The sequence below is a fragment of the Antennarius striatus genome, chromosome 6 (genome assembly GCF_040054535.1).
Source record: "Antennarius striatus isolate MH-2024 chromosome 6, ASM4005453v1, whole genome shotgun sequence".
Classification (NCBI taxonomy): Eukaryota; Metazoa; Chordata; class Actinopteri; order Lophiiformes; family Antennariidae; genus Antennarius; species Antennarius striatus.
The window spans coordinates 12237242-12380590 of NC_090781.1; the positions used below are offsets into that span (position 1 = coordinate 12237242).

A 143349-nucleotide genomic window follows, 5' to 3' on the forward strand; every position below is an offset into this window, starting at 1 on the left:
AATATCTCTTCACAAAACAATTCGAAAGGAAACACTCTGATCACTGATTATATTTGTGCCATTTACATTTATTTGTGGCAGGCGGCACAGTGGTGCAGCTAGAAGGTTCTGGGTTTTAATCCTTTCTGTGCGGAGTTTGCATGTTCTCCCCGTGTCTGCGTGGGTTCTCTCCAGGCTCTCTGGCTTCCTCCCACCTCCAAAAGCATGCCTTTCATGTTAATTGTTCTCTCTAAAATTACCCGTCGGAGTGAGTGTGAGTGTAAGTAGTTGTTTGTCTATTCTGTGGCTCATTCATTCATTCATTCATTCATTCATTCATTCATTCATTCATTCATTCATTCATTTGTATTTCAGCACCATGTTAATCTATATTTTTAGAAATCTCCTAATAGTTTGTCCTGCACCGACAAATCCTCATCTGACCTGCTGTCACATTCCTGCTGCTCCGACATGGAAAGTGTGATGTTTCAAACGAGATGAAACTTAACGTTTTACTTTGACCCCAGCCCTAACCCTTAATGGTGGGTGTGTGGTGTGCAGCAGGTACCGGGGGGCTGCATTCAGGAAGTGCAGAGGCCTTGGACCGTTTCCCCGGGTGTCGGTGACCTTAAATGGCCAAGCCCAGCCTGCACACTCACCAGTCAGTTGCTGGCACTCGTCTACCTACCTGACAGCTGAGCTGTCCATCAACCAGCCATATAACTGTCACACACACACACACACACACACACACACACACACACACACACACACACACACACACACACACACACACACACACAAAATCCTAACATGTTTTAAGTTCATGTAGGCGTGGTGCCAGTGGTCACCTCTGTAGTGACTCTGCTGTCTGACTAAATGGAAGATAGCGCCATCTAGAGGAATAAAGTCAATGAATGGGAGTGTGAAACTTCGTCACACACACACACACACACACACACACACACACACACACACACACACACACACACACACACACACAGACACCATTATCCATCCATCCTTCCATCTTCCACCGCTTATTGGGAATCAGGTCGCGGGGGCAGCAGCTTCAACAGGGAGCCCCAAACTTCCCTTTCCCCGGCCACATCCACCAGGTCTGACTGGGGGATCCCAAGGCGTTCCCAAGCCAGTGTTGAGATGTGATCCCTCCACCTGGTCCTGGGTCTGCCCCGAGATCTCCTTCCAGCTGGACGTGCCAGAAACACCTCCCTAGGGAGGCGCCCCGAGGCATCCACACCAGATGCCCAAACCACTTCAACTGACTCCTTTCCACACGAAGGAGCAGCGACTCTACTCTGAGGACCACATCATCTGCAAAAAGCAGCGATGCAATCCTCAGCCCACCAAACTGTAAAGATTCCTCACCATGACTACACCTCGATATCCTGTCCATGAAAATCACGAACAGAATTAGTGATAAAGCGCAGCCCTGGTGAAGGCCAACAGCAAGTCCGACTTACTGCCGAGAACCCAAATGCAGCTCTCACTTTGGGCGTACAGGGATTGGATGGTCCTGAGGAGAGGCCCCCTCACCCCATACTCCCGCATTACCTCCCACAGTGTATCCGTGGGGACCCGATCGTACGCCTTCTCCAAGTCTACAGAACACATGTAGACTGGATGGGCATACTCCCAAGCCCCCTATAGAATCCCTGCAAGAGTAAAGAGCTGGTCCGTTGTTCCACGACCAGGACGGAACCCACATTTTTCCTCCTCAATCTGAGGTTTGACAATCGGCCGGACCCTCCTTTCCAGCACCTTAGAGTAAACTTTCCCAAGGAGGCTGAGGAGTGTGATGCCCCTGTAGTTGGCACACACCCTCTGGTCCCCCTTTTTAAAAAGAGGAACCACCACCCCAGTCTGCCACTCTTTCGGCACTGTCCCAGACTTCCACACAATGTTATAGAGGCGTGTCATCCATGACAGCCCCTCAACGCCCAGAGCCTTTAGCATTTCTGGGCGGATCTCATCAACACCCGGGGCTTTGCCACCGTGAAGTTGTTAAACTACCTCGGTGACTTCATCCTGAGAGTTTGACTCGAATCCCCCATCATCCTCCAGCTCTGCCTCTGCAACAGAGGACGGGTCAGTTGGGGTAGTTGGATTCAGAAGTTCCTCAAAGTGTTCCTTCCACCGATAGTCCTTCTCCATGGCCTCTCCGAACTCCTCCCACACCCTCTGTTTTGCCTCCATCACAGCCGAGGCATTAGTACTTCTGGCCTGTCGGTACCCTGCAACTGCTTCAGGAGTCCCCAGGGACAACATGCCCCTGAAGGCCTCCTTCTGCAGTCGGACGGCTTCCCTGACCACCGGGCTCCACCACGGTGTTACAGGGTTACCGCCCCTTGAGGCACCCAAGACCTTGAGACCACAGCCAACTCACCACCAGGTGGTGATCAGTTGACAGCTCTGCCCCTCTCTTCACCCGAGTGTCCAAAACACACGGTCAAAGGTCAGATGATACGATCACAAGATCAATCATTGACCTACAAACCCAGGGTATTCTGGTACCAGGTATACTTATGAGCATCCTTGTTTTCGAACATGGTGTTAGTTATAAACAATCAGTGACTAGTGCATGTAACTGGGATGAAAGTTTGATATGGTTAAAATGGTTATTTTATGTTTATTATTAATATATCACAGTCCGTTAGGTTCCCACATTAGTGTGGAACTTCTTGTCATATGATGTTATGAAAATCAGGCATTCACCTGTGGGGCTGCGGGTGGCCAATGGCGTCACCCGCAATAAAAAGCCGTGAGAAGACAGCATTTTGGGTGTGCCGCTGGAGCGAGAGAGCAGGAATTGCCTAGAGCTGCCAATGTATGGATTAACCTTATTAGCCGCAGGCTAACGTTTTTTATGATCAGAGTTTAAAGGATACATAAAAGTGAAAAGAAGTACGTGGAGGAGATACTTCGGACAACAACCCGCACCGGGAGCGATAAATTGGTCGCATTGTTATTGGACATTTTTATGGATTTGGTCGGAGTGCCGGTGAGGACTCGACCAAATGGATGGCGAGCTAGGACTCTGACTTGAACTGAGACAACCGTTGTGGAAAACCTCACCTGGTCTGGTAGGAGGCTCTAGAAGCTGGTCCCCCACCTCACTTTCGGTCACACCCACACACACTCACACGCACGACGTTGCTGCTGGACAAATTACAGCTTGGATGTTGTAAACTGGATTATTTTGGACAATTACAGTGTGTTGATAAAGTAAATATTATGTGTGGTTTTACCTGATTTGGAATGTCGTGATGTCTCAAGAATGTTAAGTGTACTTTACTTTAGTTAGTTTATTTTTCCTTCTGCAGATTGTAAATATTGGGGTTCACTGTATATGTATTTATTTTCACAAATTAATACAAGGTACTGTTTGCATTTAAAGTACTGTGTATGTGTGGTTCATTGTACCATTACCTCCAAGAGCCGAATCTGGCTTCTGATTGATCTCGTCCAAACGCTGATATCTTTTAAATAATGTAGCCGGGGAACTTGCTACATAAGTGGCGAGCTAGCCAGGAGGGAGTGGTACAGTGTTCTTCATACTATTGTTTCTCTTTAACAATATTCGGCTTTACCGATTTATTTCAAAATGGAGGTTTTTGACATGCTTTCTATTAAAATACCAAATGCTGTGGTAATAGATGGGATTAGTAGGGATGATTAAGAAGAAGTGGGGCAGTTTTTTAGAACGATATGGACCAATTAACAGGGCAGTTTTTTGACTCTCCTGAGTCTGAGTTCCATGGGATGTGGGTGGTAGAGTACGTGTCAGGGTCTGTTTTGCACACAGATGTCCAACAACATAACACCGCTTGGGTTTAGATCAGATAAGCCATTCCTCCCAATCACGCCCCTCCAAGTGTCTCCATCATTGCCGACGTGTGCATTGAAGTTTCCCAGGAGAACAATGGAGTCCCTGCAGGGATCCCATCAAGGACCCCAAGAAGGCCGAATACTCTGAACTGATATTTGGTGTGTATGCACAAATAACGGTCAGTTTTCCCTCCCACAGCCTTAAGGCGTAGGAAAGCGACCCTCCCATCCACCGGGGTAAACTACAACACAGCGGTGCTCAGCCGGGGGCTTGTGAGTATCCCCACACCCGCCCTGCGCCTCACGCCTGACGCAACTCCGGAGTAAAACAAGGTCCAACCCCTATCCAGGAGTTTGGATTCAGAACCGAGGCTATGCGTGGAGGCAAGCCCCACCAGATCCAACTGGTAACACTCCACCACCAACACAAGCTCTGGCTCCTTCCCTGCCAGTGAGGTGACATTCCACGTCCCCAAAGCCAGCTTTTGCCGCCCGGGTCTGGTCCGTCGTGACCCCCTGTCGTCACTGCCACCCATATGGCAGCGCACCCGACCCCATCGGTCTGCCCTGCGGGTGGTGGGTCCGCAGGGGTGGGAAGAGTCCAAGTTGCCTTTTCGGGCTGAGCCTGGCCGGGCACCATGGCACACCCGGCCACCAGGCGCTCGATGACGGGCCCTCCGTCCAGGCCTGGCTCAAATTTTTCCCTTTTCCACTTTTCATGGGATCTTCTGAAACCATTCTTTGTCTGGCCCTCCACCTGAGACCTATTTGCCTTGGGTGACCCTACCAGGAGTACAGGACACAAAGGCACACAAACCTCTCCACCACAATAAGGTAATGGTTCCTTGGAGAGGTTAATTAATTAATACATTAATATATCATTACACCATTAATATATCTCAAATATAATCTGTCGCTTGTCAGAGAAACAGCATAAAAGAAGTGTTGATAGATTTATTACCAAGACTTCTGTCAGAAAAAAATATCTAATTCAATGCAAAATTATTGAAATAAAACTTAAATAATAACAATAAATTAAGTCAACATGTGAAGGATCAAGTCTTCTTCTTCGTCGTCGTTCCGGTTTGTCCCGCTAGGGGTCGCAAACACACTTAAGTATTAAAATTACTTTTCCCTCACCATCCTAGTCGAACAAAACTGGCGTTACAAGGTAGAGCGCTTGGCCAGCCTTGGTGCCGCGGTGTATGATGGGAGATGTGTGATCAGGTAAGCTCCTCGCCTGAGTGAAGCCAGAAGACACGCGGACTTCAAACGGCAAAGACCGGAAGTTAAGACTCTGCCTTCAGAATAAAAACACTATTCGTGTTACTGAGCTGTTCATCGAGTTCTTGAACAATAGATTTGGTTTTTATTTTGTATTTCACAGATAATTTTTTTCTTTTTTGTGCTGTGCTATAGTTCCCTGTTGTTTCTATTAAACTGTAGGATAAACTTCCTCATTACACAAATTTCTTTTTATGCCACTTGTCATATATTTTATTACCTCAAAAAAGGATATGAACTCATTTAGATCATAAATGATTGCTCTCAGTTAAGTTCATGCATTTTCTGGGGTTGACAACTGCAAGAACTTTAAATACTTTATTGAGGACATGTCCAGCATCCCAACAGCATGCTGTATTTACCCTGAATATAAAATATCATTTTGATGGGACATGCACACAAACAGTTCCTTTGATACAAATCCTACGTTTTTGAATTGTCCATTCATCCATTTTCAATACTGTTTACTGTCCCAGGTCAGGGGGAGCTGGAGTCTATCCCAGTGAGTTAGGGTACACTCTGGGCGCGACGCCAGTGCACTGCTGAGTCTCACATAGACAGTCACGCACACACACACTCACTCCTACGGGCAGTTTGGGACCAGTCAATTCGCAAGTAGCGCATGTTTTTGGAGGTAGGAGGAAGCCAGAGAACCTGGAGAGAACCCACGTTGCATGGAGAACATGTAAACTCCGGACCGGGAACCACCCTGCTGTGCAGCGACAGTTTTAAAGTTGTTTGCAGTGTGCCCTCGTTCTTTGCTATTAAACCACCTTCTATCTGTATTACCTTTTCCCACACTATTATCGATTGTTTAAAACACTTTTGTGTCTCACGGAAGTCCGAGACTCACGGAACAGAGCGCACTTCCGTATGCCATCAGCCAATAGAATGCGCATACGGTATAACGTGACTGCCTAGCAAAAATCCGCGATGAGGTGAAGTCGCAAGCTTTTATCCGCAAATGAGCGAGGGCGCACTGTACTTCTAAAATTAAACCACTTCCAATACGACATGTCAGGCGCATGCGCGTAAACGACGTTTATGTTGAAGGCGTAAACCGGAAGCGAACCCGCTCCTGATGACCCGCCTCCTGCTTGATGCTAATGACTATGATGACAGGGGGAGTCGAGGAAGCAGCAGGTGGCTTATTTGAACCTTTAATTTATACCTTATCACCTTTCTATCATTCAAGATACTCACAGACACCATTAGCGGAAATGTTCTACTGTATTTAATAAGTTCCAATTTCCAAAAAATATAAAATTGAGTCAGAGTGGACAAAAGGAGCAAACCGCGGCGCCGCAGCCTGGAATTAGCAGGTGGGATATAAATAAGTTGTTGTGTCTCCGTGTGTGTCTGTTTGGACAATCGTTAACAAACACGGAAACATTCGCGTTCTGCAGCAGTAGGTGTGAATTCTACCGGCCAAGAAGCAAGAAACGTCTCCTATCGTGTCCGGGTCGCCATTACATCTGTTGACAGGTTAGCTGTAGGTTCAAATTTACATTAAAATCCATCGTTCCTGACGCGCTGGAGGCAGGCCTGTAGGCTCCTCCCACAGTAAACAAACTACCCGCATTGTTTACAGAATTTAAACACAACGCCGTCTGTTTAGTTTGGTGTTTTTGTGATAATGGATTAAAATTGAGTTCCATATTTATATGTGTTCATTATTATATTATTATGCATGTTATTTTGTGAGATTGAATTCAGTGTCTCCAAATGATTAGGATTATATCTGCTATACATGTACAGTAATCTCTGTGTTTACGTCTCTCAGACTGGAAGAGGAAAAATTAAACCATGATCTGTTTGCATTCAGTGAAGATGATGATAACAATTTGGTCTTCATTATCGCTGCAGCTCACTTGCCTGGTTTTGTTGAATTCTGGTGCCTTTGACAGATGTTATAGCTTTGACCGTCTTTCTGTCCTCATTTATAATCAGTGAAATAAATTTTCAGCCAGCCTGTGAGGCAGGTGATGATCCATAAACGCCTTTAATCCAGTTTGATTTAATCTTTTTGGTCTAATCCACACACATTCTCCTCTGTTCTCTCCTATTGGTCTCATCTACTCTCAAAATCCTCCGTTTTGACCTTCTATCTCATTTTATGGGACACAAGTGAACCATCGCACAATACTATTTATAAAGTGCTGTGTTGGTTTTCCCATCTCAGTTGTTGTGCGATGAACAACCTCGGCGTCGGACCAATGTTGTCAGCGGAGGAGATTCTGTGCAACACGCAGCAGGTGATTGCTGGGCTGGAGGCGCTGAGAGGAGAGAACCGCAGCCTCCTGGAGAGCCTCCAGGGGCCGTTGGGGGGCCCGGTGGTGTGGGAGAGCGATAGCGTGGAGCAGCAGAAGCGCAGCATCATCCACCAGTCTCTGGAGAGCATCGAGCTGGGCCTGAGTGAGGCACAGGTACCAAAAACCTGCCCAGCAGACCTGTGTTTCTGCTGTGTGTTTTTAAATAAAGCAGTAGTAGTATTAGCTGTTCCACATACACCTATTTATCGTATGTGGAGTTGTTCCTCTGGGTCACGCTTCACTCATCTCCCCAGGTGATGATGGCGCTATCGGCTCACCTGAGTTCACTGGAGGGGGAGAAACAGAAGCTGCGAGCTCAGGTGAATATTTACAGGACATGTTAGAATGACAGACGAGTGCTGGAGGAGATTCTATCATTTCATGTCACTTGAAGTTCATCAAACGACTAATCCCTCCCTTCTTCTTTTTCTTCTTCATCCCTACTACTCTCCTACACTCCTGGTCTATGCCATCACTCTCCTCGTTTTTTACATCAAACGTCTCCTTCCTCAGGTCCGTCGCCTCTGTCAGGAGAACCAGTGGTTGAGGGATGAGCTGGCTGGAGCTCAGCAGCGGCTGCAGGACCGGGAGCAGGAGGTCGTCACCCTGGAGGAGCAGAACAAACACCTGCAGTTCATGTCCTCCATACGCAAGTACGACATGGAGGAGCCTCAGCAGGTGAGAAGACGCCTGTCTGTACACAAACACAAGTATTTGCGTGTGTGTTTGTTCAGAAAGTTTTCTCTGATAGCGTCACCAGTAAAGTTGGTGTTTATGTAACAATGACTGAAATGTGGAAAAACCACTAAGCTGCACAAGTTACTTCATATTCCTTCTTCACCATGTTTTATCTTCTCCATGTGTTAATTCAAAGAAACTTAATTTGGGTTTTTGCAGATCATTATATGTCTGATTCCACACGTTACAGCATCAGCATGTGACTCAGCCTACGTCCAGTCAGATTTCATTGTCCTCTCTACCTCAAGCTTCACTCACATCACAAAGATTCATCAATAGCTACAAAAAAGAGCTTTTGGGTGTCCTGGACTCCTGATGTGGTCGATGAATGTTGGGAAGAGTTAGACTTTTAAAGTTAAAAGAAGAACTCATTGTACATATATAATATATGAACCTATTCTTCATAAGTAGATTTGATGGCAGAGACTGGTGCGCTAATTTCACGTATTTGACTGATGTTTTCAGTCATCCCAGTTAACAGAATGTTAGCATTTGGTGGCTTCAGATCTGACCTCATTCTGTGGTTCTCCTGTGTTGACATGTCTGTGTTCACACAGCAGCAGGCAAGTTTGGGATATTATTAGAGGAGTAAACAGTACAGCAAATTATTGGTAAACTGAACTTTCATAGCGAATCTGAATCCAGAGTGAGTGTTACCTCCATGTAATGCTCTATTTATGGCAATAATGTCGTGTATTTTATTGCTAACCAGTACTAGCAGCCACAGCTCAATATTTACTCTGGTGGCTGTGGGCTGAAAGTTTCGTCATAGTCTGGACTTGTGTTTCTGGTCTGATCAGTCTCCCAAAATGTGTGTGTGTGGGAGGGGGGGGTGTCAAGGTGGCCCTAACCCTAACTTGACCCAGGTACAGTGAATAATTCTGAACTTTGACCTCTCCTGTCTGAGCCGTCTAGGATGCTAAAACACACGGATAAACTGTAGGACTGAGGCATCAAAGTGTTTTTGAGGAAAGAAAGGAGAATGGGTTTTGTATTTAAATAAGCTTCTTTGGTAAGTGCAAGCATTTTATTTATTTACTCTTTCATATTTAAAAGAGACTTGTTTCATTATATCGCCTTGACTGCTGGAAAATAGCCTCTTTTAAACATGATAGAGGTCATACAACATCTACTAGTGTGTTCATTAGTCTGAATTTCATTTCTCTAGCTGTGGTGTCATAAATGATGGTCTTAGTCGGTTTTGTTCTGTGACGTAGTTGTGTGACGTCTGTAAAGGTGTGGCCGCGGGTTCTTCTGTGCCAGTGTCAATAAAAGGAGTAGGGCTGGTTTTTGGGATGGTTTTTGTCCCATTTAAGAGAAGATATAAACACCTCAGTCCTGAACGCTACGTTGGTGGCAGCAGTGGGAACCACTTACAGTATTATGAGATGTATTTATACAAGTTTGATTTAGTAGGACATCACTGAAGGCCTAGTTGTAAAATGCACGGCCCGCCACTGGTTACATGGATGATCTAAACGGCACTTTTGTGTTTGTTTCTCTTCTCAGGACGACAAATCCTCCACCAAAGAGTCTTTGGATGATCTGTTTCCTGCTGAGGATGAGGAGCAGTCACAGAGTGAGTCTCTACTGTGGTTTACAACCATGTATCACACACTTTAATGCCTCTGTAAGGGATTCATAGCCTGTTTATTGTTATCATGAAATAACTGTCACTTCAAACAAAGGAAAGACAAATTATTGTAGCCTGATCAGAATAAATTATTGTAATCTCCTGTCATTCATCTAAAGCTGTTCTTTAAAAGCAGGAAAATTATTGATGTTAATCCAACCAGACAATTTTTTTCATGGCATCTTAATCTCATCTACAGCATCATTGACCGCTCATATGAAGTTGGTGTGTATTTGTATTTGTTTGTTGCTGCTCAGTGACTCAGCCTCATCACAGCAGCGCTGCAGCAGCAGCTCAGCAGGGCGGCTACGAAATTCCTGCTCGCCTGCGAACGCTCCACAACCTGGTCATCCAGTACGCATCGCAGGGGAGGTATGAGGTGGCTGTCCCGCTCTGCAAACAGGTGATTGTTCACAAAAGAAAAATGATGACGCTTTACACCGGCGGCCTCATTCCCAAAAACATCGCCTGTTGCAGCAAATCAAGTCAGATACATTTATAACAAGACAGTCAAAGACTGTAACGTCCCACGACACCCCTGAATTCAACATTTTACCCTGACCTACACATTTTTGTGCCTCTGGCTTCCTGAAAATGTTGCTTTTTGTTTTGTGATTATATGTCATCAGGTTTCAGAGATGTGTACCTGAAATGGTGTGCAGTGCGCCATTGTTCCTCGCGGTTAATGTGTTCCAGGAACCACACGCGATTAACAAATTCCGCGATAGAATGACAAACTATTTATCTTATTATCTACAGTAATTTAAATGTTTATGAACCCTCCCCATACTTTTATTGAGCTACCTTCTATCTGTATTACCTTTTCCCACACTCTTATCGACTGTTTAAAGCACTGTGTGTCTAATGGAAGTCCGAGACTCACAGAATGCAGCACACTTCCTGATACTGTCAGCCAATAGAATGTGCGTTCGGTATCACATGACTGGCTATCAAAAATCCACGATGAGTACAAAAGTTGAAATTTGACTTTGACCTTGTTTTGTCAAGGTCATCATCTCATTTTCATCCTGTTTTTGTTTCATCTTTCTATCTGCAACAGTTGTGAAGATATTTGGTGGACGGATGACAGAACGAACACTGACAATTACAATACATCACCGCTTCACGGGATGTAAAAACAGATATCACCAAGTGGCCTCACGGTCTATAGAGCACCATTCTATCCTCAAACTATTGATTTAGATGAGAGGATCCCCACCCCCAGGACAATTGTTATGAGCAGAGCAACAGTCACGACGGCAAAATTTTGGACTTTATTTGGAGAATAAGATCCAGTAGGATGTTGTCAAGATAATAAAGATTTGTGTTTGGTTCTTGTTCTTGAGGTTTCCTTACCTTTAAATGTCTCCTGTTTGTCTCGATAGGCTTTGGAGGACCTGGAGAAGTCGTCAGGACACACACATCCAGACGTAGCCACCATGCTGAATATCCTGGCGCTGGTGTACAGGTGAGGCCGTGGGGTGTTAATTCAACACCATTTAGAGAAACATTCTCTGGTTCTCTGTCATCGTCTGAATCCAGAGTCAGTCATCAATGATCTGTGAGATCTTTTTCCCTCCAGAGACCAGAACAAATACAAAGAAGCAGCCAACCTGCTGAACGACGCACTGGAGATCAGGGAGAAGACTCTAGGAATGGACCATCCGGCGGTGAGTTATTGTCCCTGGAATAAACACGCTGCAGGCCAGGACACGTCATAATAAGACGTAAAGCCTGTAGTCCGGAATAAATTATGTGTGTGTCATTTCATTTACTTTCACAACAGATTTTAGAATCAAAATCGGCGTTAGTGGCCCAGTCTGTTCACACAAACAGGGAATTGGACTTTTAACTTGAAACTTTGCTCACAATCTACAACATTTTAAGAATGTCAAGTAAAAAATAATAGAATAAAATCAAAACCTACAAAAGATAAAATTGACTCTCATTTTGTAGCAATGAGCGATGTCTGACTACATTGATTGTGAAGTTAGGTATGTTATGTTTTTGTGCTCATACAGGTGGCGGCAACACTCAACAACCTGGCGGTGCTTTATGGGAAAAGAGGAAAATACAAGGAAGCAGAGCCGCTGTGTAAAAGAGCTCTGGAGATCAGAGAGAAAGTGAGACAATCATTTATTACTCGGCAAGGACGAGCAGCGTTCATACAACTCCTGTCTCAGTGTCTATGTCTTCTACCTCTCACCCACACACAACCCTGAATGAACGATTCATTCTGAAAAACACTGTGTTTTGTGTCTGGATGCTTGTCAGGTTCTGGGTATGGCGCACCCAGATGTGGCCAAGCAGCTGAACAACCTGGCTCTGCTGTGTCAGAACCAGGGGAAGTACCAGGAGGTGGAGCGCTACTACGAACGCGCGCTCCACATCTACCAGAGCAATCTGGGCCCAGACGACGCCAACGTGGCCAAAACCAAGAACAACCTGGTGAGAGGATCCACTTCTGATCTGTCGAACCACATCATCACATTATTATCACGGTTTACAAACAGAATCCGATTGTTTTTCATTCATATGTCCAAAGTATGGATTCCTGAACAAGCTGGTGGGGCTCGTTTCATGGTTGTGTTTCAGGCATCGTGTTATCTGAAGCAGGGGAAGTACCGACAGGCTGAAGCTCTCTACAAAGAGATCCTAACCAGGGCTCATGAAAAAGAGTTTGGATCTGTGGAAGGTAGAAAACAACAGCTTTGAATGCATCATTGTAGTTTATTATCCATAGATTTGTTCAAAGGAAATGTTAGATTTGTTTTTACGTTTTTGACACAATGGATGGTCATGTGACCTGTGGACTAACACATTTCTGTGTAGAGGTAGAATAAAGGCTTAAAGAGAGACTGATGCACTTTAGTCCAGCCACTACTAAAAACTGTTGAATAAAAGTGTTTGCTTGAGCATAATAATAATAAAGATAATAAAACATATAGATTAAACATAACAGTAAAAAGTCATTCATCAAGTTGATGAATAGATGTAGATTAACGTTCTAGTACTGGAGAGAGTTAAAGGAAGCTGTTGGTGTTCGATTGGATTGTTGTTTCTTTAGATGATAATATGCACTTCTCGAGAACGCGATAGAAGAAGCAACAGCCAGTCAGAAGACGTTGTCTTGTCCTATGCTAGTTCGTTAGCATTTCATCTGTGCTTGCAGGTGAGGGCCGGCCCACCTGGTCGGGGGCGGAGCTCAGCAGCTCTGGACAGGAAGGACTCGGTAGCCTCAAGCGCAGCGGCTCCTTCACCAAACTCAGAGAGTCGATCCGCAGAAGCAGCGAGAAACTCGTTTGCAAGTTGAGGGGAGTCGGAATGGAGGAAACAACCCCGAGGAATGCTGGGTAATGTTCTGTTGCTAAGGCATTAGCGGATCCTTACATCTTCAGGAAAGGTCATGGGTGCATTTAAAATGGATCTTTGTAGATGAAACACTGATTATACAAATTTAAATTTAAAAACACAACAAATTGAGACTGATGACCTTAAACCAGTGCTGAAGTGAATTTTCCCAGCAGCCCTTTCTTTCTGCATCAGTTAACCTCAACAGGTCAGCTTGTCAAGTGATTTAAAAAAGACTTCCTGTCCTGTCTTTAGGATGAAGAGGGCGAACTCTCTGAATGTGTTGAACGTGGGATCCAGAGAGAGACAGGACAGCACTCAGGTGAGGAGGCTGTTCTGACAGGTTCTGACAGGAAGTTAAGCTTCTGACAGGTTCTCTTGGTTTTGGTCATTTACTGATCAACATTAGTTCGTCCCTCAGAAACGACTCGTGAACGTCATTTAATCGTTTCCTTCTGTTCTGTCCTTCAGTCGAGCCGACTGACAGATACTCGAGGTCTGAGCTCCAGCACACAGAACCTGACGAGACGAGGGTCGCTCAGTGGAACCAGCTAACAAACACACACACACAAACACACATACCTTTATCTAGTGACCACTTCACACTGGTTACACTGATCGCTCGAATCAAACATCCAACACCAAAGTGAATTCCCAACTTTTAGCTCAAGATGTAATGATAATTTTTATTGTTGTTATAAGTACATTATCAGGCGTGTGATTTATCAATCATGTAAAAAAATAATTGTGACAGTTGTGGGAATATGACATTTAAGGTTTGGTGATGACAGGTGTTTGTAAAAATTAATGAGAGACTTTGGTCACATATCATCAACATTGCACTACTGTCCTTCCCTCCTGTCTTCTAAAACTAATACATTTCCCAGATTATAAAGTTAACAGAAACTCTATAAATAGAAAGAAAAGGGATTTTTATGGAAATCTAATTCTTGAAGTTACACCAGCTTTGGTGCTGTAACAAGTATTTCTATCTCAGTTTTTATAAGCTGCAGGTTAGAAGTGAATCTCATGTACTGAGACAGGAACCACGACTTTGATCTTTTTTAACTGTTACTTGAGGAGTAAAGGGATGTGAAATGGTTTACAGATAGATTCTCCCAAGTGTTACCACACCATGTGCTTTATGGAGCAGAGCTGAGCTCTTATTCTGAAACACACAGGTTTATTGCAGTCGTTCTGCACCAGCTTCATCATTCCATATAAGAATAAAGACCAGCTAATGTTTGTGTTTGTGCTGCATCATCACATCATCAATCCAGGAGTGGTCAGCTGTCAGCCGTATGCTGAGCTCCAGCCCTCTGTCAGAGGTTCAGTTCCTCTTTGCGCTCACACTTCCTCTCCTGCATTTCCTGTCACCTCTTCCACTGCAAAAAACACACAAAAAACTTTAACACTAAACTATGAATTGGGAATAATGGGTCAGGCCTGTTGATCTTAATCCAGAGTTCAGCATCACGACAAAGGCTTTCTTTTGGTCTTGCGTGATCACTATGGTAACACCTAACCTGGTCTGGAGGAAGTATTGTTAAGAAAACAATCTGTTGTACTGATTGATCAAAAAAAACTTCAGAGGAATTTCCCGTTTCTGTGTTAACGGTGTCACCAAAGAACAGCATTAATCACGTCCCAAAGGTTTCAGAACATTCCAATATTCACGATTTTAACAGTCAACTCATCAAATAAAACTGTTGGGAAGTGTCTAAATACCTAAAGTTCATGTGTGCCTGAGTCTGCGTTGCTTTTATTTGGCCTTAGATGGAAGTTTGGGTTTGATTCAGCCCTCACTCGTCCTGAATAACACAAATATCATAAACTGAACATGAAGCAAACATACAACAGTGAATATTGGATTTATAATCATTTAAATTAATGCATGTTGACTGCAAGTAACCAGATGTTTAGGATGCATCCCCTTATTTAGGTCAGTTTTTTTGTCACGTAACAATAGTAGTAACTGAACAGAGCATGAATGATGAAAGAAGCTATAAGTACATCTACTTAATGTTACTTCTGTGCTGTTCAGTGAAACATAATAAAGAGTAAACTCTTATTTTAATGTAAGGATCCTCATGTTCATTTATCAAACGTCAGGTTTGCTGACATCACTGCACAACAAAACATTTCTATTAATGTTGACCAACAAAATGCTTAGAGCATCATTTATGTAGGAAAAGACTCAGGAATGTTTTCCAGGGCATAAACTTGACTTTATTTAACGTGTTTCTTGATTCCACTGTTTGTAAATTATTCTGTGTTTCTTTTTTTTCCTGGAAGAACTAACAATTGTGGTTCTGATGTCATTGGTCACTGTTTGTTGTAAAGTACACTTTTAGTTACCATAGCAACTATAAGAGTGAGTCAAATACTTGTAATAACTTTAAAAAGATGTAGAAAGTCAACTGTTTGTCTCTGTTGTTTATTCTGTTTAAGATTATTTGAATTTCATATTTGTAAACTTCACCTGAAATAAATTATATCACTAACAGATTAGTTCAGCTGTAGTCTGAAAATATTTATTTCACACTTAACTGTCAACTTCAATGTACGTAGGTTTGTGTTTTTTATGTAATTATTCTCTCTACTTTTTTTTTTTTTTAAATAAATGACAGATTAAAAACAACTTCCCAACACAAGTAAATACAAACATTTATATTCCAACTTGCTGGTTGTAAAACAGATCAATAAGCATTCAGTAGAAAACGGGACAATGTACAGCTGCAGTAACAAAGGAAATGGTCATCTGTATGACAGACGTGAAATAAACAGATGCTACAACCAAACACTGAACATCATTTGTGTGACTTTTTTGTACAAATCTTGTCAGGTTTGAAACAAAAAACCAATAATCTTCTAAGTAATGTTCAAACAGTAAACTCTTGTGGATTTAAGTAAAAGTTGGTTACTGTTCTCTGAAGTACCATCTGTCTAATCCCACATGAGTTCCACAGAACTCTACTGTCACAGTTTGTGTTCTAATCCCCAAACGTGACTGAGGTCTAATGGCTGCCGACCTCATCACGGGTGTTGCCATGGTGACGACATCAGACGGCATTTACTGCCTTCAGGTCTGATGAGCGATCCGAGTGATTTTCTGCAGCATCTCCTCCGACTGCAGCTGCTCCAGGGTCAACAGAGACAGACCCAGCTGGTCCTCCTGCAGGCACAGGTCAGAGGTCATCCACAGACAAGGGGAATATACAGTAGTCACATGACTTTGTCCCCCACCATAGAATTATAAAACATCGTTCCCTTGAGAGAAAGCAGCAGAGCCAGTATCTGTTTTGTGAAGCAGAGGTTTTAATGGTGCTGCTTGACGCTCCTCTCATACCTGTCTGAAAGGCTGAGCCATCTGCCGCAGGAAGTGCTTAGACAGCTGGACGGTCTCGTCCACTGTCAGGTTCAGGCTGCCGTCTGTGATGTGCTCCTGGATCCAGCGGGGAAGCTTCCCACGTTTGTCCGCTCGAGCGTAACGCTGCGGACATGAGACGCAGATCGTTAGCGGATCTGATCTACAGTCAGCGTAACAATCAGCTCCAAGCGAGACTGGAACCAACCAGAGTCAGACTGGACAGAAACATCTCATACCTTGTCAGCAAAAATCATGAGTCCATAATCGGTCTTGCCTCTGATGGCTCTGCCCACACACTGGGCTGCGTGACGCATGGCGTCAAACGTCAGGAAGTCATTCTCTCGGATCTGAAAATTATCCCGAAGGTATTCCAGACGAGCCTGAAACAGCCAGACAAAGAAAAACAATGTTCATGACTGCTTCTTGCATTTCAGGTTTTGTTAATATCAACAGCTGAACCAAAAGAGAGCGAGTGAGTGTGTGATTCCAGTCACAGTGCTGGTTCTGACCTTTAGGATACGACTCTGCGTGTAGACATAAGGAACTCCAAACATGATGACGGCTCGGCCAAAATGGTGCACTGAAGAGAAACAGGACAGAACTTTTTATGTTATGTTGAAAACCACACAACTTCTAGCAAAACATTCGGTATTTGGTCTTTTCCAGTCGGCTCACAAACACGCAACATCCTGAGCATTTACCAAAATCGATGCCTTCAGACACTTTTCCCCTGGCCACAGATAACAGGATGGCTCCTCTGCCGTTCTCACAGGCCTGAGGAGCAGCGAAAGGTCAAAGGTCAGGGACTTAGCAGCAGGAGGCTGAAATATAACCACTTATTTGCTTTTCCTTCTTGGAAGCATTGTCAATGCTAAAAGGAACAAGTGCTTCATTTGTTTTTGCCAGCTTGGTCAGAAGGCAAACCGAGGGGTGTCTCTGACCTCCTGGTATTTCTCCAGAGCCATGCTCGTCTCTGCAGCGTCTGGAGTCTCGATGAAGATCAGCTTGTTTCTCTGGATGTTCTCCAAGATACCCTGAAAAAAACATCCACATTTAACATTAACTCAAATACGGTTAAATCAGTGTGTGTGTGTGTGTGTGTGTGTGTGTGTGTGTGTGTGTGTGAGTGTGTCTGTTTGTCCACACACTGACCTGTTCATACCAAGACGCCACAATGTTCTCCATGTAGACGTAACTTGTGAAAAACGCTACGATGCCATCTGGAACAATGGCCGACATCTCTAGGAGCAGGTTCCCATAGTTACGAATCACAGCTGGAAAAAAGAAAATAATACAAGGTAATTTTTAATTACAGTCGAACAAACAATCTGGTGCTATGCTATTTCATGATGTGATGTTTTCACAAATACAAAAACAATTTACTCCGTGCCAAAATTCAACAAAACGCTTTAAGGAGCCGGTCTCATCCTGCGACGCTGCCTGTGGGTCATCAGATATTTCTACTCACCAAAGTCTTCTCTGGTCTCGAACTTGGAGCTCAGGGCCACCTGATCGTTGCCCCGGCCAACGATCTATGTGATACAGAGGAGAACATACTCAGACACAAGTCAGCAGCAGAACCTTCAGGAGGATCAGAGAATCAGTGACAGATCTAGTCTTTCACCAGCTCCATTACTCGTCTTTCAAACCTGCTGAGTCGCCACACTGAGTGTTAATGTGTGTAGTTACACACCAGAGGACAGAGGCAGGTCCGAGCTAGCGTCATGGTGAAGGATGCCATGGTAACCGGGCGGAAGTCGAGGATTCTGGGATAGATGTCCAGTGGAGAGAGAGTCTAAAAAAAGAGCAGGTGTTCGCTAATCACTAAATAATTCCTTTTCAAAAATGTTGAACCCTGTGCATAAGACGGTGGAAAGATAAGAAATCATAATTAAATAAATATAAGTAATGCAAATCTTGGCAGTTAATGCGTTCCAGGAACCACACGCAATTAGGGAATCCATGATCGAGATTGCGATCTATTTTATTATTTACGGTAATTTAAATGTTTATGAACCCTCCCCATACTGTTATTTAGCCACCTTGTATCTGCATTACCTTTTCCCACACTCTTATCGACTACTTAAAGCAATTTTGTGTCTCACGGAAGTCCGAGACTCACGGAACCGAGTGCACTTCCAGATGCCATCAGCCAATAGAATGCATATACGGTATCACGTGACTGCCTACCAAAAATATGCAATGAGGTGAAGTCACAAGCTCTGATGTGCTAATGCGCACTGTACAGTAATCCCTTGAAGTATCACTGTATACATAAAATGATAATAAAATAATGAATTAAATTAATGAAATAGAAACTGTATACAGTCAGTGTTGAAGCAATAAGGAAACATTGTAAACTGAACTACAGACTGAAGAGATGAGCAGAGAAGAAAGTGACCGACTCACCCCTGAGGTGATGACAACTGACTGAAACCTCTGGAACACAGGTTTGATGGCGATAGACGGATCCATGCAGCTGAGACAGGAAGAAAAGACAAAACACATGTCAGAAAATCACCTTTTTCTCCTGCTCTGTGATCAACCAGCTGGAGCTTCACTCCATCAGAAATGCATAAAGATAGAGGGAAATGTGAACTAATGTCTGATGAGAACGTCTGAGAATGAAGCTCCTCCTCCAGTTAGAGTGGCTGAACAGGATCGAGAACCAAACACCACGAGTTTATATTTCCATTGATCTTCCACACCTGAAATGCAGCACAGGGTTGGCGATTGTTGGAGTTCTGTCCTCAAAGGGCTCGATGATGATGGTGAAACCTTCACAGAGAAGAAGGTCAAGTTCCTCATAGAGACAAAAAGTAAACATACAAATATACAGAAGGTATCAAGAACTAAATATGCCTCAAATCATAATGCTTCTACAGTTCCCTCAGACGGACGGGTACCTTGGCTGTAGGTGCTGACCAGCGTGGCAAAGTTAGAGATGAGTGTAACAGCTGAGAAGTCTGTGATGTCTGCGATCTCCAGGGTTCGCAGTAACGACTGCAGTCGCTCTGCACAAAACCTGGAGAAAAGAAACAGAAAGTGTTTACAAAGGACTGTCTGCAGACACAGATTATGTAGTAACCATAGAAACAATAAAACGTAAAGATTCTGCAGATCAATGCTCATTAAACAGAGTAAAGTCAGTCGACAAAAGAAAGCAGCTGTTTATAATCCATCAAGGAAGTCAACAAGACAATTTGTTTGTTGAAGTCAGAGGGTTCTGGCGCCGGGGTGGAGGAGATACCAGGTGATCAGTGTTTACAGAAGGCAGGAAGACGGGACCAACCTGCGACCCTGGATGTTTGTGTCCCCAGAATTTCAAAATGTGGTAGACAAAAACACAATCACAACAAGAGCAAAGTCTGAGTCACAGTCAGAACAAAGGAAATGATGACTTGAGGGGCACAACGCTGCCTGAATCTTGTCTGACTGGACAAAGAAGACAGAAAATGAAGCTAGAGGAAGCGAAAGCGTTGCTGGTGCAGACACCGACCTGAGAGGCTTGCGGTCAATGCAGACCTTGTCAAAGATGTCCTTGAGGAACTGGGGGGTGCTCTCCTGTACCACGTGTTGAACCCTCAGACGGGACTTCAGATACTCCAAGAACCGCCTAAGGAATCCAACAAAGTGCTCCGCAGTGCGAATGGTGCCGGGGACCGCCTCTGGAAGGAAAGAAAGGAGAGTTCAAGCTCTGAGGAACTGGTTTTCAATGGAAAGATGAAGGTAAAAAAATAATAATAATAAGGAATGAATTTAGGGTGTTTTTTCCAGCCCCCCCCCCCCCCCCCTCTTGAAGGCCCTACCTTGAAGAATTTCATCCGGTAACACAGGGTTAGAGAGGTAGACGTCCGTTTCCCTGGCAATACTGGCTTCCTTCAACCCATCCACCAATCGCCTGTATTCCTCCTTCAGTTTTGCAGCATCTGTCTCCTTTATCCTGTCCGACAGCAGGGGGGTCGGGGGTCAGTGGAGAGACTCGGGGACATTAAGACCAAACCAGGCTGATCAGGTTCTCACTTGTGAATGGTGTTCTGAAGTGTGTCCACGTTGCTCTGACAGCGGTCAAGTGTTCGTCTGGTGATGTTCACACTCATGGAGTCGATGCACACGTTATCTGAGGAGGGCGGAGGAGAAACAGGAGGAAAAGGAGGGTGATAAACATTAAAATGACACTCACTCCCCAGAGTCTAATTCCAGATATCATCTCAGAGAGTAAGTCCTTATGTTCTGTTCGACATCTGTGCTGACCTATATTATGGGCCTCATCAAACACTACTACAGATTTCTTCGCCAGTTCTTTGGACACCAGATCAGCAATCTTGGGGTCCAGCAGGTAATGGTAGCTATACACCACAATGTTGGCATGTAGGATCTGAGAGGAAATGACCAAAGCAGAGGGGAAACAGGACAAAAGAAGATTCATGACCATTAAACAGTTTACAGTATCATGACATTAACAAGTACAGTGGTACCTCTACTTATGAATGTCTCCTCTTACAAAAATTTCTACTTACAAAATTTCTCAGCAGTACAATATTGCCTCTAGTATTGAAAGAAATTTTGACTTACGTAAGGTAAAAATACAGTATCGGCTGATACTCGCAGCTCCCACAGGTTCCTGTGGGAGCTGCTCTGCCATTGGCTATTACCTAGTATCTTCCTGGCATCCCATTGGCTTAAGAGGGACCTTTGTGGAGCTAGATCGGTGTTTATACAGGGTCCTCGTCATTCGGCTCTCGACCCGTGAGGTGTTCTGATAGTTTTGCGCAAATAAACTGTATTAACTTTTAGAGTATTCGCTATGGACCCCAAGAAAGTGACGGAGAAAAAAGGAAAAGAAAATACGAAGAAAAGAGGTTTTTTTGTCCATACAAACAAAGCAAGAGATAATAGAAAAGCACAAAAAAGGGATGCATTTGGTTGATCTCGCCAAAGAATATGGCCGTAATGCATCTACAATCTACATCTACAATCGCAAAGTTATTAAAACAAAAGGAAGTTTAAGGAGTTTAAGGCATCGCGTGGCTGGTTGGAGAAGTTCAGGAGGAGGATTGGAATTCACTCTGTTGTTCAGCATGGTGAGATAGGAGCGTATGAACCAAAGAGGGTAAAAAACAATGAGGACAGCAGTTAAAAGGTAAATGACCATCATTTTTATTCTTTACTCTATTCTTTGTTTTTTACATTATGCACAACTCTCATTTACTGTATAATAATCTAATCGTAACATGTATTTGTTACATGTTTTGATGGATTTTTATGCTTTATAAAACATTTATATTGGAATTTTGGGGGGCTTGGAACGGATTAGGGCATTTGCATGGAAAATGCGTCTCTATTTACGTAATCTTCTACTTATGTAATTTCTTCCAGAACCAATTAATTTCGTAAGTAGAGATACCACTGTAAATCTCATCTATCTGTCAAGAGCAGCAACCTGCTGGATACTCACAACAACCTTGTTTACTACTTCTTGATTTGATTTTGATTACTGAGACAGTGTTCATGTTAAGGTTTCATGTCTGCAGCGGTGAAACATACCGAATAGCGAGCAAGGTAGTAAGGACACCAGCCCTTCCTCCTGCCAAAGTCTTTCAGGTCATCTAGGTTGTAGATGCCAGCAGGAAGGGGCACCTGTCGGCCGACTGCATCGAACTCCTGCACACGACAAGAACAAGAGAGGATAATAGAAATAAACAATAAAGGAAAAAGCAGAAAATTCTTATTTCTGAAACTAGAAAGTGCAAGAAGCAATGCTTTTGACTTTATACTCAAAATATGATTCAGATTTTATTTTTTAAACATGGCTCTGCAGTGCACTGGTGTCACACTCAGAAGTGTCCCCTGCCTCTCATCCATAAGTCAGCTGGGATAGGCTCCAGATACCACCATCACCCACAAAAGTGGAGAAGAAGATGGAGAGAGTGTGAGCAGGACTCAAACTTGACTGAGGCTTCTTTACTTTGGGGGAAGCACATCTGTCTTATAATTACAAATTTTAGTGAGTTTTTACCTGAAGTTGGTAACAAAAAACATTGATATATTATATTTTACCTCATAGAAGCGACACACAGGCAGGTTGGGGTTACTGTGGCGCTGTGCACGGACGTAAGAGGCGGTCAGGCTGTGACACTTCCCATCAACCTCCTTCCCAAAGCGCAGAGCGCTCACCTGGAAGCAGAGGATCCATGTTAAGGTCAAAGACAAGAATTTACACAGAGTTTGGTCCAGTGTAAAAATCTTAAAACTGCTCTATGAGATTTAAATGCCCATGACAGTGTGGTGATGCTCTGCTCGTTTGTCTGTGTGGTCCTGATTTATCCTGGATGGCGGCTGTCCTACCTCTGGGTGAATGCAGAGGTTTTTCCTGGAGGAAAGGGCCAGAGCCAAGAAGTTGTTGCTTTCTCCTGTTTGCTTGGAATAAAACTCCATGAGCTTCCGTAGTTCCTCCACAACCTACTCACAGGACAGAACAAATACACCAAGCTCTGATTATTTACCACGCAATTTCTTAATAGTTTACTTATTTTTTCAAGGTGTTTTATTTTTTTGATGCCATCTTTAAAAAAAATGTTTAGCATTATAATATTGTATGATGTAACTCACCTTTTCAATCTCGGGAACTGTTCTGGAGCAATATATTAGCTTGGTCACTTCCAAAGGGAAGGTCTGTGAGAGAAGGACAGACCTGACATATCGGTATTTTCATGTAGCATCGGTTGACATGAAGCCAATGCATTGTGACTCCAGCACAATTTTAAAACACAAACACAATTAACTCACCTTCTGATAAGCAACAATGAGAGACAAAAGAGAGATGGTCTTCCCAGTTCCTGATGGCATCTCCAGGACTCCGTGACCCTGGACAGCAAAGCGCACACACACAGTTACTTCAGAGCAGCTGCCGTCAGAAAAATAAAACTAATGACAATTCAAACCACACAATAGACTTTTGTGTTCAAAATTACAATTCATATAATTCTTTATTTCTCTGAATTACAAAAAAGAAATAAGACCATAATTTTGGATTCTGAACCCTGTGGAAGAAAATAACAATAATAAACAACAACTATAAGCACATAAAAGAATACTGAAATTGTGATAATATTGGCAGATAAAAAGCATGAACACATAATTTAACCACAACTATTAGACAAATAATTGTTTCTCTATGACAAAGAGTTTGCAAATACACACATTAAATCAGTGAATAGCACCTACACAAACAACAGGGTATAACAACAAGCTACTCCTTGCTGTTTTCAATTCTTGCACACATCCAGACAATAAAATGAGAAACAAACACAAACCTTTGCATCCAGTGTCCTCTTCAGCTCCAGCATGTATGAGTACTGCTCAGGGTAAATGTAGTCATATGGAAAATACACCAACAGGCCATCGATGTTGAGCCTACATGATAAAGAAAAGCAGTCACTAAACGCATGCTACAGCTACAACTGAGGCAGAACATGTGGTTAATTCGAGGCGTTTTACACAAAACGCCTCGAATTTCTTAATTTTAAGTTCGATCTAAGAACTCAGGCAACAGACTGATCGATTACCTTTAAATGATAACACAGTGTCTGCTTGGTTTCAGGTTTATTTAGCTAAATAGGGGCTAACATTCGTATGGTTAAACTTACATCAAGCTAACAAATATAATACAAAATGTTCACATTCTTGTTGTTTTCCGTGTCAAGAAAATCACTCACTTCATTTTGTGAAGATGTAACGCAGCGGCTCCTCTCTGCTCCTCGTCACTTTCCCTGTTTGATAATTGTCATTGATAACTTTGTTGTCAGACCGGATGTTGAATTTCACCAGGCGGAAGTCAGGAGTGACGCTTCTGCTTCTTCTTCTACGTTTTGTGGATGGATTTACGGAAGAATTACCTGAATTAAACTTCAGCACCTTTTTTTTTTAAATGTATGGAATAACCGTATTTATCAGCGAGTGACTGATATGTTGATATGTTTCCTTTGTGGATAATTTGCTATTAAAATTCTATCTTTACTATATGTAAAGGTTTTACTCTGAACGCCCCAACCGGAAGTGAGGGGATTATGTCACGTCGGATTGAACGATTATTGGACAATTATCTAAAGTCGTTTTTGCACTTTTTTTACTTAAAAAAAGCCATTGATTGAAACTGCGTGCCGTGACACACTTAACGGAATGATTTTTGTGTTTTTAAAAAATATCTTCAGTTTTATTTTTAATTCTTTTTATTTGCTTTTTCCGTGACGGTTCATTCTAGCATGGATAAGCACTATGCAATAAAGTTGAAAATAAGCAGTCCAGTTGAAGTTGCTGTCTACAGCCACTGTGGCCTCTGGATGGTCGCTGGAAAACACACCAATCCCCCCGAACATTTATGATTGAGACAAGTAAAAGTGATATGATGATTGTGTGAATGTTACTTTTAATCTTTTTAAAATATACAGTACAGTATTAGTTTTTTAACCATTACATTTTGACAGGGCCCTGTAATAAAACTGACGATTTATCCATGGTGTACCCGGCCTCCGCCCTTAGTCAGCTGGGAACGACTCCAGTGACCCGCATCGGGATAAGTAGCTCAAGATGAGACTTGTTACTGATTGTTCAAGAAAACTGAATGGATGAATGAAATGAATGAATGAATGAAATGAATGACTGAAAGCTCTTTAGGCAGTTTCCCTTTGAGTTGTTTTGCAGTTCCCAATTATGACCGCAGGAGGGCGGTAGAACCTAAATACATTAATTGATGCACGCAGACGTACAGTATAAGTAAAACGTGTTCATTAGTTAGGAATTGTTAAATCTCGCTTCAAAGCGGTGATGTATTGTAATTGTCAATATCCATCCGCTCATCCGTTAGTCCACCAAATATCTTCGCAACCGTTGCAAATACAAAGATGAAACAAAAATCACATTACTCTTGACCTTAGGAAACCTAGGTCAAGGTCAAATTTCAATTTATGTACTCAGGAACCAGATAAGATAGAAAGACGAAGGAGAAGGCCAGTGTGAGTAAGACCCTAGATCAACGCTATGCTTTGATCAATGCCAGTAGGTCAGAGCACTAGCTTTAATCTTTGACCTATGAAAGTAGGTCAGGGTAAAATTTTGAATTCAGGGATGTTGCAGTCTGTGACTGCCTTGTCTTGCTTTGCTTTAGTAGCCATAATTAGATATTGTGCCGATTTAATCAGCTTTTTTAATATTTTGAAGCTTGTCAACGGAATTCAAAATGCAAGAGTAAACATAAATAACTTAGAGATAAAGCCTGTTATTAGAAATTAGATTAGCTGCCAACATCACTTCCTTCATTCGTATTGATCATTTGTATTAATCTACAAATCAGACACCAGAAACCTTGGGCCATTTAGTAAACAGGCATCAGAGTTTGATCGTTGGATTTTGATGTCCTTTTTAATGTGTGTGTGTGTGTGTGTGTGTGTGTGTATGTGTGTGTGTGTGTGTGTGTGTGTGTGTGTGTGTGTGTGTGTATGATTGTGTGTGATCCAAACACAGTAAGATACACGTTTGTAATCAGAGATTTTATTGTTTATAAAGTCTAGACATGCAGTCCGTACTTTTATGTTTGTGTTCATGTGTGAAGAATTACCCAGAGTGCCTCAGGTTTCTTTACAGGAATGTTTTATTCTTACATTAACAATAGACATCATAACTGACATTTGAATAATGCTAGTGTGATAATTCAGGGGTTGAATGTCAAGGAGGCTGACAGTGAAACACATCATAGACCACTGTCTGGAAATCACCTGGAGAGCAGCACGTTTCTTCAGCAGAGCTTTTCATGTGTTGAACCATGAGAATCAGCTTCTCCTGTCTCCGTATCATCAAAGAAGACGAGTCAATAAAAAAAAGGAGAGGCAGCTCTCAGCGACACTCAAGGGCAGGTATCCGCTGCGTGAGGACACACATCAGTTCCATCTGGCAGTGAAGAATTACACTAAGTGAAGATATTAATGTTCATTTCTATGGAATATTTCAGAACTGAGGATCAACATTTTAACGAACAAAATGACTTGAGATATCAGGTTAATATGACGAAAGAAGTTTGAAGAAATGATTGATGGTAGCCGTCACATCCATGATGTGTTGATGAGTTCTGCTGCTCCTGGATTTTCTTCACAGCTGCTAATTTTTCTAGGTCAGTCAGGTCCATTTATATCTGACTCAGTTGGTAATTTGTTAACTATTAACCAGCAGATAATTCTGAGCACAAGTCTGGTTATGTGACAATACAGTGCAGGCAGTGGCTGGTGTTTGTCCAAAGAATGCATCGCCAATGTTTGCGCTAACAATGTGAATGCAGTTTGTTTCTTTTAGGTCATAGTTTCAGAGGTTCAGCTTCATCAAAGGCTCCAAAGGACCAGCCTGATGCCTCGGCTGTTGTCATAATGGGAACCAACATCCCAGCACTCAATAACAGCATCCATGTACCTCTCTGATATCAGTCAAATATATGAAGAGTTTTTTAGAAAGAGGTTTTTAGTCTACACACCCTTCCTGGGTCCACATCCCTCGATCTCCTCAATATATATATATAGAAAACAAGAGGGTATAAAGCTTCCCATTCTTCACAGCTCACAGCGGTTGTCCTCAGCCTTGTAGCGGTCCATGATGCTCAGGACGTCCTCCAGGATGGACGGGCCCAGGTCCAGGTCTAGACCCGCCATCGAGTCCGAGCGTGGCACACTGGAGGGCGCTCTGAGACCGGCGGGCTGGAAGGAAGTACACGGTGACTCGCTGCGCTCACTCCTCAGATCCTCGTTGCTTAGGCCAGCGTCTGAGTCCAGGCTGAGGCCCCGGCGGACGTCCAGGGGCCCGCAGATTTCCGACATGGAATCCTCAGAAGAGGCCTCTGAGAAAGAGCCGGAGGAGGGGACGAGCCTGTGGATGGAGGGGGAGAGGGAGATGTCGCGGCAGGGCTCTGAAGCCAAGTGGCCGACCACGCCGTTCCCCAAGAGTGACAGCGTGGTGTACTGCCCCCTGTGGCCGTCCGTGTCACTGCAGCTGTTGGCCTCTCTGGGGTTCCTCTCCGGACACGGCTGATGGTGCTGGAAGGAGTTCTGCTGGGGGGGCAGCGACGGAGGGGAGGGATCATCCAGGTGGAGGCGTGGCGGTTTGGGCGGAGCCTGTTCGTGGGCGATGAAGACGGGCAGGGAGATGGTTGTCTTCAGGAGGCCGCTGGAGGAGTGCTGGTAGTGGTATCCGTTGTAGGAGTAGTCGTGTGGGTCGCTGCTCTCCACGCTGTGTGAACGCCCGTTCTGCACCCGGCTCAGGGCGGGCAGCATGTTCATCTTCCCCTGAAGGAAACCCACATCTCCAAACATGTCACCTTCCCCTTCGGGCCCCACGTGTGCACTGTGTCTTACATCCCCCAGCGGCGGACTGATCATGTCCCCCGAGAGGACGTCTCGAAGCCTCATCTTCTTTCCCTTCTTTGGAGTGGTGGTTTTTAGGTAAATGGGTGTCTTGGCTGGCATTTTGCTCCAGATATCAGTGTCTCTGTCTGAGAGAAGAGGTGATCCTCCTCTCTGGGGTTCTCCTCTTGATCGCTTCCAGCAAGAGGAATGAAGTGGAGTCTCAATAGAGCGTCAACAACTCACAAAGAGTTCATGAGAAGCTCTGCTGGCCCATCCCACTCTGATCCACTCTGTTGTTTCTCCAAGTCAGTTTACGAGTATTTAGGTCTGTCCGTGTAGCAATAGCAACCCCGGGGTTGTGCCTCACGCTGACATGTGACTCGGGGGAGGAGAGTAGGAAGGCCTTGACCTCAGCTCAACTACCTCTGTCTTTTTCTCATACACAGAAAAGCCATATCCAAGCAAGCACAGGGGCTTTTCCCTTCCGAGCAGGTCTTTATCTCTCCTCAGTCCAGGGGGATGAAGGGATGAAGGCCGTGTTCTCTGGCGGTCTCGCCGTCTGCCGTTCGATCGGTACCTCGGCTCGGAGACTTCAGGAATGAGACATCAAAAAGCTGGAGATCTGTGAGGAGAAGCGAGACAGAAGAGGAGTCAGATACAGATGAAGTGAGAGGGAAGAGAAGCTCAGGAGATAAATGGAGGGGAAGGGAGGAGGCACAAACCGAAGGGGAATGAATGCGGGAAGAGATTTACAACCCTCTCGTCACTGAGCCAGAGGACATAGGATGACAAACACTCCAAGAATCCTGAGTGCTAAGGAAAAAAATGGCCTGACTGGCCCAGAATATGTGAAAATGTGTGACTTGAGGTCTCGTGGGTGTTGAGGCAGCTCTTGTCAAAATGCATCAGTGCAGAAAATTGGTCATACATTCCTGAAGACCCCTCAGATTACTTGAAGGAAACACAAATTATCGCAGTAAAATTGTTGTTTTGGAACTCTTTTGGACTCTCAAGCCCGCGTTCTCGTCTGCAGCGGCGGCCTGTTATCACTGAAGAATCTTAAAGTCCCTCTCCTGACACAAACACTATGAATTATGGGACGGCATTCGGGTCATGCCTGAGGGCTCTGTGATCTTGTGATCCCATTAAGATCCTATATGTTCCATTGGTATGCGACTCTTTAAAATACAGAGGGGTGCTGTTCAGAGGAATCACCACAAACAGTTTGGAATCCTTTGAAGAATAGAACTCCTTCCTTCATAAAAACATGTAAAAAACAAGAACTGTACAATCAGCCTGGTGCGGCAGAACTATTAATGTCTCTAGGAGGCTATTTCAGTCGTGAAAACAGATTATATTTTCCTCAGTCCTTCTCATATAACTTGGAGATCTTGTGATTGTGTCTGACTGCCATATGTCTCAAACGCTCCTCCATATTTACTCATCACTATCTAAAAATAAGAGAAACCAGAGCGAGAGAAGTCACAGTGTCGATCTCTGTCTTGTGACCGCCTGACCTTGAGTTCACAGGCATCGGAGTGTTTACTGAGGAGACACACACAGGAATGTGACAGCGTGGATCCAGAAAGCACTACAGACATCATTTCAAAGAATAAAACCTCAGGGATATTTTTGCTTCAGGTGCGTCTGCATATAACAGCGTATCACTGATGACATGTCACTATTACAGTCTTGGGTATTGAACGTTTGAAAATGTGATTTGGTTTCAGTTCAGTTTGACTAACAGTCAACATCTTTAGAATTTCAGTTTAAAGTGTCAAATCACATGAAGACAGTTTCAATTTTTTTTTTCAATTTTATTTACTAATTTGATCCCCGAAGGGCAATTAAGAGGAGAAGCTGAAATTGCAGGATCTGTTTACATCTCCATGGAGTCATCATCACGAAGGCATCTGAAACGGTCCTGTGAACGTTGAGGGTTCATATTCCGGTTAGCTTGCACGGCTGAACTTCACTGGGGTTTCTTTGACTTATATTTATCTAAAGTACAAGAGCTTTAATAAACATAAGGATTGAATGTTTTTATCACAAATCCTTATAAATGTGTGACAACATGAAGAGAATGAAGGGTTCACCCTGAATAACGTCAGCTAGGACAAACCAAATAGAATGTTTAAGTAATAATAAGATCCCAATAAGCACTGATCTGATCATTTACAGGCAAGACATTTCGCTTTCTTGGATGTCCATATCACTAATAATTGTTGTTTCAGCAGTTTTCCAACTGCTGTATCTGCACATTTGATTAAAACCAGGTCACACTGAGAACTATTGATCTGAATACGATCGCAGCAGCTGACAGAAGATGCAGACTAGTGGTCGTCTGCTGTGTGAGCGTCCCAGCAGGAGTTTGCTTGGAGTCATGCTGACACATCACCAATGAAACAGACAAGACGTCTGCAGCTGGAGACGTTAGCCCTGGAAATTCCATCATCATTCCCTCTCCTGTGATATAAACACAGAGCTCATATATATTCTGATAGACCCACCCAAAATAGTTCACCACTACTCACAACACAGTTTGGCATTCCACTTCTTATTTATGGTTTTATTTCTAGTTAAGAAAAGGCGTTCCAAGAGCTTGACCATTACTTTTCATGTCACACAACCATCTGATTAATATTTTATTTCCTTTAAAACTAATGACATTCCTATTTAACACAGTTTTGGAGTTTAATATACAGCTTTTATTCCACATAAGCTTCTGATCAAAATATTGTACTTTTGACAATGCTTGTGAACAATTTTATGCAGTTGGAACATGTATTTTCTAAGTTACTGATATGCCTTGACTACAGCATCATAACAGCAGGTCTACTAATCACATGTGGAATTCCCGGTCTCCTATATATGTCCTAATCAGATGCCCACACCATCAACAGCTCCTTCCTTACTGTGAAATTCTACATGTATATCTGTATTCGTGTAAATGTGCTGTCTCACTTGTTTTTCTCTCTTTTTCAATACCTACATTTAAAAAAGCATCTATTTGCTGTTAATGAGAGGAGAAAGTGTCTCTCATCCGACTGTATCTTAAACAGCGCAACCTTATTTAAGTCAAATAGAATGAGACTTTCAGCGATAATTTTAGCACACAAGAAAAAAAAATCTTACGATGCAGAAAAAAAAAACCTGGTATAATAATGTCTGTGAGGAGAGGATAAGTAACATCTGCTACATTTACACAAACAACCAGACTATAAAACAAGACAAAAGAATAACCACAACAATGAAAATATAAAATAATACAAGTGCAGAACTGAACCAGGGTGGAGCAACTCTGTCTGAACGGATGAAGAAACTGTTCCTCAGCTATTCCTCCATCCATGAAGGAACCTCAGATGATAAATCTGTTGAAATCACACATCTTTTGTCACTGAAACTACTATGGATTCAGACGCACACAATATTAACCACGTGTCTGGTCATGAATCATTTTTGTATTGGTGGAGAAAGACGAGCGGCACACGGTGAGAACATTACTCAGTTCTATCTGATATTTTCACTCAGTATAAATGTGAGGTAAATAACAGTGGATGGAAGACACATGTCCTCGTGTCCCACTGAGTTTTTACTCCAAATGTGTGAAGACAACATGTTTTATGTCCTAGAGAGGAAATTCAATAATGAGAGTCGCTAAGGTTACCGATCACACAGCAGACAGTTGATTGTTTGCATAATCATTCCACTGGAAATAATGATTCAATCAATACCTCCAGAACTGAAGAAGCCTCTTGGATGAGAGGTGAAAAGTCTTCAAGAAACGTTCTTAAAGTCCAATGGACTGATTTAAACTGCTTTGGATAACCATGACCTGGATAACTGAGAACTTAACACAGACATGCAAAAGCTGCTGAGTCGATCCACTGGACGTTAAGAAAGTTCTTGAAGACGTTTCGTCTCTCACAACTGAAGAAGTCTCTTGGATGAGAGACGAAACGTCTTCAAGAACTTTCTTAACGCCCAGTGGATCGACTCAGCAGCTTTTGGATACCCATGACCTGGATGACTGAGAAACCAACACAAACATCTTACACAAACATGATTCAATCAAACTGCAGCGCTGTTTGCTGAACAACTTCAGCAAACAAACGTTCAATAGTTGTCTGTGACCAAATAGAATTCTGCTAAAAGAAAAATAATTGTCTCATCCATCAGAGAAAATGAAACTAATTTGAAGACTATTTATGTCTGAACTCTCAAACACACATCTTTCAGCCCTCCCCTGAAAGCTGGAATTCGGGCCGGTGGTGATGCAATCCGCCGCAGAGGAGACTGACCTGACATCTGTTTCTACTCTCAGGCTCCGTTTGCTGCTCGTCTCCAGCAGGACAGGCGGTTTAGTGAGCTGTCATCTTAGGACACACATTTACCAACAGAAACGCCTGAACGCACGTCGACACCGCTCGTTTCTTTCGGTCCGCTGCCTCTTGCGCCGCGCGTAATTACGCTCAGCAGGGGACTGTTGACCAAACCTCACTGCCTGTCTGTTAATCCGCTCGTTCATAATCAGAGATCAAGATGGATTTATCTGTTATTAGATGCCATAACTGTTTGTAAGAGCCTTTTTTTTTTTTTAACTTCGCGACTTTCATCTTTTTAAAATCTTTTTTAGAACTACTTTTGACTCCCTGAACTCAAGTTTGGAAACTTTTCTCTATCAGTAAAACTATGAGTAAGTAATTTTTTCTGGAGCTCTGAGGGAGTGTACACAGTGAGTCACCTGTGATCCATCCCTCACAGTTTTAATAAACCGAGATCAAGCTGTTGGTCGCAGCTGATTTCCCTTTATGAACAAAACAGAACGTCAACCAGTGAGTGAGGATACAGTCCAGCTCCGGTCCACTCCCTCTTCCTCTGGTGTTATGTAACCAGATCCTGTGAGATCATCTCTCCTCCTGAAGCCTCTCACCGGTTGACTACCAGTAGATCAAATACATGTTTCTAGTCAACAAGCACAGCTATGTACAGTCTGGTTCATGTGAACACGACTTTAGCTCCTATTGGCTGCGGTCAAACACTTCAAATTGTCCCTAGGATGCTAGAATAAATATCTGTTTCCATGTTGGAACAGCGCCTTCAAATTTAAGACAGTAATAACAGTCTGGTGTTGTGGTTCCATTTGAACTGTTCTTAAATTCTCTGGGACTTGGAGTTCATGTTCACTGACAGGAACAGTAATCACCAGTCTGAGCCACAGGACGCGTTTAAAATTACGCATAATCCCAAATCTGATTGTTCTCCCCATTCCACAGAACAATTAGAACGCAACGCCTCTATAAAACTAATCTGCTGTGAAATTAGATCGTCTGACCCTAATTTGTTCAGGTCGTGTTCTTTTCACCCGAAACTGCAAAGTGACAAAGGCGAATAAAACAATGTTATCTCCTCCAACATCAGAACATCTACAGAGTGACACAACAGCATTGCGTAACCGTAAACCCGACCAGGTTTTAATCTAATTATCTATATGAAAAACGTAGATCATACTCACAGGTGTCTTAAAAGTAAACCTCACTCCGACGGTTTCAAAAATAAGGGATGTTTTCCATGTGTTTTAAAAACTGCGCACATTCAACCCAAAGGGAGTGTCTCACGCCGCGGAGCCACTGCCCGTGTTTTTAAACACGTCCAGTGCGACAGGTTTACTTCTTTTTGTCACTGACACAATAGACAACAGAAAGTCTATTCAAGAGGATGGTCATCCATAGTCCACGGCTCACGGGTAACCTCGCTGAATAAATTACCACATGATCCCAGAATAATCTGATTACCGGGTGACAGATTACTCACGGGATGAGACGTGGCTCCGCCACTCAGACCGGTGCAGCTCGGTCCAACAGTCCAGCGACACTGACCCCCACCTCCGCACAGGTAACCCGCTTATCTCCAGGAGCGCTCTGGATGGAGAAAGTAAACGGGGATCAGCGCGACGCCACGCGAGACGTCAAGTTTATGACAGGAGCAAATCACATCCGGTAAGAATTTCAAAATAAAACGATTAACTTTAGAAATGGCTGTATGCTCCCTTCACGATGTATGGTTCGGAGGAGGATACAGTGATTTGATTTGGTTTCAGAAAGAGATTTTAAAAAGCGATGACAAAATGTTCTTTGATATATTTTTGTTTTTTAAACAACCAATATTGAAAACAATGCGACAATATATATTTTGTAGAAAAAAAATTATATATTTTTTCGGTTTCTGAGACCGGAAGTAGTCAGCTGGCTTCAAAATAAGAGCATCAACTGCGGTGGCACGAACACCCCTACCCGATTACCTGTGACTCAGGAGTCCACGGTTGAAGAATAAGCACACTTTTTTTTTTCGGACAATGCAAATTCCACCAAGAAAATGCTGAATAGTCTATTTTACTGGATTTTCTGAAATTTAAACTTAAAATCAGGGTTTTACAAATTGACATTCGTTGATATCATCAATATAATGAGAAAAATGGACCAAAAACAATATTCACATTTAGCTCAATAATTAAAGCGTGTCATGCCTGACTTCAAAATAAATGCATCTTTCAGTGATCACTCAGTAGTAGTAAAATAATCAGATGTGTACTGATAAAAAGTGTTGAAAGTGGTTGGACGATTGAATTCACCATCAAAGCAAAGCGAGACATCTGAAAACACTGCTGATGGAAAACCCCATGAGAAAGACTAGTTAACAGGTGGGAATACGCAAGAGGTCAAAGGCCAGACAGTGAAAAATGATGTCAATTAATCCACATTTATTGTTTGTCGTTTATTTGCGTTTTTTGTTGGGGTTTTTTGCAAAATCTACATCACAAAAAAAGGTCCTTATTCCTTTGTACCTTCAGATGAAAGTAATACGTCAGGGTGTTCTCACCACCTCACACAGTGAAACAGAGGCACATGTCACCGTGGTGAAAGACTGAGTGAAGGTGATAAAGACGTCTGTCACTGATGATTGATCCAGGAAAAATGCTAGTTGAGTACATAGTTGTACATTTTGATGATGAAGGCGAGATCAGCAAGTATTTCAGGCTCACAGAACACAATGAATTCAAACATGTCGATGTTGGTTTTATTGGGTACAAACTGATGGCAGGAGCATGATTTGCATGTTCTTCATGTCAACTCGCAGAGCTGAGCTTCCGGTCAAATAGGATGGTATTTATTATATATTGTTTTGTCCACAGCGTGAAAGTCTCTGCATGGAAATGGATTGATTAAACTAGTTAAACCAGCCATCAAAGTCTCAGTGGAGACCTACTGGGGTGTAAAATTCAAGGGCAACAGCCCTGGGTGTGAGTACACTGAGGTAATGAGGGTTTAACAAATGGAGACTGCAGACGTTTGCTGTTTGTTGGTCAGACTGCAGACACATCTCGTTTACAGCTCCTGTGGGATGCCTCAGGGCAAATTAAATTCATTCCCTCTGCACTCATTTAAAGGTGTGTGCTTTGTGCTAGTCTGCAATGAAAGGCGGGCGTCTTTTCCACTGAAGCATCATCACACAATAAAACTGCACACAAGCAGAACAACGAAGAAACAACAAGATGCTGCTTTCAGGATTGTGGCTTTGAGTGTAAGCATTTCTGGAACAAAGTCATCCCCCTCCATGCAACGACTGCATCACAAAGAATTTTATACTGTATTATGAGACCAGAACATCTTTGCCTGTGACCTTCGTCAGGGTCATTAGATGCTTCCTCGTTCATTCTTATTTCCCTCTATAAAAAGGAAACTTGAACCTTGAAGTTTCTGATGGAATTTTCTTAAATACAAAGATAAACATAAGAAAAAAAGAAGCTAACAAAACCCATTTTATCTCTCTTACTCACCCTATCAATCTCTCTCAGTGTGCAAAGTCAACTGGAATGTGTAAACTAGATAAGTAGTGGATTACACACAGTTTGTTAAAGCTGCGGTTGTATCACACGGCAGTGGCCCATGTGTTCTTGCACACACAGATGGAGACATGACATCACCTAAATAAATCAGGATGTAATCAGCAGAGTATTGGGTGGGTCCACACGAGGATCGATGAATGACCCTTCTCCTAATGTGCTCACACACACACACACACACACACACACCGTCCACCAGGCTCCATGGCAACGCTCCAACCACCCAGGTGAAGCCCCCATGCTAAGACCCCCGGGGAGACTGGTGTTTCTCCAGTTGTGAGGGGCAGAGTGGGGGCAGGGTTGTGTCTCCGTTCTTTAACCTGAAGCCAGAGCTAAGAACTCATTTACAGTCCTTTAGGGCGACTGAGAATATAAAGAACTAAAACTGAACCAAGGAGAAAAAGGAAGGAGGTTGCGTTTGTTTGCTCTGTGTTTCGTGTCAGCTGAGCCTGACAGGTGAGAGCAGAGCCAGAGTTCTCCTGTCCTCTCTTTGTGTGTTATTATGCAACAGGCTCACTCAGCCAGGTGGAATTAATTTGTCCCTATGAGACATGAAGTCTCCTAGATTTCACAACAGAACAATCAAGATTGGGCAAAAGTTCCTTGACTGAATCACTTCCAGTCTAATTCCCATAATGTTCAATGACTTGCTTTGGGGATGGGTTGTTGTTGTTTTTTTAAAACAAATTGAGTTTCAAATCTCATTAAAATGTTCCTGTATGTTGGTTGGAATATAAATGTTTCTAACTATGACTCATTTTCACACTAGATGATCAGCTCTTAATATTTCATGTCTATTTCTCCCATAATTCACGATATAATTCATGTCACACCTGAAGGTGGTATTATCGCAGCAGTTATTCCAGATGTTTGTGGGTAGTTTTCTGTGTTTGACCATAGTTCAGAATTACATTTACATATTTGAATCTAGATGACATAATAAGAATATTGACATTCTTGTATTTGAGGAACAATAGTTTCATTGTTGGACTGAAACATGACTGTTTCAGAGTTTATGAAGGAATCCCTTTCACAACTCTTTTGTGTCCTATTATCTGTCGTCTCAGTTGGTCTTCCTTAATCTGGAGAAATATCCTGTAGTACTTCAGCATCAAAATTACTGTAATTCTAAAATTACTATCAGAGTGAATGTGACATAAAAATCCCTTTAAAATTATTTTGCCTTGATAATCCTAACCGATATATACCAAACATCCACCCCACAGTGGTTCCTGGTTAGTGGTGTTGTATTTCCACTTCCGAGCAGTGAAAATCGTGAGCAATACACAAGTTTAACACGGAGTGACCTCATAGCCCGGAATTCTGGGAATCTATGAGTAAATGAGGGTTCATGTGTTTCCATTTAGTTTGCTGTGATTGAAGAAAACTGCCAGGCCTCAAGGGTGATAGGCCGAAGGAAAAAAGAAAAAAGCGGAGTCGAGAAAAAAAAAAAAAAAAAGGGAAAATGTGAAAAAGCACAAAAAATAAAACATGTTTACATCCTGTATCTGGGCGGAGATAAAAGCTGATGAACTTGCAATGAGGAGCATAAAAAGAGAAAAGAGAATGTCTGATCAGAGAGACGACCTCAGAGAAATGACCTTGAGAAAGTGATTTCCAGCTCTCCCTCTGCACACTGCAGCTTGACTTATTCCACATAATGGAATCCTCCATCTGCTGAGTAGCGACCAAATATTTAACTTTTTTTTTTTTTTTTTACACCTTAAAGACTGGTGAGTCAAACAGTTTGAATTGGACACGTTTTGGGTTTTGAATAAAGAACACTTTTTCCTTTAGTAATTCTTTGGTGGCAGAGATGGATTGATCTGTCTCTGCTTCCAAACTCCAAACCTTTGAGGGACAGTCTGGAGGCTTCTGCGCTCCTGGTTGTCCTCCTCATGGGTTGCTGCTCTGAATGCAGTAGAGCTCTTAGTTTTTCCAGAGTGGTTAGAAAGCAAAACAATGAATGACGTAAGAGGACAGCGGGTAGAAAAACACAAGACACTAAATGTGTCACTGCAGGATCGAAGCACAGAGCTGTTAACGTCAACACTTCATAGACAAACACACACACACACACACACACACACACACACACACACACACCAAACCCTATCACTCACATCTCTCTATCGCTTTCCTGACTTCTGAGTACTGTTACATAAATATGGTCACACACACACATACACACAAACACACACGCACGCACACACACACACACACACACACAAACATCAACATGTTTAACCCATTCCGTCTCTCTTTCCCCATATGCAGAGCAGATCTTCCCATCTCTCCTTCCGTTCCCACAACAATCCTCTGGGCCTCTCCTCGGCCCTCCCTGATGGTCTCTCTCCCTCTCTCTGCCTCTCTCTCTCTCTTTCTCTCTGTTCTTCCTCATCTCCTCGTCCCCTCACTCTGTCAGGTCCCAGGGTCGTTCGGGGGGGGTCAGAGCTGCTGTTGGAACAAACACACAGAAATAGACAAAGGCAGAGAAAGAGAGGAAGGGATGGTCACTTCTGTGCTTATCAGCAGCAGGCATCAGGCAGGGGACACACTCTGTGTGTGTGTGTGTGTGTGTGTGTGTGTGTGTGTGTGTGTGTGTGTGTGTGTGTGTGTGTGTGTGTGTGTGTGTGTGTGTGTGTGTGTGTGTGTGTGTGTGTGTGTGTGTGTGTGTGTGTGTGTGTGCGTGTCCAACCTTTCAGGGATTTTTGCAGATTTGATGTATAGATGGTGACACAGGCATTATGACCTGTAATTATGGCATACTAATAACATAACGTATAGTAGTCCATTGACTGTTTGTCTGTGCAGGGATGAAACTGGACTGTTTCGCATGACATCACAGAAAAGTTCTTTTTAAAAATAAAGTAAGAGCAAACACAACGACTCAGAGAAAGAAAGCAAACTATTCTAAGGTGTCCTTCAAGATGTGGTTCAGCGGTTATAGGTCAGTCAGGGTCAGGCTGAGAGTCTGTGTGGAGTGCAGTGCAAACACTCGTCCCACAAGCATTCATGTTTATGTGTGAGGATGACAGACAGAATAAACCTGGGAACCTTAACGGCCCAACGGCAACACAAACATCCAACTCAGGCCACCTAGATACCAGAAGACTGCCAGTATGGCTTAAGTGCATCAGGGTGTGTGTGTGTGTGTGTGTGTGTGTGTGTGTGTGTGTGTGTGTGTGTGTGTGTGTGTGTGTGTGTGTATCTTGCTCTAGAATCAAGTGAATCCTCTTTCGTGGAGGGAAGAATTTAATGCCAGAGTGGCAAAAACATCAGGTAGCAGCATTTTTACATCATATTTTAAGAAATCCCCATTAGTAATCAGAAATACTCGTTTATATTTTTGCCTTACTGTTATTTATAGTTACCCTTTGTATTTAAGATATTAGAGTTGTTGAGCTTCTTCCTACTGCTGCTGTAAGTAAGCAATAAAATATGACTTTAACAGCATTGCCACAACAGAAACTTCAATTGCACACACACCAAATTTAACAAACACATCAAGTGACCACAGGAAAGCCCCAGAAATATAATTATTTTGCAGTTCATTTATTTACTTAATTATTCATATGAATGTAAACCGTAATGAACGACAGCAGCAGTGGAGATTAAAAACACCGTTAAGATGTAAGACTTTCCACATTGCAGAGTTATGAGACTCGCCAGGTTAGATCATCCTCAGCATTGGAATGACATCATCAACTTTCAATTTATGGATGATGAAACAAAAGGAAAAAGTTATGGACCGGGGGTTTATTTTTTTTTATAGAAAACAGACAGACTGGCTGGGGCCTGATTGAAAATTTAATGATCCTTCTGTGTTTGAAAAGGAAAGCGCAGCATTGTTTAATTTGTTAGTGAAGTGATCCATCAAGGAGAAGAAACGGGCACGTTCTGGAGCATCAAGAGGAGAACAGGAGACAGTGATCATCATCATCAGACCGTGAGTGGAGCACATGCACTTGAACTGCAGTAACCTCAGCACAATAGAAAGAAAGGAAAGGAACAGATGGAAACGGACGTGGAAAAGTAAAGAACAGGGAAGGAAAGGAAATCCAAAGAAAGGAAAGGAGGAGTCTTCCCAGGATGAGAGCAGTGACTGAACTTTTTTGGCAGGGGCAGGAAGTAGGGTGTGTGTGTGTGTGTGTGTGTGTGTGTGTGTGTGTGTGTGTGTGTGTGTGTGTGTGTGTGTGTGTGTGCGTGCGTGCATGTGTGTGTGTGTGTGTGTTCGCGTGTGTGAACATGGGAACTGCACACGACAATCCCAAATTCTCAGCATGACATACATACATGGACATGCATGCGTGCGCGCACACACATACAGACACACACACACAGACACACACAAACACACACACACACACGCACACACACACACACACACACACACACACACACACACACACGTTTCCCAAACGCAATGTCCAACTTGTTTTCTGCTGCCCCTGAGACTGCAGACAAAAATATCAGGCACATTCATGACGAACAGGATGTCCACAACAACATCAGTGGCACACACAAAACAACTGGCAGCAGGGGGGGAGGACGAGGCTAATAGTGACCATAGGTAACATGCTGTAAAGGATTTTCACCAGATCAATGCTATCATTCATTCAGAAATTTTGTCTCTTGACTCTTGGTAAAGGCAAGTAATGTAAGTTTTATGTTCAAGCCTCAATGTCCGTCTTAAAACTAACAAGGACTGTAGTAGCCCAATGACGTCAGCCACTGCTGTGGACCAGGTGAGTTTGAATCCTCACTAAAGCTAAACACACACTTCAGTGCAAAATTACTTAATGGTTTGACTGAAAAAGATTGATCCAAATGAATAAATACAGACAACGCATGCAGACAAATTGTGGTCAAGTTTTGACAACAATAGACTCATATGAATATACTCATGCATACACACAGATACACACACACACACACACACACACACACACACACACACACACACACACACACACACACACACACACACACACACACACACACACACACACACACACACACACACACACACAGCCACCACAAAGGCTGCTGTCACATGTTGAACAGATACGACATACCAGCACAGTGATGTCAGTTTGTTCATCTCAGACTCAAACTGCGGATCTATTCATCAGGAGCTCTGCAGCTCAAGGCTGCAGAGAACAAAGTTGTTGGGGTTTTTTTTTTTTTAGTTCAAGTCTCTCATGGTTGTTAAACTCAGATTTTTGCATCTCAAACAGCAGAACCTCTTTAGTCCTCCCGATATTCTGATGACATGAGAGGTTGTGTGAAACTGCTTTTACAGGAATTTCAAACATCTCTGTTTAACAGATATCATTAGTCAGCAGAAGAGTCCAGTAAAACGTAAGATTTGTAAATCGGGCATCACAGAGAAATGACTGCCACTTCTTGACTGATTTATTTCACTATTTGAACAAAGAATTTTCAGATGATCAGACGTGACTCTTGATGAGACATGAATATTAAACTTCATCTAAAGCAGCAGATGTACAACATATCAGCAGAAAGCATCTTGGTCAGTGATGATAACAGAATCCTGGTTCATCTTCTGGATTTCTGATCGCCTGGTTACCAGGGATGTCAAAACATGATGCCCAAAAACATTTCTTTTGATTGGTAACTGAGCTTATTTACTTTCGTCCTACGTTAACGGACAATTTCGTTCATGTGCGTGGCTCTAAATCTAGATCACATTACTGCACATAGCTCTTACATTAATATGATTTGTGTTTGTCAGCTCAACTCATCACTCTGCAGGTTTCTTTATTATAATTTCAAGTGTTATTAGCAGTCTCCCCAACACAATGAGACAAGAACAGGGAGGCAAATTACATCCACACATTTTTGGCATTTACTAGAGAGTCTTATCTGGAGGAACCTCCACCAGCAACTTATAGCAGACAGACTGAGCAGCGTGGGCGCCAGGAAGAGAAAACTATCACAGGAAAGCATTGTGTTATTCACTTTTATTTGTTATTTGATGCAGATGGCAAAAAGTTGAAATGCTTTTAATTGTGTCTTTTTGTTCCTTAGGAAATGCCTTTAATTGTAACAGCTTGTCATCTGGGTGAAATAAATCTTCATTTTTTCCTGGAATGCTGGTGTCTTTCTCTCTGTTCAAATGATGCACCATGTGGGAACTCTTTGCATCTATAAAGAAACTAATCCCAAAACACATCACACCTCCTCTGAATTGAGACCAAATGTTCAGCCCAGTCAACAGCATCCAGTCATGACAGCCTCACGACTGAAGAAACAATCCTGCAGCTGACGTGCTGTCAATCTCCAAATCCCAGCCAAAGTTGTCCGCTAAGAGGATCAGATCTTCTATTTATAGACCCGTTACAGGTAGCTTCCTTAAACAGGAAGGTAAGCGGATTGCTAATAAAAGATACAATCAGCAAACACACAACTTGTCAGTGTTTCATGGAACACTATCAGATTTGAAAGGGTGCCGCAGTATAACGGCCCACGGACCACTGATACTTATAAATCACAATCTCATGTAACCTCAAAATACAGCAGATGTGACAATATTGAGCAACGTTGATGAAAGGCATTTAATGGCCCATTAGGCTTTGTAATCTAGCCCCACACTTTTGTTTAAATGATATAATTAAATGTAATTATAATCAAATCACATTACAGTCTTTTCCGCACTATAATGCGCACTAAAATTTTCTCAAAAACCAACAGTGCGCCTTATATATGAAAAAGGTTTTAAAATAGGCCGCTCATTGAAGGTGCGCCTTAGGCCCTTATAGTGCGGAAAAGTGTAATTTTAATATTATATAAGGATTTTTACACATTATTTGCATTAGTACAAATTAATACTCCATCCATCTGTTCCTCAGCTGAGCCCACCAGTCAAAATGTTTGTCCTCTCTGGGTCTAGATCATGCTCGCCTCAGGGTGGGAATGCATTTGCGCCTCAGGGTAGATCTGTGTGAAACAGTCTGACTCAAAACAGCAGGTACAGTATGTGGTAAGCCACGCCCACTCAGCTGGGATCCGTCTTCTGACAGGTCAATATTCCACACGCTCCCGACACATCCGAATCGTCATAACAGGAAACCCTTGAGGATTGGATGTAGTCGGTGATGCAGGATGGGGGTGGGGGTTGAGATCAGAGGATGGTAAATAACCATGTAATAGGCCGTGATGCTCCAGTGCTGCTCCAGACTCAGAGGTGGATCCAGAGCTGGCTTCATGCCTGTCTGTGAAGAATTAGAGGCTTCAGGATTGGTTGTGGGTCAAAGGCCATTTTCAAGTCATTTATAATTCGACTGGAGTGTAAGACAGCCAGCATGACAGAACGGAAGGGAACATTTAAAATAGCACAGGAAAGAGAGGTCAGTTTGGTGACCATAGCCTCAATTGTCCTGATTTACCAAACTCCACCCGTCTGGTTCTCTGAACCGCTTAAAATAAACACAATGTTTTCTGCCAGACAAATATTCAGAAAGCAAACAAAACCCAACACGACACAATCCCATTCAATCCATGTGCTGTAAATCAAATTGATCTAAATCAAGTTGATTTTAGTTCGTAATGACAGATACGACAGCTTTTACCTCATTTTACTTGGACTGAATTGAAACTGGATCAATTTGACTGATTATCTAAATTATTGATGAAGACACCCCTGACTAGAGAATATAATGTTAAGTATGAGGATGAGGACAAGCAAACAAAACAGATTTTCAACTCATTGATCGTATCAATTTTATTTAAATACTTCAACAACCTCAGCTATACTGTACAGTTAGAAAACTCTTCCAAAGACAGGATACTGGTCAAATTCACAGAGAAAAAAGAAAAAAACAAAAAAATCCAAGAAACAAATGGCTCAACAATGACTTTCACACGTGTTACAGCTGAAACAGCCTCCTAACAGGATTATTCATGTCCAGGAAGGCGGGAGCCGTTGATGAAATTTTGGTAGTTTGAATTGTTATACAGAAATCCGTGAGGAGAAAAAAAAAAGACTATCCTCTCTTCAAACTGCCACAGGCTGCCTGTGTCAAAGTGAGTGATTATCACATATTCCTGTTGTATAAAATGAATTAGTTCAAAAATGACGAGTGAGGAAGTATGTTTACCCAAGTATAAAAAAATAAATTAAAATGATCAACATTTACACACAAGACAATCAAAAATCCTAACAGTTTGACAATCATAACCTTATGAAAGACAAAAACTTCTTTTAGCGTCACAGCAGTGATCCCACCTTTAAAAATATTCTAACAATGAGCTCACTGCTTCAAGGAAAAATTTAGGAAAAACTTGCTAACCTCTGACTTCAACAGTTTACCGAAAACGGTATAAACTAATTAGGACGGTTATAGAGAAAACATTTTAAACAACAGTGAATCCATGTCAATTCCATAACGCCACCATACGGTATGCACCTCTGCTGCAGCAAGCCTGAGACAGAAAAACACAAATATTGAATGATTTCAACATTGTTCATGTTAAAATCCCGAAGTGTAATGGGTGTGGTTCTTGAACTGATTGCAGGGAGAACGTCTGCACAGAGCAATGCAAGATTCATGCATTCATTTCAGATCATTTCAGGTCTACTTATTGATTGTCAAGAAAGCCAGCAGCTCTATGAACTGATGCAGTGGGGCTGGAATTTATTCGCTTCCCCCAATAACTCACTGATGTCGGCAGTCTGGACCCCTTTCATTTCTCAACTAATAGTGAGTTTGAATAAAATAACTGAAGGATCAAAACAGTGTGTCCTATTTTGACAAAGGTGAAAACAAGGTGAAGGGTTAAATGACCAAAGCTGACTTGATAAAATGTTGAAACTATCCGTTTTCAGGAAAAAACCAAAAAACGACTACCATCTCACAGAGGGGATGCAGGTTTGTCTCTTTCCCTCTCCTACTTTAATTTTCCTTACAGAAGCTGTTAATGAACTAAAGGCTCTCCGGCTTCACAAACCCATAACACAAATTGTATGATTGAAAACTTATGAAAATTGACCCATCGGGGTAAAGAAACATGGTGGAAAAGAAACATAGTGGTTAGAGACGGTACTGAAAGGTCACAGGTCACTTCCAGGTACCAGCAAAGTCAGCTAAATATCTGAAATGACATATATGATTGTATGTTGGAACTACATGCATTAAAAACATTAATACAGCCCCAATATCATACAAACTGTCAGTGCAAAGCAGTGGAAAAAATATATACTAAAAATAACAGATGATATATATTTTAATTACTTGTTTCAGCAGGAAATGTGATACGGTGAATGACATTATGAAGGGTTCTGAGTAGTTTCCACAGGGGATAAAGAGAACAAATGAAGCAAAGGCAGTGATACGGTGGGTGGGAAGTTCTCTCAAGGTCCTTCTTGTCTTAAACAAAAACACCACAACAATCAATATGTTGGGAAAAATTAAATACCCAATATTTGTATCTATGTAATGGCGATTTTGATGGTTGAAACGTACAGACAAGAAGCACAACAGTTTGAAGATGAGAATGCTTTCAAATGATTTAGACAAAAGATGCGAGGATAAAATGGTCATGTGTATTTTTGCTGCTGGCTAATCAAACTGTATCCACAAAGAACTGAACTGAGGAGAAACATTTATTTATACGTCAATATATCTGTTTAAAATAGAAATTTAGAGATTTAACTTTAAACCCTTCCCATAACCCAAGAGTCTTTTATAGAATCTAAATCTTTCACACCATGATGTGTGTGTGTGTATGTGTGTGTGTGTGTGTGTGTGTGTGTGTGTGTGTGTGTGCGCATGAAATATGTTATGAGGCATCAGTTTTGTTCACCAGTTTGTCTTCTTAACCATCTCAAAGGGGTAGTTACAACGCTCGTCTCTCTCCTTTTCACTGATGTGTCCAAAAAAGTCAAGCGCGCTGAAGGCCGACCTGTCGACCGGCTCCAGGTGGTCACTGGCAAAAAGGGGAGGCTGTGGGGTCAAAACCTTTGAACACCTCCTTCAGCGACGCGTTGTCCTGCTCTGTGGCCACCTGCTCCGGCTGCACCGGGCTGCTGCCTCCAAACGGACTGCCCGTCCCCCCGGGTTTGTTTGCCTGCTTCACAACGCCGAACAGAGAGGACACTGGGAGGTTGTGGACGCCGGCAGACGCCTGATCCCCAGCAGGCCCGGGGAGACCCTGACCGGCAGCTGCTGCACTGGCTGCGGCGCTTCCTGCCTGCGCCGTGGAGTTGGGCGAGGGCGCCGGCTTGGGCCGCGGCCTGTTGTAGCTGTTGTAGCGATCAGTCCCCTGCTCGCCGCTTTTCTCCGGTTCTGGATGGTCCAACGCAGACTTCCGAACAAACAGAGGCTCCTTGGACTTGGGTTTGGACGTTGTTGAGTCGCTTGATTTGGACTCTGTGCTGGTTGAACTTGGGGAGCTGTTAGAACTACTGCTAGTGCCAGGACTGCCTGGTTTGTTAGTCCGAGGGTCATACAGACTGATACTGCTAAGCACGCTAGCGCCCCCTGGTGCCCCTGCTGCCACACTGCGCCCCGCCCCACCTGAAGACAGCAGCCTGGGGTCGTAGGGGGCAACAGTGGGAGGAGAGGAGCTTGATGCTGTTGCTGGAGAGGTAGAAGACGCAGGAGGGGGTGTAGGGTCTGACGATTGTTTCAGTGATGATTTCTGAGGCTGGAGGCGGGGGTCTGTCAGGCCTTTACGGGCCATCCGGGGGTCAACAGGCTTTTCTATTAGCGTAGGAGGATTGGGGGGAATAGGGCCCAAAATTGGCCCAGGGGCCGTTAAAAGAGGAGGGGAAGGGCTCTGTGACGGGCTGGAGTTAACAGTCTTCAGGATACGTGACAACAGCTCGAAGTCTGGAAGGGAGGATGTGGAAGAAGATGGAGCGGGGGTCTCTGAGGACGGGGTGGGCTGTAAGGGAGGAGGCTGCGTGTGAGACATGGAGGTGTGAAGTGACTGCTGAGCACGAGACAGACGCATGTCTATGGAGGAAACGGGAGGGATGCCTGGGGGGAGTGGGAGGAGGTCCTGCTTCGGGATGGGGAGTGGGAGCAGATCTTCGGGCGACCAGGTGACGGCCTTGGAGAAGGCAGGGACGTGGAGGACGATGTCCTTCTTGATGTGGCTGAACTGCTGCAGCTGTGAGCGCGGGTCTCTGAGGGCCATGCCCATCAGGGGGTCCAGAGGGATCGGGACGGGTTTGTCCCGGAGAACGCGCTCCGTCTCCTCCTCGTCCGCTGTTGGGACGGTCAGCGGCGGGGGCTTGTAAACCAAAGGAGGCTCTGCTTTGGGAGCTGGAGTCGAGAGGGAGGTGGAACCCGGTGAGGCGGCGGCATTTAGCCGAGCTAACCTGGGGTCTGCCGGAGGTCCAGCGGAAGATAGAGCAGGCATCGAGTGGGCGGAGTCAGACGTTTGAGCCGACTCGGCAGCGCGGGCCAGGCGCGGATCCCTGACCAGGCGGGGATCCGCCGGCCGCGCAGGAGCTGGAGAAGCTTTCTGGAGGCGAGGATCGCTCGGAGGTGCTTCGGATTTTTGAGAAGGCTGGGTCTGCTGACGGAGAGTCTTCAAGATGGAGGTCACCGTACCACCGCCATCCTCATCCTCACTGGAGTACCAGTTCCCTGAGTCACCTGGGAAACACACACTGACGTTATCCAATGTCAAGCTGGAGATTTCAAAAATAATCCTGAAATATTTGAACTCTTTAACTGCTTCCATCACAGAAGAAAACTAACAGAGCAAAAAACACAACACATTATTGATACACCAGCAGGTAGAGATGCTTTTTCTCTACCTTCCATTTCTCGGCTCTTCTCAGCTCCCCCCTCTGCTATCCTGCGAGCTCTTTCCTCCTCTTCCTGCTGCTTCTGCTGGATCCTCATGAACAGAACTCGCTGTGCTGGTGGCAGGAAGTCAGGCACAGAAATCCCTCCCTGACTGGCTGATGCTCCATTCGTCGATGCCTCCACTCCTCCTGACTGGTTGCCAAACTTTCCTCCTCCTCCTCCTCCTCTCTCATCCATGGCAGCAAAACCCTGATAATCGTCACCTGAGAGGATCCGTAAACACACTCATCAGCACAAACAGTGGAAAATCAAACTTTAAATTTATCCTGTCATTTCGTAAGTATTCGTTTGGATAACCCAACTCCACGCTCACCTTCTTGCACGACCCCCTCCATCGTCATACCGTCTTGCTGATTGAAAAAGTTATTAAAGAAGTTCCCTCCCCCCTGAGGAGGACCTGGAGGCATCACACCTCCTTGAGGAGGTCCGTCTCCAGCTGGAAATCCTGCCATCATGGGTGGGGGAGGCCCCTGGTTCATCCCCAGGTTCTGTGCATCGGGAGGCATCATGCCTGGGGGGGCAGGGAAGCGGGGTGGAGGGGCACCAGGGGCCCCTGGGGGTCCAGGTGCTGCAGTCTGAGTCTGGTTGCCATTGGGAGTCTGGCTTCTGTCACAGTGAAAGAAGAAAAGAGTAGGAGCCGTTAGAGAAACGACAGGAGCCCTCAGTCCAGTGTGGTTAAATATCTCACAGAATCAGCAGCTTCAGGTTTTACAGGCATAAATAATACAGATTTTCATTTTCTCAATGATTTTCTTCACCTGACAGCCAGTTTTTGAGCCAACTGTCCGGTTGGCTGAACTTTAATCTCAAACAGCGACGGGATCTTCTTCCCTGCACCGCATCCCCCCGCACCGGCAGCAGGTGGGGGACCAATGTGGGGAGGGGGAGGCCCGTTGAGGTTCGGAGGAGGAACACCCTGGAAAGGACTTCCTTCAGGTCCATGAACAGGGGGGGGTGGACAGGGGTTAGGAACAGGAACAGGCACTGGTCCTGGTGGCCCTTTGCTGGGAAGGGGCCCCGGGTTGGGTCCAGGAGGCCCCCCAAAGTCACCTAACGCAGGACCAGTGAAATCCCCAGCCACTGTGTTGGTGTCCAAGGGAACAGGCCGAGGAGGGGTGGGGAGGAGGCCGACACCAGGTGGGGGTTTGGGGAGCGGGTTTATCCCCTGCTTCTTCAGCTCCTCCACCTCCTTCTCATCCTCAGCTCCAGCCTCAGCATCCTCTGCCAGCATCTAGAAAACACATCACACAGTTTACACAGATTCATCTGACATTTTCATGAAGCATTCCTAAAATCAAAAAAGTTCACCTATAAAATTGTAAACCCAGTTAGTGAGCAGAGTTCCTGACCTTGTTGAGCAGCTCCTGGGTGTCGTCGTTGAGGGCTTCATGGGAAAACATGCATTCATCACTGTTGACACAGTTGCCTGTGGTGTGAAACAGCTTACAGGGGAATTCACGTAACACAGAGGGTTAAGGAGAAAAATGATATCAGACAGAAAATTCTTGCCGTCTCCAGTTCTACAATCAGAACAAACTCACTACTTTTAATCTGTCCAATTCTTGTAGAGCTGCTTAACCGTCTTGTGGGTTACGGGTCTGCTGGAGCCTATCCCAGCTGTTCATGGGTAAAAGGCGGGGTACACCGCCGATAAGACGACAGCCAAACAAGTCAGGTGGAATTAATGTAACTTAAACGGTCTTTTCCCCTTCAATCGTATCGCTTTAGGGACAAACAGGAACACATCACCAAGAATCTGTATTTACTTGTACATAAACCGTCTCTGAGCTGGACAGTAAAGGATATCATGCATGTAAGGACAGTGGTCAGCTCGGGCACAAAATCCAGTAATGTAGAACTTGCACAGCTCCTTTTTCTTGGGCAGTTCAATGTCATGGCTAAAATTACAGTGGTCCCCCTGGTGGAGAGAACAACAGAATGAGAGATGCAGCAGATGTCGGCTTTTTCCCCACCTTAAGTTTTGTTCATCAAACTAAAACTGCATTTATATCAAGAAAAACAGTTGACTCCTACCCAGGTGCATCTCCCCTCAATGTAGTACTTGCAGATGGCCTTTCCTTTCTTGTCCTGGTGTTTGTCGTTCTGATTCCTTCTACCAAGGCCGACTCCATCACCTCCTCCACCTCCATCCTGAAAAAAATACACACACCAAACAGAAAGCATGGTGTCAGGCAGAATATTACTGGTCAAGTCTAATATAAAGAATATAATAATTATATGTCGGTGTGCAGAGACATATTTTTGATTTCGATTATCTATTTGTCTAAAGGTCTCACCCCATTGTCCATGTCTCCATTGTTGTCATCTTCCATTCCCATGTCACCTCTTCCTCTCCCGCGGTTTCGACCCCTTCCCCCTCGCATCAGACCGCGTCCTCCTTTTCCCCTCCCTCGCCCGCGGCCACCTCTACCTCCTGGTGAAAAAAATTAAAGACAGACAGGGAGTGAAATGTTTTGGAGACAAGGATAATAGATATTGCCAGACAAAGTTTTAGGCTGGACAGTAATCACACCTCTGCCTCTGTCTTTGGATTTTTTATAGTGATTGAGTTCTTTTGAGTAGTCGTCATAGTCGTCCTCCCCCATGTTGTCGTAGTCATCATCTCCATACTGTACGGGCAGATTTAACAGGTGTCACTTCAGTGATAGGTCACAGAACATAAAAAACAACAGGTTTTATAATTGATATTATTAAGAGTAAATAATAGTAAACAAGCTGAGATATTTTTGGACAAGAATTTAACAACTTTATATGTCAAATGAAATCAAACATGATGGTTTGTGGGGGAGACAAACATAGCACCAGATCAATTAGATCAATTTTTAGAGATTCAGTGTAATAATACACAAATATTCACAATGCATGAATTATACACCAGTTATATACTATCAATAGAGAAGCTTTTACTGTTTTCTATCAATTTAGAAGCTTTATGTTTGTCTATTTCAAAGGGAAACACTGAAGAGCTTTCTGTTCACTGGAACGTTATCAGGTGAAATATATTTACACACCTGTCCAAATACAGGAGTGTAGGAAAAGAATAAGAACTTCTCTCCTGAATTTTGACCAAATCAAGAGGACTCCTGCTTCCTTTTTGAATTGTTAACCTCACCTCCATCTCGTCTCCGTAGCCGTCACCATCTTCATCTCCCATCTTTCCTCCTCGGCCTCCTCTTCCTCTGCTGCCTCCTCTTCCCCTCCTCCCACCCCTTAGTCCTCCACGACCTCTGAGGTTCCTCATACGACCTTTTCCAACTGGAAACACAAAAACAAAGAGAAAAACATGAGAAAAATACAGATGCAGGCAGACAGAGTCCACATCTGAAGAGACATCCCTCACATCACGAGTCCGTTTCTGAACTCCATTCAGTCTGACCCGGCTGACATGGACTCACCCCGCCCGCCTCGGCTGGCGCCTCCCTCCTTGGCCTTGCGATACTGGTTCAGCTCCTTGGTGAAGTCGTCATAGTCTTCCTCTCCCATGTCATCATCTTCCTCTCCCTCGTAGTTGTCATCGTCATACTCGTCATAGCCTCCATAGCTCTGCTTGTCCATCTTCATGTAGCCTCCTTTCTTTGAGCCGCCGTAGCCGCCGTGAGACTAGGGATGGGGAAATGTTACATTTTGGATTAAAAATAATCCCCACAATGTTGACAGGTGCGGACAACTTAAAATGTTACTGTGATTTTACCACAGACTTCTGTTCAGATTGCATTTTAAATGTTTGAGAGGTAACTTTTGGGGCTTACAGATGGGGGGTACTGTGGACTGTAATCTCTGTACTTTCTCTTCTCGCTGGGACTGTAGTCAGAGTCGTCGCTGTAGTCTGAGTGATCATCATCAGAGGACGCATGACGCTACAAAACATTCAGAGAAAAAATACTCTTAATAACGCTCATATACTAACAGACACGAGTTCATCTAGAGGTCTGTTTCCTGTAGCTGTAAAGACTCTTACTTTGTGCTTGGATCTTCGTTTCTTCTTGGACCTCCTCTTCTCCCTCTCTCGCTCCTTCTCTTTCTTCCTCTTCCTCTTGCGACGGTGGGATCTCTCGTCGTCTGAGTTGCTGCTGGCGTGGCGCTCCTTACTCCGCCGGGGCCTCTCCCCAGGACCTTCTCCAACTCCGTCACCTCCCCCTCCTGCTTCATCACCGCCATCTCCACCACCCATTGCTGCAGACGCACCCCCACCCATCTCCTCTTCCTCCACATCACCTCCATCGTCCTCCAGCTCGCCTTCCTCCAACTCTCCATCCTCTGGCCTGTGCATGTAGAGAATTCAAATGGAGAAATGTTATTTATGTTCCAAGTGGCAATTGCACTGCAAAACTTATACATGTATTATAACGATTTAGTTGGGAAAAAAAAAATCCTCGTTGTAGACTTATGTAAAAATAACAAGAAACGAGTGCAGAGGAACGATGCCAAACAAAGACTAGGTCTGTACTTTTTTATAAATACTAGTTTTTCGCTTCATTTTTAAGAGACAATCAATGCTTTTGGATGTTTCATATTTTTAAGACGGACTCACTGAAACATCGTTAGAGGAACAAACGCTGGCTGGACTGACTACAACTGGTCCTTAAGACCTGCTGGAATAAACGGTTGTTTTTGCACGACTGTGACGATGGTTTGAATTTGCACAGCCTCTCAGTTTCTCAGCCTTTCAGTGACTTTGCTTTGCATGTGAATAAAAATTGCAGTAAAACACTGCTGCATCTAAAACTGATCACTTAAAACACAGGTCAACCTAATGTTCTCGAACTGTGTTCCACTGTCAGGACGGGATCCGCACTCAAAGCAAAACGGGCAAAACCATGAGACCCCAGTTGACATGGAGCACATGAAGGCTTCCTCCTGCAGTGTGGGGAGTTTAGTGTGTGTGGCCTCAGTTGTGTGTGTGTGTGTGTGGGGGGGGGGCAGACAACACACAATACATACACGTGAAGGGGAGGATGTGGTTTAAGAAATTTAGCAGCAATTATATTTTTCAATACCAGCGATAATATCCATTTTTCTGAATTACCAGTAATTCCAATTTCTACTTTTTTGGCCATAAAAAGGGGTGTTTTAGCACGACATACATCTCTCTTCCTAACCACTCACCTCTTCCTGAGTACCAGCTTTAACCAGTCAAATACTCCACCCTGCTGACCATACAACATGCTCTTGACAGTCACTGTTTGGTCTGTTGTCTCCACCGACAAAGATTTAGACACAGTCAAGTAAAGGGATCAACTAGAACCAAGGCAGTCACAGACTGCAACATCCCACGACACCGCTGAATTCAAAATTGTACCGACCTACTTTCATAGGTCAAAGATCAAAGCTAGTGCTCTGTCCTACTTTCATAGGTCAGGGTAGATCAAAGCATATGTAGATCAAAGCACTAGCTTTGATCTAGTCTTACACTGGCCTTCTACCTCATCTTTGTTATTCTGTCCCTGAGTGTACTAAAGTTCAAATTTAAACTTGACCTAGTTTTCTCAAGGTCAACATCATCATCTCATTTTCATCCCCTTTGCCACCTGAGTAATGTGCTTTTTGTTTCATCTTTCTATCTGGTTGTTAAGATATGAGGTGGAGAAACAGACGGACGGACGAACACACAAACGCTGACAATTACATCACCGCTTTAAAGCGGGATGTAAACAACTAAGAAAGGGAGTATATGATATTTCCAAATTAAATAATGTTTCTGGCTCACCCACAAAAGACCAGGAACTAAAAAGGGTCTTGTACAGGAGTGAGGTCAGAGGACGAATGACGACTCTCAGGTTTTATTCTACTAAATAAACCTACACAAGTCAAGCAGTAACGGTGACCTGCCTGGAGGCAGAATAAAAGCTGCCCTGTGTGTGTACATTCCATCTTCAGCATACCAGCCAAAGAGCACAATAACCAGTCTGATAATCCGCGCTGTATCGCACCTCACAAAACATTCATCTAGAGCAGCACAGCCGTCCTGCTTCAGACATCTGTCTCCACCCGCCCAAGTTAACACTTTAGGCTCCTCAAGCAGTTCCTCATCCCTGGAACACGACTAATTCTAAAGGACACATCTCTCTGAGCATCGTGGGTAGGTCCTAGGTTGATCAGTCTGACGCCATTAGACACTGAACCTATCAGGAACTGATGTAAAGTGTAAAGAGTAGAGACACAAAGTGTAACGGGTGTAAAGCCCCAAGGCCATCTTTTGTCAATTTTAGCTAAATATAAAAACTTTGCTCATGGATTGCTGAGTTGTGTACTCTACAACACTGACCTGAAGTTATTAAAAAGAATGCACATATACACATAGATATGTTTTCAGAAAATTTCAGTATCAGATACCAATAGCTGGAGTGTACTTCAGGAGTAACATCTCACCGCTACTAGACTGTGACGTTAATAAACCTATTACTCCAAACTGTCAAAGTAAAACTCTTCCAACACAAGGTAGGACGCTCATAACCCTGGGATAATATGGAAACGGACAGCTATTAAAAGTGGATTGGAATCAATCTGGGTACATCTACCCAGTTCAGACACTATACATCAACAGCTGCCAACAACACCCAACTCTACAGTAAATACTCCAAAACCAACAGACATGGATTTCTTTGGCCAAGAAATAAACAGCTTGGATCAGTAATAATTAAGAATGAATGTAATTTAAATGTACCAGCATTACCTTTGCCTCACCAGAACCACAGAAACAACAGCGTTATTGCCTTGAGTTATTCAATCCAAGTATCACCATATTGCTGGCAATTAAGTTCAATAAAACCTGCATCTGAGGATGAGAACTAAGTCAAATCCCATTTACAGCCAACACTATATAACACTGGCGATAAACGCTTATAAAACCTTACTTACGGAGCTTAACGTGAAAAGTAGTGAAACGTCAAGAGAAAAGGTTGTCCCTGTCCTTCACACCTGACTGAGACAAAGGGCATTCCACGCGAGTTTGGTACGACTTCTAAACGTTAATTCATCCTAGAAGCAAAGGGCCGTGATTAAAGTTGGGGATACTTACTGTGACAGGTTCCCATTTTGCATTCACAACCTAAGAGAAGGTTTTTCCCTAAGCTTGAGAGAACACTAGTGGGGTGAAACATGGACGTGGGGCCAAAGGAAAAGCAAGCAGACATTTTCCAAGTGGGGACTATGGAATAAAGGGAACGTGTGTTTGACTTGAAACACTTCTGGGATGCTTTGCAGACAGTTTTAGACTTTTTTTTTTTTTTTGGAGGGGGGGGGTTGTTGATGTTGTTGACTCAACGTGAAACGACTGTGAATAAAGAAGACATGTTAGACAAATAACACGATCAAACTACACGATCCAGCTGCTACAGGTTACACAACCAATGAAGTCATTCACATTTTAAAGGATCGTCGTTTAAATATAGCTTTTGTAAACGACTTAAGATATTATTATTATTATCATAATAAGATATTTGGGGGTGAAAATGTGTGAAATTAACTTCCGTACTTGTTTTGTCTATGTAGAAAGACGATTAGTTGAATAAGATTTAAAAGTGCGTAGGAGGAAGTGAGAAAAGTTGATTCGCTCTGAAATACGTTTCATCTAAACGACTAAAAAAATGCCACGGTAAATTCGAGTAATATTATTCGACAAAATGTTGAATCTCTATATATCGATATATATATTGATTTAACACGTTGACGAAAAAAAAAACTTACCGCCGTAGAAAAAAAAACATTAGCATTAGCTTAGCTTCTCTAGCTTAGCACCTAGCCGATGCTATTAGCCACAAACTAGGCCCACGCTCAGAGAACTGGTCCAATTTTTGCACCAACTTTAACACCGCAATTTCAAGTTCACGCAATTAATTTAATTAGCATCCATTTCGCACAATGGATAAATAATTAACCTTTTTTTTTGTTTGTTTCTGGCCACCTCGCCATCCAAGCGGCGTCACGCTATGATTGATCAGCTTATTCGATCTCGTTTTTCCATCCTCAAACAAGTTGGCTTGAGTCGAATAATTGTCGCTTTTGTTAACTTAATAAAACATAGGGAATAAAATCATCCCAAGCGGTATTTGGCCTCCCAGTTGGCGCTGTCGTGTCAACATTGCGTTCTTTACCTCTGCACTCGTTTCCCAGAATAGGCGAGTTTAATCCTTGTGACAGAAAAAGAAAAATGAACCCTGGGCTTTCTATGTAAAAGCACAGGACAAATAAATATTTTCATTTAAATATGATTGTAGAATTACTCGACCTTTCGTCAGTCAGGAGACTGTTGTGTTCGTGGTTGGTAGTTGGGGAGTTTGGATGGACAGTCATGCTTTCCACAGCCATTTCCTCTAACGTTAGCTACATTGAGGTGAAAAAATTACAACTCGACACTGGAATCTGCTGGATTATGCGTCACTTCACTAGGATCTACTTGTTTTGATTTTAGGAAGAGTTCATAGTAGGCAATTCTCCACTACAGTTGTAAGAGAAATATGATGAAAGTGAGTCCTGACGTTCTCCGTCCTACTGTAGCGATGTGAAATGACGACTGAAAAACATAAAATGGCTGACTGTCTTCTTTCTCAGAAAAGAGGGCGTGGTCTCTTTATGACGTCACATGGAAACGCCCTTTCTACTCGTCTAACGGACATTACCGAGTTGGGAATTGAGAGGGTAAATTAAGCCCCGATATTTGACTCGCCGGTATGTTCGTGTAACTAGAGATATGAATAGATCTGAAAAAGCTTTGGTTTACATATGAAACACTTTTATTTTAAGTGAAAAGCATTTTATCTAAATGAAATGTCTATTTTTTGGCAAATAAAACGTTGCAGATGGCATTGCCAACTGAATGTGTACTTAGGAAAATTCAACAGGGATCATAACATATTATGCGTCAAATTTGATATGCAGGACAGATTGATTTATATAAAGGCATTAACACAGCATACATGAAAGTTTTTTGGGAGAATTCTTTGCAAATTTTTTGCAAGCCCATACATGATAGGTTCTTGCCTTATTACTTGCTGCTGTTAAAATAAAAGTTTAATGACTTGCGTTTGAGATATTATATGTACAAACATTATATTAAAGCGAATATTAGCGTTTATAAAAAAAAAAGATTAATCAACTATAAAAAACGATTGTACAAATACCACACTCAGGGGGAAAAAACACGGATTTGTTTTCGCTCGTCAAAGACAACACCTTAGATGTATATAATCACAGTACTGTACCTGCATGGATTTCTGCAAGGATGGGTCGGGATTATTAAAGGCGTCTGATTACGCGGCCTCTTTAATAAATTGAATACACATGATAGAGAAATAAAGTAAACCTTTGACATTTTATAAATATCTAACGTGAATTCTGGGATGGCACTTGAGTAAAGTAAACGGTAAACATCCGACACTAAAGTTGGGGAAACCGTCAATCGTTTGGTCCTCTACGTCATCATTCTGCGCCCATTTCGCGGGGCGGACGCTGCTAGTATCTGTTGTTTCCGTCAAAAGGGTTCTTTGCACCACTCTTTTCCTTCTTTTGGAGTGATTTGAAATGATTGATATGATGGAACCAGGGGATCCGGTCATCACCGAGGAGGAAGCGGCGCAGTACGACCGCCAGATCCGATTGTGGGGGCTCGATGCTCAGAAGAGGTATGTTAGCTCAGCAGGCTAACTGGTCCAGCAGAACGATCGAGTTGAGACGCTCTTGGTTCACCGGAGCACAATGAAGTTTCTGCAAAAATACGTCTATAGGAGTTGGAAGCAGCTGGAATTTAATCAGTAAATATGAGGAAATTCTTCTTTGCTACCAATTGCGTGTATAAACCACACTTTTCAGTCGTTCTTGCCCCCTTTTCAGGGGTAATAACACCGGGGTGCTGCTTGCCCTTCTCCCCTTTATTACAGTTTAAAGGTGATGGTCAGTAAACTTTATCCAAACGATAAACACAAGGCACAAGTCTGATATTTTACCTCAAAAATGCTGCAGTCTGTGTCAAAATGACATTTTGGGTTACCTGTATGTTACTGCTAAATATATCAATGTTCACGTTGTGCAAATATCATTAGTCCCAAATTCCATTGAATGAGAATTTTAGTTAAATATTCTTTAATCAACCGATTTGTCAAATATCAGCGTAACTTATATTGTGTGAGACATTTCACTTGTTTGTTTGTTTACAGGTTGAGGGGGTCCCGCGTGCTCCTGGCGGGTTTGGGGGGTCTTGGCGCTGAAGTGGCCAAGAATTTAGTCCTGGCTGGGGTTAAAGGACTCACTTTGCTGGATCATGAAAAGGTACACGAAAACGTGATGATGTGCTCTTCTCACCTCATCTGAACTCGTTGTGAAATGCAGAGTGGACATGGCTTCATTTCAAGTCTTCGTTTGTAAATATTAACTAAAGATGGGTATTTAATGGCCCATAGATGCAACAGTATACAGTATAGTGTAGTAGATGGCCTTTTGTGCAACTTCAGTTTTTGTATTGGAATTTATGTCCATTAGATGGCGCTTGAGGCAAAGAAACATCATTTCCACTGGATGGACACACACAGAGGAAATGATGGTTGTCTCATTGGCCCATGTGAAGAAAGATTACTCGTGTGACTCAGTAGAATGAATAATAATAGCAATAATGAGATCATTGTGGAATATGACCTCTTACCCCCCCTAGGTGTCAGAGGAGTCATGTCGAGCTCAGTTCCTGGTTCCAGTGATGGCTCAGGGTGAAAATCGCGCCAAGGCTTCTTTGGAGAGAGCGCAGAACCTCAACCCCATGGTGGAGGTCCAGGCTGACTTGGACAGAATCGAAGACAAACCAGATGACTTCTTTTTGCAGTTTGATGTGGTGAGTGGAATAGAGTAGTAGTTAAAGCTTGCTGGTATTCAAGACAATCATTTTAATCATACTAAATCAGTGGAACTGTTGGCTTCTGTCTAAACTTAGTTGACATCACATCCCTTTGGAGTCTGCTTCCCTTATGTTTGACAAAATGTTCCAACTGACCCAAAATGCTTCCATGAAACACAACTCTCTGTGTAGTTGCATTGTATCCTCTGTATGCATCAAACAGAAGGGAGTGCCAGTCTTCACATTCAGTCAGACCTCTAGGTGTCGCTTATAGACTGCAGTACATCACACGCTCTCTCTGTTCCTGAAAGTCAGGATCACAGAATCTGCTTTAAGTAACAGCATCAGCATAGCTCTATGCACCTGGCATAATGCTTATTGTTGTCATTGTGATCCAAATCGATTGTGAGGTAATAGTAGATAGATGGATAGATAGATAGAAAAATAGATACATACAAACATACATACATACTTACTTTATTAATCTTTTATTAATACTTTAATAAATTACTTTAGCTGCTATTTTAAGGTCTGCTTTAGCCTTACATGACCTTTTAAAGGTCTCATACTCTTTTTAATTAATTTCACAAAGACGTCAGACAACACCATATTTGGCCTCAGGGATTATTAAAGGATTCTGATTTGAAATCTGTTGCCCTGAACTGATCCCTGATCCTGAACTTTAATTGTCTGAAAATTGCTGAAATGAACTCCCTGGAGAAACAGGCTGTTTGTCTGGGCTGGCCATTAAATGTTAATGAGCTTCCTCTGTCAACGCCTGCTACACCCCCCCATGATGTAGTGTGCATGCGCTACCGTGCACGCACATTTAAGTGCACATTCACATACACGTTCACAGCATGGTCTCCAGCCGCTTTTATTTATTTTTAAAAAATTTTCTTACATTACCTCCGTCCACTAACCACATGTTGCAGTGAGGAGGAGGACACATACCTGTGTATTCATTTTTATTTTTATTCTCATATCTAATCTATCTACGATTTATTTTTAGCTCTTCATTCTTAAATTCTATTTATTCTGGAGCAGTGAGACTATAACAAAATGTAATTTTCCCCTTGGGGATTAATAAAATATGTGTCGATATAGAGCCACATCCAACTAGTTCCCCGTTTGGCACCGATCAGCACCGTTCCATACACACATCTCCTACGATGCACTGGACACACACACACACACACACACACACACACACACACACACACACACACACACACACACACACACACACACACACACACACACACACACACACACACACATACGTGGTCAAAAGCAGAGCTTACTAGTTAGCCAATACAAGCTGACTTCAACAACAACTGAGCCTACCTGCATGTGTAGTTCTGAGCGAGGCCAGAAAAAAACAGTTTTTCATAACGGGACCTTTTGAATTTTATAGCAATATTCAGGGGCTGCAATTGGTTCAACTTGGAAATCACTTGTGATGAGAAAAATCACATGTAGAGCTTTTTTTAATTACATTAAAGTTCTTTGTATTCATTTGATAATAAATGAAAAAGATCTTCTTCTCCTTTCGGCTTTTCCCTTCATGGGTCGCCACAGCGAATCAGTTGTCTCCATCTAACCCTGTCTTCTGCATCCTCTTCTCTCACACCAACTACCTTCATGTCTTCCCTCATTACATCCATAAACCTCCTCTTTGGTCTTCCTCTAGGCCTCCTGCCTGGCAGTTCAAAACTCAGCATCCTTCTACCAATATATTCACTATCTCTCCTCTGGACATGTCCAAACCATCTCAGTCTGGCCTCTCTGACTTTATCTCCAAAACCTCTAACATGTGTTAAAAAGATAATAATTAATATAAATGGCCACCTTTAACCATCTTAATAAAATAATAAGATTTATTGTCATCTATCATGGCTGATTTCAGGACTGTAGATCTGACACTGAAATGAAATTAATTAAAAAATGGCGTTGAGGTGTGAGTGTTAGTGTCATTGTTAAACATTTGGCAGCCATACCCACGGGCCCAACCTCAGTTTCATCACTGCTGATTGAATTTGAGCAGCATCAGTCAAGTAAATTGTTGTACCTTGTTATATATGAACTGTCAGCAGTTTAAGGTCGGGGGAGGAGAATGTTATAGAAGGATATGCCTTCAGTAGTGTGTGTTAAATGAGGACAAGATGAGATGGATGTTAATGAGACAGCAGCCCCAAGGCTGAGAGGGTTAGATAAGAGATGGCAGGACACAGTTCGAAATAAAAAACGAGGACAGAATGGCTCTCGTTCTCTTTGCTGTCATCCAATTGTTGCTTTTATCTTCGTCTGAGTGTCTCAGCAGGAAGATGGAGAGCGATTCAAGTCAAGATGCTGGACTGTGGTCACATTTTTCAAATGGATGCTTAACTACAGAATAGGAAGAAAAAAAACAGATTCCATTTTATGTACTCACAGAATTCATTTAATGTTCAGCTACTTCACTGTCGCACCTTTGCACTCATTTATGTTAGTGTCTTACAAGAAATAGCAGACAGACACCATAGAAAATCGTTTATATTGTTCTAAAACATTTTCATATTCAAATAATCTCAATGCTAATTTTATCCAGAGTGTTATTTCATACAAGTTTTTATTTATTTACTTTTTTGACTCTGCAATAAACTGTAAAGTTGAAAACACTTGAACAGGTTTGCACTGGTTTGGCTGTGTGGGATGTGATTGGCTGAGGTGTCTCCCTGGCAACACAAATAATATTGTCAATTACATAATCAGATTCACATTTTCTTCTTATTAAATATCTACAGTATTTTCCGCACTATAAGTCGCACCTAAGACCCATTAATTTTCTCAAAAACCGGCAGTGTGCCTTATAATCCAGTGTTACATGTAGTGCAGAAAATACCGTAATTTGAGGTTGTCTTTCCACTAGAGTGGAAACAAACAAAACACACAAACGTAACATACTCGTGTGACAAAACCAGACCAGTTTTACTGGATTCTTCATGTATAATTCAGTTACATGAAGGAAAACCACTCCAGGCTAATAGCTGATGTTCATTTACCTGCTAAAAGGTGCTTCTGATCTAATTCTAGAGTGGGTTCAGCCATGATGTAAACGATGATGTCATAGGCTGCCATCGCAATGAAACAAATCCAGTTCAGGATCATCGGGAGTCTTCTTTGTCCTCTTTGTGACCCTAAATGTTCTTCTGAGCCAGAGCTGAAGCCCCGGGGTTATCAGTAAGGCTGGGGGGTTGTGTGTGTGCTTGGGCTGGGTCTGGAGGATAAGGTGGACCCAGCCCACTGTGGAGCTGTTGACATGCAGCCCACCCTGGTTTTGTTGTGGTTTTGTGTTCCAGTGTTGGCTGTAGGTTTGACAGGACGTGAGTTATCGCCTCAGGCTGCTGCGGCTGACGCTCTGGGCGTTTTCTCGGTCAGTTTGACAGCTGACCAACCGCTCTGAAGAAGCTTTGTTGTTCTACAATGAAGTCTGAATGTTGGTGTTGAGTTTTTTGTTTTCTTCTTAAGGGAATTCCTGTTTTCAGAAGTCAAATGCGAACATTTGTCTGTCCCTCGGCGTAATCAAATATACCCTAATTGTTGTTCTGTTATTCTGAAGGACATAAATAAAATGAACAATGCTTCGAAGGAATTTTTATTTGTTTAAAAACAGTTTGTTCCTCAGTTGTGTTTGAAGGATGCTGTTCGTCGGAAGTATTTCATTGATCATAGTGGTAATTGATCAGGCATCCACTCTGACCAGCCTGCCACCCTCTGTGTTTCTTATCCCTCAGGTGTGTTTGACAGGCTGCTCCAGAGACCTGATGGTTCGGGTGGACCAGTTCTGTTCTCAGCGCAGCATCAAGGTGTTCTGTGGGGACGTCTACGGTTACTGTGGTTACATGTTCAGCAACCTTGGACAGGAGCACAACTATGTCGAGTAAGTGTGAGGAGTGAGTGTGGGTGCCTTGCTGGAGAGCACTACAGTACAACTGGGTGATAGTGGCCAGTTTTTCACAGGATACGATGACTGTAATCCAATTGGAAGAGATTAACATTATGGGGGAAGTATTGGAATAAAGTGAAGACTGCACTCACACGTAATTTAACTCATCAATCTAGACGTTTATGATATGATGATGTTACAGGGCATATGTAATACTGAGCTGTAAAGTTTTTCATTCAGTCTCAGTATGTATTTCAATCAGATTTCCATCAGATTTGCAAAATCATTTTTGAATTTGGACTTCCTATTTTTTACATAAAAATAAAATCACAGTGGGTTATGTACTGGGAATATATATAAATAGAAGGACGAGCAGCTATTCCCTCCAAATTAAAACATTCAGAGATGCACTTTTAGATACAAGGATGGATTTTAAATTATGGGAGAACCAGCAAACTCAGAAGGTAATTACTGTTCTGTTACCTGGACGGGGTATATAAGTACCTCGGGTTACGCCTCGCAGATTAAAATCAGACAAGCACAGGTAATATTAAGGTTTCTGATAACCACTCATACTTTGGTGATTTTGAATTATTAATATTGTTATAATAGCGGAATAAATGCACTAAATATAAATGACTTGAATTGAGCTTGCAAGTCTCGAAAAGATCTACAAATAAGTACAATAATAATTACCATCCTCAATAATCCCAGTTCATGGAGAATAATGTCTTGTTTGTATTAAACACAACACTTTTCTTACATTTATGTTTTAATTGAATAGTATCATGTAAATATACACACTGTGTTTTACAGATGTGGATTAAAATGAATATTTTGGCTTGGTGAAGGTTAAATGTAATTAATATTTAAATTCCATGGTGATATTGATGTAATTTCTGTAGGCTTAATTATGGTCACAAAGCCTTTTCTTGTCTTTTGATATTAGTGTCTAATTATTATTTGACAAAGCAGATTGTTCTTCAGGCTAAATCATTTTGTTTTCTGCTGTTTGAAATCAATGTGGATGCACAAAAACTGTTGTGAAAGTTTGAATTGCAAACTCAACAGTTACATTCACTGACTCTTCACATCTTTCTCCTCTCATTTTAGGGAGACACCTAAACTGGTCCGAGTGACTGGAAACGACGGTCCAGAAGCAAAGAAAGTCAAAGTTGACCCCAACGAGACCACAATGGTGAAAAAGGTGCTAAAAATAAATTCATGCCATAACACTGCATGTTGAACTTCCACCCATCTGCTGTTGTGCATTGTGTGAATTTTGAAAAGTGATTCATTTTGAAACACTGCTGTCATCACTGATTGTGATTTCTCACACCCATATCTTCTGCTGTACAGGAAAACTGCTGACTTGCTCTTCAGCATGCAGCAGGATATCCTAATTTTTTTTTGGCATACTGTAATTGGGCTGAACAAATGCTTTCTGGTACACTAAATATTGAATACAAATACGTGATAATATTCAGGTACAGGCAGCCATCATGCCTCGCTTTATATCGATTGTTCAGATTAAGTTAATAGAAAACGTACACTGCTGATTCACCCCCTGTTGACCTGAGGTTTTTTATTCTTACATCATTCAGACCGTCAGTTTCTGCACACTGAAGGAGGCTCTGGAAGTCGACTGGACGACCGAGGAGGCCAAAGCCCGTCTGAAGCGCACACCGGTGGACTACTTCCTGCTACATGGTACCTGCAGTTTGATTTCATGAAGTGTTGTTAAGTTTTGTGAGCAACAGATGCTGAATGTTACCTGACCTTACACCATCCTCACAAACTACATTCTAGTTTCCATCACAGGCTGTCCATGGCCAGTCATGTGCACTGAGCATAGAATGAGAACTGCCTGTCACCCACTTCTCATGACAGCCAGCATGAAGGAACAGGAAGTAACCAAAACCTAGTGGCACTTTAGTAAATGACATAAACTAGTGAGATTGGACGGAGAATTGGGGCAGCAGGAGCAGTATTGCAGTCGCTTTACCGTACTGTTTTCACAAAGAGGGAGCTAAGCCGAGAGGTAAAGCTCTCCATCTACCGTTCAATCTCCGTTCCTACCCTGAAAGGGAAGTTTGGGGCTCCCTGTTGAAGCTGCTGCCCCCGCGACCCGACTACGGATAAGCGGTGGAAGATGGATGGATGGATGGATGGATGGATGGATGATTAAAATGTAATATAATTATGTGAGATGCATTAGCCAAAAATATGACTTAAAAAAAAAACAGTTCTGGTTATATCATACTTGCACCGTAATACACTTTACTAATTAATAATCAGGAGGTGACTGTAAATTACTTATGAAGACTGTTCCATGTATGTAAAATTATTTACAGGAGTTAAAGTAAAAATTCTGCTATAGGTTTGTATTTCAAGCAAAAATCCAACAGCAGATATAATCTGTCCAAGCAGTTCCTAAATTTCAGGCTTAATTGTTGAAATATGATTTGATATGTAATATATAAGGAGAGCCAAATTAAGATTCTATCATATAGACCCACTGGTTTGTTTTTCCAGTGAACACACCACCTAATTTGTGTGTTTGCATCTATAAAGCGTTAGACAGGAGGTTGTGTTATTATTCCATTTGTGTTTCTATAATTGGAACGAGTGGTTTTTGTTTTTTGTGTAAAGAAGAGGAAGTGATTCTTCCTTTGTAACAACAGCTTTCTGCCACACAAGGAACAGTCAAGGTGATCTGAAGTGTGGGCGTGTGTTTGTTTGTAATAATGAGTGTCTGTCATTTAATCTACAGTATATAATCTCTTCTGTAAATATATTGACACTCTGATGAGGATTACTTAAGTATGGCTTTGCTTTTCAAACCTTTAGACATTCTATCAGCGCTGCCAAATGAACATATTATCTTAGTCAGAGTGCCAAACTTCATAACATATGGGAAAAAAAGTAGTATTTGACCTTCATGTGGAGGCTTTACTGTGAAGACCTAGCTGGAATATTTCTCCTCTGCTTTAATCTATAAAAAGGTTCATATTTCAAGCTAGATTTCAGATGAAATCATTGTTCCACCCATGTGACGAAACTCTGCTTTGATTTCCTGTCGACAGCAGCGATGATGGTCTTCAACTTTCTAACAAAGTTTGCCTGATAAAGGGCAGCGCTTAGGTTTTAAATAAATGATTCATACCCATGACAGCAGTGTGTGTTTGGTGTCCCACACTGGCGGAAATAGCCGTGGGAGGTTTTGACTTCCTCATGTGGTTAAAGTTAATGGACGAACAGGAAATGTGGGGGCAAGGTGTTGACAGAGACTCCCTCGGGTGTGGTTTGAGAAGCCAATTGTTGTTTGAAATACGGCTCATGACCAAATTAAGTGCTCAATTCTGATTTTTTGGTGTCTATTTGTGTCCTTGTATGGATGGAAGTATGTGTGTGTGTGCTCTTAATATAATGTGGGGAAGCGTAGGCTCAATCGGATGAAATGGTTGAATGTGAAACCACATACCGAGTTATATCCTGTTTCAAAGGGTGCAGCAGCCAAGATGTCTTTCCATGAGGTGATGATTCACCGTGGAAGTCTGTTGAAAGTGTGATGAAACCTAGATCAGCAATAATACATGGAAAACATTGTTTAGACAATGATTTAATCTAATTTTCTGCTCCTCTGTTTCTCTTACCTCGCTTGTTCTTCATGCAGTTATGTTAAAGTTTCGCACAGACAAAGGTCGTGACCCCGACCCCCAAAACGCTGATGAGGATATTGAACTCCTGAGACAGATCCAGAACGATGTCCTCGAGGCCATGGGAGTGAGCAGTGACCTCCTGAGCGATGACGTCACCAGGTATAGAAATCGTCACCGTCGGGATTTTATTTGACATGAAATAATGACTTTTTTTTTATTAGACAGGAAATAGAAGTTGATTTGCTCACCATTAAAGCTGACAGCGGCGTCCTGCGTTACCTACACCAATCGCTCATTCCTGGAACTGTAGATGCAGTAATAGAGATTCCATCTTAATAATGTTCAGTTATTAAGATAATCTTATTGTTATGGACAGATTCAGTCTGACCCCCTCTGATCTGCTTATGGATTCCCAACCATGTGATTGTGTTGCCAAATAAAAGAAAGAATTTTAGCCTCTTTGGCTAACAGTAGTGAACGTACTGCTGTCGGTAGGTGGACTCACGAATTTCACATTAGAGACAAAAAACTTTATTATTTCTTCCTCTTCATCATCGTCGCCTGTGGCAAGGGACGATTACTGATTGTGATAAACCCACATTACATCTTTTCATTAGCACCTCTGGAACCGGTTACTTTATCTGTTGCTTCACGTCACACTTTCTGTTTCGTAACAATTACGTTTCCTCGTTCTGTTTGTCTTCAGCTACTGCTTCTCTGAAATGTCGCCCGTGTGTGCCGTCATGGGAGGAGTTCTGGGACAGGAAGTTGTCAAGGTAAGCGTGTAATTACGATGAAATATTTTAGTACATATAAAGTGGTAAATACATACATTAATGCATGAAACAGCAATCATTTTGAATGTATTACTGTCACTGAGGGCGTTACAACTGTGTGTTGGCGAGTGTGACGGTCCCAGATGACAGATGGCCACTTGGCTGGTTTCTGGGTCTGCTTCAGAAATCACCTCTAGTCGTTATAGAAGTGGTTTGCACTGTGATCAGGGTGAAAGCCAGCGTGACGCTCTGGCAGCAGCCTCCTAAGAAGAGATATGAATAGTGCTGCCCTCCAGCTAGAAAGCAGAATGCTGGAATTGAAATATCTACATAAGAAAACTTAATGCGACCATTAGTAAAAATTTTGCATCCAAGATGTTACTAACTACTTTCACCGTTTGCAGTTTCTGCATATTCTGTAGATACGTTCCAATCCTCTGATGGGATTGAGAGCTGCAAACTCTGATCATAACAGTCATTGACATGCATTTATAATCCACATCAATGATTATTCACCGTGTAATGGTGCAGTGAGTCTAACAGGCAGATATAGAGAAGGTTTTCTCCGCTCATGACCTGAATAAGGTCAGATTCTCTTTTTAGGGAGCTGCGTGCACAGTGACTCCAGTCTGAGGTAAACAGGAGTTCAGTCAAGGATAATGTGTGTGTGTGTGTGTGTGTGTGTGTGTGTGTGTGTGTGTGTGTGTGTGTGTGTGTGTGTGTGTGTGTGTGTGTGTGTGTGTGTGTGTGTGAGTGTGAGTGTGAGTGTGAGTGAAGGGGGCTGAATCAGACTGCATAACACTGGCACATGGCCAGCCTACTTTCTCTATGATGATGATGAAACCCATTGCAACCGGCCCTCTGATGTCTCGTCGGGTGAATCTGACTGATTTCATGCAGAAAATTAATGTTCACCTTATGGACGTTTAGCGTCATTGAAGGGTCTTAATGTGTGAATATGATGGGAAAATGTCATTCACTCCACTTTACAATTTCACATGTAAAAAATGTTATATACTTTTTTTTTTTTTTTCTGATTTTAATGAAGTGAGTTTTAAATAATAAATAATATTGGCTGTGCAGTATTCCACTTTCAAGACTGACTTTCCTGTCGTCCCTTCAGGCTCTCTCCCAAAGGGATGCTCCACATCGGAACTTCTTCTTCTTTGACGGCCGTAAAGGCAGTGGCATGGTGGACTACTTTGGACCAAAGTAATTTGTTAACGAAATGTTTTTTTTTTAAAATTAAAAAGTACAGCAAACTTCTGTCTTTTCATCAATTTTTTTTCCAGATTCTTGATCAATAATTTCTTTACTTGTCATGCAGTTAAAATAAAGTTCCATTCAGGTTTTTTGTTCATGTTTCCTAAATTGTTATACCTCAAGTCTCTTCTTTTATTAAATATAATGTTTGTGTATCTGATACTTGGCATTAGTTGTCTTTTGGCAAATACTTTTGTTTGGTTAAGATATACGATAATTTGATAATCATGAACTTTGGGTTGTGCCATTCACGTAGATGAAATGTTGACATTTGCTGCCTACTTAAACACTGTTGTACACCAAGCAAACACCCCTCTATGGAAATAGTCTTGCCCAATGGCATAATGTTGGATGTCCAATCACGGAGGCCTGAATTTAAGCACAACACTTGAAATTTTTGCTTTAAAGGATTTGAACTAGTTGTTTTCTGTGCTGGATTTCAGTTTGTTTGAAAGGGAAAGACAGCAGACAGTCACATGCAGCTGATTGTTTTTTACAATGACATCTCACCACCTGGCATGTGACTCATCAAACCTAACAGGACTGTGAGGTCTGTGAGTGACGCCACAGCACGGAGCAGAATAATGAGGGGCGTGTGTGGGCAGAGCCTCAGGACAAACTCAAAGTGTGTCTTATTGTCTTCACCCCAAATGAGCAGCGACACCAGTGCATCATAGGGGAAAACCAGCAGCGTCGTCCCGTGTCTGACTCCAGTCCCTGGGAGCGGTGGCTGGTAGAACCTGTTTAATTCGCCCAACATGTGAAACCTGAACTGCAGACGTGTTTTTAACACAGATGGGGGGGGGGGACAACGCTCATTTTGACGTAATTTACCTGTGACAGCAGTAACATCATCTGCTGGTTAGTAACAAACATAATCAGTCCCCATTTTTACCTTTTAAACTATACGGCCTTTTTAATCCCAACAGCAGATAGTTTGTCAAAAAAGTTCATTTGAGTACCGACAGAACAATATTTTTTATTTGAAGTTAAATTTCTTCTATCTCACAAATAAAAGCCAAATGATTTATTTGCAAACATTTAAGGTCATTCATTGAGTTACAACCATTATGTCACAGTCAAAAGATTCTTCTCTGAATACAAGATGTTTTATAAATTCACTGTCATTATAATGTGAAATGAAGAACACATCTGTGACAGAAACCCTCTAAAGAATGATTTACATTTCAAAAGGTTTAATTAAGGAAATTATAGAACCTGTTGCTTCCAGCAATCAATGATGAAATTAGTTTTCAATAACAACTGCCACCATGAAGGAGGAGGTGAACATTAAGTTTAGTGACAAAAGAAAAAAAATTGTGTGTGATCTAGTAAATAATGTATTATTATGTAATTGCAATGCTTTTTCCTGCTGCAGCAGAAAAGTGGTTATTTATTTAACAGTATCATCAGCCTGGGTTTAACATGAGTTCACTACAGAGAGCAAACGAGGACGGAAAGAATGAAAGAATAATGAGCATGAGGCTTTTGGTGGAAAATGCTGCCTATAACTGCATATGAAGAAACACAAGTGTGCTTCTGGTCTGTGCTGCTTTTTAAATGCAAAGCGCTGGTTTCAGTGAGGATCCTCTCCATGAACCCACAGTGATCTGGCAGCACAGGGTAAAACTGCTCTTTACAGCTGTTTATGAAAGGAGATAACAGTTTAGGGTTCTTTAATTAACCCTAAACTGTTATCTGCTAACACACGCACACACGCACACACACACACACATCCCACTGTTACACACACACTGATTATTTCTCTCCATCCCTTTTTTTTCTTCTTATTCTTAGAGCACTTTCTCTCACATTCTCTCCCCCAACACAGAGTTAAGCCTGTTGACCCCACTCTGTGGCCACTCTCTGTTTCCACTCCACTTCACAGCAAGAATCAAGCCTCTACCGTAGTAACCAATCCCATCTCTCGTCTTGCTCAAGGAGCTGTATGATTGGCTCATTCTGCAGAGCAGTTTTCTAGAGGATGTCTAGTACCAGTGCTGCCTGTTGACTCGGTAACAGAGGAGAGTGTGTGTGGGCTCACCAGGAGGTCCTTTCTATTCCTGGGGAATTCTTGCCTTTGCTCATGTTACAAACAGCAGATCTGCAACTAACGATATGTTTCTTTAATAGTTACTAATCTATATATTTTCTTGATGTATTGATTGGTTATTTTTGTTATAAGTGTCTTTAAATAGTGAGAAATGTCTGATACAATTTTCTACGTTTTTAAGTGGCTTGTTTGCACAAAACTCAAATATTAAATGAAATGAAATGCTTTATTGTCATCGTACAGTATAAGTACAAAACAATACCACCATACAATGAAGTTATGTTTGCATAACCTACCAGTGAGAATCTCGTTTACTGTAACATCCAAACACGGTTAATGCCAAAAGTCTGCCCTTCACTATAGATTTGTTTTTAACAGCTTCAGTTCTTTGCATGTCAAGATTTTAAAGACAAAGAACATCTGTTTATTGTTGAAAAATATGCCTTTTTGCAGATTATATTGATTCATGAATAAAACATTCATATGAAACACTAATCTAAAATGCTAATTGTATATTAATGCGTCAGTAACAACAATTCAACCTGAACAGACATAAATATATATGATAGTAAACTTACAGGGCTCATTATTATTCCTATATTAAGTGTGTGTATTTAAGTGTGATAGATAGATAGATAGATAGATAGATAGATAGATAGATAGATAGATAGATAGATAGATAGATAGATAGATAGATAGATAGATAGATAGATAGATAGATAGATAGATAGATAGATAATACATAAAATAATCAATAACTGATCAAATAAATGCAACCGGTAAAAACTTATTTCATGCAACAACCTGACATTTCTCAAAGTTGTAAAGTTAGTGCTTGTTGGCTCCTTATTGAAATGATGAATTGATTCTATATTGACACAGAATCCTTTATGCAATGCAAAGGTTATTCAAGGCCTGTTTAGAATCATCAAAATAACTTCTGGAGTAGTTTGATTCGAGTGTTGTCACATTGACCATTAATGTAACAGTGTGTGTGTACGTGTGTGTGTGTGTGTGTGTTTGTAGAGTCACACATGTCAGGAGAGCCGCTGACATCTGCTCAACCATATTCCACTTAGAGGTCGACTTTTGGGTGGCACCGCCCAAAAACCCCTCTCCTGTCCGGCAGCGAGCTTAGAGCTGCATCGCCAGACAGACGAGGAACAGAATCCCCCAGGGCTGGAAGGAGTTGACAAACTCTGTTTAGTCAACGTTCTTTCCAGTCCATGTTTTTCTTAGAATGACTTTAGTTATCAAAAATGTTTTTTTACAGCTCCAGTAAATGTGTACTTAATACTTGGAAATAAAGCTATAGTAGACTATAGTTAGATTCTAACATTCACCATGCTCATCTCCCACATGATTACATTTGTAGTTACATCTTCCATCAACTCAAGAAAGTGTACTGTTTATTTATTTTCAATAACTTGTCTTCCTTTCTGCCATAAAATCCATCAACACCATCTGCTGTATCAAAAACCAGACAAGTGGATATAGCTCTCTTTATCTTTAATGTATCAAAAAGAATAAAGTACAAAATCATGTATAAAGTTCACAATAGAAAAAAAAAAACTTTGAAAACCAGTAAATACACTGCATGTGCTTACACAGAACATTGTAGGAGGGCGAGCAGCGAACTAGTAAACGCTCTGCCCCGACAAAATCAACCAATAACCGATGAGCTGCGACCAGGCTGGTGATCATCCACAGGTTGAACAATATCACATATTTACAGGTAAAATGTTCCAAAATCTGTTGATGAAAGCAAACATGGCTAAAAAAAAAAAAAAAGCACTGCTAGCAATCCGATCAGAAAACAAGAAAACACAAACAGTAACAAGTGTCGACACGCCAGCAGTTTGCTCATTTCTTAGCGTCATGTTGGACTGAACATCTGGAGGTTGTTTTATCACCAGGACTTTATACACAAAGGCTTTTAAAAAAAAAATGGGCAAGGACTTATGCCGCCCCATACCCCCCTCAACCACCCCTAAACAACAATAAACAATAAACCAAAACAGTTAAGGGGGGTATTATGTGTGTGTTTCAACATAAAGCTGCCACAGCCAATCACGTTCCAGTTAAAATTTAGACAGTTTCAAAAGTGACAGGTCAATAAAGCTCCACATGTCTGTCATGGCTTCCTGAAATATAAGCAGAAATAATCCGCTGAGTGGAAACTTTCAATTCAAAGCATGTTACAGTCATCTGTGTACACTGTCAGCGTTTAGTCAGGGTCCTGGCTAAACGCTGAAGCAGTACAGATTTGGAACCGAGAGACCTAGCTGGGTTTCAATGGAACTTTTCAGGTTTGTCAGTTTTAAAATGTTGTATTGTCAATTGTTTGATTTTGCTCAAAGGGAGAATTTTCCATTTCATGTAATTTAGTCCACTGAAAGTCAGTGTGTTTCTCTCAGACTCTAGAGCTTTCATCTCATAGGCTTACATCTTGTTCATCCGCTAAACATGAAGGCAAGAAAAGGGATCTTTTAACAGTGAAATATCATTTTTCTTGTAATAAAATAAAAACATGGCTTTAAAATATTGTTTATTCCTCTTATTGTGAGTCCCTGGATACTGGCACCGTTTTCTGAAATTGATAATATTTGAAATGATCGTTGTCCCTGCTTTTTAAAATTGACGCAATTCTGTGTGTAGAGTGACCGCTGTCACTTCCATCGTACTACAGCTCTATTTTACGACACACAAAGCTAATTCATAGCTTTGATCGGGAATGTAAGAAATAAAATAAATAACGCAAACGTTAAAAACCAAACAACGCTACAGTAAGGCTACGTTTGAAAATAAATTACGCTCTTCATATGAGCAATTACAACTTTCTCCCAAACTACGATGAAAATATACACACAACCAAATGGTTCCATTTTTACAAACCTCATCTAATTGTTTTCATTCAAACCACACATTTTCTTCTTTCACTCAAATCCACTGGATTTAAATTTGAACTCCACTCAGAAATACAAAAAAAGATCTCTCAAACACAGTGAACCCTCTAATAAGTTTTGTTTTGTTTTTTTAAATCCAAAATGATCTATTCAAATCATCTCACAAAATATTTACGGACAATCAAGTAAATACAAACACTGTCAACACAGGTGTGTGAGACTCTGCTCCAACACTGGCTCTAGGAACGGTGTGAAGGGACATAAAGTGGCATAATGTGTGTGTGTGTGTGTGTGTGTGTGTGTGTGTGTGTGTGTGTGTGTGTGTGTGTGTGTGTGTGTGTGTGTGTGCGTGCGTGTGTGTGTGTGCGCGCGTGTTTCATATGAAGGTGTGAGTTCTGTTAGTTTGAACAAAGCACTTGATGAATGTGTGAATGTCTCTGAATGACTGTGTGCAGCTGATTGTCCTGAATGTGAAGGCGAGGCCTCGACGGAGCACCGGGGCAGGAAGGCACTTCGTATTCAGAAAAAAGAAGCGGAGTCAGATTGGGACAGAGGCTCACTCTGTGCTTTCCTCCAGCGTGGAACAACACCTGACTTTCCCTGAAATGCAAACAGTGTCCACTTTCACAGTTTCTGACAAGGAGAGCAAAGGATGCAAGAATAAAGAAAAACGAATCAACATAAATCAAACAAGAGTCAGTATCATGTCTGTTATGATTCTCTGTTAGCTTTAAAAAAAACAACTGATGAGTGGAGAAGAATTTTTACGATTTCTTTAGATGAAATTTAAAAGGGAAGCACGAGATCTATCATCTGTTTTAAGAAACAAAATCATCTTCGAGCTAAATGATGAAGACTCAAAATAATAAGGGGACGACTGAAGGAGTCGTGAAAACCCAATTTTTAAGCATCTGTACTTTCCAAATGAAACAAAACTTTACACACAAGTTATCCATCTGACTCGGGTCTGCCATGCATACACTCACACACACGTGTACCCTGACTCACACACACACTGAGTTCATTCCTACTTCATACAGATCGCCCTCGAGATGCTGACACAAAAAAAAGAGTCAAATGTGGACTTTACAAAATGTACAGGTTGGAAAGTGACCATTGGTCTGACAGCGGCAGTCTGGACCAGCAGACTGACTGGAGGACAGACCATCAGACGATCCACAGACGAATGGCAACCTCCAGCTGCTGGCCTCGTCCTCCATGTGATTCTCTATTCAAGCAGAAGCTTCCTTTAATGCTGAGGTGACCCCCCAGGATCAAACGGACGGCCCCTCAGTGACCGGTCCTTGTGGATCTGTTCCGTAAAGTCCGACGGTCAGCGGTCCGTCAGGTCATGAAGGTCAAACACCACCACTGTAAGCAGGGGAGGTGAGTCAGCGCTCTACCTGAGTCTGTACAGAGTGCTGAGAGTCTGGGCGATGAAGTTGAGGAGTCCTCGGCAGGCGTCTCTCCAGCCCTGCCAGTGGGGGGCAGCCTGCTGTGAGAGGGGGGAGAAAGATGCTATGAAATACAAATTTATTGAGTTTGTACCTAGAGCTGACATGATAATTCATAAAACTGTACCCTCAGGTCTCTGCTGATATTCACAACAGGAAGAGGAATAAAGCATTTCTGACCCTATGACCTTTACTTTTAATTTCAATTCATCTTTTATCATTTATCAGTGATCATAGTTGAAAGGACAGTCACTGATCAATAAGGCTAATTAAGACTACTTAATAATGACAAATAAAAGATAAAACTAGCTGAGGCACCAACAGACGGATAAACAAGATGCTGATCTGATCTCATCAAATCTCACACACCACCGTACCTTCCTCACAATCATCATCATCTGTCCCACACTCTTTCCTTCTGTCTCAAAAAGACTGACTGCACTTTTGGCTAACACACACACACACACACACACACACACACACACACACACACACACACAATTCCCCTTCCTGTTTGTCTTTTTTACACACAGCAAACAGACGGGTAAGATCCAGGTCAACAAGGGCAACACCAGAATCCTGCAGCACACAGGCAGGTTACGGCCCTTATAAGTGTGTGTGTGTGTGTGTGTGTGTGTGTGTGTGTGTGTGTGTGTGTGTGTGTGTGTGTGTGTGTGTGTGTGTGTGTGTGTGTGTGTGTGTGTGTGTGTGTGTGTGTGTGTGTGTGTGTGTGTGTGTGTGCCTGAGTCAGAGCCAAGAGTAGATGACGTCAACTTTGTTTGTGTGCAAGGGAAAGGGAGAAGTGCAGAGCGTGTATGTTTGTGTGTGCATGTGTGTGTGTGTGTGTGTGTGTGTGTGTGTGTGTGTGTGTGTGTGTGTGTGTGTGTGTGTGTGTGTGTGTGTGTGTGTGTGTGTGTGTGTGTGTGTTGAGTCTGTGTGTTGTGGGGGGAGGAGAGCTGCTGTGCCAACTCCGCACGCGATTCAGAATATGGAGGGAGGGGCAAGACGGAGAAACAACAATGAGGTTTAAACACAGCAGCAGAAAAACTGTGGTCATGAAATCTGTGTTTGAGAAAAAAAAGACTTTTGATGTATTTCAATGATTTGATATGAATGTTGTTGTTTTTAGGAATAAAGACACAATTTGAACACAATAATAAACTGTAGTCCGAATAAAATACAATATAAAATTGACTTTGTGTGGAGACTGATGAGGAGTAACGTCAATGTTGGACGAGACAAATTCTTAAAGGAATTCTGTACATAATTAATAAATTAATGTGTTTCTCCTGACACCAAATACAGCAGTTTAAAGAAAGATTCTCGCTGTCGTACAGGAAACCTATTGATCTGCATGCACATGCACACACACACACACACACACACACACACACACACACACACTTGCACAATTAAAAATGCACACATATTCACATGCTCATTCATGCAAGAACGCACAGGACTGATAAAAATCGATGTGACTGTGCTGTGTTCAAGGACAGAAAACACACACACACACACACAGCCTCAGCATAACTCAGATGGTGTTAAATAACAGCAACACACAAAAACTTGTGACTCCCTGTAATAATACTGCTGAATTGTTGTTTTGCTTTGCTGTTTAAACTGTGACTGAACCTTAATGTCTTGTTTTTTTTATATGTCTCCTTCACATTTAAAGTTGAGTTTTTCTACATGATTACTGTATCAGAGGAAGCAGAGTTAACATAAAGAGAATAAATGGTTGTGGCTGGAAATCTTCATTGTGAATCCCGGTGCCTCCTCTTACCGCTCTGAGTAGAATGGTGTCGTTGAATTCATCTCCGATGCTTCTCAGCTGGTTGGCCACTCTCCTGACTTCCAGCTCCTGTTCCTCCTCCTCCTCCTCCTCCTGCCTGGGAGCTCCATGATGTGGCGAAACCCAGAACGGGTGCTCGTTCTGGGGCAGCAGGTCAGGCAGGGGTCCCGACTGGCTGTAGACCTCCTGACGCTCTGCTCTATCTGATTCTGCAGCGCAAAAACAAACCAGAAAATTCTAAATTTATAACAGAAAACATGTGAAACGTGTGAAGACACAAGTGCTTTTACTGGGGATGCAATCCGTCTGGACCTTAAAGGTAACACACGGAGTAACACAAGGATGTTTCTAACCATAAAACAACGTTAAGCTCTCACATGTGTGAGATGCAGGCCTTGATGTCTTTAGTTTATCACCCGTGTGAGAAGGGATGAAGTACATTTTATATACCTATATGAAGACCAAAATCACATTTAACCTCAATCTTGACCACAAAATTAAATCTATGTCAGAAAACAGAATGTTGTCCTCAGACGGGTCGTTTAGTCGTTGTTTCTCCTCACAAACACACAATTTCTTCAGGAGACTGATGAACTTATTTTCGTCCTCATGGAACTCGAGAGAATAATCTCTTAATCTGCTTAATAAGTCTGGTGAGGAGAGGTATTGTATATGTATGTTTGTTTATATTTCCTGTACTTATAGATGTTTTTTTTTCTTTCCTCAAGACACTTAAAACGTCTGTCTTTTTTTTTCTATCAAGACAAATAGGATATTTTTTTAAAAATGAGTGTAGAGTCCAGGAAATAAATAAAGTATGTATTGTGTATTTAAATTTAATTATTTGTTTATTACTCACTAAATTCATTTTCTTGCTTAATTTTATTTCTTCAATCTAATTTTTAAACCACTATTTTATGTAAAAAAAAATTGTACTGATTAAAATGGACTGTGATATTTGATCTTTTTGCTTCTTCTCGTATTTCAGCAGGTCATCATTTATTCTAACAGTTTATTCCCTTAATCCAAAATCGTCTTGTATTAAATTTCAGAGTCTTCTGCGCTGCTCAGGGTTGGATGTCAGTGCTGTTGAACACCATTAGGTCACCTGTTCACACCTTTATGAGACACCACTTGGTTATTTACTCTGTCCACCTCCTGTCTGTGAGGTAACCCCCCAACCCCTAACTCTAACCCCCCCCACCCCTGATGACGGCGCTACCTGCTTAGCCTGGAGGATCACAGCTGATCCTTTAAACATGCAGGTGACCGGTGGACAGAGAGAGATGGGAGTGAAAGAGAGAGCTGTAGGATAAAAAAAAAAAAACAAACAAATGCAAAACCATGGCTTGTTGCCAAGGCAACTCTCAGGCAGACATCTCTCTGTGATTGGCCACAGAGAGCACGCTTGAGTTGTGATAGGGTGGATGAATGGAGGAGGGCGGGACTGAGGATAAATCTTCCTGTTTGTTGCGCTGACAGCTTGACATGGTGACAGAAAGAAGTCCTGACCAGTCAGAGGCAGAGACAGGAAGGAGTCTCTGGTTCCAACACAAACAACCAGACTAATTACAGGCTCACAAAACAAATTACTGACATGGAACCTAGAAGCTGAAATCACAAACACTGATTTTCTTGACGACTAGTTTCTACATTTATTAATTAGTGACAATTAATTATTTAAAATTAAACTATACAGTAATAATTATATTATCTTCTTGAGAACCAAAATCCCTCATAAACCTGCTTACTGAGCGTGTGTATGTGTGTGTGTGTGTGTGTGTGTGTGTACACACTCATAGATAAGCCTGTTAAAGTGGCTCTTTGGTGTCTGAAAAAGTAATTAAAAAAACTACTTCATAAATAATCAAAGTATATTAAAATAACTTTAAGGTAAATCCTTGTCCCAAATCAAATGTGTCAAAATTCTTGTGTAAACTGGGGGTAACACAAACACACACACAAACACACACACACTGTGGTTTGGCTGAGCTGCTCAGTGTGGAGAGGACAAGTCTGAACATGCCGAAGATGCACAGCTGAGAGGAGGGGGAGGGTGTGTGTGTGTGTGTGTGTGTGTGTGTGTGTGTGTGTGTGTGTGTGTGTGTGTGTGTGTGTGTGTGTGTGTGTGCGCGCCCTGCACTGAATTCAAGGCTTTTCTGTTTTGACTGAACAGAAGTGCCCAGATTAAATAAACTATAAATAATTTAATCCTGCCGTCCAGAGGAGAACCTCCCATTGAGCTCCAGAAAAAAAATCAGCCCTTGAAAAATTTTACAGTCCAAAGTCAGAAACTTTGAACCACACATATTACTAGAAATAAGTGCTATTTATTCTACTATCTAAATAGGATTTTCCCTAATAATGACAAGAAGAGTTCTTGCAGCACCACAGCTCTTACTGAGCAAAACCGGTTTGAGGAGTTAATGCTGAGTCTAGGGTCCCTTCCTTCGACATCACCTCGGCGACCAGCTGAACACAATACCACGCAGCAGCTGTAGTCACGTGCTTATCTCTGTGACAGTTGCAACATGTCTCTAAAACCTGTACTTCCCCCTCCACCTATCCGCCATCAACACCACCCAAACAGGACCAGCAGCCAAGGGTGATGACTAATAGTCTCGTCCTAACTGATAAGCTCGGCGTTTATTTAAGGGTGGAGGTCTGAAATGTAAACTGAGCTGTGTGTCTGAGTCACACGGATACTTTGCAGAATTTCTATTACCACTGATCTGTCACATCTGCAGCTTTTCCTGCAGGTTTTAAACACAAACCAGTTCTGGACCTGCTGTTGCTGATTTTAAAGAGGCCACATGATAAATGATGTGTTTTCAACTCAATCTTGATACATGTGCTCCCGTTTAGCCCACATGGCTATGGTCATGCTTCAAATTGCCTGATATCACAATTAATGTTTAATCACTTTATTAACTTTTGTTTTTTTTTAGTTTTACATTTCTATAATTTTAGTTGGTATTAAGCTTATAGTTCTATCTTACCTGACATTTCTCCTGAGAAGTCTTCACCCCACTCTTCCCTGTGATTGCAAAGAGAAGGAGAAGGAGGAGGTGCTGCTGATGGTGCTGACGCAGGTAACTGCTGGTGGGTCTGGGGCTCATCCTGGCCCTCTGGGTGGGGGTAAGGCAATGGGTATGACAAATAGAGAGCCTGCAAAGGGTGAAGGTGCTGGGGATTATGATGAAGGTGCCTGGGACTGGTGCCGGTCCCGGAGCCAGTGGTGATAGAGGTAGTGGTCAGCAGGCCAGGCCAAGTGTGGAAGGAGTGAGGCAGCTCCATGCGACAGGTGTTGTGACCGGGAAGGGGGCCGTTTCCTCCTGCTCCAGTCTCCCCAATGTTCTCTGCACGGGCCATCTCATTAGAAACCTGAATGGGAGGCAAAATAAAATAAAAAAAACCTCTAAATATCAAAAACTCAAAATATAAGTAACTTAACATTTCAAATGACTTTGAACATGAAATAATTATATGTATTTAAAATAAAGTAAAATCAATAGTATTGGATCACAAATGAAATGTTAAAACATCGGAAAGTAAATCATTTTTTGTCTTTTTTTTTTTTTTTTTTTTACTACAACTGACTTCGAATCAGTGAGAAAAATGTCTTTAAAACAAATGTTTGACCGTTTCTGATGCAGAAACCCGCAGATGCGTTTCAACGCTGTTGTTTTGCTCCGCGTTTGACCCACCAACCTATATTTATCTAACACCGCTAGGGGGCAGCAGTGAGCTCCCCTCCCCCCACACCAAAACCCCGCCCCGCCCCCCGCCCCCCCCCCACCTCTCCTGTGCACGAGACTCGTGTTTGTAAACAAATCCGTGCCGCACGAGCGCGAGAGCCGCGCGACGTGCTCACCCAACCCGGACGGAGAGAAGAGAGCACGACTTCAGACAAGTTAGTGGGAATACTGAGGACATTCTGCTCGATCGTGGTCAGAGACGAAAACAATAAAATCAGCTCTTAAACATGTATCACAAACAACTCGCATCGCGTTTCGTTTTACGGTCTTTACAAGAACAAATAACTTCCAAAATGAAAGAAGAAACTAGAACACAAAAACTGAAAACACATGAAAAACCCGCCGAGCGATGGTGTTGATTTTGGCTGTTAAAGTCAGATGATACCTGCACAAAATCTTTATGTTATATATATATTTTAATGTTGCAAAATACTCAGTCGTGCACGGACATGCGTATACTGTTTTTCGCTTTTTGCACACATTAACTTCTTTCTGATATGTCTAACAAGTCGGGACCCACCGCAAAATGGATTTTTCTTTTCCAGAAAAATTTTCTCGCTGAGCCAAAAAAAAAAAAACACCTCAAAATTAAATGTGTTTTTGTTGTTTTAGTTATCAGACATTTGCTTTAAGATTTAACATTAAACCAAGGTTTCAAAAGATTTTTTTTTTACAGCTGTGCAGATGATGCGTCGAACTGCTGTCATATTCAGAAAGTTCCGCAGCTAGAAATAACACATACTGTATTTGCTTCATTCCCATGCATAAAAATACTCACTTTGTCTATCTGTGGTAAAGCTGTATGCAGATCAGAAAGCGACAGTAACAGGTGGACATCAGATTGAGTAGAAATGTGCCTGAAGCAGCAGCTGGTGGGACCTGAGAAGGACCGGGGTTCGGGAGTCCACTCTGGGGGGGGGGGACGCGTCACTCCATGTCAAGTTTCCCGGCGCGGATTGTCTGAACACTCAGCACATTCTCCTTCATAGACCATAGATCAAGCCATCAGTAACACATCGACACGCAGCCGACTAGCCGTGTTGTGACAGCGTGAGGAGCGGGTGGCTTGTTATCTATCTATCCCGTCTGTCCGGGCGAAGCGACTTCCCTCCGCTTTTAGGCGATCTTGACAGGAGTAAACATGACTTCCGGTGTGAATCTTCAAAATAAAACATACAACGCTTTCCTTTCTTCTACTTATTGAAAGTCACCTCAACAGTGTGGCTTCAACATACAGAAAAAATTATGAAGACATAAATTTCTTAATGAATACATAAAAACTACTTGAATCAATTTATAAAACAATAAAGAACATTTAAAGCATTTTAATGCATGTTTTATTTATTACTTGTTAACTAAGATTACAGAAAACAGCGCAAATCAGTGAGTCAACCAAAAATTTCAAATGAAACCTTATTTACACCTTGATAATACAGTATAATAAATAATATATTATGGCGTAATGGAATTTCATCTCATACTAACTATCTCAATGTGTAACGGAATTAGGAATAAAGTCTAAATGTTCGTTCGTCGTTTCCATCTCTTCATCAATTGACATATTTTTATTTTGAAGGCAGCGCCATGGAGTTCATGTGACTTCCTTTTCTTCTCCTCGGCAAGTACTGACATGCTCCCCCCACCACCCCACTGCACCCCCTTTTCTCTATTTACGTCTGTCCATTTCTTTGTATGTGTTTTGAACACTTTTTGAAACTAATTCTCCTATATTTATGTTTTTTTCTAACTGTCCATTCCAGAAAGCTTCATTTCCAACACATTCTTTCCACACTTCTAATTTCACTCCCCTTATTGCTGAACCATTGTTCTTCTTACAGGAAAAGACACTTCTTTATTATGATGACACCAAACAAGCTTCAACAAAACATTCCCACACACACACACACACGCACACACTCACACCTCCCTATCATCCCTTTCCTCACCTCCTGCTGTCCTCCCCCCAGTGTCATGCATCTGCAGCAGCTGTAAAACTCAAGCATGTGTCTGCTGCAGAGGGGCGCTGACTCAGCCTTTAGTGTGAAGCAGCTTTTCACAGCAGCAGATCCACTGAAGGTGAAGTAAGACTGCAGTCATGAATAGAGGTTAAAATCTTTTCTGATCATTGTGATTATTGAAATGAAAGGCCAGCCTGTGGTGGTTTGCTATGGGACAGGTAATTGCACACGGATAACTATTAATTCATAGGCTGTTAGAAGAATGACACCTATTTTGTTGTTGCAACCATATAACCATAAATAACTATCCATGTGACTGTATTCCGTTAATGATTGCATTTTTAAAAATCAACTTATTTATCACATTTACAACAAACTGTTTTGTGCTTTGACTCATTAGAAATGCAGCTTTACATCCAGTTTCACAAAAGCACCAGCAGGTCTCTGTTTATCAGTTTTCCTCAGAGGCATCCAATGGCTTTACAATGAAAAATTATTTGAAATGCAAATTGTTTCTTGTTTGTATTTATTTTTTCAATAGATTTCCTAGACTCAATGGGGGACCGCAGTAGCTCAGTCCACTCAGGCCCCGTCCACACGATGCCAGAACTTTTTGAAAACGCAACTTTTTTGTTGCGTTTACGCCTTCCGTCCACACGACATCGCAGATATCAAGAACGAAAACGCAACTTTTCGTCTTGCCTGCGACGAAAACCTCTGTGATGTCATATTTATGTACCCGTGTGTTGTGACAACAAAACACGGAGGATTCCTATTGGATAAAATTTGACTCAATACTGCCACCACATGGTTTGGCGTGCTTTTAGCCGTCTTCGAAAACGCACTGCTGCGTTTACGTGTGGATGGAGATTTTTTTGAAAACACCGTCGTGTGGACGCGAATCGTTTTTGATGCGTTTTCAAAAAAATCCGTCATCGTGTGGACGGGGCCTAAGTCTTGGGCTGGAGACCGGAAGGTGGTTGCTTCAAGGCCCATGCAGACCAAAACATGTGGAGTGTGAGCTGGTAGCAGAGATGTGCCAGTTCACCTCCTGAGCACTGCCGATGTGCCCCTTAGCAAGGCCCCCCTTACAAGTTGCATGAAGGAGCTGCCTGCTACTCTACCTCTAAATATATTTGCATGCCTACAGGCCCCTTGTGTGTGTGTGTTTAGGTTAGTGTATGTTTCAGGGCCTGTGTGTATACACATACACATATAAATTTAAGCGTGTGAAATATATATATATACAGACTGTGAGTGGAAAGATTAATTTCCTTGAGGGAATTATTAAAGTTCCTTTCTTCTTCTTTAGGCTCTTGAAACTAAAATCCAGGATTAGTGAACGTTTTGTTGACACTGGAATCCATTTACGAAAAACTGTTTAATCTACATATGCAGTCAGCCATTTCACACTTTATTTTACATTCTAGGTACATTTCCACATTCATGCTGCAGGCTGTAATGCTCACACTAATAACAGTAATAGTATTTTTTTCATGACAGATAACTGCAGGAACGTTAAAGTCAAACTCAGGCCCCGTCCACACGATGACGTATTTTTTTGAAAACCCATCGAAAACGATTCGCGTCCACACGACAGCGTTTTCAAAAAAATCTCCGTCCACACTTAACGCATCAGTGCGTTTTTGAAGACGGCTATAAGCATGCCAAACCATGTGGTGGCAGTATTGAGTCAAATTTTATCCAATAGGAATCCTCCGTGTTTTGTTGTCACAAAACGCCTGCAAGAATGCTGCCATCAACAAGGTTCGTACATCCATCATTTTTGTACACACGGGCCCATAAATATGACATCACAGCGGTTTTCGTCGCAGGCAAGACGTCAGCGTTTTTAAAAAGTTGCAAATACATCGTCCACATGACAACGCAGACCCCGCATTTTAAAAAAAATCCACCTTGGCCAACGTTTTCAAAAAGTTGCGTTTTCGTTCCGGATATCTGCGTTGTCGTGTGGACGGAAGGCGTAAATGCAACAAAAAAGTTGCGTTTTCAAAAAGTTCTGGCATCGTGTAGATGAGGCCTTAAACCCTAAAATCGAGTCACAACAGCAAACTAATTATTCAAGTCTCTGCACCATGCTGATTTGTGTGAAAGCCCTGCATGGCATTTGCATTCCAAATGACTGGGGACCCCACCCCCGCCTTCTTGATCCCTGACCCTCAAATCATTGTGCTTTAGTTGCACCTCTCAGCTGCAGGGCATGAGACAGTTGTGGCTCAGCTGAGCTTCGGGGTCATAGGCTGCTTAATCGGCTGGAAATGGTGGTTTGACTGAAGACACCCCCACCCCTATGTACACACCACCTCCTCCTGCAGCAGACTGGTGCACACCCCTTTGTTTGGGGGTGGGTCTCCACTCAGGTACATGCCCAGACAAACATCCAATATCAGCTGTATAGCAGACAAACAGACGTAGAGTGACATGTGGTCAGCAGGAACGACTGGAAAATGATAATTAAAGACTATACTATTAGTACAAAATCTATACTATTAGTACAAAATTACTATTGTCGCAATTTTTACTCGACAAGCTCAGATGCATCCAGGAGCAAATCTGTAAAAAATATGTACTTTCAATTTTTTTGTAAAAAATGATGCAATTAGTCTGTTTTTTTCCCCAGAACATTCATCTGAAGCAGTTTTATCCCACCAAGTAGTAGGTTTAATATTTTCATCAATATTTTAATTACTATCTCAGTCATTTTCATCCAAATATTTTGACTATGACACTGTCTAGATTATCATTTTCCTCATTGATTATATTCCTGCTGCAAGACAACAAGTCAGTCACAGATTATAACACATAAAATAGACAAGACCTCTGCTGGTGCCAATTCAAGACTGATGCCAACGTTACTGATGTCACTCAGCAGGTTTTTGGTTCCATACTGTGTCATCAACATTGCTTTCTGTCCAGCAATGTGTGTCTTTGCGTGTGTTTCTGTTTGATGAGGGGGATTAATAAATTCTGTAACACAAGTACAGTCCTGCAACTCTAGAGGGATGACGCCATCAGATAAGGTGAGCACACAGCTCTCTGACCCGGTTTCTGCGGTCACCTGCGTCTCTCTTTGGAGTACATTAAGGTTATGATATTCTTTTATTGTGACACAAGGCAAAACCTATAAAATTGTTTGGCATTTAATCACTTAATGATTCATGCACTTTAATTCAAACCTCATGGACAGAATGTGGTCTGGAGCCACATTGCAGCCGCTGCAACATGCAGGAAGAAGCAGGGTGAGTTCAGTGGCCATCAGGCCTACATTGGGCTTGACAGGTGTTTGTTTATGTATGTGATGATTTATTGTCATTTATTGTCACTTTACCTTTAAGCTACCTAACTATGATTGTGTTTGATTGTATGCATGTCGTCAGTTTTGTGAAGGGACGGATGGCCGTGTTTATTGACTGAAAATTCAAAACAATTTTTGATTTCTTCATGATCTTGAGCTGAAGGGCAGCAGTTATCTATAGAGAATGATCCAAATCCACTTAAACAACGAGAAACATGAATCGATTATAACTACTCTGAACCTGAAACACACATGTGACAAACAGGAGAGAACATATTCTACTTGACTGTTCATTTTGGAGAGCATTCTTTCTTTGTATGACTGTTTTGGACTTCAGTTCATGTGTTTCTTTCACGCTCTTGGACAGAATGTGTCTGGAACAAAATTGTCTCTACATAATAGTAATTGTGGGATAATATTCAACATTGTTTGAAGTGTGATGTTAGATCTTCGTAATGGAACCCTGTGCTCAATGTTCCTGCCATTGCACCCTCTTTTATTAAAGTATATTTTTGTTTATTTCCTTATCCTTTTGGGCTACTAGTCCACAGTCTCTGTATGGCTCCTTGTGGTACAAACACAAACATAATGAGTAAAAGATGTATAATGGGGTCGATGTCATAAACTTATTTCAGACTGCAGTCTGCTGTGAACATGAGGCCTGCACCAACATCCTTCTCATTGGAAAGAATTGTGATTTAATGCAGAGGAGGTCGTCTCTGCTGTCTGTGGAAAACATGAGTGTTCAAGTATCTGAAGCATAATTAAAGAAACTGAAACATGCACGGCTGTTAGGTCTAAACCTGGAACACATTTGTTTTTCTTAGTTCCTTAAAAGTTTACATTTGGAACGACAATGCTTCCTCCCACCAGTTTGGTGGACTTTGATTGTGTCCCACCGTTGTAGCTCTAATATTAGTATTAATATTAATAATGTGTATGTTTTTGTACACATTATTAGAAATGCTGGAGTTGCAAAAGGTCTCGGTGTGAGGGTCGTGCATTCCAATGAGGTTGATGTTGACCTGGGAAAGCGTGACATCTTCAGTCAAACATGACGTCAGACAACTGACCTATGTAGACTCCTCAACCACATCCCTCTCTCAATCTTCCACGTTCTGTTAATTGAGAGTAATGTCTTCATTTCCTCATCATACAGACATAAAAATTACAATTCAGACAAGAAAACAGCATTTAAAATGGGTGGAAAATACAGTGGAACATAGAGACAATATGGCGATACTTTGACAATGTAGATGCATGGAGAACGAGAATACTAATTTACAAAATTACACGTCTATAAAATACTTAATGTTAATTATTAGGTATTTCCTCAAATTTGTCAGGTTTTCATGAATTTATATAAATTCCCAAATATGATTTCAGTTTTCTTTATTCACCCCAGCCTGTTAAGTTTTTACACGTTTTTGTCTCTGCTTGGAGGATAAGACACTTCCAATTTGCCACTTTTTTTTTTGGGGGGGGGGGGGGTTTCGCTGTTAAATGCTACTGACTAAAATTTAGATCTTTGATATATTGGTGAGGTGTTAAGAAAGCGTGTGAACTCATGGTGACAGTTACACTATTCTGCACATCAAAACATTTTCACATTTGCGTTGGACAAATATGAAACTAACCTGATGTCAGTGAATTATGAAAAAGACGGAGTACTGTCAAAAGTCTGCCCTGATTTACGTCAATTCTTCCTTTTCACAGAAACCTTTACGATTCACTAGGACAGTTTTCTTTCGTTTGTCTTCTCAATATTTATTTCTATGTGGTTTTAAAATCACCAAATCCTTCAGTACCTGTATTTAATCTGCATTCTCCCGTCAGTCTTACTTTCTTTGATTTCCTCCTCTTTTTCCTCCTTTTTTCCACCTGTATTTCTCAAATTAGCTCCTGCTGTTGTTGTGATAATTATTCACTAAAGAGGCACCACAGGAGGTGGGAAAGCCAGCGGACTCTCACTCATCAGGTTCTGCAGACAAAAACTTGTCTATTGTAGCAGCAGGCTTGAAGCCTTCTCTGGAAACACACATTTAAGTGTAAGGTAGCCTTTAACCCGGGACTCTCCCACTTTCCCTTCCTGACCAACTTTTTCACAGTATAAAACACTTAGATGTATTTATTTTTGAGCTGGTGCCTAATTGTTAGTAATCAAGCAAAATTTACACACAGACTCACGTGGTAAACTAGGTAGGCTATCTGGCAGAATTTTATAAAATATTTGAGTTTACCTTCCATCATAGGATACCTTGGTCTCATCTGTATTCCCGCTAGTGTGGAATAATCCCTACCAAGTACAGAACCTCAACCTTGACCAGCTTTCCCAACTTTTAGACCTCTGCCTGAGCAGCAACTATTTCCAGTACAGAGGGAACTTCTATAGGCAAAAACACAGATGTGCCATGGGCTCGCTGGTGTCTCCTACTGTGGCCAATCTGTACATGGAAAAAGTGGAACACAGGGCTCTGACCTCCTACAACAGACCAAAACCAAGCAGTTAAACAAATACTGTATATGTACCATTGCAAACACCGGGGTAGAATTGAGAATGCTGACTGACAAGTAAATGCTTCACAGCCCTTTACAAAGGAGGCATTCAATTACTATTGAGGTCAGAAGGTCACACACGTGTGATTGACAACTTGCAGCATATAAACACACACACTCACACACATACACACACGTGTGATTGACAACAACTGACAATTAGAGTGGATAAATAATTTCCTGTACGAGGGATTTATAAAGTTGATTTAATCTTTTTTCTATTTTTGTAATTTTATTTGAGGGTGTACATGTGCTCCTTTCTGTCCCATCCACGGAAATTATTAATCATTTATCCTTTTCTGATGACCCTTTTAAGTATAATACCAAAGAAAAATTCCTTCATACTGGCAGGAAGAAACAAAGAAAGCAAACAAAAGAAGGTGGTGTAGAAGATAGAAGTTGAGAAAACAAAGCCATCATTGTGTGTAGAGGAGGAAATCTGAGCAGTCAGGGTTATAAGGGAGAGGGTGTCAGGCTTCTGAACAGCAACACCATTACCTCATCCATTTCACCTCAAACAGAGATGGACAGATGGACCTGCTGAGTGTGAGTACCGCTGTGCCCCGCTCGGTCTCTGACAGCCAAACAAATCCCTGTTGTGATAAGACGAGGCAACACAGTGTGGAGGAATGTGCGTCTGCAGCACATCGTGTCTGTTCAGACGTGGTTCGATTTCTCATGCAACACCAGGAAAGATGGGAAGAAAAGTTCATCACTGGAACGGACATTTAGTATACAGATATAATATAATGTTAGATCTGAACTTACCGATGTGATGTTTGGAGAAGTAGTACTTTATATTTGGTAATTTAAAACCAGGGGCCCTAAGACAGGAACCTCTAGAGTCTTTTGAATTTTGTAAGACATTTTGGCATTTTTTGTTAATGCAGAAACATTTACTATTACAATATTTAAGAAATAAATATATAAATAAAGCTTGAATATAATCAGAAATTCTGAATTACTGCTGCAACAGCAACATTACACTTGTTACATTTCTATGAAATGCCAATGAAGACAAGGAGCATCAGAAACAGGAATACCATAACGTAAAGGCTATTAAACCCACATTGGTTGCAGAAGCCAGTTCTGTTTTTAGCCTGTAGCAGGAGCTGTGAATTAAACGTAAAAATAAACAACAACCATCCCGTGACACCCCTGAATTCAAAATTTTACCCTGACCCACTTGCCCTGACCTATAGATCAAAGCAGTAGCTTTGATCTATGGACTTACACTTGCCTTCTCCCTCGTCTTTTATCTTATCCGATCCTTGAGTGTACAAAAGTTGAACTATGACCTTGATCTAGGTTTCTCAAGGTCAAGGTCATCATCTCATTTTCATCCTCTTTGCTTCCAGAGCAATATGCTTTTTGTTTCATCTTTCTATCAGCAACAGTTGCGAAGATATTTGGTGGACATACCAATGGACGGACGGACGGACGAACGAATGAACACTGGCAATTACAACATATCACCACTTTGAAAAGGGAATGTAAACAACATTGTGCGTAATGAGCTACAGTTTCCCTGTCAATCATCACCCAACTGGTGAATCAATAGATGCCCTACATGAGATTTCAAATAATTCACACATCATCTGCAGATCCTGTTTCTGGGGTCTCTTGAGTATGAATGATATAACAATGCTTCTTCAATTTCAAATTCAGATGTCAAATCTGCCCAGAGACGCTCTGTGCTGTCATTGTCTTTGCTGGGTAAACCCCTGAGCGCTGGTTGTTAACATCAACAAGAGAGACCATCATCACTTTCCTCTCTCCGTGATCTGAGCCCCAGGGGTTCTCATGTATCCCTGGGGAGGTTGTTGTTTGGCTATCACAACAATGAGCTCATCGCCGAGTTCCTCTCTACATCCAGGCTCTAACTGAAAGGGGATCCACAACTCGGCATAGGACTACCATTTCAAAATAGCGTGTGGAGTTACAAGATAATTAAACAATGATTAATCAAGTGTTGGTGGATCTCCTCTGACTCGTGTCACCAGGAGACTGAATACAAATCAGTTTGGAGCCCAACAACATGAATGCTTGAGTTTGTTTTTCAAAAAGGCGATCAGATCAGTTAAGGCACCGCTTTGAAATGGACCATGTGTGGACAAGTTTGCACAGTGCATTAGGTAAGCATTGATAATGACTAAAAAGCAATCAGGAATGGTCAAGTCATCATTTACACTTTTGCTGCTCTACTTTCCATCTGACATTATATAAAGATGCGTCACCTTCCGCCCGATGTTATTGTGTGTTATAATGACATAATGACGTAACACCATAATAGTTATGTAACATGGGAGGAAAATACATCACATGACATTGTACTACATTGTGCTATATCATGCAATACATTATGCTATGTCATGTGAACTCAATAAAAATATCATGTGAGGTCATGGAGGTCATGGTTGGATGAAGAAGCATGATATAATGAACATTACCTAATCTACCCTATGGCGAGCCTAAGAAACATACCTCAAAATAACAACATCATCTCTGTCATCATCTCTGTTACGCAGACCCTCTCTGACCCTCGTAGACACTTGTCCAAATGCAGACACAAAGACAACAGTTTTGTTTCCCTTCTGGCTGAAGGGCATTCTTCTTCTCAGTGTGTTGGGTTTACCATGTTAACTTCATGGAAAGCATTGGTTGATACTGGGTGAGATCCCATTTTCATGCATAAAAATGATAGGTTTGCATGTAGGAGGTGGTAATAATAATGGAAAATCAGGATCAATGTTTTCTTTGCAAGAACACACAGAGAAATTTTATTTGTTCTGGTTCTAGAATATTTTAAGGATCTGGCTTTCATGTGCCTGTTGACAGAAAAACAAACAACTGCAGAAACATGACATCAGTCTTAGATGCTCCTGCTGTTGTTACCTTTCTGCTCCTGTCTCCAGCTTCAGTGGCCTTTCTCTGATGAAAGATGCTGGCACACACTCCCAGCTCAGGTTGCATGATCTTAACTAGTGAATAAGAAATCCTGCTCGGTCATTACTGAGTCTAGTCTGCCCAACAACAGTATGGCTGTTTGTTTGGATTGTGCTCCATGAAAGTGGGCTGAGGATAGTCTGACATCTTTGTGTGTGTGTGTGTGTGTGTGTGTGTGTGTGTGTGTGTGTGTGTGTGTGTGTGTGTGTGTGTGTGTGTGTGTGTGTGTGTGTGTGTGTGTGTGTGTGTGTGTGTGTGTGTGTGTGTGTGTGCGTGTGAAAAAAGAAAGCACGTTAGAGTGGGTGGGTGGTAGTGTCTTTGTTAGTGTTCTCTGAGTAACAGAACAAAATGCAGTAGGTGTTTTAAAGCTGTAGAGGCAGACAAGGTGTTTTAAATGGAAAGCATTTCAAACTATTAACTTTATTTCTATTCAATAGTTTACTAACTGCACCTGAATCATCTTTAGTCCTATCAATGAACACCCCTAGTGTCACAGTACAAGGGGGACAAGCTGATTGTCATTGTTGTGGTTACAGTTGTACATTACAGTTCAATATTACCTTTATGAGGTATGGTAAAATGTACGGCATGCATCAATTAATGTAAATGTACATGTAAAAATTTAAATGTAACATACTTTATTAATACAATAATCAAGTGCTGCATTGATATTATATGAACCATGTATTCATTGATTCATTCTCACACATTTCACACAGTATTTGTAGATGAGAACAGCTGTTTTTTAGTCTTTTAACAGATTTTGGTTCTGGAGGTGAATATCTTAATATCTGAGACAGATTTATATCTGATGGCAGTGAATTACAGAGTTTAACTCTCTTATAGAAGAAGGACAACTGTATTTATTTTATCTAATATGTCTGCTTTGTATAAAGCGCTGATCAACATGAAGACACATGGAAAAGGATATTACATAGTAACAAAGCAAAAATATGGCAGGCTATAGTGGATTTGTCTTTTTGGTAACATCTATCATTCCTATTGACCAGTGTTGAATTCTTTGGGATTGTTGCAAATTGATTGTAAATTACTGGATTAATTAATTATGTATGAATTAAATATGTATTAATTATAAATTAATACTACTGGCAAAAGTGGAGATTAGTTATACTAACTGTAATATCATGTAATACAGTATTGTCTAATCTAATTTTATCTAATCTAATCTAATCTAATCTAATCTAATCTAATCTAATCTAATCTAATCTAATCTAACATAACATAACATAACCTAATCTAATCTAATCTAATCTAATCTAATATAATATAATATAATATAATATAATATAATATAATATAATATAATATAATATAATATAATATAATATAATATAATATAATATAATATAATATAATAATTTGGAGGTAATTTATCTGTGTTACTGGGTCATACTGGGTTACCAGGTTCAATTAATTTGCTGCCCGCTGGCGCCCTCTCTCGGGAAAACTACGAATTACTTCCCTGTAAAAAGTAAAATTCCTCGAATATTCAAATTGGTTTTTTTACAAATAATTAAAACTATCATCATACAAACATTTCAAGCTTCATTAGCTAAATACCGCTGACGCGATCGTTTCCCCGTGTACTTTATGAGCATCGCTGTATCTTTAAAAACACTTAGAGCGGCTTAGTATTTGGCAGGAAGTTAGCCGCCGCTAACAGGAAGTCGAGCAATGACCACATTCTGAGGGGCAGGAATCGGCAAAGAACTACGACTTCAAACATTAGTCTTCAGTCGTAACAAGTCTCTCGATACAGGTAATATACACAAACAGTTGCTTCCACGCATGGAAAGGGTCACTTCAGCGGGTTGTTGCGTGTCTCTCGTACGGTACGTGTGTTAGCATAAGCCACGGTTTGGGTGGCTTGTGTCGGACATGGCTCTGTGTGCTTGCATTACCTCTGGATAATGCATGTGGAGTAGAACACAGGTCTGTTCCTGCGAGAAGCGACATTAACGGTTTAATGTCGCTCACAGCAAATGTGTAGGTTATAACCACTGATGCTGTGAGTCAGTTTATGTCATGTTGTCATGTCTGTAGTTCTAATGCGCTTATAGCAGCATTTCACACGCGTCAAGGATTAATTAATGTAGAATCTTATGTCTCACACTTGGTTTTAACCACACTGAATGCCTTTGACCTTTATCACTATTATTATCATTATTATTATTATCATCATTATTATTATAAATCTATTTACTGTATTTTTATTATTATAAATCTATTTACTGTATTTTTATTATTATAAATCTATTTACTGTATTTTTATTATTATAAATCTATTTACTGTATTTTTATTATTATAAATCTGTTTACTGTATTTTTATTATTATCTACTCTACACTTATTTGTTGCAGTAGATGGTCCGTTAATGGCTGGATCATAGTTTTTTGAATTTATCTCAGGGTTTATTTTAAAACTATGAACGTTCTTTGTTATTCCACCAAAATTTTAATTTCCATTGTTGAACAGTTTTCTACATTTAATCTGTTTTCAAAGTAATTTTAATATCAGGAACACCTGATCAGAGCGCCTTAAACCCGAATGTAGTCTAACTTGAGTGAAGTCATTCCCAATGTAGTTAAATACAGAAAGACCGCCTAGTGTGGACTCTGTACACACGTCATTGTACATGATGAAAGTCAAACATCCAAATGATTCATCACAATAAGCTAAAACATGTCTAATAGAACTTTAAAAACGGCTAATTCTTGATCTTCATCAGGAGGAGAACACATTCCTGTGCATTAAGACAAGTCTGAGGCTGCTATGGTGAGTAAGATGAGAAAAACATAAGTTTGTTTTGCAAAGTAGTTGTTCTTGAAATGTTTGTGAAAAACATTCTGGAAATTTCTGCTTTGTATAAATTAATATAAAGGTAATACTTCTGAAGACATTTCATTTCTAAAATGTTAGGTAATTAGACATTATAATCCCATCACTTTATTTTGTCTGTGGATTGATGAAGTCATGAGGAATAACTGCCCTCCTCTTCTCTGTTACAGTCTTCAGCCGTGGATCTGAAGACCAAGGAGGAGAAGGATGCAGAGCTGGACAGACGAATTGAAGCTCTGAGGAAGAAGAATGAAGCTCTGGTCAAGAGGTACCAGGTGTGGAGTACTACATCTTTAACCCAATAGCCAGAATCTCTCACAAAATATTCCTTTGTATTGATTTGTATCAGTGTATTTAAGTGTGTATTTACTGCGGCAAAGACAGGACTGACATCTTTCAGTTCAGACTCTTTAAAAGAGTCTCCTCAACCTAGAGGAGAATAACTTGTCATTACTTTATATGGTTATTAACATGTCATGAACCTCATAGTATATGTTTGTTGTTGGAAAACAGTGGAGTTACACACCTGTACAGGGTGTTAGCTGTAATCTTCTATATTGCACACTATATTTGTGATTGATAACTTTGTGGCCTAAGGTAGAAGGTGATGAATCATTCACATTCTGTTTCCTGTTCAACCTCGTACATAATTTCTCAAAGAGTAAAAGGTGACAACCTCTATGATATTTCTTTTGTGGGTAATTGAAATTTGCAAGTGAGCACTGTCTGGGAAAATGGACAACACTGGTTTTAACAATTACGTGCCCCACATCCACTTAAGTAATCACTGCTATCCAGGAATGCAAATTCAAGTTCATCTGCTCTTCCAGTTTCCATCTGTCTTCTGTACAAGATGAAGACGCAGCTCTGAACTCATCCTTGTGCATCACGCTGATGAGCAAGGATGGTTAAATGACTTACTCCCTGGGAATTATTCAAACTTTTTACTTACACAGTTCAGTCGGTTATGTTTCTAAAATAATGAAACGTTTATTCACTTATAGTTAGCAGTAGGCAGTAAAATGCCATCCACAAATAAATCCAATCATTTTCACGGCATTGTGGGAGAATATTGTAAAATAGACAATTTGTTTTGCTTATTTTTACTTATAAGAAGACAAATTTTGTCAACACACAAAATAGTGTGAAAAAAAGTGTGTACCAGTCAGATTTTGTAACACTGACACAGCTTTAGTGTTAACTCATTTCTTCTGTCACCTGATCTCCACAGGAAATTGAAGAAGATAAGAAGAAGGCGGAGCAGGAGGGTATTGCCGTGACAACGCAGAGGAAGCCCCGTCCCCATGATGCAGACACAGACAGGAGGAAGACGGAGAAAGAAAACTTCTCGGTCACAGTGGACCTGTGTAAAACTCCAGGGGTGAGACATGTCGAATATTTCTCTAAATCCTGTTGTGATTCCTGACAGCGACGCACAAACAGACATTGAATATCAGTTACATAAGTGTTGTGACGGTTCTGTCCATCAGTTAATGATGTTTTGCTTGCTTTAGACAGGATAATCTCTTTATTTGTTACGATGGTCCTGTAGACAGAGGATGTAAAGTACAAACTCTGACAGATTCCCATTATTGTGATCAGTTTACCAACCAGACGCCTGCCAGTCTACCCAGTTTGGCTCTGACAGATGCAGCTGCTTCATGAATGCTTTGGAAATCTATGGCAGCACTGTGTTCCTGCGGAGCTGGGCTACATGTGTAACCAAGCAATCAAATGTAATCAATGGGAAACGCAGCGTGACTCCTGTGCTGAGAATTAGCAGCTATTTAGAATTTAATTTGTGTCTAAAAATGGCCGTGACGTGTTGCACTGCGCTAGAAATGAGTTATATTGGAAAACATTGGCTTTGTTCTGTGTTCAAACACTCTTGTGTAAACTTTGATAAGTTTAGATATGTTTCTATTCAAATGTATGAAGTTATACATACAGCATATTAAATGAAACAGAATGTGATAAGCTGATTGAGTGATCAATGCCAGGGTTCTTTACAACACTGATGCAAAAATGCAATTCTGCCAATACTTTAACAGTGGTTCTTTACAAAAAACCATATCATACTGTCATTTTAATGTATACACTTAAAGAATCTAGATTAGGATTTAAAAAAATCTGGTGTAGCATACAGTCATTGTAGTAGAGTAAATTTTTCCAATTGTCCAACTGATAATCTGTGAGCTGCAGCAGAACAGGATAGAAATAATCCTGTTTGAGGGGAGGTTTTGTGAACAGTGACCTCTGCTGACGGCAGTGTTCAGGCTCCAGACGTCACCAACAGGACTTGAAGGGAGCAGCCGTCTGCTCAGGGGGTCACGTTTGGTTGATTTCTCTGTTCAACCTTTTCTAAAGCTTGACAGCAGACGTCTGTTCGCTGTGGTGAGAGAGCTCCTTGAGTAACGCTGACAATCACAGCATGCACTCATCACCTCTCTGCTTCTTCACATTGTAGTTATGCGCAATCCATAGCTCTGATTGTTCTTTAGTACTACCTAAGTGTCATCAATTCCATAGGATGAGTAGACTGACTCAATCTGAGAGCTAAAACAAGCTCCTGTTCAGAGATCATGGACCAGCCAAGAAGCCCAGAACTGAGCCTAATGTAGAGTTTAGACTGAGCTTTGGTTTATAACCAGTTTGAATGGTTTTAATATATTCTGTATGTGATAAAAACTGTGTAGTATGTTGTCAGAAGCCTTCTTATTGTTGTGATTGAATTTATTCTCCTAATGCTGACTATATTAACCACTGTTCAATCACTTGTGTTTCATGCAGGAAACGAGGATTGTGAATGAATGGAAAGCCGGGGGTCCTCGAGGCCGAAAGACATCTGAAGACAGCGATGGCCCCAGTCCCTCCAGGAGGAAGAGCTCTGCAAGGGGGGGTCGCGGAGGTCAGAGAGGAGGCCGCCAGGAGAGAAGGGAGTGGGAACCCCGGACACCCAGAGATGGAGAGTCACGGACACCCAGAGACGGGGAAGCTGAGGAGACAGGACAGGGGCGTAGAGGAGGGAGGAGAGGAAGAGGAAGAGGGGGAGGTGGAGGAGGAGGTGGAGGAGGAGGAGGAGGAGGAGAGTGTGGAGGAGGAGGAGGTGGGACACCAACTGGGATAGACAGGAAATCCAAGGTCAGTGTAAATTTATCTCCGTACAAAGTTACAAAATGTTATTCATTTTCTGAAACTGCTGCTTTTTCTGAAACCACTGAATTTTCTTTGGTACAGTTTTCTAATGTTTTTAATTCTGTCTTTTCAGCTACAGTATGTCTGTTTTTGTACTTGTGGAATAGTTTGTAAGACTTCAAAGTGACTAGGGTACAAAGTCTTTTTTTAAGCACAACATTCTAGCCTCAAATCTTAAGCAGTTTGATAATTTATTGTATTTCTTCATTTTCCAAGTAAACGTGATTTCGTAGAGTCTTTGGAAGTTGATCATCTTTTTTTTCATAGCATGTATTTGAAAGAAGATGCACTTAGCGAAGATATACTAATCTTCACACGCTGATGTTTCTGTGATGTCATCGTCTGACGACTCTTGTTTTAATGTAAATCCAGCCCCGTCGCTTTCTGTTTTCTGTGTAGGAATGGGAAGAAAAGAGGCGTCAGAACATCGAGAAGATGAATGAAGAAATGGAGAGAATAGCAGAGTATGAGAGAGGACAGCGGGTATGAAAGTCACTGAAATATAAATTCATGGAGTGTTAAGATCTCAGCTCTTGTTTCCTTCACAAAGATTTTTAAATCCGTTTTCTCAGACTTTTACATCTTTTAATTGGTTTTCTTGTTCCATCGATCAAACTTACTAATCAAACAAACATGGTCCACATGAAATTTGTAAAACGTAATGTTGCAGCTGCAATTCCTCTCCTCAGCCGGATGGAGACAAACCGATCCGTAACTTCCTGGATGATCCGAGACGCTCAGGCCCAGCACCTGACACCGATCGTAAGGAGGGCAGCAGGAGACATATACGAAACTGGGGAGGCCTAGACTTTGACAAAGTCAAGACAGGAGCAGAACTGGAGAAAGAGTGGACTGTGAGGAGTTATAAACGCTATTTAACAACCAAATACATCCAGGACCTTTTTTTAAGAAAGTTTTATTTCCACCTGTAGCTTTATTAATTTACCATCTCATGATCTCTCTTGTCCCTGCAGAGTCGACGACCTGGTCAGAAAGGCTCCGTTGACATGACCATGTCTATGACCGGCCGAGAGAGGGCCGAGTACCTGCGCTGGAAGAAGGAACGCGAGCAGATCGATGAAGAGAGGCTAGCGCGCCATCGTAACGCTACGGGCCAGTGGAGACGAGAGTGGGACGCCCAGAAGACGGACAGCATGTAAGGAGAGAGAAGGATTGTAGTTTTTATTGATTTGACACGTGACACCACAAAACTTACTGGAAGAATTTCTAGTAAGTAACTACTAGTAGTAATTAGCTGGAAATAACTCGTGCAGGTATTTGGTGCAGATCGTAATGAGTTTGTAAGGGGATTTTTTGTACTACCACATTTTGAGAAAGTTTTTATTGACATTTTCCGTAATTTATAAGAACTCCTGAACCAAATTGTACTCATTTTTATGGAGGCAATGGGCGCCAATGCGACAATCTAAAAGGAAGTTTATTGTTCTTGTTATTTCTATTATAATTATGCTTTATTATTATCCCACAAGAAAACATTCCAACCATGTGTGACTATTGTGTCCCAAGATGTGCATCACAAACAAATGAGCCTGGAGCAGCAGTGACTCTGAAGTTAGTAACTGGCTGCAGCATGCGGTCTGTTTTCAGCTTTCTGGATCTCCATAGTTTATTCATGTTAGTCCTTTTCTCAGGTCTGTCAAAGATTCCAAACGGATGCAGAATGTCAATAAAACAATGATCTCATGAACTAAACCTAAACGCAGTTACAGCACCAAACAAAAACGTGTAAACGCGTTCGTTGACGTCGTCTTAATTCTCTCTGACAGCCACATCTGTCTGACCCTGCGGCTTTTTTCACAGGTTCAAGGAGGACCCATATGTGGCTCCAGAGGGCATCACACCCGAGCAGGGCGTCAGGAGAGGCAAGTCCGCACACACGGACACTATGGTTGCTATGGTTACAGCTGATAGGCCACAGTACCAGCAGATCCCCGTTTCACCTCTGTCCCATGTCACTCCAACATGTCAACACACACACACACACACGCACACACACACACACACACACACACACACACACACACACACACACACACACACACACGGTGGGACACAACGCCAGCTCCCTCCTCCAGTTAATTAAGGCTGTTATGTAAATGACAGTTGATTAAAGTCATTATGGAAATGTTTGCTGTATTTCCCTGGAGTCCATATGAACCCCTTAAAGCAGCTGTTCTGATCTGAGAGAAGCTTTCAGGAGCGTGACATGTTCTTCAACGGAGTCTCAGTAACAGAGAGCAGAAGTAAGCAGTTAAAAACCACTGTCACTCTGCTAGGAAGGTCAGATCATGTGTTTAACATGTTAAAGGAAACTCAGCAACAACCACTAGTACAAATCGGATTTGTGATATTTTATACTTTATACTGTGACACATTGATTATTTTTCTGACTAATCAGTGTGTTAAATGTTCAAGATGAGAGCTACTGACACAAAGTCTAAAATTATGTTCATAACTTTGTCTCTTCAGAAGCCAAGATCTGCCAGAGAATTGATATATTGAAAACAGAATTTATAAGAATAATGGTTTAGCTATCGTTTAATTGAGTTTTCTGTATTTTTCAGTGATATTTCAAGTTGATGTATTTTTAATACTTCTCCTCTGAGGAGGAAGTTATTGTCGAGGTGGGGTGCACCCGGACACGCCGTCACTTCAAGGGTATTATTTTGAATTTAAAATGATGCAGTGTGTGAAAACAAGCTCTAACAAATGAACTTTGTAAATCTTTGATAAAAACTGTTCTAAAAGAGAAAGTTGCATTTCTAAGGCTTGTGCTCTGATTCAAATTGACTACAAATGAAATGCGTTCAGACTCTAGGGCATCTGCTCATGTCCGCGGTTAAACTTTTTGGCCTGATTTTTTGATGTGTGTAGCTGATGTCATTCATTCTTCCACAATAAAATAATCTACAGTGGTAATCCCACAGTATTACACAGCTGGTACAACATCAGATGCAGAGCAGCGAACCATCTGAACTCTTCTAGCGGCTTCCTGTCTTCAGTTCTGCCGTCTCTTCCCAGTGGTTGATGGGGTTTGGTTTTTAGAAGTACAAGCTGATATTTTCAGTCTAGACTCATGAAAATAATGATTAAGTTCCTACTGTAGAACATAAAATATTTGTACACTCTATGTTTTGGTGTAGAACTGGCTGAAGAAAAAATTAAAGAGGAACTGAGTGTAGACAGAATAAAATGTCTTGAGCCGATTTACGGTCGCCATATTAGAGTTATTGCTCTATAGACAGCTAAAAAAAAATGAAATTAGTATTAAAAATATGCTATGACTTTCACTTGGCAGAACAAGCATTAAGCAGATCGAGGTCTTCACCTCACCAGATGGTGGTCCTCATTCCACTTCTCTGTAGCTCCATTCAGCTGTTGTTTTAGTGCAGCAGTAAACTTTAATATAGATAGATATATACTTTATTAATCCTGGAGGAAATTGCATTTCAAAAGTGTCAGGGTTGCAGGTAAATAATTGTTATTATGAGCTCTATTACATTGACTGTGATCTAAGAAAACCTTTCTTGATAAAGCCAGAATTGTTTGTGCAGATTTTTGCAACCTTGGCCCAATATAGATGTCACCTCACCTCACTCTTATGCTTCTGCCTCACTGGTGATAGTAAAGATTTTTTATGTATACATGGTTATGATGTCTTAGATTTATCTCATGGACAATGTGTGTATGTGTGGTGAATGTGCTGTGGTGTGTGTGTGTTTGTGTCCTCTCTGCAGCCCGTGTGTTTAACTCTCGTGCAGAGCCTTGCAGGGCCTCAGGTCAGAGCACAGCATGGGATTGAGATTTGATTGTGTGTTGTCAAGTTGGCCTTTCTAATCATCATAACTTTCAGCTTTGTGAAACCTGCAAACGCGAATGTGTTCCCATGAACCTCATCTGTTTGCTTTATCTACTGTAAATGTCCTTTAATTAGCTGCGCAGATACTGAAAGAGGAGGTTTGACCTCAAACTGGTCATGCTTTGGATTTACTTCTCTTCCCTGAGGATGGCAGCGTGTTGGAATCCTCTGAATGCACACGCTCCAGCCTCAAGAGTGTTTCTGATTGGCTCAGTGTTGGTGCTGCTTTGTGTTGGCTTCAGAAATCACCAGCCAGTCATAGGTCAAACCTTCCCGGCTGAGGTTCCAATATTATTTCTGAGTGCTGTTCAGCCCTTTTTTTCATTTCTGTGTGTAACTAACTCGGAGCGTATTATAGATTATGTCATTACACCTGCTACACATTAGAGCCATGTGTGTGTCTTGGTTTTTCCATTTCAGGAATAACTGGAGTGTCCTCTCCACAGCCCCGAGCTCCTCGGTTCAATCTCTTCATTATCTTCTTCTCAGTTTTTTCTTTTATCCTGACTGATCCCTTCATTTCTTTTGTACTTGTATCTTTCTCTCTCTTTTTTTAATCACGTCCTGCCCTTCCCTCCTCTCCTTCACACTCTTATTCTCCTCTCTTCCCGGCTGGTGTTTTGACTTGGTGACCTTCGCTCACTTATTTCCTCCATCCTCTGCTCCTCTTCCCTTATGCTTCCTTCTTCATCCCTCTGTCACTTCTATACGCTGTGTGTATCTCCCTTTTATTTTACTCGCAACCCAATTTTTTGTCATTTCATTTCTCTTTCATGTTATCCTTTTGATCTTTATATTTTTCTTTCTTGTTTCTATTTTTTCTCATTTCACCCTTTGTTTCGTCCACGATGGATTCAGGGGAAAGGTCAAGTTTATCCTGTAACACAGATTTTCTTTCCCATGTATTACTTTAAGATGACTTGTTTAATTATACCACAAATACAGGCTCTTGATTTATTCACGGCTACTGACGCAGAAAATTTCCCAAACCTCGGAAGGGGATAAAATGTTTTTAATAGTGTTTGTTTTTTCTTGTCTTTCCTGATCATGATGTTCATGTAAGAACAAAAAATTTGTATGAAAAACATTTGCTTATTGTAAACATTTATATTTGTAGTCTTTTAAATGATATCTCACATGTTGCACACAATTTAATACAAGCTAGCCTATAGCTCTCTATCCCGCAATAAATCAGTAAGATCTCTGCTGTTGCCCCCCATCCCTATCCCCCCATCCCCGCCCTCTGAGTCATCCATCATCTACTAGCTGAGACATAGATGTTTGCCCTTGTCCCAGAGTTCAGATGGACTCAGCAGCAGTTTGACACCACAGGACAGCTGCTGTCAAACAAGTGTGGCATAAAACACGATCTCAGACTGCATCGGCTGAAAGAGGAGAGACGATGAGGAGCTGGGTGGTTTTTGTGTGGACTGAATACTGGAACACAGTCATGAAAGGACAACACTTAATAATACAAACTGATTTCTTACTGTAGTGGCAGTTCTCATAACTAAGCTTTGGTAAAATTTTTTCCTGGAAGTTATTTTATCTCAGCCAGTCAAAGACACAACAATAAATAATTGCCCCTCACCTGTCGCCCACTTCTTCTCTACATCAAGTGCTGACAAGCGTTTGACTTTCACCAATGTTTCCTCCAGACGACAGCAAGCGTCCTCCTAAAGCCCCGACGTTTGGAGACTTCCTGTCACAGGGTAAATCCCAGGGCCCCCGAGGGGACCGGGGCAAAGGAAGGGGCCGAGGGCAGAAACCGAGCTACAGGTAAACCCGAGCATTAACGTGTGTCTAGTTATTCTTGTCAATGTTACAGTATTTTCCGCACCGTAAAGCGCACCGGATTATTACGCGCACCTTCAACAGCTGACCGATTATAAAACTGTTTTCATATACAGGTATAAGACGCACTGGATTATAAGGCGCACGGTTGGTTTTTAGAAAATTAAAAGCTTTCAGGTGCGCCTTATAGTATGGAAATTACTGTATTTCTTGTTTAAGACGCCTTGCATTTGTTGGGCTGTTACTGTAAATTTATTCCCTGCAACAGAGGATTCTTGGTTTTGACAAATAAACCAAATGTGTTTTGTTTGTCACTCATTAAATTATAAAAACGACATGTTTTCTGTTAATGTCTACAAATGGTTAAGATGCACTCATGACTGTTGATGTTTGCAGCTTCCAGTAGTGATAATAACTGAACGTTTGTCTTGTCTGAATGCTTTTTAATAGCATGCATGATAACCGGTGGGAATCAGAGAAAGACGAGGAGAAGGAAAAGGAGGACTATACCAAAAGAGAGGAGAACAATAAAGCGAAGAGAAAAGAGGTGGAAATATCGAAGCCTCCTGCAGTACAGAAGGTACAGAACCCTCATCTAATACCTGTAACCTCACCGGTAACGCAGTGCCTGCTGGGAGAGGTCCCCATGTACTTAATGACCTATAGAGAATTATCACCCAGCAAACTCTGTCAGGTCTGTTTCAGTTCTCTGATGCAATCAAATGGCTTCATGTATATTCATTTGTCTGATTCTAATAGTCTAGTTGACTCTAGCTGTCCAGTCATTAGCCGGAGACAACCTGAGCAGCAGACTGGGGAACACGAGAGAGGATGTATCTCCTACAAACTTAGATATTTCCCTCAGTAGTTGTTGGAGGTCAAAGGGTTAACAGGAAGTAAATATTGTCTCAGCAGGGTGGCAAAAAGACAAAAAAAACCCACGTTTTTTCTTTAACGTTCCCTTTTCCCATCTTTTCTTAGTCAGAGAATAACAGCGATGAAGATGAGGATGAATGGGTGGATGCTAGTGATTTAGGAGAAGATGAAGAAGTAGAAGAAGGAAGTGATTCAGAGCACGACTTAAAGGGCGATGAGAAGAAAGACAAAGAGAAACCAGCCAAGAGCAAAGACGACCCCCCTTCATCTTCTGCACGTCGTTCTCAACCAGCAGCAGCAGGAAACCCCAAAGATCAGCGGACACCCAGGCCGAAGGTCCACATCCCCCCCCCAGCATCAATTCAGGAGTCGCCGGAGGGGACCAAGCCGCTCAGCCCCTTCTCCCCGCTGGACAGTCACCAGCCTGTGTCAGACTGGGGGGAGGAGATGGAGATGCTCTCGCCTCGCAGCAGCATGGGAGGCGAGAGCCCCATGAAGCCCCCCAGCGTGGAAGCCACTCCACCCCAGAAGAAAGACGGAGAGCAGGAGGAGACTAAGAGTCCAGTGTCCAGCTTCAGTGAGCCAGCAGAGCCACAAAAAGAGGAGGAAACAGGTAGATTCTTCCTGTCACGTCTGCAAAACATCCGGTTTAAACAAATCAGAGCAACCCGATTTATTAAGGTCGTCTTTGTGTCGTGTTTCTAATTGAAACACTGTCAAGTTGACCTCAAACACATCGCTGCTTCTGCTTCTTTCTCCTACTTATCTCTTGCTCTCTCCATCTCTGCCTCCTCACCCTCTCCATCCTTCATCCTCTCCTTCCCTCCTGCTGTGTTTTACATTCAGCATTAGAGCTTTCCTCTCCTTCAGAGGAGACTGTGATGGTGTCAGACACCGGGTCCGTTGCCAATGGCCCCCCCATTGCACTGCCGTCCGACCCCGCCGCCTGTGAGGTCACAGAGGCTGCTGTGAAGACGGACGAGGATCCAGCTGCTGTCCCATCACAAGGTACTGAAAACATCCCAAATCTGCTGCTTAGAAATCAGTTATAGCAACAAGATTTTGGATAATTTGTCCTAAATTCTTGAACGTGTTGCTTTGCACTCATTTCCATCCCAGCACCGCTGTAAACAGTTAACCTTTAACCTTTCCAGCACAAGCTTTTATGAGATATTTAACACGTCGCTCCGTAGAGTAAGTCCGACATGTTTCTTTTTCTCTCTGTCAGAGGACAAACCCGACCTCCCTTCCCCTCCAGACGCCCTGGAGACGGAGCTGAGCTCCCCTGAACCTGCGGGAGGGGGCGACGATGCTGAGCCCCCCACTGGGACCGAGGCTCTGCCAGTAGAGACAGAGCAGGAGTCCTCAGGTCAGATTCACATCAACAGCATCGGGCAGGAATCCCTTGAACTCCTCTCATGTTAATTTCCTGACCTTTGTTTCCCTTGAATATCTTCACTCAGCCTTGCTTTTAAGTCATGCTAGGATAAAATTGCGTGCTTTTTTTGGTCTGTTTTAAGGCCATTGTAGATCATTTTAATTTTACATATAATTAAAATGATCTATAATATGTTTCCAAATGTAGTGAAGTCTGTCTTTTTTTTTGCTGCTTCCAGTGTTTCTTAACATCCCTCAGTAGCTCTGAGTGTGATGGTGCAGTCTGTTTCCACCTGAATAACATCAATACACACTGACCAATGATGTCTTAGTATTTTCCACATACGATGTCTCAGACTGTAATTGAGCTTGTTGATGGGGGTCTGACAGATATTTTTCCAGTACCCTGATAACTAAAGTAAATGTGGTGCTGACACAGGGTTCAGGTGAGGGATCTGTGTCTGAAACGTCCGTCTGAACCGGCGGGAGCTGTGTCTTATCTTTAAGCGCAGGACGTCACGTTTTTCACCTATCGACACCTTTTCACTGAGACTGCTAGAATCCACAACTACTGCACTCAAAAATGTTACCGTCCTTTCATTTCTGAGTGATCATTTGCATGGCGTGTGCCCTCAGATGAACTGAATCTGCCCACAGCTGCACATCACCTGGATAACAGAGGGTAATTCAGTCATATGGGTGGTTGGAGCTATTTAGTTAACTCGTGTTCAGAAACGTCATTTTGAACCTTGTGTTGTCTACAACACCTTAAAGTGCATCATTGTTCTGTGTTCTAAATGGGACTAAAACATGCATGTTTTTATCTTGTGAGGTTCTGTAAACATGTATTATTGTGCACCTTGAATGTTTTCAGTATTTATGATTTATTTATGCTAGTGATACAAACAGCGTCATCACGAAAATCAGTTAACCTGTCATCATTTTTATTACATTTTTATTATCCTTGCATAACGTTTTCAACTTAAACTGTATAAATAAAAAAGGTGGATGTAGGTGAGTCACCAGATTTCTGATTTTGCTTCAGTGTTTCTGTGAAATTATCAGCTTTAAAGGTCCAGTTTAGTGTGGGGTGATTTTTTATTGAGGAACTACAGTTTATTGTAAGTAGATCAAATTTAAAGATTCACACGATTCATTTTTTATATTTCACTTGTGGCGTTTAAGCGCACGTCATTATTTTTCAAATTCTGGCTGCACTCCATTTGGGGTATGATTGAATCAATCTCCTCTAATGTGATTATTACTGTACAAGAAGTAATCGTTATTCAAACCAACCCACGAAAAGCTTTTGTGGACGTTGATATTCATGCAGTGGATTCATGGAGAAATGAGCGTTTCCTGTAAAAACACACCACAGGATGCGTTTCCATCTTAATAATTACAGCCACTTAGAAACTACTTAGAATCTTTGTTTTTCCTTCGTCGTTGATTGATTGATCACTGTTGTGATCGAAGCGTCCATTCATACTTTGGGTTTTCTTCTCAAAAATGAGAAGAAAGAAAAATTAAAGACCTGAAGAGGTCCAGTCATTAGACACACCCCTACCACTTAGCTTAGCTTTGCTTTTATCAATGCACAAACAGGAAATCTCAGAATTGTTCTCAGTTTTCTCCGTAGAGTAGAGATACATGTAGACGTTAGTCTGAGGTGCTGCTTTGATTTGTGTTGTATAACCATCAGACAGCGTAAAGAAGATATGTAGATTTATAGTTATAACTTCAGATTGCCCCTTGGGGACAAATAAAGTTTTTTTAATTTGAATTTGAATTTAAAACTAAACCCACAAGGATTCATCAGAACACCATAGCGATCATCCATCGTTGTCTTTGAACACTGGAATAGACATGGAGTTTCTTGTGAGTTTTTTGTTTTCATTTCAAAATGTTAAAAATTAAGGCGTACAATTAAAATGAACAAACACACACACACACACACACACACACACACACACACACACACACACAAAGTGAATTTAGGAATGTCATCACTGTACTAAGGCAATCGGAGGCAGAGTAGGGTGAGTCATGGCATCGCCATAGTAGAATTAATGAAATCCTGGAAACATGCTCTCATCTGGAGGAGTTTTAAACTCTAAAGGACCCAGTTGTTCAAAATTGACCAGAAATCTGTTCATGAAGACCAAACATTCAAACTTCCTGTGGTTTAGCTTCTCTTGTGAGGTTTGGGATGTTTGTCCTCGTTATTTATGATAATAACGTGAGTATATAACTGGACTGTTGTTCAGACAGTAAAAGACGTCATCCTGGCCTCTGGAACATTGTGAAGAGCCAATTTACTTTAGATGAAACTCATAATTAATCAAAAAATAACAATAGTTATTTTTTTCCCCAAACTGGTAGAACTGCAGAATTCCTCTTGGGTCTTCATTTCCCTCTCCAGTAATCATTGTACTCATGTCCTCATTATATGTTAAGCACACTCTATAACAAAGAGTTTTGGCTTTTCATTCATTCATTCTTCCTATTTATTTTCAGATGAGCTTGAAAATCCCAGATGAATAATAGGATTAAAATTGAAATAGAAGGTGTTGTTGTCATCTTGGTGCTTTAGGGTAAAAGCTGCACTGATTGCGTTTATTCTCCTGATGACTCATTTGTGATGAACGGCAGGAGTCAGATGAGCTCATGTCACCTGCGTGTGTGTGTGTGTGTGTGTGTGTGTGTGTGTGTGTGTGTGTGTGTGCGCGCGCGTGCGTGTGCGTGTGTCCATGTATGTACTGGTGTCAGGGTGGAGATCAGGAAACCAGGGAAATTAGCAGCACAATTAAGTTCTTTAAAAGGCTGGAGGGGAAATGAGCTCCAGCCTGTGGGGCAGATGTCAGGGCAGACAGAAAGGAGACCGTTTCAAGTCTGATTCAATTAAATCTTGTGATGTTTGTGAGGCTCCACAGTGGATTTTCTGACAATAGATGGAGATGCATGACGTCAATCGGCTAGCTCGATCAACACTTGAGAAGGTTTCCTGATAACAGCGTTCTATTCAGTGCTGCTGTTTTCATCACTGCCCCACCAGGAACAATGTCCATCATGTTTGGTTTCCAGAGAGTAGTGCTGCAAACATTAGTGAATCCAGACTAAAACCAAATCACAATGATTCATTTTAAACATTCTGGGAACTTGTTTTCTATGGAGTCTGTAGTGTGCTTGGTGGTTAGATTTAATGGGTTGATCACTTACCTAAATTAGAAAAGCACTCAGACCAAAAGCAGCGCTGTCAAAATGTCAATAAGGCAGAATCACTCCTTACTGAATAATCTGAAGAAGTGATTCGGAATCCACATCAGATTTACTGAACGCTTCCTCGACTCGAGATCCACCCCGACACAAACTGAAATCAAAATCCATTCACAAGTTGTAGACAAGTCATTGTAAAACACAATTTTTTTTTTTTTATACTTCACACATCTGAACCAACTGGAGCTTGGAGTGCATGTCCTGTATATCTTGAGTACAGTATTTTCTGCTCTGTAAGGCGCACCTAAAAGCCTATAATATTCTCATAATCCCGTAGTGCGCCTTATAGTCCGATGCGCCTTTTATATGGATTAATATTAGTAAAACAAGATCGCCGGAAAAAAAAGCCGGCAGTGTGGCCGGCAGTCATGCTGCACTGTCACCAGGGGCGCCCTCAGACAGTATTCAGGCCGTACCACGTCCCCTAACAACGGTAGTCAAGGGGCGTCGCCGAAATAACGACTCTCACTGACCTGCTGTTTGACGGTAGAGCAGCCTGCTGAGAAGAACACCGGTGACCGGCTACGACGATGTAGCAAAACATTGGGAAATTTCAACAATTCTATTAATAAAGTCTGACTGACTGACTGATCTCAGTATTTCCCAACTACAATGGCGCTGGAAATAACCCACTTTAAACTTAATTGGTCTTAAAAATGCCATTTTGCTGTAATCTGGAATCTAGTGACGGTCCATTCTATTAGTCTGTGGAAACACACGGAGAAACGGGCATAAAGGTGAATGAAAGACCCTCAAAGCTGAACTCCCAGCCTTTTCTGAAATTTCAAGAGTCACTGCTAGACAAAGGTGCCTGGCTGGTGTGCTGGATTGATTTGCAAATGTAGTTGATACCTGAAACAGCTCGTTACGGGGGTGGGGGTGCATTTCGGCTTGTGTATTCTGTCTGCAGCGACGTGCTGTGAGATTCACGGCGGTGAGACACTGACGTTAAAGTCAGTTCTAGGAGTAAAACAGCGTCATATTTGCCAGTAAATCAGCAGCCTGACATTAAAAACTGATTAAAATTTTTTTAGACAGCAAATAGCTGCACCTCACCTCCGACTGGACTACCGATCGATCAAAACAATATTTAATTAATAAACGAAGACAAACGTCGGAGCTTAAATATGTGCTTCGAACTACAGATCAGGAAATAATCCGCTCTGTTCGAACTGAGCGCACTCGTAATGAATTTAACCAGTTTTTGATGTCAGGTTTTTTAATATGCGTGTTGACTTCTTTCTAAGGCCCCGTTCACACGATCCCGGAACTTTTTGAAAATGCAACTTTTCTGTTGCGTTTACGCCTTCCGTCCACATGACAACAAAACATGGAGGATTCCTATTGGCCCCGTCCACACGATGACGGATTTGTTTGAAAACGCAACTTTATGAAAACACATCGAAAACGATTTGCGTCCATAAGACAGCATTATCAAAAAAAATCTCCGTCCACATGTAAAAGCATCAGTGCATTTTCGAAGACGGCTATAAGCATGCCAAACCATGTGGTGGCAGTATTGAGTAAAGTTTTATCCAATAGGAATCCTCTGTGTTTTGTTGTCACAACACACGGGCCCATAAAATATATGACGTCACAGTGGTTTTTGTCGCAGGCAAGACATCAGCGTTTTTAAAAAGTCATGGATAAGCCGTCCACACAACAACGCAGACCCAGCGTTTTTGCGCCTTATAATCCAGTGCGCCTTATAGTGCAGAAAATACTGTATTAGTTTTTAACAGCCTTTTGTCTTGATTTAACTCTCTTTGAGTCCAACAGCGTCACTTAACTTACTGTTGAGCCTCTGAACACATCCCATAACCTGGTTTTATCCGCATAATGTCAAAATACTGAAGTGGCCAGCGTCTCTTGAAGAGCAAGAGTGTTTTAGAGCACATCCAGTGCAGCTGCATGATTCAATATTGATTGTCCAGTTCACCTGTGATCAGCTATTCATGCAGCAGCAGTGGAGCTGAATGTGCAGAGTTTTGGATAAAATGCTGCTGGAGACACAGTAAGCATTCTGCCCCAGGGCTGCCAGCTCTGGAAATATGCACACTTAGCTTTTAATGAAAGCAATGACACACACATGCGCTAACATGTTCATCACCGCTTTCTCCCTCTGTTTGCATCAACAGGCTGAAGCTGCTGAGAGCAAAAAGACTTGTGAGGATAAAGGAAAGATGAGAGGGACAAACGGCATGAGCTGCTCATCACTGGAGTGACCATCACACATCAGAATATAAGAAATGTTGCTTAAGCCTTCAGGAGGAGGAGGAGGGTTTGTGCTTGCTGCCGAGGCCCAGCGTCTGTTCAGGTCTTTCTCTCAGCTGGTTTTAGGTCTGCTGGATCACCTCTGACTGCCACAATGTTTTTTAAGTGTTAAGGTAAAAACAATAAAACTAAGTCACTGATTTTGAAAAATGGGAAAAACCTCCAAATGCTTCATTTTCAGGTTTTTTCTGTATCAGGAAAAGGAAGCGTACTCGATGTGCTTTTGAGCAGAAGATCACGAGTACAGTTGTGATCACAAAAGATAATTTAGGATGTGCTGATTTAAAACAAAACAAATCTCACAGAATCAGGATGTGCTGGCTGGTTTGGAGAACGGAATCACTATCGGCTCATCGTTTAAAAGGCTCTCAGCTGCCCATCCTGCATATACACATCTCACGCCTGATCGGCTGTCTCAGGGACAGATAGGCTACGGACTGTTGGCTTTGGCTCCAAATAATTACTGATTTAAAGATTGATCAGCTCCGTCGCTGTACACACCTCTGTCATATTTACTATCAGCTTTGGTTAACCGCTGCTACTAGTAATATGTCGGAAAACCAGTTTAGCATTGCACTCATTTTTTAATTTTTTTAATGAAAAGATCATCGTTGATACAGTTGAACCAGATATTTGTTTTGTTCTTGTGTCCTCCTTTTTAACCCGCTGTACCTAAGTTACCCACAGGGCAGGAAGGTGGGTGGAGACTGGGGTGTCTAATCTACACAGTTAGAGGTGGGTCACCTTTCTGCAGCTTCTTTTGTTCGTTTATTAAACGTATTCCATTTAAATACGTAGTTAGTGTGTTAGGTTGAGCATTAAAGTATATTTCTTTTGCCGTCAGACCCCACATTTGGAACCATTTAGCCTTGCTGTTTGCATGAGATTCACCGCAGGTAAATCATGGCGATTTACATCAGAGCCGTCCATGCAGACTTGTGTCTGTGTTGTGGAATAACCCACTTCAGTCATGGCCTGGGTCAGATGTGAGTCAGTGTGGCGACCGACTCCTTGGGTTTCATATCGGGGGTCGTACTTTTAGAGCATGTTGACGGGACACCATGTGATTTCTACACAAGTCCTCATACTTCAAAACTCTTGCTATTTTAATCTTTTAATTCTCTTATAATCAGAAAAGTGTTTGTGGATGCAGACGGTGCCGTCATTCTGTGGTTATTGATGCTTTGGACATCATCAGTATAGGAAAGAAATGTTCTGAAATGATTTCCTCTCTGAAATGAGAAGCTTCTATTTTCAAAGACAAGAGTCTCATTCGAATGCATAAATGTTAGAAAGAAATTAGTGTCAGAAGTCATGAAACACAAATTATACTTGAATAACAGGTAATGAACTTTGGGTTACAGCCTTTTCTAATGGAAAGTTTGTTTTGGGATGAAACTCTTCATGCATACCTCAGCAGATTAGGAGCTTTTCTTCTGCTTGATATAGATTTTTTTTTCCTTCTCTGCAAACAACTCTCATGTTCGTTGAAGTTGCTCGCTCACCTGTGGCGTTTAAATATATGCAGACAAATGGGGTGCTTTAATGTTTTTGTGTTTGGAGTAGTAAACATGTTTTTGGTTGAAAGGAGCTGCAATATGTACAGTTTTTAAATTGAAATGAACATTCCATATTTGGGTGTTTGTGCAAAATGTAGCTCGTGAGCTACCAAAACTTTTTGTTCTCACGTTTTCTCTTTTTGCATATGGATGTTTGTTTTTTTCTGAGCTCGATGACAGATTGTATTTAAGGCTACAGATATTTCAGTATGCATCCGTTTCTACAAAGTCATGTCTAATACATGAAATCACTCTGAGAACCAACGGGGTTTGCCTTTTTTTTGTTGTTGTTTTTTTGAAGTGGTGTGCAGCTGCTTTCATAAGATTACCAGGAATAGCATGAATCCAAAATTGTAGCTTCTAAATGTTGTCAAAGCCATTCATTGAATAAATAAATGTCCCCATCAGAGAGAAGAGTATTGATGTATGTACAGCTTTTCCAAAATGTGTACCCACGTGGAATCCAGTTTTTGCTCTTCATATTTAGCCAATAAATGTGTTCCTTTGATGTCGTACCTCCGTCTGCTTTGATTCTGTAGATGTGAGTCAGATTAAAATAATGTTCAGTGTCAGGTTCAAGGCTGTTTCTGAATCCACGCCGGATTAAAAACTGGCTGATGCTCGTGTAATATTTTCCGCTCTGCTGCTGCTGCTCTATTCATCCACAGACATGAATTTATGTCCTCCTCAGCAGGCAGTGTGACAGCATGGATCCATTCTGCCCTATACACACACTGAATATGCGGGGTGTCTTTTTGTTGTGTTTTATTCGTGTCTGGAGCATGTTTTTTTTTTGTCCTCAGCTGCTGCAGGACAGGAAGAATGATGGCCTTCAGCTCTTTTTTTCATCCTCCCTTAACAGGAGATAATGAAGGGTAGAAATCCCTCTCCCAATGCCCAACCCACGTTTAATGGCTGCAGCCCGTGACTCATCTGTGTAGGAAAGGCTGTTTTTTATGGTTATGATGTCTCTTTTATGGGCTCCAGCTTCCAGCTGCCGTGCAGATTTTTACAGGCTGGAGGAGACAATCCCATACGGCGATAATTTGTGGATGAAGACCGCATCTCTCCTGTTTTCTGCTGCGGGACGTTTCTCTCAAACTATGACCCAATCGTTGCGTGTTGCGTACTTTCAGCCCCTCCTCGTCAGAGGTGGAGTGAAGTGAGACGAAATCACGACGAGAAGTACCGGAAAGTGGAGTAATTCCCCTTCAGAATAAGAATGCATCTTTATCAAGTTTTATCCCAAATTAGATCGTCCTGCAAGCATAACATGAAAAACTCAGCAATAACGGAGTTATTGTAATTTCCTGATGAATTTTGTAGATACTTCCTATTACATTAAACGCCAAAACAGTGTACTCAGTAGCTAGATTAAGTTTTATTTTGAAAAGTCACATCGGAAGCAGATTGTCAACTCGCGACTAACTTAACAGCGGTCCCGTCCAGTTGATGCGAGGGACAGCCTCCCTGAGTTCAGTTTGCCCGGTGCGCACAGAGGACTCAGAGGGGTCAGGGAGCTCCCAGTCCTGCGTCCGCTGCACCGGAGGAGGAGGAGGCGACGGGACCCCCCGAAGCCGCCACGCGTGGAAGAACCGCATCCTTCACCCGCACCGGAGGGCAAGAAGAATCGTGGACGGGGAGAGAGGGGGGACAGCTGCCTCTGCTGTCCGAACTCAGATGAACACACCGGAGCCCGCGGAGGGGAGATCGTTGGATACGATTTTATTCCTGATACCAAGATGAAAGCGGCCGGGAGACAAGTCACCGCGACCGGAGACAAGCTGAACGGGGACATGAAGCGGAGGCCGAGCTATCCGGGCGAACTGCGGGCCAAACACGCCAACATGTCAACTAAGATTTGGGTGAAAGTGGCGATGGCGATCGTGTATTTCCTCTGCGTGTCCGTGGCTGCGTTCATCCTGGTCATCTACTACGTGTTTTTCTGGACTCCCGACCCGCAGTACAACACCACCAGCACCGAGGCGCCCAACCGCACCGAGTGCGCGCCGAGGTTCGGATGACTACATATCACGCATGCACACACACACACACACACACACACACACACGCATCCACACGCGTTAATAACGTGATGTCGGTGACCGCACACACCTGACGTGAAGCCGCAGCGGGGAGGGGGGGGGGAGTCAGGAGGCATGACCGCATCCAGAGTTTGGGATGCTGCCTGAGGACGGAGGGGAGGACAGAGGGGGCAAAGTGCTGCCGGGATGCATCAGCCTTCCGCATGCTGGAAGCTGGAGGGGGTGGGGGGGTGTTGCTGGTTTCATCCTCTGTCTTGACCCAAACTCAATCCTATGGGGGTTTTATCATGTTTGTTTGTAATTTTTTTAACAGAATCCACAGAGAACACGTTTACCCCCCTCCCACCCCAACCCCTGTCCAGGTCAAAAAAAACAAAACAAAACCCCTCCAAAGGAATATCTCAGTTTTTTTTGTTTTTTGTTCCTGATGTAGGTTTTGGACATGAATGTGAAGGATAGAATGGAGGATCATCTGCATACGATCTTGATTGTGAGACAGTGGGGCCCCTGGGGCCACTGGAGATGTGAGAGGCCCTTCATGCATGTTGCAGGTGAGCCAGATCTCATGTTGTGATGCTGTTGGTTCAAAAACTGCAGCAGCGTTTCAGGATTTAGTTCCAGTTAACACTCTTCTGCACAGTCGAGCTAAAAACTACAGAACTCGACACACAACCAGGTTTCTACTCCGAAACATTTCTTCTCTTCAACAGATTTTTGAACTTAAAGCTGCTATGTTATTGAGTCCATTAATTGCTTGCCAAATACATTTTTCATGTGAGGATTTGCTGCTGTCCTCTTTTTTAAAAAAGTTGTATTCTTATCTCAAATTTATTTTGGGATCATTAAAGTATTTATCAGTCTGTGTATCCATGAAAGGCAGGAAACAATAATAACTTTAAACTTGGGATATAATCATTCAATGCAAATATCACATTTGTTTTCTGTTAAGTTTTATGCAAACAAATCAATAATTAATGATTAGGTTTAATTGTTTAGTGAAAATAAGCATCAAATGCAGCCTGAGCTCCAAGAACTGGTGCAGCTGTAATATAGAGGAAATAGAAACAAGCATTAGATTTGATTTGCAGATATTTAACTATAAAAATCTGATCAGATGAGGAGCAGCTGCAGAAGTTTGATCATCTCCTCCCAGTTTGATTTTGTTTTCAAACTCCTCTTCAGACACAACCAATATTTGACGAGTTGAGGATATTTGTGAGACTTAAAACTGCTACGTCTGGAGATTCTTTAGCCTTTAATTCACTTTTTCACTCTTGACATGTGTGGCAGACTTAAGTGTGAGAAGCGGGCACCGTTCAACTTTAATAACAACCATTTTTTTAATAGAGGATTTGGTGTTTTCCCATCTCTGTCAGAACTCAGTAATTTTTAATACTTTGAGGATCCAGTTCTGAATTCAATGGCGTCTTTCTTTAAACGCGATCGGTTTCCTTAAACAACATCTTAATTCATCTATAATTCTTCACAAGGACACTTAGAACCCCTGATTCTTTGAGGAACATCCCATGGCGTCCCAGGAACCCTCTCCAGAACTGTTCAACACTCTCAAGTCATTGAGAATTCCCTTTAGAACGCCACCATGAAGGTCTTTAGCCATTGAAACCAATGTCGAACTCCACAACACCCAAACACACCACATCATCAGATTCCCAGAAACACTGTCAGTGGTCTCTGGAACAACCTGAATAACAACCCCAAAGATCACCTGATCTCACCTCAAGACCCACTGAGACCCCACAAAGACGTCACTCTGAGATGCTCTGCACTAATGAAGACTTCTTTAACGATATGCCTACAAAGGAACGATGGACTCTGTCTTTTTTCTTCCCACAGCAGGATGCTGTTTGTATTCAGGTATCTAGTGGAACTTCAAGCGATACTGTACTGTAGCAGAAGTAGCCTAAATTTTGATCTCAGTAGCTCGTAGCTGTATGAAATGCAAGGCGATCGCTCGCTATACTCAGTAGTTTAAGCAATTTTACCTTTTTAGAGCAACATTTATCTTGAATCACCTCACAGAATGAGCTTCGTGTACCTCTTCTAGATGACAATTTGTTCACCTCACCTCCTGTTCATAATTTAGGCTACAATCCCTCGATCTAGACTGTTTTCTTTACAATGTAGGCTTGAGAATATATTGTTATGGTATGATAAACTATGCATTTATTCCAGCGTGCGTCTCTTTATTGTGACTGTTGTTTGGTGTCAAAAACAGGAACGTGTCACTGGAAACTTCAAATTTCAGATATTTCTGCTTTTATAAAATAACCCTCAGTGACTTTTTTGAATGTCTACCTTCTGTAAAAAAAACATACCTTTTGTCTTTAAGTTACAACAGGTCTTTAATGTAATATCATAGTTGAGTTAGAACATTTACCCTTTTCAGACAGACCTTAACTTGGCTTCCTCCAGAATTCAGGGACCTTTCTCATATTTATCTGGTTACACTTTATCTACTCTGTTTATGAACAATTTCAAACACACACTTCAACACACACTTCAACACAGAAACTCCTCACAGCACAGTAACAACAGCAGGATGTGATTCAAATACATTAACATGCAAGCAATGGATTTCTGATTGTTTTGAGGTCAGTTTATTGATTGTTTTCAGTCTTATTTTCACATTTGTCATCAGCGCTCCACTCTCCAACATTCAGTATTAGATTATTAACATCTGCTTGCTAAGCTGTGAAGGACGGACAAAGACAGAGACAGAAACTAACTACCCAAGGTTTGACTTGTAATGAAAAAAAAAAAAAACCCTGTTGCTTAACTATATGCAATTTTTTTGTTTCCAAGTGAAGTTTTTTTCATGTGCTGCCAATAAATTGGTCATAAAATAGTCAGAATTGATTTAAATTTGTTACAAATGTATAATTTTATGTGAGAATTTCCTTTATCCACAATCAGAAATAAAATAGATTAAAACTAATAAGTTAAAAGTGTCACTTCAAATTGACCTGAATTGTATGAAGTGTCGATATTTTATATCACATCTAAAGTAAAAGGGTTCCACCAAAGTGCTTTAGGAATTTAACATATTGTTAAATAATGTAAAAAAAACAACAAAACACATTAAAACTGTGACAAATCGTTTCATAGATTTATTAATAATTGAGGGGATTCAAATGCACAAACCCTCTGCATGCTCCAGGGAGTTGACCCCATGTATTATTTGTAATTCCAAAGCACAAACAGACTGTGTGTGTGTGTGTGTGTGTGTGTGTGTGTGTGTGTGTGTGTGTGTGTGTGTGTGTGTGTGTGTGTGTGTGTGTGTGTGTGAGAGAGAGAGAGTCTTGCTGTTCCTCTTTAAATCAATAATTAAGTTTTCAGCTGAAGTTGTCAGCAGTCGTCTTCCTCGCTGGCAGCCGCGACGTGAAGATGAGCATCTTGTGACTCAGCAGAGCTCCACGTCCACTCTGGACTGCAGCAGCAACAGACACTGCTGCAGGTTAACCTATAAACTCCTGTTTACACCTCTCATTCAGTCATTCAGGGCCTTTTACTTTCTCAGGTTCCACGGGTCTAAAATGAGTGGAGCATGTAAGACAAAGTTAAGTACACAGAGGGCCAAAAAAACAAGTTTGCTTCAAGCCAAGGTTCAGACTGGTTCAATGTTTATTAAAACATATGAAATGATTACACTCAAAATCGATATCACAGTATTATACTTTTTTAGATCAAAACCATCGGAATAAAATATCACCAGGAAATAAAACAATTTCCTCACAGTGTCAATCCACTTCCATACAACGATGCACATCAAGTTGTTGTGTTTAGTGCTTCTAAAATATTCAAGTTGATGGTTTTCTCAATGTTTTTTCAACAAACCTCAAAGATGATACATCAAACTTCAGTTATAGTACATTTAAAATATTTTATCTATTCAAAACAGCAGAAGCGTATCTATGCAGTGTGAATATAGTACAATACAGTAATGATGACTGCTTGTCACTCTTGTAACCTTTTTACTGATAAAATGCAAATTTTCATAAAAATCTGTCCCTTTTGCCACTCGATGCCTGAAGGTGACTAAGATCCTGCCACTCTGAGGAGTGGCAGCTGCAGCATCCATCAAGTCACTTCTATCAGAGAAGAAAATGTGTGTCTGAAACTCCAGCTCAAATACATGGAAATAAACATCAAACAGGGATAATGAAAATGTTTTAATGCCATAGTTTTCAGATGTGCCTCTTTTGGTCTCACATAAAGTAACTGAACGATATAAAACAGCTCAAACAGTGAAATCATGTCACCACATTCTGTTCATCCACACTGACTTAATATCTTATCCCTTCACATCTAAGTCTTGAAAAGGAAGCCGGCATTCTTTCTGCACACGGCACCTAAAATATTAATCTTCAAAATATCAGGGTATTGTATTGAACTAAAAATAATTGATCTCCTTACATCACATATGTCAAAGTCAAGGCCTGGGGGCCGGATCCATCCCGCGAACCAATTTTCTATGGTCCCCTGGATGTTATTTAACTACTATTGGAATCGGCCTGCAGACAGCCATCTTTTGTACGCTGCAACACTACATTTCCCATAATGCAGCGGTAGCCTGAGAAATCACTGCAGCAAACTGGACTCGGCTTCATTTTTCACCTACAGTCAGAGCAGATGTTAACTTCAGCTACCCCTCCTCCTAAAAAATGACTAAATGGAAAGTGGACGCTGTGAACAGGGTGTGTCAAGCCATTTGGGAGTCAGAGGATATATTCACAGAGGTGAAAGGTTAACCTGTGTGTCTCCAGTGTGGAGAAAGTTTGGCTGTAATGGAAGAATATAATCTAAGAAAGCCCCATCAAACATCTCAGAAACACACAAAGACTTGATTTTTCTTTGAAGAAAGTTTGTTTTTGTCTGTGTTTTCACTTAAAATTACTGACAGCCATAAGTAATTTCGCTTATTCATGTAATCATTAAATAATATACACTTGGGTTCAAAAGGTTAAACTAAATCTGACAGCACGGACATGACTTCACGGAGCACTACACACGACTGACCACTAGAGGCCAGTGCTGTACAGATTGAACTCTACAGCGACACTGGCAGGCTTTTAATTAACACACACCATTGTTAAAATATTTTAATTAAATAATTAAACACTTTGTGGAAAAACATACTTTAAGTGAGGATCATCACCCAAAGTATTGCCAGTTCAGTGGTGGTGTGATGAGTAGAATTTGTGAACATACAGTAGTTACCCTATGAAACTAGTTCTTCTTTTCCTTTCGGCTTTTTCTATCAGGGGTCACCACAGCGAATCAGTTGCTTCCATCTAACCCTGTCTAACTTCGTGTCCTCTTTCACTACATCCATAAACCTCCTCTTTGGTTTTCTTCTAGGCCTCCTGCCTGGCAGTTCAAAACTCAGCATCCTTCTACCAATATATTCACTATCTCTCCTCTGGACATGTCCAAACCATCTCAGTCTGGCCTCTCTGACTTTATCTCCAAAACCTCTAACATGTGCTGTCCCTCTGATGTACTCATTCCTGATCCTATCCTTCCTGGTCACTCCCAGAGAGAACCTCAGCATCTTCATCTCTGCTACCTCCAGCTCTGTCTCCTGTCTTTTCCTCAGTGACTCTGTCTCTAGACCAAACAACATCGCTGGTCTCACCACAGTTTTGTACACCTTTCCTTTCATTTTAGCTGAAACTCTTCTATCACACATCACACCGGACACTTTTCTCCACCAGTTCCATCCTGCCTGTACACGCTTCTTCACCTCTTTTCCACACTCTCCATTGCTCTGGACTGTTGACCCTAAGAACTTATGATCCTCCACCTTCTTGATCTCTTCTCCCTCTAACCTCACTCTTCCACTTGGGTCCCTCTCATTCACACACATGTACTCTGTCTTACTGTGGCTAACCTTCCTTCCTCTCCTTTCCAGGACAAACCTCCACCTCTCTAGCGTCTCCTCCACCTGTTCCCTGCTCTCACTGCAGATCACAATGTCATCTGCAAACATCATAGTCCATGGAGAGTCCTGTCTAACCTCGTCTGTCAGCCTGTCCATCACCATAGCGAACAAGAAGGGGCTCAGAGCTGATCCCTGATGCAGTCCTTCTCTGTACTTCTCTATCAACATCCTCAAAGCAAATACTGCATCTGAAGTACTCTTTTTTGGCATGAAACCATACTGCTGCTCTCCGGGTTCTCCGGCTTCCTCCCACCTCCAAAAGCATGCGGTTGATTGGCCGGTCCCAAATTGCCCGTGTGTGGCGCGTTGGCATCATGCCCGGAATGCCCCCCGCCTTACGCCCTATGCCAGCTGGGATAGGCTCGAGCTCCCCGCCACCGGCTATAGCGGATGCAGCGGCAGAAAATGGATGGATGGATAAATTAGACATTGCGATATGTAGTAAATATGAAAAAAGGGGGTTTGTCATCTAAAAAGCATCGTTCGAATAGTATTGAATCGTGTTTAAACTTATTTTTCTTATTTTATAAGTTATTTTAGTGTTCGTGCTTTGTATAATATTGTAATTACAGTCGCGAGCTGACTCGGTTGCCATGGTACCCCGCGACAGTTTCCCGGATGTAGTGTTTTCCCTGTTCAACATGGCGTCGGGAAAGTGAGACTTCGGCTAATGCTACACAGTTTGCCCGAAGTTAGTCCACGTCTGCTCTTTTAAAACGAGGAAAGTTTATATCATATCCACAGTGGCGGCAGAAGAAAACGACTTTCTGTTGGAGTTTCTGAGTGAGTGTTCATATTTTATGTGAAAAAGTGGTGTGCACTAGCTTATGATGTGCCTCCGCTCCCCGTTTAGTTGCTAATAGTTGCTAACAGCGTTAGCCGTGTCCAAGCCCGACCAGCCCGAGTGTGAGGGTCCAGAAGTAAACTCTTGCCGTCTCTTCCGTGTGGGTATCATGTAAAAAGTGTCTTATAGTAATATGTAAAGCTTGTAATGTCACTTCTCACTACATGACCAAGATACAAAGTGATGATGAGTCACTTGACAGTTGTTCAATAATTAAAAACCGCGGTTCTGGACACCTAACTAAGCTAAATTTAGAGCTGTTTCCTTGCTAACACCACGCAGTCAATGGTTAAGACCCGGTAAGCTCACTGGATGGCTTAATGGCAAATCCAGGACACAACCTGCTTCTGGCAACAATAGCTTTTCTTATCTGTCTACCAGCTATGAAGAGCCGAGGTCAACATGTTTTAGTGCTATTTCTCTACTAGCAGTGTATCAAAACATAGAAGCCGGTAAATCAATTCGGTCCCTGCGACTCACGGCCACGTTAAATTCTCGTTTTCCGCCGCGGAGCAGGAATGGCAGCCCCGGTGATCCTCTGTCTGGTCACGCTTAAAGTTAAACGGATATTGAGAGTCAGAGAGTTTATTCAGCATCCTTGATCTGTTAGTGGAAGTCGTTTGTCCTCTTCCTCACCCTTTGCTCTGGATTTGGGGTACACGCACCCCAAATCCAGATGTGTGATACATCTGAGGCGTTCGTATGATTAGTTTGTGGGGGATATAGAAGAGGTTTGCTTTCAATCAGTTAGTCAGCAAGTGTGTGTGATCAGTGCTGGGCACAGCAGACATTCCTGGGATGCCAGAGCCTCATGGAGGGGTCACTCTTTCCCCTCATAGATACAGCATAGGGCAGCATTGAGTTCTCTTATCAGTCCACCCCCACCTCTACATCACGTCCTGCACATAAAGGATGTCAGGAGGGGACAGGGGATCAGGTTGGAAAATCACCAGGAAGTATGGATCACGTGACAAAATAAGACAGGTACATCAGCTGTTTGTATGTGACAGCAAATGTCTGTAATTAACAATTATGTGTCTTTATGGTAATACTTCTAATGTGTAATGTTTAATTTCCCCTGGGGGATCATTCCAGTATATAAAATTAAAAAATGTTTTTAACTCATTGCAGTGAGTTTGTCTGATCCTTTTTAAGTGTTGTTTAACTTCCCTAGCATAGATGTAACATTTACTTTAACTGAGATTGTGAAAATACTCCAGTTTCACAGTAATTATTATTAGTGTTTTTGAAGCATTCAGATTGTCTGCTATGTCGCGTTACGAATGGGACGATTAGTGGTAAGAAGAAAGGTAAGGAAGCAAAATTAAAAACCAGGCTGGCAGGTTGGACACTTTTCCTCACTTGTTCAACAAGATGCTTGTTGAACCACAGGATGTACAGTTATGAAATCTGCTTCAGACGTTCATTGTCTTTAGTGAATATTCATCAGCATATGTTCATGCAGATTCTGTGTCCTGAATGAGTTTGGGATTACTAATAAGCAGTGGATATATACAATTTCCTCCGGGATTAATAAAATCAATCAATCAATCAATCAATCTATCTATCTATCTATCTATCTATCTATCTATCTATCTATCTATCTATCTATCTATCTATCTATCTATCTATCTATCTATCTATCTATCTATCTATCTATCTATCTATCTATGCAGCATTTTAATGTTCAGAAAACAGATGTCCATATTTTGAGTGGATATTTAAAAGTGTTAACCCTAATATACAACCAAATGCAACTCACAAAACTCAAAATGGAAAAGCTGGTGTAATTACATATTGTTCTTTCTGGAATTTATGCTAGATTGGCAAGAATAGAAATGTTAATAGTTTCCACTTTTTCCTAATATAAAGTTTCACAGTCAAAAAACTAAAAATAGTTTTTTGGCTGTGAAACTGCATTGACTAGAAAATAAGTTGGCCTGGGCAATGTGTAGGTGAGGAGGGGACTCAAAATACGAGTGAATCTGGAGGAATTGGAGAGGGGATACGTTTTTCTCTGTACGCATATAGGCCTGGGTTTCTGTTGGGAGCACTGACAAAAAGTTGAGGCAGGTGTGGAGCCAAAGGCTAACAGCCAAGCTACAGGATCTGCAAAGAAAACACAGCAATGGAGCTCTGCATGTGAAAACCTCTGACTCCACCTCATTTTGGGGGAATGATGAAGCACATAGTTTCACGAGAGAGAGTAACATTGCTGTGTTTCTTTTCCCTGAGTCCTTCATCTGTGTCTTGGAAATTGTCTGTTCAGTACGATGTTCCCATTTCTCTCTTTTTGGCAAGACAATTGATCTAACCATGCATATAATGTGATCCCTGAGTGACAACGAGAGGGAGCTAAAACAAAGTAAAACTTGCTCAGGGTCATATCAGTACCGATGACTCTTCCCAGTACCAGAGGAAAGGGCCAACCTTATTGCCTTAGGGAAAAGAAAATCCTCTCTGGAATGAATGCAGCAGCCAACATCAACTCAGCCCCCTGGGTGCTCAACAGACAAGAACACTTTATCGGAAAAAGGCTCATAACAATAGCCAATTTTTGAGACTTTCAGCCACTATGTTTGGATTTCAATGCCAAATTCTGCACAGTGACCACAATTCTGGCTTGAAATCCGTTATCAGGGTTTTACAGTTACTGTTACAAAATGTTTCCTGAATTTCTTTCTGGAACATTTGGTATTAAAAAAAAAAGTCCTTTCTTAGTATTTGACTCTGACCAAGATCCCATCAGTTACTTATATTACCAACAGTTTCTGATAAAACATGTGCCACTTTTAAATAAATGTTATAAATGAAACCCAGAAATGATATAGTCTCTCTATTTACCTCATTTTTCTTTTTGAACCATCTCATTTAAAATACCATTGACACTATTTTATGACATTTTATAGACTAAATTTATGTATATTGATAATAAAAATGATGTCAGATTACATTTTAATGAGAATAATTATTACAGAAGATAACGTGTTTTCACAATTGTGCATCTCTGCTCAGGATAACCTGTATGTGTCCTTCTGTGTGTTCCGTTTCAAAGCAACAGGGTGCAATTTGTGTTTTTGCATTTACATGTATAGTTAGCTGCTAAATCAAGATTGGACATGCACATTCCCAGTGATATGAGGGTTTTACACACAACCACACACACACACACACACACACACACACACACACACACACACACACACACACACACACACACACACACACACACACACACACACACACACACACGTTACGGAGAGAGTTCTGGGTGGTGGCCCTGTTTAACCTCAGTTGTACTGGTGTTGTGAAGCCAGTGAATAGCACTGTGTTACAGAGGGAGATGAAACAAGCGGAACAAAGCTGCTCCTTTGTTTTGATGTATTTTTGCACTCCTGTAACACTGCAGAGTTGAGGTGACGCTGACGAGGCTGTAAGTATGAGAATATTTTCCAGACTCCTCCTATTGAAACCCACTTTCATATACACTTTCAAGTTAGGTTAACCAATCTATAAAACTAAAAAAGAGCATTACTAAGTCGTTTGAATTACTTTTTATAATAGATAATTGTGGCTTTCTGTAGTTTAAGATGTTATTTCTAAGGGGAACAAATGAAACCACCTTTGATTATTAGGAGTCTTCTGTTGCTGATAATAGGCTTCTACTGTAGAATAACTTCTAATTGTAACCCAAGAAGCAATTGTCTTCAAATTCCTAATATTCAGACATTGGAATGGAAATGAAAGGAAAGTGAGATATTCTAAATAAATGAACCAGTCTAACAAAAAGACAATAAGCAACCACATAAAGAAAACAAGTAAAACTACCCCAGGGCTCTGTTAACAACAAATATGTTTACATAAAATATATATGAAATATTTAGTGGATGGTTGAGGTTCTTCATTGTTCATTACAAATATCCATTCTGTGAAATTTGTCCCACACTTTAGCTCATGTCTGAGGTTGTGCTTATGTGTTCGGATGTTGATAAACATTTACTGTCAGTAAAACATTTTATTCTTATTTTGACTATTCTACTCATACAAACATCTTAGAAACTGAGTAAAATGGTAACTAATCTTTTTTGTTTTATGGAGTTGTCTGCGTTCCAAGGATATTTATAAGCAATTAATGTGATTACAACTTGATATTTTCACTGTACTTGTAGTCTGAATGATATTAACTAATTTGTTGTTTAGCAGAAATGTGTTGCAGCCAGTGAAATACTGAGATTGGCTTTGCCACACGTGTGATGATGATGTCACGGCTGTAGGTGGCACTACGCTGAATCATGCTGTGATGGTTAACTTGACACATTTTCAACAACACCAAACATTTATGACGAGAGCAGAAGAAATAGTGTTTTATGTGGTTAACTGGAGTCTGATATTGATGCATAGTTGTAATTAATAATGCTGATATTTTGAAAGTGTGCAGTGAACTTGTTTTTTACTTTTGTGGAGCTGGGATGAGTCATCTGGTAAATAATACTATAACTGCAATGTATTTATCACTTCCTTTTTTTTTTTGTGTGTCTGTTTTCATTCTTTTGTGTTGTCACCATCAACATCCCCTTGAGCTTGTGTGTCATTCATGGACACCGTGCAGTGAACTTGAGCACGGGGCAACACAAAGGTCTGAATGTTTTTTTGCTAAGTGTTACTATTCACATGTGTTTGTCTGTGTATGCACAAGTCCGCTTGTGTATTCTATGCCGGCCTCTCTCTGCAGTCTTTATCATTAACCTTTCCACATTCCACAACCTGCCTGTGGAAGTCAGCTCTCATTGGCTGCAGCGCTGCGTGCTTTGTTTGAACTCAGCCTCGGTATTGGCAGGTTTGTACGTTTCTGCGTTGGATACGTTGAGTGGACCTATTCCTGTTGTATTTTTACCCCGAGAGGAATGTCAACGGGCTTTTTAAATGTTGACGCTGATGTACGAGATAATAGGTGACGCAAATATATCTACTTAGGTAAGCTTTGAAAAGTCACCGTAGTCCAGCCACTAAATTCCTTCAACAGAATAAAACACCTTTGAATTATCCCCTTGAAATATGTATTTGTTCTGTTTGTGTTTGATGTGCTGTTTAGACTGGCATCTCTCCAAGCACCATGTGTTCGTCAGCAGGACCCAAAAAGTGTGTGTTTTACTGAGATCAATGATGGATTTTTTTGTGCAACATTTGTGGCATAATTTCTTGGCTACTGTTGCCCTTGTGCTACCAGTTCATAGGTGTCTCCTTGTTCCCATGAGTGTGTTTTGTCATTTAGCCTTGTCCCACTGTTAGTTTGTCCTCGGCAATGCCTTTGGTGACGAATCTGTTTACATTAGCAGGCAGACATGGTATTTCACAGAAGCCTGCTTTGATAAAATGGCTGTGAATAGCAAGAATTTTAATCATACTATTAATGTAAGTCATAATGTCTTTGCTGTGAAAGAGAAACTGTAAAAATAATATATTCTAACTGGAAGAAAACTGTCTTATGTTATACAGATCAAATTAAAATAAATCGTGAATGCTTAATAGTCACCTTTCAGGCATTGATGTGTTTGAAGCAGTATTTGTGTCAGTATAACTATGAACATGACAAAATTTTATTAATGAACACCAGTCGGAAACTTTTTACACTTTAACACCCGTAGGCCCTGCTCAAGAGTGTCTCTTGTACATATTTACGTTAAGTTTCTAGATGTGCTTGTATTAATAATTTCATTAATAATATTTAAAGCTATCCAGTTTATTATCTTTACACAAGGCCTTTTATAATGAACCATTTTCAAATCAACAGATGCCATATGTTTGATATTATTCAGGTTTTAGGAGCAGTCTATAGACAACTATGGAGAAATGCAGCTACTTTATTAACGGTGTGGATATCAGTGGTTTTATGGTTTTCACCATCACCATGATTTACAGCCCAGTTTCTGATGTTTTAGAAGAAAGATGTCAAAATGTACGGCAGCGGTCTTTTCCCCCTATCATCTTTCAACTCATAATTCAGAAATCCAAATTCTGGTAAAGACAGCACACCAAATTATTGTGAGTTTATCTTTTCAAAGCTCATCCAGTTGACTTCAAAATCCATAACCTATGTGAACACTTTGAATCCAAGAGAAGCCAGTAGGTTTAATTAACTGGAGCTGTCGAGCAGGAGAAAACTCAGCGTCTTCTTTTCAACTTTTTTTGTCAAAACTTTAAGCCGCTTGACGAGTGGCTTCAGCTGGAAACGAAATGATTTATTTTGAGGAACAGAGACATACGCTCTTCTCTCTCTCTCTCTCTCTCTCTCTCTCTCTCTCTCTCTCTCTCTCTCTCTCTCTCCCTCCCTCTCTCCCTACCGGTGACGTCATGAAACTGGGCCGCGTTGTGCTGAAACCATAGGAATGCGACACAGTTTATATTTATAGTCTTGAGATGTTGCTCTTTGGAGTTTTTAGAGTGTGTTACTGGACATATCTACCATAGATGAATTTTTTTTGAAGACGTGACGACGCCTTCAGCGTTGTAACAACTTTGTTGTTGTGGGGAGTTTTCTCTTTTTTTTTCCTCGTCCTCAGCTGCGTGTCGGACATGAGATCAGGTGGACACAGAGTGACGCTGTCCTGAACGGTACCTGTGACTCCAGTAGTATTCTCCACACTAACAGGAGGGATTCACGGACGGTATGTTGTTTTGAACTCCGGGTTTGTCGATTGTAAAGCAAGTTACGCGTTCCGCCCTCCGTGTTTGTTGCGCGTTGGTTGGACCGAGGGAAAACTGACCCACAGCAGTGAAGCAGTAAAACCTCCCAGCAGAGATTAGCTGTGGGTTAGAAAAGCAGAATGGGCTCAGATTATTTCCAGCAGACATTCCCGGCTGTCAATGGGCTACTCGGAGCTGACGGACTCGTTGTGCTCCTGGTTGTTCACATCCACCCTCCTGACTGCCGGCTCCTGTGTGCGCCTGTCGCGGCAGCTGCTGCCGGCTGCTGTCCGTGACATCCGTGTCTGTGGACACTCTGTCGGTGACAAGGACAGATTAGTGTCAGGCTCTGACTTTGTAATAAAGCATGGTAGAAAATTGAGTCTATGTTCTCGTACGTGCATAATTCTTTTCTTCTTCTTTGTAAATATACGTTTGTTGGAGTTCTGTGTCTGTGATTTCCATAGGAAGTAGGGTTTTGGTACTTGCGTGATAATGTATATGCTTATTGCTGTGTAATTCATATAGGAAGATTGAGTTTTTTAAAATACATTTTACATTCGGTATCAACATTGCAAATTATTATTAATCTATTTTAGTATGCAGTATTTGTTAATACAGGAATATTTTTAATTGATTTTATATCAAGTATCAAGATGGCAAATTACAAAAGTTTTCCATATCCTGTATGCCCTTTATTTCCATTTGTAATGTACTCTCAAACGATGATTATGTATTTTGCTTCAAAATGAGCGTCTTAATTATCTTGGAGAACTTAGATGTAGACTTTGAATCTTAAATAAGAAATGGATGGGTTTCGGTAAAAGGTTGTCAAAAGCAAATGTCACCCACTCCAAATCTACTGAGTTAGCGTAAAACCTGTGTGTAAGGCGTACGTACAAAGAACATGAGAAGAGGATGACTGAAAAACCACATTTATTACACATAACTACACTTTATTGGAAAACGTAGCAGCAAACAAAAAAAATTCAAAGTGGTTGAATTCATAATATTGATAATACATTAATAAAATAAATAAAAATATGAATTGCATCATAAATATAGTCCTGTGTTACTTAAAACGCCTGTGTTACTTAAAACTTTGCACATTTGTGCAAAGTCCGCGGTGCACTGGCATCGTGCCCGGAGTGTCCCCCGCCTCACGCCCTATGCCGCCGAGATAGGCTCCGGCTCCCCGTGACCCGCTGCGGTGGATGTAGCGGTGGTAATCTGAAGATGACTGACTGACTGACTTGTGCAAAGTGCAAATATTTGGCACATCAAGAAAACAGTCTGATGAATTATGGCTGCATTTGATCTGCCCTAGCTTGGAGAAAAATATCACCAAGGTATCATGGTTTGGAAGGTTTCCCACTGAGGCCTATTTGTTGAGGTTTTTATACAGTCTTCCAGGTGCTCTCATTGCTGAGGTCAGGTTACACCTACCAAAATCAAGTTTTATCTTTGTTTAGTAGACAGATTCAGCACTCACTCACACCTTTCATAGTGATGATGAGAACTCTGTCCTTCTCCCTATTTCTGTACTTTAATGTTAAAATATTTTGGTGTTTTCACCTGTTTTTTGCTGACTAACGCTTATGTTAGTTAATGTAGTTTTAGCACTGCAGTAACACAGGATACTTTCAGAGCAGTGCAGCACAGAGGCTACCAAACATTAAAAAAATTGTGTTGGTGGGGTCTCGATGGACTGGTGGCCCCCCACGGTAGGGAAACGCTTCTTGTTATAAATGATGAAGTGAAGGTACAGTTATGTATGCACTGATTTGAGATACAAATGTGAAAACGGACAATCATTAAAAAGAAAATAGATTAACATTTTGTCAGTTTAAACCGATGTGAACGTGGTGGAAGTCAAAATTGAAATGTTCACTCTGAACTAACATGTCCCCCTTCACTATTCAAATAATGATGGGTCACTATGTAAACAGGATTTTACTACAAGTTTCTGGAGTTGGATCTACTTTTCCTTGGTTGTGGTTAACTGCTTTAGTCTGATGATTTAATTTTACTAAAGATAACTGCTAAACTGATGCAGTACCTCAGACTTGTGCTTCAAAGCGGTATTTGACTACTTCCCACTACTGTTGTGAACTGGCTGGTGGTCGTTGCAGTCAGTAGCTTTAAGGTCACATGGTTTATATTATTTACTCAGCACTTAATCAGTCTTGGAAATCTGTTAGGTGTTTACAGTGGTGAAAGAACAGAATTTAACTTCTTAATTAAATTAATGGTAACCTTAATACTGCTGTCTGCTTGTTTAGATGAACATCTTGGTGATTTATGTCAGGGATCAGCCGAAACATGTTTATTCATTCCTTACACTTTACACATGGAAAATCTGGGAAATGTTCTGAATTCTATGTGCTTGTAATGACCCCCATTTCTTTCAGGTTATAGGTCTTTTTCATCTCATTAACTATTAATAATTGTGAACTATGGTGATTGTTCTTTAACCTCTAGGTCTTTTGTAATAAAGGAGATCGCTTTAAAAATGAAAATTTCAATATGAAAGTTTAGAATAAACATTGATGGAAATGAATGACAGTATCATGTATTTACGTGCAGAACTGAAGTAGCTTTTGCTTTTGTGACTTGATGTTCTCTTCATTACTTTTTGGGAGGCACAGTTTGAACTTTTTACTTCCTCAGATTTATTTGATTACTGTACTTGCTAGTTACCTTGCAGTTTTGGTGTTATTTCCTTTGACGTTTAACCAATTTGGTAGTGATGTTAGCAGGACATTGAAAACACTCAGCAGCATAGACAAAGGCAAATGGTTTAGTCAGATCCAAGATAGCTCATGATTGAGTGAAGGTATTTTGTTGACCAGTATATTTAATCTACTGACTAGCAGAGCTGATAATCTATTGGTCTCTCGGGTGTTTATAGGTTTATTCTCAGGAGTGGATAACAGCAAAGAAAAACTTTTCCAGACTTAATCGTAGCCCTTACAAATTTGGATCTGTTTCCAATTCAGAAGTATTTCATGCCCAACTCATTGCAGTTAAATAGTATTGTTGTGAATAACCGAGTCTTTCTGACCACCCACGTTCAATACTTAAATCAGTCAGAGGACAGTAGCCCCATCCAGAGCTCATCAGCCTGGCTTTGGCCCACTAATCGGACAGGCTTTCTCACTGTTCAGCCAGGCATACATGGAAGCCAATGGAGCAATCCACATGGAGTGTTTAAAAGAGTTAGTGAGAGAGCAGAGCCTGGACGCCCTTTGACACCGAATAAGAACCCCACGACATCTGGGTTTTGTCTTCAGTAGGGGAGCATACGATCAGCATTCATTAATACCTGACATAACAGTTGTTAAGATTAGATGTTCTTTTATTGTACCCATGGGGAAGTTCCTGCTCTGCATTTGACCCATCCCCAAGGTTCAGTTGAGATTCAGTATTTTCCTCAAGGATGCTTCAACATGTAGATCATATTGGACAGGGATGGAACCATGTAGCCATCCACCTTCAGCCTATATGGGTATGACTACGTTTCATTTGGGTAGACATGCAATTGTTTTTCCTCTGCAATTCTATGGCGTTGAATTGCTGTCCATTGGTGGGGAAGTAGTCTTCCATCGGTGTCTGTTCAAGCAGGGCTCAAACATCTCTAGTAGAGTTGAGTTGGAAGAAAAGAATGAATTAAAACCTACAAAACGAAAATAATTGTAACGTGTCTCATAATCATAAACTGAGCAAATGGATGTGGAATGGTTTGATTGAAAACTAGCTCTAAAAGCTGTTATTGATGAGCATGTCCTGTCACTGTCCTTCCTGTTAAATTATCTTGTGGAAAGCAGCAGACTTTCACCCAGCTGTGTTCTCTGCTTTATGATGATGGGCTCATGGAGAGGAGTTTGGTTCAGGGCTTTGTGTCCACACACCTGCTGCAGCTGTTGTTCACGCTCCTCCAACATTTGTCTGGAGGTGTTCCATTTATGTTCCAGTCCAAGAAGAATGTGAATCACTATTATTTACTATTAAAAAAAGATTAATTGTTCTACAAGGGAACACCACATGTGTTACAGAGGTAGTTATCGAGAATTTCATTGGTGAACAGTCATAATATTGAAATAAATTGCTATTTTAAATTCAATAGGACATGACAAGAAAATTGTATTTTACTAAATAATTATGAATCAAATCAAAAGGTATTCAATACGTTTAGCGGATTTAGATACCTCATAAATAAGTCACAGAATATACAAATCCATTCGAAAATAAAATTTAGATATCAGATCAAACATCTGAATTCACAAATTGAATTAAGAATACATATTGTAATTAAACAGAAATTGATTTTCTTTTCTTTATTACAGTACATCCTGCGAAGAGGTGATGTATTGTAATTGTCAGTGTTTGTGTGCTTGTCCGTCCGTCCGTCCGTCCACCAAATATCTTCACAACCATTGCAGATAGAAAGGTGACACAAAAAGCACATTACCCGGGCGGCAAAGGGGCTGAAAGTGAGATGATGACCTTGACCTTGAGAAAACTAGGTCAAGGTCAAATTTAAACATTTGTACACTTTTTTTGCATATATCTCAGGAACTGGATAAGATAAAAAGAAGAAACAAAATGCGTTATATTCAGGAAGGCAAGGGGATGAGAATTAGTTAACAACCTTGACCTTGGAAAAACTAGGTTTTTCAGGAAGCCAGAGGCATCATGAGATGTTGCAGTCTCTGACTGCCTTGTTACATCTCGCTTCAAAGCGGATGTATTGTAATTGTCAGTGTTTGTGTGTTCGTCCATTAGTCCGTTAGTCCATCCGTCCGTCTGTTAGTCCACCAAATATATTTGCAACCATTGCAGATAAAAAGATGAAACAAAAAGCACATTACTCGGGCGGCAAAGGGGATGAAAATGAGATGATGACCTTGACCTTAAAACGAGGTCAAGGTCAAATTTTAACTTTTGTACTCTCAGGAACTGGATAAGATAGAAAGACGAGAGAAGGTCAGTGTAAGGCCCCGTCCACACGGTAACGGATATTTTAAAAACACAACTTTTTTGTTGCATTTACGCCTTCTGTCCACATGACAACGCAGATATCCGGAACGAAAATGCAACTTTTTAAAAACGCTGGCCGAGGTGGAAAAACGCTGGGTCTGCGTTGTCATGTGGATGGTGTATCCGCGACCTTTTATAAACGCTGACGTCTTGCCTGCGACGAAAACTGCTGTGATGTCATATTTATGGGCCCATGTGTTGTGACATCAAAACACGGAGGATTCTTATTGGATAAAATTTGACTCAATACTGCCACCACATGGTTTGGCACGCTTATAGCCGTCTTCGAAAACGCACTGGTACGTTTACGTGTGGACAGAGATTATTTTAAAAACGCTGTCGTGTGGACGCAAATCGTTTTCAATGCGTTTTTAGAAAGTTCCGTTTTTAAAAAAATCTGTCATCGTGTGGACGGGGCCTCAGACTGTAGATCAAAGCTAGTGCTTTGATATATGAAAGTAGGTCAGAGCACTAGCGTTGATCTTGTTTGTTCATCAAAGTTAAGAGACATGTCAAATTGATTAATAAAGAAGATACATAACCATAGAGCTGATGTCTCATAGGTGTTTTATATCATCTTACTGAAAGAAAGCACAAAAATCATCTTGCTGTTTGACATTTTGTCTTTGTCACAGTGCCTTGCAAAAGTATTGGCCCCCCACAAGAACTTTTTGAAATTTTGCCACATTTCAGGCTTCAAACTTAAAGATAACAAACTGAAAATACTTTTCACGAATCAACAACATGTGAGACACAATCGTGAAGTGGAACCAAATTTATTCCACATTTTATATTGTTTCCAAATAAAAAACTGAAAAGTAGGATGTGCAAAAATATTGGTCCCCTGTTCTCTCAGCTCAGCTTAACGACTCCAGAAGTTCCCTAATGACTTCTGAATGATCCAATGTTGACCTAAGTGACAACAGTAACCAACAGAGTGCACCGGTGTGTCATTTGGTCTCACATTTTCACATACTTGTCAGTTTTTTATTTGTAAACACAATATAAAATGTTGAATAATTTGGTTCCACTTCACGATTGTGTCTCACATGTTGTTGATTCTTGAAAAATATTTTCAGTTTGTTATCTTTAAGTGTGAAGCCTGAAATGTGGCAAAATGTCAACAAGTTTTTTTTTGGGGGGGGGCAATACTTTGGCAAGGCACTGTATGTTTAAATAAAAAAAAGCAGTACTGTATTCCAATTCAGCTAGTCTCTCATAGCCCTCAACGTAAAAGGCTACATAATCATAATGCAGCAAAAAGCTTGGCATCTGAAGAAATCACAAGTACCTGTGACTGACAGCCAGACTACCTTCTATGATTATAAAACATTCTGTGTCATGTGCAGCAAACATTTTGTGGTCTGTGCCTTCGCTAGCACAGTACAACCAATCCTTAGCGAAGAGCCCTGATGGTTCCCGTCTTTCAGCAGTAGATATAATCATGGGGCACATGTGGTTAATGTTATTGTTCTGTGTAGGTGACATTATAATTGCTCCAGCCGACCCCTGTGGTCTTCATTAATTTAGTCATTCCTCCAGGCAGTAGTTGCTATCTGTGTCCTTGACTTCAAATGCATCGATTGACTGTATACCATCTCTGCTAACGCAAACCACTGGCTTCTGCAGTGATTTATAAACCTCCTCTGTGTTCTCACCAGACTCATTATGACGGGTAAGAGGCATTTCTCACCACTGTTGTCACCCCACTGCTGTGAAATAGTTTAGCTGTTGGTTATACAATCCACAGTTGGAAATGGCTGGGAAGGATCGTCTGTTTTTTACTTTACAGAGGAGTATTTCTATCTGAATATATATATATATATATACACACTTCGACTCTAGCTTAGTTAACTGTACGGTGTGATATCATGGTGTCCACTTTGACGATACTTGCAATTTATCAAAAGTGACAGATCAAATTTGATATATTGATCTCTTTATCTTGATATTATAAAATGGAAATTGCATAGGAAACTATAAATAGAATATTGCAATGCCTGTTAAAAATATTTAATTGGCTTGAGTACAGAGTTGTTTCTAAGATTTCTTGTGTTCTCTTTGGAATACTATGACATTAGATAATTGTTTATGGAGCTATTAAAATAAATAATGTAACTAAGGTGCTGTTTCCCCCAATACTAACATGTTTGATGTGGGTTTTTTTATGGTGTCTACTGTTTTTTGTCCTGCACTCTCTTGCTGCCTTTGCAGCATGTCTCTTCTGTATCGATTGTGTACTAAATAAACATGCTACCATTTATTCTGTTTCCAATGGGCTGCTTCTAGAACAAGCATCACTATCACTTGGTCCGGATCTGGACTGCATGATGGTTCTGTCTGGACCCATGACCACTCTATGATAAATTCACAAGAATAGAGTTTCTTGGATCATTTTCTCTGACGGTCGTGGCTATAGATGGTGGGTGCTTCTACTCCAAGTAGTACGGTAGTAGCACCACTCAGGTCAGCCAATCAGATTGTTTGTTTACCTGTATGTTCATCGCACCTGGAAGTGCCGCAACTGTGAGCACAGAGGAAGGGAGACAGTTAGGACAGTATAGCTCCAAACGAAGGGAGGTTAATGAGGAAAACTGCTGGTTAACAATGCATGGACGAAATTTATGTTTATTCTTCCGTCAGGCAGTTCAAAACCATTTTACCTCATATGGGTTGAACACGTAGCATTAATTAAAAATTGTAAGGTGAAGCGCCACAACGAAACAAAACAGAGCTTTTGAGCAAAGTTATCCCCTGAAGTCCGAGCTGAGGGCAAAATGACCGGACAAAAAGTAAACGGATGTTCACTAAAGGCAGAGTGGTTTTTGGGGCAACATAAAAAATCTTTTAGTGATGGGACAGTTGTGAAGGAGTACTTAAACACTGCTGTTGAGATGTTTTTTTAGGGAAAACAAAGATGTGTTGTTGATAAAATAAAACAAATCCCAATGTCAACTTCAACAGCGATTAGAAAATCAGATATATTAACAGCGTGGTAAAAGAGATGCCTACAAAGAGCGACATAAATCTGAAGTGTGTGGTCTCTATCACCAGAGATGGGGATCCTGCCATGGTGAGAAAATTTATTGATAATAAATGAAAACGTGGACATGGGTACCGGCTGTAAGACACAAACTGGACTTGGGTTCGGACCTTTTACGAAGAGGACATTTTAATAACTGGACCTCCATGACATTTTATTGAATACCCCTGCTCTAGAAGAAAGCTGTGTTGAAGTTCTGTCTTGCTGCTGCAGAAGCTCTGTTATTGGCTCTGAATTAATCTTATTTTAGTGTGTTCCTGGGTGTGTCCTGCTAAACTTAAAAACAGCTTTTGTGAAAGGTTTTATTAATTCTGCAGATTGTGAATTAGGGAGTATGACTCATGCCCTCTGACGTATGACTCGCCCGGATCGCCCTCTGAGCTCAACCCACCACCGCCTGTCTCTTTGAGGTTCTCACATGGTTGCATCTTTTATATTACTGTTTTATTGTTTTCAGCTTCCCTTCTTTTTTCTTTCTAGTTTAAATGAGCAGAGTTGATTGCAGCATTACTTAAAACAAAAACAGACAAAAAACAAAACAAAACAAGAAAAGACTCTGTGAGACTTTGAAAGCCAAACATCCCACTGGCCCGGTTTGGTCAGCTGGCCAGCAGGTCCTGGTTCTGCTTAGTAACACACCGATCACTTGGAGCCTCTGTTTGACTAGTAGGAGTGTCTCCTTTGATTCCCACTGACAGGGCAGCGAGGTGGAGTAGGAGACTGGGCAGGCCAAGACAAAGTAATGAACATTGCTTGGCAGGATTCAACAACACATTTCTCCTTTTACAGCTTTTTTGTTCCTATCTGCTACAACAGCTACAGATTTAGTTAAAGATGCTCTTGTTCCTGTAATTAACAGAGTGAGGCAGTAAAAACATTTTGTCCTCCTACTTTGCATTTGGAGAATATAGAGGAGAAAAAAGTTTGTGAATAATGCTACCTTCTGTGACCCACATCAGCTCACAGTGTATCCCAGTAGTACTGCAGCCATTAGATATGACACAAAATCGTCTCCAACCTGAAGGTTTAGGTACCAGAGAAGGGAAGGTTACTCTCTCCGTTTCAATCCCTAAGGTAAATGAAACATTATTTTTAGACGGTGCCAAGTTCACCATAGACTGTGTCTGTTTTATTCATCAGTCAGCTGTCAGCAACAGACTAGACTGGAGTCGTTCTGTTGTATTTGTGCACAATATGTACTGTACAAGACGTATGTTACCAGTGCCATTATCAGTAAACTTTAACCTACACCAGCAGAATGCTCCATTTGATATCCAAGCACTCTAAATTTTCATCAAATACCCTCCACCACACCTTTTCACCACACCACAGACTGAATTGATTTGAACTACTTCAGTAAAGGGTCAATCCCATCAAATGGATCAAGGCGTAGAAAAAGAACTGGTGTTTGGTTATCTCTGTTAATAGAGAATGCTGATTCCCATCCGTACTGAGCTGCTGTAGTTAGTGTGGTTAAGACAGAAAAGCAGTACCTGAAGAGGAGGAAATGGGTCATTGAACATGCAGTTCCTCTCACTCTTTGTTTGTATTTTCTGTGAAGTTGTAACTTTACATTTTGTCCTTTCCTGCTAACCCTCTTCTCTTTTTTGCCACCTCGCTGCAGGTCTGATGCTAGGCTGTACCTGCTTCAGCCGCCATCATGTTCACCAAGAAAAAGAAGTCTCGTATCCAGATCTCCGCCCCATCTAATTTTGAGCATCGTGTACACACCGACTTTGATGAGCAGGAGCAGAAATTTGTTGGATTGCCAAGACAATGGCAGTCGCTCATCGAAGACACGGCAAAAAGACCCAAACCGTTCATCGATGCAACCGTCATAACTACTGTAGAGCCACGCAAGGTGGGATAAGTGAAAAACAAACTGACTAACAAGTTGTACGCTAAGGAAAAGGATTCATTTTCACATTTTTTTACCACAGCATAGCAACTGTTGTGATTTTGGTTTCAAAAGCTAAATATAAATGAATTTAGGTGTGAGTAAATAAGTTTAGCACACTGAATAGAGACTTTTATCAGCAGTTAATACGGTGCCCAACATTTCACAAACACTGACTGGCACTTAAACAATTGTTTGACCCAAGTGATTTATTGATGGATAAATTGTGTGAATCCCTGTCATCCTTTAAAATCCCCAGACGATTGTACGTGGCAGCAAACTTGGAGTGGATGGCTCTCTCACTTGGCTGTTGGATGAGTTTGACACCATGTCTGTGACTCGCTCCAACTCCCTGCGACGAGGCAGTCCTCCCACCCATCCTCGCAAGGACTCCAGCTCAATTGGAGGAGGGCAGGAGAATGGTGATCCACACCAAAGACACTACTCACACCTCGACAGACAAAAAAGGTGAGGAGACAGACTGCAGCTCCAGGTGGAGTCAAGTTCTCACAGTTCAAACCAACTGAACCTCTGCATGGTTCGTCTTATCAGAGACCAACACAGACCGGACCACCAGAGTGGAGGTGATGCACGCCAGGGTCAGCGTGTCGTCCCTCAGTGGGGCGAGGGAGGCCCGGTTCGTCCCCAGCAGCAGCCGCGGGGCCAGGAGCCCAGCAGGGCCCACAGGGACAGGCCGGGTTCTGGCCCCCCTCCTCCTCCACACAGAGAGAGAGAACCTCGGGACCACGGACAGGTAGGGACCGATGAGTCCTGAGGCCACACTACATCATGTACGCAGGATTTACATCAAATCGTTGTGTAGATAAAACATAGAAAGTGCTTATACACAAAACATTAAATGTTTTTGATAATTATAATTAAAGTTTAAACTGTGATAAACTGCAATCATGAATTTGCAAATTAACTTTTCAAATGAAGTATAATATGTGAAAAAAATATTTAAATTTCTTTTGCACAACAATATTGGTTCTGAAGAGGTTCTCATGTGTCCTTCACAGTCAGGGGAGTCAGCTCTTGTTTCTGTGGAGTGCCGCATGTTTTTGTGTTTTTTGTATAAACCCAAATCTTCTCAGAATGCTTTCTTTTGTGTAATCTTTATAAATGACACCTTCATCTTCATGTCAAGTCTTAAACTTGTGCATTATGTATCTCATTGACCCAAAACCGCTGGGTTTTAAGTCTAACAATCACTTTTCTATTAAAGTAAAATGCAAGCAATATCTTTATTATTTTTTATTTTATGTTTATTCTGTATTTATTCAAATTTGATAAATTGATTTTGTTTTGCATGTTTAGTTTTATGCTCATCTGCTTCATCCATTCTCAATAATGCCTCCATCTCTCACACACAAAACACTGCTTTGTTCCAGGAGCAGCTGGTTCACAGGGATCAACCCACTGATCACAGACCAAAGTCCAGCTACATGACCAGGGATGGTAGTCCTCAGTCCCCCAGGGACAAGAGGCCTCTTTCTGGACCCAACATTCGCACCCCGAACCTGCCCGTCACAGAGGGGGTGATGAAGACTGCCCAACAGTCCACACGACCTTTCAACACCTACCCGAGGACAGATAGCGAGGGCGGACGCAGCCCCACCGGACAGGTAGGGAGGACAGAAAGACAGACCAGCGTCTCCTGAGAGAAGCTACTGACTAGAGGAAAAGAGCAAACAGTTCTAATGGCTGATGGATGGTAGCTTCATCCAGCCTGGTTTTTTTTTCTCCAGGTTTTAGCTCCTGAACATTTTTTTGGTAAAAGGGATACAATTAAGAATTCGGACTTGGCTTTTTATTGTTATAATTTGTTTAATATAAAGTAAAGGAAACAATGTGTATTATGACACTGCATAAAAAATGTACAATACACCACAATAATTTGAATCCTTTCTGATTCTTTAAAGCCGAGTCGACACCATGAATCTTCCCCTCAAAACGGCCCCTCAAGCGGCTCCTCCAGAGGCTCCTCTGGCTCCAAGCCCCCTGTGAGCCACCCACATCCTCATCACAATTCCCACCCAAGCCTAACTCCCGAGGCCACCCAGCAGCCGCACACACCTCACCCCAACGTTCCTGCGCCTCGGCCCCCTGTTCCGTCTGGGCCCCCGTCTTCCAGTGCCCCGTCCCAGGGCCGTTCGCCACAGAGGGAGCCTCAGAGGGTCTCCCATGAGCAGTTCAGGGCAGCGCTGCAGATGGTAGTGGATCCCGGTGATCCTCGAACCTACCTGGACCACTACATTAAGATAGGGGAGGGGTCCACAGGTATTGTGTGCATTGCCACAGTGAAGACTACAGGGAAACTGGTTGCAGTGAAGAAGATGGACCTGAGGAAGCAACAGCGCAGAGAACTCCTCTTCAATGAGGTAAGAGACCCTGAGTATGACTGCTTTTTGGTCAATGTCATGATTCTGTGTCCAAAAGCTGAGAGTGTTGGCACACAATGTTTTTTCTGATTCTTTCCCTGCTCTGTGTATCCTTTATGATTCATTATTGGCCTTAGTCACTGATATGTAGCTTGTATGAACTGTTTCCTGGTTTGAAAGTTCTTGATCACGATTCTAACATTCTATTTCTCTGTAAAGATGCAGCATTTTCTCTCTTATAGTCTTTCGCACAGAAGAAAAATTAGTTGTAATAATTGTAAATAAATAACCTCAGTTACTACAGCTCTGTTTCTGTGGCTTTTCCAGGTGGTGATCATGCGGGACTATCACCACGAGAATGTAGTGGAGATGTACAACAGTTACCTGGTGGGAGACGAGCTCTGGGTCGTCATGGAGTTCCTAGAGGGAGGGGCTCTCACTGATATCGTGACTCATACCAGGTGAGATAGGAAGTAGTTTTGTGCCTTCTATGTCACACCTGACAACTTGTTGGGGTGGGGGTGTGACCGTGTGTTCTATGTAAACGATAATTACCTAAGTGTTACCCAAACTCCTTTTACCCACAAGGGGGCAGTGTTACCCGCATGTACCGCACAGACAACCGCCATGGCCGGCGTTACCTTTCAGTTACAGCAGCTGCCACTTAAAGTTGTGTTAAAGGAATGCTGACCAGCTAACTGAGGTCTATGAAAGCTACACTAACAATTGGTTAGTGTAACAATTGTTAGTGTGAAACAATTGTTTCATAATCACCATTTTAAAACCTCTGATCACTTTTGTGGGACTATTTTTGGACTCACATTTTGACAATGTGACACCACTCCCCACGTCATTGGTTGTGGGTGACCGAGTCTTATGAGATGTACGTTTCTTTATTGTGATTCTGTCAGCTGTTAGCAGTTAACCACTTTACCTGTGGTATGATCCTGTCAGCTACGTTTCTCGGCCTTTTGTCGCCCGTCACAACTTTTCCAGATGGCTTAAAATTGAAAGATTACTTTAAAAAATGGATAAAGGTTAAGTTGATGAGGTACTATTCTAATCAAATATCAAAAAAGGATTAGGATTTTTTCACATTCTGTTTTGTTAATGTTTTACAAAGTAGAGAAATGGGATTATCTAAACTAGGGCTGTCAGTTTAACACGTTAATTAGATTAATTGATTACGCTGAAAATGAATGCGCTAAAAAAATTGATGCAATTAATCATGAGTGGCAAGTCAATGCAAAAGCATTTTAAATTTGGCCCATTGAGGGACCCGTAGGCTGCAGTGACGTCACTTCCTACCTGCGCCACTAGTCAAAAGCAGGGTGACTGACAACAGAGATGGACGCGACACAGGAGAGCGAGGCAAGCCCACTCGGACCTTTGGGAGGAAAGTTTATTTATAGCAGAAACAAAGACGGGACTGTCAACAAAAACAAAGTGATTTGTACCTTTTGTAAAAGAGAATTTTCATATCACCGAACTAGGTACTTGCTCGCAAATACCTGGCTACCGCTGCCACGTCTGTGCCATGTGAGAGACTCTTTTCACTCGCAGGTAACATCATTCAAAAGAAGAAGGCAGCCTTACACTCAGACAATGTAAACAAGATTATTTGTCTGAGCAACTGGCTCAAAGACACAGAGTTGTCTTGTCAGTTTCTGTAACGTTTAGCTTACCCTTTTAAAGGAAAAGCCTGTTGGCATTTTGCTATTGATTTTGCCTTATTTAGAAGCATGTTATACTATTCATTTTGAATTGCTGTATTGAGTCAGCTTTGGTATCCATTTTGATTGACAGTTTGCTTATGTGCCTATTTGAGACTCAGCCTTATTTTATTTCTGAATTGTATTTATTTTATTTAACTGTATTTGTATTGCACTTTTGAGAAATGCACCTGGTCTAATTGGTTTGCAGATGTGCTTGGCCTTTTTTCTTTTGAATTTCATTTATAAAGCACACTTAACCAATAAAAATGTGGATTTCAAATCTTCTTGGTGTATTCTATTGATTAGTCATGCACTACAATTTGTAATGTCCTAGAATTCAAATTCTTTATTTGTGGGGCCTTTAGCAGGTATGAGATTAAAATGTGATTAATTAGATTAATTAATTACAAATCCTGTAATGAATTAGATGAATTTTCTTAATCGCCTGACGGCACTAATCTAAACACAGATTTTCAAAAACCTTTATCAATATCCCTCTGCTGTCTCCTTCCCTTCCCAGGATGAATGAGGAGCAGATCGCTACAGTGTGTCTGTCTGTCCTGAAGGCGCTGTCTGTCCTCCACACTCAGGGTGTGATCCACAGAGACATCAAGAGTGACTCCATCCTCCTCACTCATGATGGCCGGGTGTGTAACACTAATTCAGTCTGCCTTCAACATAAAATCAGATCAAACAAGTGTGTCTTTGTTCATTTTCAGCTGGAAGGGTGTTTTATAAAACATAACAGGTTACGGTAGTTTTTAATGCACCCTTTTAAAGTGTCAGATGTGAGCAGGACACAAGTTGAGATTAATGTTCAGCTTGTGACTTCACCAGAACAAATTGAACAAAGTCATTATATTCACTCGTCAGGGTAGCAGCAGCAGAGTTTATATGTTAGACGACCACACTGGTTAACACAGCTCTTCAGGATGTTGAAACCTCATTACAGCATGAGAGGTTCATACATCACTGATTGATCCCTGATAAGTTGAATTGACACTTTCTAACATTAGTTTGACCAAGTTTTTTTTGTTGTTTTTTTTTGCTTTTACACTACTGTTTCCTAATATAAAGAACTACTAAGGGAGGTTAATGAACACTTTTCTCACTCTTCATTCAGTTTCCTCTGGCTGTGAGTCACAGTATGCACACACTCCACACTGCAACACTGCGTAAACCCACCTAAACGTAGGGAAACACAACTGGATTCCCGTGTGCTAACCACCACTGCAGAACTGAGCATGGTGCCAAATCACAAAAGCTATTTACAGAAAATGAAACCAAATGGTTTTTGTGAACAGAAAGAATTTATCATACTGTATTTGTGATATGATATATCACATATTTTCAATTTGTTGAATTGTTGGTTTACATCTCAACAAATGTTTACAACAATATTTAAATTTATAGATTTATTGAAAATACAATTGCATTTTCTCCTGTTGCTGCCGTACATCTAGTGGGAGAGTGAGAGTTGGCAAACATCACTAAACACAACTGTGTCTGTAAAAAAAAAACATTGCAGGCCTGCATGTTTTAATTCTCATACCCATTTAATATTCTAAATAATTTTTGATGACATGCTCAAATAACTTATTTTGTGTTTGTGTATTTATTTACGGTTGAGTCTCTTCTACCTGAAATAACATGGTGATGATGCTGTGATGGTGGTTGTGCTCGCCACATGCAGTGTTAAGACGAGCTAATGCTAGAACCACAGCGTCCTTGATGATGACTGGCAGACATTTTTATGAGCTGTTTAGCCATTGTTTCTGCTTACAG

General features: G+C 41.5%; 9 protein-coding genes across 17 annotated transcripts in view; 5 read left to right on the forward strand and 4 right to left on the reverse strand.

Annotated features, from left to right (window-relative positions):
• Positions 1–6235: 6235 nt before the first annotated feature.
• On the forward strand, positions 6236–13752 carry klc3 (kinesin light chain 3). Its single transcript, XM_068317332.1, has 14 exons — positions 6236–6434; positions 7295–7538; positions 7679–7744; positions 7938–8102; positions 9672–9741; positions 10053–10198; positions 11181–11263; positions 11378–11465; positions 11817–11918; positions 12070–12243; positions 12391–12490; positions 12968–13148; positions 13402–13468; positions 13618–13752. Exons 2-14 carry the CDS (start codon positions 7305–7307, stop codon positions 13699–13701), a joined length of 1560 nt encoding a protein of 519 aa, XP_068173433.1. The 5' UTR covers positions 6236–6434; positions 7295–7304; the 3' UTR covers positions 13702–13752.
• On the reverse strand, positions 13731–24343 carry ercc2 (excision repair cross-complementation group 2). Of its 2 annotated transcripts, XR_011035565.1 has the most exons (24): positions 24235–24343; positions 23833–23932; positions 23306–23383; positions 23129–23191; positions 22865–22978; positions 22577–22693; positions 22064–22180; positions 20771–20894; positions 20540–20636; positions 20326–20459; positions 20016–20184; positions 19423–19541; positions 19225–19294; positions 18926–18995; positions 18210–18311; positions 17985–18048; positions 17669–17790; positions 17458–17550; positions 17218–17290; positions 17026–17096; positions 16753–16896; positions 16496–16639; positions 16179–16321; positions 13731–14531 (listed from the first exon to the last, which is right to left on the reverse strand). XR_011035565.1 is itself a non-coding variant. In XM_068317331.1 (23 exons), the coding sequence occupies exons 1-23, from the start codon at positions 24237–24239 to the stop codon at positions 16229–16231; spliced, it is 2283 nt and encodes a 760-aa protein (XP_068173432.1). In that variant the 5' UTR covers positions 24240–24343; the 3' UTR covers positions 13732–16228. The 2 variants fall into 2 exon arrangements, 1 of the variants encoding a protein (XP_068173432.1); XM_068317331.1 differs by having other exon boundaries at positions 13732–16321.
• A 1804-nt stretch (positions 24344–26147) lies between these two features.
• Positions 26148–33869, reverse strand: zgc:154093 (uncharacterized protein LOC777623 homolog). 2 transcript variants are annotated; one of them, XM_068317844.1, is made up of 2 exons: positions 33715–33869; positions 26148–28522 (listed from the first exon to the last, which is right to left on the reverse strand). In XM_068317844.1, exon 2 carries the CDS (start codon positions 28018–28020, stop codon positions 27112–27114), a length of 909 nt encoding a protein of 302 aa, XP_068173945.1. In that variant the 5' UTR covers positions 28021–28522; positions 33715–33869; the 3' UTR covers positions 26148–27111. The 2 variants fall into 2 exon arrangements, with proteins under 2 accessions (XP_068173945.1, XP_068173946.1); XM_068317845.1 differs by lacking the exon at positions 33715–33869 and adding an exon at positions 33416–33671.
• A 9666-nt stretch (positions 33870–43535) lies between these two features.
• Positions 43536–56170, reverse strand: zc3h4 (zinc finger CCCH-type containing 4). Of its 2 annotated transcripts, none has more exons than XM_068317211.1 (14): positions 55898–56170; positions 51629–51932; positions 51420–51527; positions 51066–51270; positions 50783–50925; positions 50183–50279; positions 49947–50083; positions 49684–49800; positions 49456–49567; positions 48999–49108; positions 48408–48880; positions 47963–48255; positions 47598–47852; positions 43536–47433 (listed from the first exon to the last, which is right to left on the reverse strand). In XM_068317211.1, the coding sequence occupies exons 1-14, from the start codon at positions 55975–55977 to the stop codon at positions 45752–45754; spliced, it is 4116 nt and encodes a 1371-aa protein (XP_068173312.1). In that variant the 5' UTR covers positions 55978–56170; the 3' UTR covers positions 43536–45751. The 2 variants fall into 2 exon arrangements, with proteins under 2 accessions (XP_068173312.1, XP_068173313.1); XM_068317212.1 differs by lacking the exon at positions 55898–56170 and adding an exon at positions 54689–55247.
• Positions 56171–57095: 925 nt separating this feature from the next.
• Positions 57096–68265, forward strand: sae1 (SUMO1 activating enzyme subunit 1). Its single transcript, XM_068317490.1, has 9 exons — positions 57096–57290; positions 57822–57933; positions 58313–58486; positions 62266–62411; positions 63531–63624; positions 64022–64127; positions 66094–66238; positions 66786–66855; positions 67979–68265. Exons 1-9 carry the CDS (start codon positions 57190–57192, stop codon positions 68069–68071), a joined length of 1041 nt encoding a protein of 346 aa, XP_068173591.1. The 5' UTR covers positions 57096–57189; the 3' UTR covers positions 68072–68265.
• A 3398-nt stretch (positions 68266–71663) lies between these two features.
• On the reverse strand, positions 71664–81200 carry bbc3 (BCL2 binding component 3). Of its 2 annotated transcripts, none has more exons than XM_068317520.1 (4): positions 80866–81200; positions 79329–79713; positions 76321–76538; positions 71664–74569 (listed from the first exon to the last, which is right to left on the reverse strand). In XM_068317520.1, exons 2-4 carry the CDS (start codon positions 79699–79701, stop codon positions 74477–74479), a joined length of 684 nt encoding a protein of 227 aa, XP_068173621.1. In that variant the 5' UTR covers positions 79702–79713; positions 80866–81200; the 3' UTR covers positions 71664–74476. The 2 variants fall into 2 exon arrangements, with proteins under 2 accessions (XP_068173621.1, XP_068173620.1); XM_068317519.1 differs by having other exon boundaries at positions 71664–74572.
• Positions 81201–92540: 11340 nt separating this feature from the next.
• ccdc9 (coiled-coil domain containing 9) lies at positions 92541–112592 on the forward strand. Its single transcript, XM_068318200.1, has 15 exons — positions 92541–92643; positions 93613–93659; positions 93893–93997; positions 94954–95103; positions 96513–96863; positions 97317–97400; positions 97607–97771; positions 97892–98073; positions 98739–98800; positions 102456–102576; positions 103042–103171; positions 103573–104080; positions 104314–104475; positions 104696–104836; positions 110259–112592. The coding sequence occupies exons 2-15, from the start codon at positions 93657–93659 to the stop codon at positions 110261–110263; spliced, it is 2169 nt and encodes a 722-aa protein (XP_068174301.1). The 5' UTR covers positions 92541–92643; positions 93613–93656; the 3' UTR covers positions 110264–112592.
• Positions 112593–113367: 775 nt separating this feature from the next.
• zgc:153157 (uncharacterized protein LOC751674 homolog) lies at positions 113368–116827 on the forward strand. 2 transcript variants are annotated; one of them, XR_011035591.1, is made up of 3 exons: positions 113368–113967; positions 114432–114549; positions 115489–116827. XR_011035591.1 is itself a non-coding variant. In XM_068317660.1 (2 exons), the coding sequence occupies exons 1-2, from the start codon at positions 113696–113698 to the stop codon at positions 114442–114444; spliced, it is 285 nt and encodes a 94-aa protein (XP_068173761.1). In that variant the 5' UTR covers positions 113368–113695; the 3' UTR covers positions 114445–116827. The 2 variants fall into 2 exon arrangements, 1 of the variants encoding a protein (XP_068173761.1); XM_068317660.1 differs by having other exon boundaries at positions 114432–116827.
• Positions 116828–120591: 3764 nt separating this feature from the next.
• The window catches only part of pak4 (p21 protein (Cdc42/Rac)-activated kinase 4), a 28959-nt gene continuing 6201 nt past the window's right edge, over positions 120592–143349 (forward strand). Inside the window, exons 1-8 of one of the 4 annotated variants that reach the window (XM_068317705.1) lie at positions 120592–120743; positions 137196–137432; positions 137728–137936; positions 138021–138222; positions 138860–139093; positions 139391–139849; positions 140177–140310; positions 142085–142211. In XM_068317705.1, the coding sequence (XP_068173806.1) occupies positions 137232–137432; positions 137728–137936; positions 138021–138222; positions 138860–139093; positions 139391–139849; positions 140177–140310; positions 142085–142211 (1566 nt within the window). In that variant the 5' untranslated portion in view covers positions 120592–120743; positions 137196–137231. Of the gene's footprint in view, positions 120744–125361; positions 125441–127172; positions 127470–137195; positions 137433–137727; positions 137937–138020; positions 138223–138859; positions 139094–139390; positions 139850–140176; positions 140311–142084; positions 142212–143349 lie in introns of those variants that run through there. The other 3 variants (XM_068317707.1, XM_068317704.1, XM_068317706.1) reach the window with 3 other exon arrangements.

Excerpts from the sequence above, each read along its gene's own strand:
- ccdc9 (XM_068318200.1), top strand. Across the intron at positions 97,772-97,891 it reads AACTGGAGAAAGAGTGGACT|AGTCGACGACCTGGTCAGAA; the intron begins GTGAGGAGTTAT and ends TTGTCCCTGCAG. Across the intron at positions 104,081-104,313 it reads ACAAAAAGAGGAGGAAACAG|CATTAGAGCTTTCCTCTCCT; the intron begins GTAGATTCTTCC and ends TTTTACATTCAG.
- ercc2 (XM_068317331.1), bottom strand. Across the intron at positions 18,312-18,925 it reads CAGTTGTCATCACCTCAGGG|ACTCTCTCTCCACTGGACAT; the intron begins GTGAGTCGGTCA and ends CTCTTTTTTTAG. Across the intron at positions 18,049-18,209 it reads GGACCTGCCTCTGTCCTCTG|ATCGTTGGCCGGGGCAACGA; the intron begins GTGTGTAACTAC and ends TGTATCACATAG.
- sae1 (XM_068317490.1), top strand. The coding sequence starts at position 57,190 with ATGATTGATATGATGGAACCAGGGGATCCGGTCATCACCGAGGAGGAA. Across the intron at positions 57,291-57,821 it reads GGGCTCGATGCTCAGAAGAG|GTTGAGGGGGTCCCGCGTGC; the intron begins GTATGTTAGCTC and ends GTTTGTTTACAG. Across the intron at positions 64,128-66,093 it reads GGACTACTTCCTGCTACATG|TTATGTTAAAGTTTCGCACA; the intron begins GTACCTGCAGTT and ends TTCTTCATGCAG.
- bbc3 (XM_068317519.1), bottom strand. The coding sequence starts at position 79,701 with ATGGCCCGTGCAGAGAACATTGGGGAGACTGGAGCAGGAGGAAACGGC. Across the intron at positions 76,539-79,328 it reads CTTCTCAGGAGAAATGTCAG|AATCAGATAGAGCAGAGCGT; the intron begins GTAAGATAGAAC and ends TTTGCGCTGCAG. Across the intron at positions 74,573-76,320 it reads ACACCATTCTACTCAGAGCG|CAGGCTGCCCCCCACTGGCA; the intron begins GTAAGAGGAGGC and ends CCCCTCTCACAG.
- zgc:154093 (XM_068317844.1), bottom strand. The coding sequence starts at position 28,020 with ATGCCAGCCAAGACACCCATTTACCTAAAAACCACCACTCCAAAGAAG.
- zc3h4 (XM_068317211.1), bottom strand. The coding sequence starts at position 55,977 with ATGGCTGTGGAAAGCATGACTGTCCATCCAAACTCCCCAACTACCAAC. Across the intron at positions 49,801-49,946 it reads ATGGAGACATGGACAATGGG|GATGGAGGTGGAGGAGGTGA; the intron begins GTGAGACCTTTA and ends TATTTTTTTCAG. Across the intron at positions 47,853-47,962 it reads GGAGGGGGTCGTGCAAGAAG|GTGACGATTATCAGGGTTTT; the intron begins GTGAGCGTGGAG and ends GGATCCTCTCAG.
- klc3 (XM_068317332.1), top strand. The coding sequence starts at position 7,305 with ATGAACAACCTCGGCGTCGGACCAATGTTGTCAGCGGAGGAGATTCTG. Across the intron at positions 7,745-7,937 it reads AACAGAAGCTGCGAGCTCAG|GTCCGTCGCCTCTGTCAGGA; the intron begins GTGAATATTTAC and ends CTCCTTCCTCAG. Across the intron at positions 13,469-13,617 it reads AGAGACAGGACAGCACTCAG|TCGAGCCGACTGACAGATAC; the intron begins GTGAGGAGGCTG and ends TCTGTCCTTCAG.
- zgc:153157 (XM_068317660.1), top strand. The coding sequence starts at position 113,696 with ATGAAAGCGGCCGGGAGACAAGTCACCGCGACCGGAGACAAGCTGAAC.